The following is a 144,179-nucleotide window of genomic DNA, read 5'->3' as shown; positions in this document are numbered from 1 at the left end:
AAATTTATAAAGTACCATTCGCAGAAAATGACAGGCTTTATTCATTGTCATTTAGACTTCTTTTTCCCAAACAAATGTAAAATGGAATTAAATTGTTTTTCTTTTTAAAAAAATATTCCTATTAAATTTTATGCAAAATCTTACACTACTGTACCATTAAAAATTACGAATACAGCATGTGTAAGTGAATTCAATAATGTTTGAAAATTAAATTTGCTGTCGGAGAATTGCTTGTTATTAATAACGTACTCGTAGTATTCAAATTTTCAAAAATATACTTTTAATGATACCTGTTCAATAATACCTTTTTTTCCTCTAACCATTTTAATCTTTTCGATCTTTGTCTTCTCAGATCATTGGAATTCTTCATCAAACGTATTGTGGAAATGTAGCTGAAGTTTATTTTTTCTGGGACTGCTATATGCCTTCATTATTCATACGTTGTTAATGTTCGAATCGTAAAAAATAACATTTTTAAATATATATATAAAAATTACTGTGGATGAAATGACTTCTACAGTAAAAATATTGTACAATTTTCGATAATTTTCAGTTGTAATTTGAGTATTTATGGGTTTACAAATATAATCTTTTCCATTCTTTTCGAGATGAGTGTTAATTTATGTATTTCTTCGTTTTTGGATCCGTGTTTCGATTTCTACAGTTATAATCAATAATTTGAGAAAGTTATATGAAACTGATACGTCAGGAAGGGAAGCCTCGAGAGCAATTTTCGTAACTAAAAATAAGCATAGAATTTTCGTTTGTGGAAATGAATTCAAATCATCAAAAACTTGACTTTCCATCAACTGATATTGTTGTAGAAATTTCAATTCGGGAAAGGTTTCAAGCTGGGCGTTTCGCACATTGGCGCAGGTACATTCTCCCATTATAGCACAGTAAATCGTGAATTGCTGGCGCCATGGTATCCTCTGATATTTGAAGTAGTAGTCCCTGAATCTGTCAATATTCACTTCTTGCTGAGTAAATCAGCTGTAAAGTGAAAGTCTATTGATAGGTTGGGTAAGATCAAAATGGAGCCGAAGCGTTAAGCTGGTTACTTCACCCTATCAGAGGACCAAAAGAATTCCATTAGCAGTTCCTTAAAGACTGCTTCCCTAGAGAGTCACACCCAAAACAAACACAGATATCAAAAGTTATTCATTGTATTCTTATGCAGGCTTGCCAACTTTTTCCGGTACTTACGTGTCTTTTATAGTTTTTTCAGTAGTTTATATTCCATCTAGATTTTAATGATTTATTTCAAATACCGTACGTGTTTGTATTATTATTATTTTTTTAATGTGATTTCAAATCCCACCTTTAGGAGGCTTTTGAAAAACCCAAGTCTATATTTCAGAAAATATTATTGGTGTGCTCAGCATACGCGTTCGTTTGCCTTTTTTGGACAGCAAAGGCATCAAGAAGTTTTGTGTGGTTCGTTCACTTGTAAATGGGTAATTCTCTCTTATTTGCTCTTAAGAAATTTCGGAAACATACAGCTTGCATCATTGATTTCTTTTCTATAAGTATTGCTTCCTCCACACATGCCGGGTCAAAACAGAAATCCTTCCATTTTATAAGTGGAAATCTTGTTTTTATTTTTCTTTCAAAACGTTCTTCGGCGTTGAATGCCCTACAAATTATTCATTAAATCGTTCAATATCGGATAGTATTTTTCTATGCTTGTAAACGATTGCATTATTAATAACAATATTTAATAGCAGTCGTTGTTGTTGTTGTAATATGGTTTTAGGAGCATCGCAAACTAAGGCCATATTGCTCCGTGTATACTGTTTGTAAATGAATTTTCCTTAAAATTCAAATATATTTCAATAATGAGCGTCACAATTTTTAAAAGCGCCTGCATTAAACTGGAAGTAGTGTGTGTCCATAATTAATGTTTGGATAAGCTACGATATTAGCAAATTTCTTAAAATATATTTTTAATTTTGTGAACCTTAAATACTTACATCATCTATATTTCCCATTGGTTGAATTTGGAATCATAATTGTTTTATATGCTAACCTGAAATGAATTCAAAAGCATATTGGGTGCATTGGCTGCACCTTGAACTATTTTTATTTCCTTTAACCGCTAGTTTCAAAGGTTAGGCAGGTCTGATGTAAAACCTATGGGTTTAACAAATAATACAATTATTTAGAAGACGCTAAATTTATAAAAATACATACTTTATTAGCACTGATTGCCTTACAAGATTATAGACGAAATCATTTAAAGTGAGCAAAACGATCAATAAATAAAAGTCGCGCAAACATTTGTGGTTTAATCAATCATTTGTTCTTAGCTGAGTTCTTAGAATAAGCTTCGATGCATCGAAGTCCATGAAACGTCCTGTCTGTTACGTATATTCTGTATTTGTTTTGTCTGTTTTCTCTCTTGCAGGTCATGTAACTGATATTGTCGCCGTCTAATACGGTCTAAAAAGATGTGGTTCGATTATCTTCGTTGGCCGATGTTGAAAAATGCATCATAATGGCTTTCTTTTCAACTGGTAAAGTTATTCACTCTTGTATGAGGATTAACTGCCGAAAAATTGGGTGTTTCATCCCACACCAAGATACAGACAGACCAACCAACCACAGAATGCACGCAACTTAAAGACTATGTATTGATTGTTGCTGTGCAAGTCGTCGTGGTTTACGATTACCACCTTCCACATTTTGCAGAGGAAAGGCCTGCGTTCGAGTTTTGTCTCGAAGGAAGGAATTTTAATCGTTTCCGTTTGTTTGTTTGTTTGTTTTTTTGCATCGGGGCTGGGAAGGTTACATTTTTTTTTTTTTTTCATTTTTCCCAGAAAAATATTCAAATGTTTCATTCACAAAACAGGCAAACCGAACCACAGAATACACACAATTTACCGACGCAATATATTGACGCCTCATAATCTTGGTTGTTTATGTTATATGCAAAAAGTAAACAATGTAATAGCAACAAGAATCTCTCGGTCAGATTATAAAACAAACCTTTGTTTTTTTAATAACCCAGAAACTCGCCTTTTCACACTGCAAAATTGCAGAACCAAAAACATATTCTTCTGAAAGAAAAAAAAAGGCGATGGAACTCTCGCCAGAGACCAACACCACCATGCGGAAAAAAATCGCGTAAATATTAATCCCCAAATTACAGACGGTAGCAAACATGCAACTGTAGCCATTGTGCTAGAACGATTTCTTACTCTCAACAGCTAAAACGTTACTAAACGTAATGGGTACGTGATTAATTCATTGGATAAGCACCCTGTTCAAGTGATATTCCATAAATTTCCTGGACCGTTGATGACTAGTTAATTACTTAATTAGTAATAGATAATTATTAGGTAGTTAATAGTGGAGTTGATGTTTTTCACGTTATATACCAGTAACCATTGAAATATGACCTTGTTCTCTTCTCATAACGGTGCGGAATAGACCGTTATGATGAAATAAAACACGAGATGAGTGGTAGCAGCAGTCTCCAGAAGCTAACGAGTGTAGTTTTGACCTGAAACTGTACTATGTAAAGAAAAAAGACCATCATTTATGGAAGTTTGAAAGAGAAATGATCGTTGATCCCAGGAGGGTAATTACCTTTCTTTCTCTGTACGAAATAACTCATATAGTGAGGGCTCATCTGTTGTTGTGAAATATATATCAACTGACACTAAAGGCAAGACCACCAGCGGCTACAAGTGATGTGATGGGAAACTGAAAGTGCATATACAGGGTAAGAGAAAGATGGAATTTTTAGTGTGTACCTTTAGGCTAGTGGAATTTAACAATATAAATCAGGCAGTCCAGAAATATTTCTTGCAGAGCAATGCGATGAACTCCTCCACTAGTTCTGCTATAATAGCAGACGTCCAAATTGACATATCTTGTCGTTGTAATAGGGTTTTACATGCATCGGCAACTAATGCCATATTGCTCTGTGTATACTGTCTGCAAATTGAGTGTATTCTGTGGTCCTTTTCTGTTTGCTGGACGAAAAACCTGAATTTTCGGGAGGAAAGACCATGCTGCCTAGCCTCAGACCGACTAACTCGGCCACATTATGAAAAAATGTCCCATAAAAATTCCTCACATCATCAACAGGACTCGAAATCAGATCTTTTCCACTCAGTGTGGGGAGGACGACGATTCTACCAAGTGTGCCACCCAAGAGGGCGACATAGCCCGTAATCCTAAGTCACCGACAGCTGCGATGCACGGATTTCGAATAGGACAGTCGACTAGAGTAAAGATGTGCTGCTCTGAAGAATCACGTTAAACTGAGTTATAACTAAGTCTTTTAATAATTATTATACTCTTTTAAAACAGATCTGACAGAATGACATCCAATTAGGAATTTTTCTTAATATTTCAATTTCATGATTGTAACCTAACTTTTGTAGGACAGTGTAAATGCTCAATGAAACGTGCAGCGAAATAACAATCTCAGACAGTTATAAGGAATTATAGTATTTCGGGAGGCTAAAGAATAAGACAAAATGCTTTGTGCGATATCTCCTCCTCCGATATATCCACTAATTGGATGACGCACTCACAGGTTAAAGCTTGCAGTTGTCTTACCGAGTGTTAACTTTCAAAAAATCTCGATTCTTACGGTTTTTAATTTTTTCCTTTATTTTTTCAGTTAATCTTTTCTTTGAGTAATTAATAAGTTTTCTTTCTACGTGTTGAAGAACTGGTTTGCTGTGTTTTCTAAGAGAGAAAACAGAGTACTCGTATCTTGAACAAACATCGTCAGTACACGCATTATAATACGAGTGTGATTGAAATAAGAATAAGAATGTTTTATTACCTGCTTATTAAGAAACATTGAGATGCTAAGCAGCTACGATAACATTTTTTTATGTTATCTTTATCGATTTTCTTAGAGAGCAGGTGATTTAATACGGATTGCTGAAGGATAATTTCAAGCTGGCAATATTGTCAAAACAGAAAAGTAAAACTGTCCAAAAGCACCTGTTTCTGTTGAAATAATGTCAGACCTCACAAGACTGCAGTAATAATGAATGATCCCTTGGAGTTTCCTCACCTTCTTTCCTCCCCAAAAATCATTTCTTTGAAATGTTACAAGAATTGTTAGGTGGTAAGCAGTTTCAAAATTAGCAGGAAGTCATGAAATCCCAGCAGTTCTGAAAATCAATAAAATATAAAGCCTCTTCTAAAAAGGCATTCGGAAGTTAGCTTAATGAAAAAAAAAAAAAAAAGAAGTGTTCTGATGATCTAAAAAGGTAGAAATATTTATTGATTCCTAGTGCTGCCAAAAAAAATTTATATTCCCTGTAAAGAATAAAGCTCATATATTCGTTCTTATATGCGATTTTGTACTCATCTAGGACGTCATTTGAGAGTCAACCTTTCCTTATGCGAATACGTTTGTAAGGGTGATGAAGTATCTTCAGTCAGAGGAGTAGCAATAGCAAAACTTACAAGTTGCTGTATGGTGCTACTTGTGAATTTAAATGTGGATCGGTTGCTGCTTTATTGACCCATCTCGTGATCAGTATTTTCTCGATTTAACCGAAGGTAGGCAGATTGATGCCAATATGACTGATGTATGGAGAACGATCCAGTTGATTCATTGGAAGAAATGTGATAAAGGGTTCAGGCTGTATTATTCAGAACAACTCCTGTTTAATAAAAGAACAACAGCTTATTATAGTATTGTGAATTTTTTTTCATTGCCGTTTCTCCATTGTGTGAATATTTTTTTATGATTGGCAAACGTTACGTGAGCTTTCGCTCTGCTATTTTGGAAAAACTCCCACTATGTTAGATATATTCTTATTGGATTTTTGCTGTTTAAATTAAAACCCTTAATCAACAACAATAACTGTTTAAACGTTTATCTATTTTGTCGGTGGTGTAAAAGCACTCCGTATCATCTGCATTGGAAATAAGGATTCGATAGGATAGCTCTACTACTCTTGTAAATAAAATTGCTAAAAACCCTCTTCAAGGGGGAAGGGAATTTCTCCGAAAATCACAGGAGACAATGTTTAATTTTCTTTTCTTTGTGCCATATTAAATAAGTCTCCTGTTTAACTTCGGGCTATACTCACCACATTTGTTTTATAAACTGTTTACAGCTGTGGGGGGTGGCGTTTTATATATATTTATTATTATTTTTTTATTTATATTATTACTATAGTATTTGTTATTATTTATATTCTTAAAAATCCCCACTTGCATCTGACTAGTTATCCCACAGAAGAATTCCGGTCCTGTGGGAGTTCCTATATTAGTGCACTCCTCCTTTGGATTTTTTTCTTTGCTGTGTGTTCAGAAATGAACAAACACTATTTGCATTAAGTTAGATACAATTAGTTTATTATACATAATTACAAATAAAAGATCAAGCAATTCATTACACATTATTCACTTCATATATAGGTACATGGCATGGATGACGTTCCTGGTCATTAGGCTCTCCTATCATCATCTTCTTAATATTCGGCAACTAACACATTCCTACGATCAGTTTCACCTAACTCTTTCTTAAATACAATTGACATTTTTTTATTTATTAATCATACTTATCTAGCACAATCCTACATTCTTCTTCATGGTTAACACAATTCTTCTTCTGGAATTTAATGTCCACTTTACACATTATTCTATTCTATTCTCACCCTAACATATTAAAATTACAAGTTAATGAAATATACATTGGTTTATTTATTTCTTCATCCTCTCAGGTAAACTCCAGCATTTAGCGACTAATTTCTCTACTTCAGTGACATTACATAAGTAACATACAACTGTACTTGCTCTATAGGCTAACCCGTCCAAAATTATTACTTTCCCTCCATTAATTGATCAGTAAACAGACCACACCTGTAAACAATCCTTCATTAAACTATTTCTATGATATTTCCTTGCTTATCTATACAACATGCATTGAATTAACTGTATGTTTCCCTAAATCTCACTTAATATTTATCTAATCTTCCCTGCAGTCCTTTGCAATTACGTAGGGGTATATACTATTAGTAAATTAATAAGAGGAGTTTACCTCAATATAGTACGTGGAACACTTCCGTATGATACCCTCCAGAAATTAAAACGGAAAAAACGAAAAAATCGACAACTTACCGGTACATTAAAGTAAAATATAAATAATTAAATAATCAATTTAACACAATTCAAAATCAATTCAAAACAATTAAAATTCAAATTAACGCAATTAAAAGAATCTAACGAAAATATTCAAAACGATTTTCCTTCCTGAAGCTGACAATGCTGAAGGGGTATATACGTTGTTTAATCACTTACTTCTGGGGATTTGAATCCTACCGCTAATACAATGTTTGGCCTGTGACTTTCCGCTCTGCATCGGGTCCTGCATTGGTTTGGGAACGTTCTTCCCCAATTCCGGACTGCTTACTTCTGCCAGGGACATTATTCGCTTTGTCGATCATTCCTGGTATCATATGCTTCCTTGCTGTGCCGGATCATTCAGTAGGAGTCGCTTCCCATTACTTTATTTCTTTCTGTAGGCTACAGGACGGTCCAGTGTCCTTCCATAAGCATTATCTCGCTGTCCTCCTTTCAAATATATCTCTCGGTGGACGCTCTCGGACTTCTATGTTCCATCTCGAGAAAGTTCCCCTTTCTGTAACTTATCTACACTTTATTAAAGCTATCAGAACTTAGTCAACTCACCATAACTGGTTCTACTGGTGGATCGCTTCCGGGGACTGTTTCCTGAGCCTATCTCTCCAAAAACACCTTTCTCGCCCTCAACAAAAAAAAAACTTTATCATTCCCGAAAAAAACTTTATCGCTTTTCTAAAATATACCTCTCCAAAAAAACTTCATCACCACTTTAACTCGCGCACTCTTGCCCTTTTATTTCCCAAAATTTCGTAACACCCCTCCTTTCCTCGACCAATCATTTCTATCTGACCATCATCGTCTCCATTCGCATTTGCCTATGACCCATGACACGATGGTCGAGCCCCTTCCGGTGTAGAGACGACTTCCGTTTCTAGAGAATTCTCGAATATTCTAGAAGGTGATCGAAATTTCGGAGCTCAGTATCATCCAGAAAGCACCTGCATCCATTTACTTGATTCGTCTCGCCACGCCCGCTCTGTTTGCAGTAAACAAGAACGCTCCCCGCTGGTACCCCTATTGTCATCTCTGGAGCAATCCGTCCCTTGCCATTTCTATCAGTTGACCCCCCACTGTTCCGTCTTGCTATCTTCGCTTGCTGATTCAGGTGTGGGCACTGATTCAAAACTCTTTCTATTGTTTATTTCCACGGTATATTTGCTTTTACATTAACTATAGACTCCACTTAATTAAATTCCATTAGCGTGAGACCCACTATCTTAAACAATATTTGTGACTTTAAGTGTTTTCTTGTAAGGTTTACAATATAACTCTATCTAGCATTCTATCATTAATTATATAGACATTTAATTTAATTTGTAAGACTTTGTGTCTTACACAGTCAAATAAACAAATTAAAGAACAGAAAACGGACGAGTATAATTAGAATTGTCTTTAGATAAAAAACTTTGAATAGGTGCCATTTTAAAGAGATTAAATGATGATTCATATGAGTACACAGATATTTAATTTGCCATGTTCCGCAGGTATATCCAAATAAACTAAAACTACTTGCAGTTTTATGTTCAGTGTCATCTGAATGTTCTGCAGGTTGGCTAGTAGATTTGTTCGGCTTTTTTCATGACTGAATGAAGATGTTGGAGGCTGCGTCCAATTGACTGATGATTGCTGACATTATTGCTGTTTCCGGAAGACTGAATAGTGAACTGCCTGTTGAAATGGACTTAATATCTTCAGCTGCTGCTACTTTATTTGCCTTCGGTGTTGGACTGAAGACGTACTGCTTTCACGCGCGAGGGGCATATATACGTTATGTTCGATGCAGTGACTGAAAACAGGGGCAAGTTAACTTGTACGGGCTCCCATATATCAGTTATACCAGTAAAGATTATGTATTCTTGTGATAGCTTTTTTGGTAATACAGATGCGAGATCTGCAATTGGTTGCATGATTTGGTAGTCAAGCAGGCAAAAGCATAGCAACTGAAAACCGAAGAAAATATATCTTAACTATCCATTGGTTGTTTGGTATCTATGGTATCAAGAGTAATCTAACTTAATATTTCTATAAATAAGCGTACCTCTCAAACATAACTCTTGTTGGATCCATCTATAAATCCTGACAGTGTAATGTTTATTTATTTACTGGCCAGGTAGTTATTCACCCGAATTTTCTTTTTAATTTTCACACAAACTTCAGTTTATTATTTTCTATTTTTATCACTTTAAATAAATAAATAAATCAGCAGCCATTGTCGATCCACTGCAGGATGGAGGCAAAAGTCATGTTGAGGGAATGGACCATAATTAACCACGCTTTCCAGTGGGGGTTAGTGGATCGTATTTATCAGTCAGGAACTTCAACCGGTGCACCCAAAGAGCGTGTGTTATTTCACTTCCACTCTTGACCACTGGGCTACGGAGGCTATTTTATTGGTTTATTACATCTTATTTTCAGGAATACCTTGCTGTGTTCTACCATATGTTCTTTTTTCCAAAATTGCATTTATTTCTTGGAAGACCTAATGCTTATTCATTTCAGTCACGTTTTGATGATTTTTTTATAGTTAAATCTGCAATATTGTATTTATATCTCTGTTTTTGCATTTATGACAACCTAAATTAGAAGGCTACAAAGATCATCTCATGTAAATTAGCGAAGTTTTAAGCTTCTTTGCTTTTCAATATGTGTGTAGTATTATGTGTAGTGTATGTGTGTGTATTCTGTGGTCGGTTTATTTATTTCCGACATAAAAAAACTAGAGCCATCGGGAGAAAAACTATTCAACAGTCGCCAGAGGCCAATCAATTTTGCTCACGTCGTGCAAAAAACTCAAAAATTACCTCTGTGTAGATGGGATTCAGACCCAGATCTTTTCCGAAAAGTGTGGAAATGAACGCTCGGTTTTTTAGGATTAGCATTAGTAGAGGCATATGATGCAAGAAAGCAAGATTATATAGCATCAGCCAAAAAAAAAAAAAAAGAATTTCCCATTTCACCCATCCATTCGCTCCAAAAGTTTGTCCAGTTCTTCCTTGAATTTATTTAAGCTATCAACTGCTACAACTACAGACGGAAGTTTGTTCCAGCAATCAACCACCCGCTGGCTAAAGGCAAATTTCCGACATCTATTCTAAACTGTCTTTCTTTTTACCCTGTCAATTTTAGTTTAATGTTCCCTCAGGTTCGTAATCTGAATAAGAGGAAGAATCCTATCAGCATTAAGCCCGCTCAAACCATTCAAGGCCTTATACGGATCACATTGCAGATCAAATCACAAGTGCCTGGTCTCCAGACGCTGCAACTTTCAGACCTTAAGCCTTCCTTGACAAGCGTCCCCCCTTTGTTCCACATGTTTTTCCACGGCCTACATGTGGTTAAAACCGCATGTAAGCTGAAGAAACATTTTATCGACTTTCATCACGCCGAAGGTGCTGGATACTTTTTTAAGCTCGGTTCCGGTTTTTCATCCAGCAAACAGGCAACCCGCTTAGAGAATACACAATTTCTAGACAACTAAGGCTAACAAACTAACTAAAAAACAAAATCTATATTACTGAAATGTGCTACAGGGTATTGTCACCATTATAAAAGATATTTTAATTTATAAAAAAAATATTCTATCCTTCAGTGACTAGGAACTTGCCCATAACTTTTCATTTTTGAGCTGAAGGAAAGATTCTATAAAGTACCCTGAAACTTTGCCCTATGCATATATTCGAATTTGCGCTGAACCTTCCTCAAGTCAAGGCCCTGTTGTGTTAGTTAGTATATCTTTTATATATATACATATAGTGCGTGCATTGTATTCTGTGATTGGTTTGCCTGTTTTGCTGTAAACAAAAAAACGCAAGTTTTCTGAAAAAATCGACATGAATTCCTCGCTCAAAACTAATTTACTCGCTACTGATGTGGAATAAAAAGTCCCTCCTCAGTGGGAAACTGGTCCATCCTTTCCACGGTATAGAAGGTGGCAAATAAAACTATGACAGCTGTGAGGACATATTTTCATGTACTAATTGACCAAAAACTTAAAAATATTTTGCAGTTGGAGTCAACGAATAATTAAACGTGCGGCACGCAAATATAAATTGTCACATGGTATAATCACACGCTCCTTGGTATCAGATAAATACTATATGCTTCCTTTGCGACCGGGTTGTAGGGAAGACAGGTGATCTTCAGATCAACATCATTCTGCAAACTCCAACAAGAACAACAGTTGAGAAAACAAAGAAAATCTCTGGTGTGTTGCCCTCATGGGTAGCACAGTTGGTATAATCATAGTCCAACCTACACCGGGCGAAAAAGACCGAAGTTCGAATCCGGTGAATGGTGCGAGGAATTTTAAGGTCCTTTTTCACAACGTGGCTAAGTTAGTCGGCCTCCCGCGATGGTACTGTAGTTTTTTCCTGCGGGAAAATCGGGTCTTTCATCCAACAAGATCAAATCGACCATAGCCCGCACGAAGTTTACAGACATGTTTTATACAGTACAATATGGCCTCAGTTACCGATACGCCTAAAACCCTACAACAACCCTAGTGTGTTGAAAGCAACTCCCTCTGAAATATATACAGTGAGTGGAAGACGAAAGGAGAATGCAGGTAAGACGAAAGGAGAATGGCGCAGCTCCAAAAGGAAAAAATATGGCAGAAAGTCGGTACTCCAAGAACCAGACCACAGAAATTCAAAGCGAATTGTGCGTAAAAACCGAGGGTAGAGTGGGTATTAGGTCAAAAAAAAAATGACAGAATAATTCAATTTAGGCACAGAAAGACCCATTTCCAACCAAACTATACTGCGGAAGTTGAAGAGACTGGGATTTGATATGTGGGCCTATAATCTATGTCTATCTGTAAAGCAAAGAAATATTCGACTGAAAAATTGCCACCAAATCCAAGACTGGACTGTGAAACAGTTGAAAAGATCCTGTGGTTTGATAAGTTTTGATTTACACTTTTTAGTACCAATAGTAGGGGGAAAGTGTGGCGTTAACCTAACGAAGCTATGCATCCAGACTGTCCCGAGTCCGCCACTCAAGCAGGTGGACGTGGTATCATAATATGGGTATGTTGTGTTGATACGAATCTGCTCATAGCGATAAACGGTCATATCACCTCCAATGAATATTTTCTGTTGTATCGGACCACCTTCAGCCTGCAATGTTTCATTTTTACCCCGATTGCGATGGATTCTTTCAAGACGTCAACTCAACCGTCCATCGTGAATAAACTATCTGAATTGTTCGAGAAACATTCCCAAGATTTCTAACATTATTCTGGCTGCTCAGTTTTCTATATTTGAGTCCAATTGAGAATGCCTGGATATGTTAGAAAGAGCAATTCAGCTTCGCAGATTTTTTACTGATCACAATACAGCATCTAATAAATATCCTGATGGAAGAATGGTCAAATCTGGAGTTAGACTTCCTCAGACACATAGCGAATCCATACTATGACATGAACGTGCTGTAATTAAGGACAATGTGGTCCTACTAGATATTGAAGAAAGGTTGATAATTTTTTGGGGCAGGGAGTGCGTGAAAAAGTTTAGAAATTTGATATACTTTGTGTAAGAACTTTATATTTTCAAATTGTATAAAATTAACTTAACTTTAAATATCGTATGTGATTTGTAGTCATTGGATCTTAGGCCATGTTGCTTCATGTATATTGTTTGTGAATTGCGTGTGTTCTAAGGTCGATTTTCTTTTTTTGGGTGGACGAAAAATCCGAGTATCCGGGAGAAAAACCACGCTACCATCATCTGAGACCGACTAACTCAGCCACGTTGTGAAAAAGCCCATGAAAACTCCTGCAGTCATCGACTGGATTCGATCTCAGGTCTTTTCCAGTTGGTAGGAACGCCGTCCTCTCCCACCAGGTGGTGGGGGAGGAGGACGACGACGAGTCTACCAACTCTGTTACCCACGAGGGCATATGTGATTTGATTTCATCTCAGAACTTGTAATCCCCATTGTTTTGTTTTTTTATACAAGAGGTGCAGCCTTCTTGTAAAAGCAAGAATTTTTAAATGTGTTGAGTAAAAGTAAAAAGTTGTTGCCTCCTGTGTTGCATGGTTCGCATGATTTCGTCATTTGGCCATCGCCGTGAATTCGGGATCCTTTGAAATGCTTTTTGAAGTACAGTACTCAAAATCGAACAGAGCCAGGCGAGAGCTAGAAATTCCAAGACGCCAAAACCTTTCCGGGAAGCTGTTTTGTTCGATTTGTTGCAAAGCAATTTTCCTGAACTAAATATGGGATATTAAAATTAATAATATATAGGTTTTTGTTTATTCATTTCAATCAAGTTTAATTACAATAAAATTGTACTGTATTTATTGTAATCCCCATTGTTTTTTATACAAGAAATGCTACCTTATTATTATTATAAATTTTTTCTCCTTAATGGGATTTTCTCCCACATGACAGGTACTGGTACCAAGTGCATGGGGTGGTCGGTTGTTATGGTTAGTCGAGGAACTCTTACTATTCTAGCGGTGTTCAGGATCGCGACTTTTTGAAGTTTCATGTAAGTGCTCTCTAGCAGCCTATTGCTTCTAGATTCTTATGGGGACTCTTTGGTACTATACCGGTGGTTGACCGTGTGATCGGAATGGTCACTTTTTACGGACCTCCCTGACCAGAAGGCACTCGAGGAGTTTTGGGGTAACTTGTGGGGCAACAAAGCTAACCAAAAAAACCAAACTATTATATTTAGGCCACCCGAATAATTAAATTCCTTTGCCGTGCTGTGTCTTATGTCTGTTAATTGCGTGTGTTCTATGGTCGATTTGTCTGTTTGCTGGACGAAAACCCTTGCTATCTATGCCTGAGACCGATAATTAAGCCACTGAGTGAAAAAAGCCCATTAAAGTAGTTCTTCGCGTCATCGACGGGATTCGAACCCGGACCTTTTCCACCCGGTGCCGATACTACTGTTCTACAGTAGTACCGATACTACTGAGCAGACTATATATAGATACGATACACATCTGTGTCTTCCATTGCGTGTTTTCTTATTTTTCTAGATAAAAAGTCGAATATCAGGGAGAAAAGATGAACAAATCTCGCCTGAGTCTAACTCTACCACGTCACGAAAAAAGTCCATACAAGTTCCTCCTATATGAAATCGAAAAGAGATATCTTTATTGCAAAGTATGGAAGGAGAACCCTTCCCAGTGTGATAGCCACGAGGGCAAATTTTTATTTGGCGTGACTGTGTATTATCATTCCATCGATTGCCTCTGTTTCCGGATCATTATCTTGCACCTCCATCCTCAATAACCAGAAAAAGGTTTTACTTCTTAAGAATTTAAAAGTCTATTTACTAAATTCGGTTCGTTCTTGGTAGTTTCATAAGGAAGACTCCATCTTTAAAAATAAACTACTCGCGTCACGCGTGTCCAATTCTAAATTGTCTTATACATAATGCTGGTGGATTGAAACGAAATAAAACAAATGCTTTTAATGGCCACAAATTGTAACTATGGCTCCTAAATTGACATTATATTTTGGACCTTAAATTCACAAATGTATAAAGCCTTACGTGTTTCTATTACAAAGTGTTCTTCTTCTGAGATAAACCTGCTATTTTTGAAAAGAGTAAGTTGGCCATTTATTTTGCAATTTAACTGGAAACTCCTGTGCTGTATCATATATTATATTATAACCTGGAATAACGGTATAAAGATGCTATAAATTACACGAAAACAGAAGTAAATCTCATACTTTTGGAATAAGGTTTACCGGTATTTCTAGTTTATTATTTATTTTGTATTGTTTGCTATTTTATTATTTTAACAATTAAAATTCATAAACATAAAAAATCGAAGTTAAAATCTGTATTTCCAAAAAGAAATCTATAAAAACACAAATTCCAATGACATTGAAGAATAAAATCGGTACTTAATTATTGCTGAAACTATTGATCATAATGGAGCCAAAAGTCACTTAATTGTTATTAAAGCTGTGGCTGAATTATATAATAAATGTTTCAAAAGCTAGAGTACGGCCCCGGTGGATAGCATGATGGTTATAATCACCATCTTCCCACACCAGGTGGAAAAGGCCTAAGTTTGAGTCCTGTCAATGACGAGAGGAATTTTTATTGGCTTTTTACATAAATAGTTGATTGAGTCATTTTTAGGTGAGGACTGTAATATCAGCTGGGTTTTAGTTCCGGAAATTCGATTTTTTTTTTTTTTTCAAGCGCACAGTAAACCGACTAAAAAATATATTCAGTTACAGACAATATCCTGACGTCTAACAGCATTAGTTTCTTCGGAGCTTAAGACAAACCTAGTATAAGGCTCAGATAAATTGGCTTGTTTATCATTTAAATTTTCATTTTGTTGGTATATTTTTTACTTTGTTTATTGCTGTCTTTGCGGGCAGGACAGTGGTTATAATCACCATCCTCCCAATACCTGGTGGAAAAAGCTACACTCAAATCCCATCAATGACGCGAGGAACTTTTATGGCCTTTTCTCAGCCCGTATGAGTGTCGGGGCCAGGCGAGGATAACAAGGTTCTTCCTTCTCCCCCACAAACTCGGGTTTTTCGTCTAGCTAAACAAGCAAACTGACCAGAGAACATAAACAACTAACGACATAATACACACGGGTAGAGGAGGTAATTATCGGGTGGCCTTAATATGGTTGTTTGTTTATTACTTAATATTTCTTTGTGAAAAACCGGTTAATCTCTATTTAAGGATTTAGTAAAATCAGCAATCCAATATTAACGGATCAAAATACTCAAAACTTCACTCAATTTTATAGTATTTTCTGTGCTGTTTGTTTTATTTGTTGACCTGAAAGTCATAGCAGTCGCCTCCTCCATCCCTTTCCCCCCCCCCACACACATACGTTTGAGCTGCATTCCCTTCGTAATGATTCCTCAAATGTTATTCCATGTTTGCGTGTATTTCTTAAGCACACACACAGCATCCTTCCAGTGATTTACATTTAGCCAAAATTGAACCAGTATAAATGTCAGGTGAAAATTCTGGCCATGTTATGTGTTCATCCACCCAACCCAATGTTGTTGAACATGTTAACTGATATTTTCACATTGGCAACGAACAACAGCTGTGCCTCATCATGTATATAATGGAAAAGTATGACGAATGAGATATCTTCCAAGTACTAAGGTAATGAAGTGCGAAAGAAATACAGATGCGATTTACCTATAGGCGAGCAGGCAGTAGGTAGAGTTGGAGCTGATGATCAACCAGGAGATCAGTCCGGTCAGCAATGTGGTATTGCTCTAGTCTCTTACAGCATCTCGTGGTGTGTTGGTTTTGCACTTCCCTAGCGTGTAAATTAAGCAGAGCCAGGGTTTCACCCGAGGAAAGAACATGTCACCAGTGAACAGAATCCTAGTGGGGAAATGGGATTATGGACCCGAGGAAAGAACATGTCACCAGTGAACAGAATCCTAGTGGGGAAATGGGATTATGGACACAGAAACAAAGCGACCACTGGCAAAATACTTGTTATGAGGATTGTCAGTTATTAGTAATGTCTGCATCCTTTGCACATAGAGACATGACAAGGGCGCTAAATATGAGACTGAAATAACCAATGAGACTGAAATGTGTGCATACGTTGCATATAGTGATTGTAAGCATAAAGTATGTATGATGCCCTATTGACATGTCACTGCTGGTGATTGAATCATTGCAAATTGATCATGGATCTTCTCCATGTCCTATGAATGATTGTTCTCTCAAGTAGCTGATCGTTCGCTAAGAAACACGAGTGCGTTTAGTCTATGCCAACTGAATACCAATGTGCACTGTCGACTGCCTTTGCATGATACGACCAGAGGATCGATATATGTCAACATACCCCTCTAAATCTTACGTCAGACCTCTAGTCATACTTATTCTAAGAGATTTGTTACATACCGTACGACAAAATTATAACTTTTGTATTGCCGGTAACTTCATGGTGGCGTGAAGTACTTGGTGGACACTTCGTCTAAGCTTTGTCACTGAAATCCCAAATAAGTCATTTGGGATCTCAGTGACAAATCCTGTACATTTTAAAAGTTGCTATTCGGCAACTATTCTGCATAAAATAAGATGCCAGAGAAATGAATTACTAGACAGCCAAGAAAATGAAAGGCTTGTAATTTAGATATTTGAGAAATCCTAGTGTATTTCCAATATGGTGGGATGGCTAAAATGTATTTTTCATCGGGATGATTGGTTGGTTCAAGATTCAAGGAAGTCGTTAAATAATAGTAGTGAGTGGTTGAACAACTATTCCTTTACTTCTCACTTTTTTTCGCAGAGAGAGAGAGAGAGAGAGAGAGAGAGAGAGAAAGAGAGAGAGAGAGAGAGAGAGAGAGAGAGAGAGAGATCTATCTATGTCAGCAAGTTAACATTGCAGTTCATTCGTCGGCAACTTGAATGAATATATTTTCTAAATCATCTCCTTCGCACTTTTATTCCACTCTCACATTTTATCCTGTTTCTTATTTGTTTGCAGCCTCTTCTGAAACTTTGTCAAAGGAATGATTATGGTGTTCGAAGTGACAATTGGTACAACGAAGGGCGCGATAAAACGAAATGTTGTGATATAATAAAACCCATCACGGAAATGGGTATTTGACATTCACAAACTAACTGGAGGCTCTTGGAATAGCAGGATTCGGCGAAATGAGAGAACATGATCGATCGTCATTCCAATCTTGCAGGAAAGGGGGAGTGTCGAGACAGTCGTGATTATCGAACTGCTTCAATGTATCACACGGAGAACATGGGGATGGTGGCCGCAAAGATAAGCAGAGCGAAATATACTTGAAAGGTGGTCACCAACAACACTTGAAAAATTTTAATGAGAAATAATAGCATCAGGAAGAAAACAAAAATAAAGAATTCGACAAATAAATGACTGGGAGAGAATATATTGTTCAGTATTTTACATTTCCTGTCCCATCCTCTATTCTCTCTATCACTATAGTTGGGTCTCTTACACAGGAAAGTTTAAGGCTGTGTAGTGTATCGTACAAACAGTTATCCTCATATCCGATTTGCCTGTTTTGTGAAGTGAAAAATGGCACTTTATATATCCTTTCTACCTCAGCCTATAAATGTCTAGTAAAGTTATTACTTTTGACTTAACACGAACCTAGGTCTTTTAAAACGGTAAGAGTACGTCATACTAACTACTCCAAGGAGGGCGTTGCTTCTATTTATAAACTATAAGTAACTGGACATGGCCTTAAGAAAGTCAATCGATTAATGGCCGAGTCCGGTGTTCCTGAGGTAACAAGTCAAGAAAGTATTCAGACAGCAATGCGACACCCAGGAAATTATACCTGCGACAATCGTACAGGATTGTCGATTGTTAAACCATAAAAATAAGAGTCAGAGCTTTTTCAAGTGTGTTGAAAAGCACAACCACATTTGCTAATTTTAAGGGAAAGATAAAAAAAAAGACGAGAAATGGTACTTGTATTACGCTTGAAGAGACATATCTATTGAAAATAAAATAAATACCCAGCTAAACAATATATTAGTAAAAACCACGCAGATGTAAGAAAGAGATGAAGACTTTTTTTAAGTCTTCGGATATTAAAGATGCTAAAAAATAATTAATTAAACAGGAGAGCAAAAGAATTTAACGAGGCTTACGGGTATCATGGCTCGAGACTTATAAAGTAATTAATGGAAGAATCCCTAGATCATTCATAGCCATAATTATTTCATTAAAAGTTAAAGACAGCTTGTTAAGATGCAAGCGAAAGAGAAGAGATTGGATATACCTGGAAATCTCATTATGACCAAAAGTTGAACTAAAAAGAGGTCCTCCTATCAATTAATTCAAAATCAAAACAGAGCAACAGAAATTTCTCCTCGATTGGCAATCAAGCCAACGAAAGAAAGAAAAGTCTCCAAAAACGGATAACTTCTTAATCAAAATATGTAAGTATGGAGGATAGTTGATTAATTGGAGACAGATTATTTAAATCGATATTGGATAGTGCAGATATCTCAGAAGATGGAGAATATGGCGTGTTATCCATTTAACAAGAAAGGAAATAAATAAATCTTCTTAAGTGCAGACTTTTATTTTTAAATATTTATTGAAACATTGCAGGACAGAGCGAGGAAAAATGAAGGAACAAAATAAAAACAGGAGAGACTATCGTTTAAGATAGTTTCAGAAAAGAAAGGAGAGTACAATAGATCCAATTTATTTTTTTAGACTAGCTTATCCAATAAGAGTAATAGATGTGTTTATGCTGCTGCTTTGTGGACTTTTGAACCAACAAAGAAATTTCCTGGAAGTGTGCTTTTACAGATAACTTTAAAGAATTCATTGAAAGAATTTTGCAATCTAAATTCTTTCAATGACCTCCTTTCTGAACCATGAACGATCTACGATATGCGATCTACTTATCTCTATAGCATAAGCGGTGAATAGGTTTGAAGTATTACAGGCGCATTTTCCGAATGCATAAAATTTATTTGTGGGAATTGTGCTATTTAGTTCAACTACAGTTATTCCTTTTACAACAATAATTTAGAACAAAATCAAAGCTTATACACACAAGTTATGTATAAAATAGTACGCCTATTTGTTATCTGTTATTTGTGTAATTTATTCTTCCCTCCAGCCTCTTTTCCCGTGCCAGTGCACATAAATTTGGTTTTCCCTCCCCTTTTTTTTGGGGTGACGGTCAAGGACTATCTACGTTTGGATTCAAAATTTTGATAAGTTGATTATCCCCACCATCGGGATTACGTATTTTCAAGTGGTGACCAAAAATCTCCTTTAATCAAATTTTCATTGAAAATATTTCAAAAGAATAAAAACATTTTACGAAAAAGCTTTTTAACTTCAAAATAATTTCGATGATTCAAAGCATTCATCACGGCACCTTACGAAGGTAATGTATCGTGATAAAGCCGACAGCACAGTTAATAGCATCGCGGGTCGACCACATAATAAACCCAGGCCTTTTACAAAATGTGTGGAAATGGCTTGGGTTTGCTTCCCATCGCAAGCCAAAGTTGAGAAATATTTTTCATCGGGAAGCAGGACTTTTGTTTTTTTTTTTTCTCTATAACATTTAGTCCAGTTTTGTCCTGGATTGAGCATTGATCCTTCGTGGAAGACTTTCGATTACAATCAGCTGAGATTTTCCGCTGTTTCTTCTTCAATGCAGTCGAAGTCAGCTGTATTAGCCTTGCTGTGACTCAGGATGACCAGACTAATTTCGAAACCTCACTTTCTTTAAATCAACTGTGTATAATAAGACTGGCTTTTTGACAAAGCATTATCATGCCTGGAACAATGAAAGATCATTGTTATATAGAATTTATAGGGATATAAGATGCACCATCGTAGGCTTTGACACCACAAATGATTATATTCTGCTCCGAACCACCAGAAGTAGCCCAACACGATAACGCTTGTTTATCTTAATTTCATTATTGGGACGATTGGGACATTCTCAAAGCCCAACCACTACCCTCAGAACTGCACATTGAGTACCGCAACTCGTTCTTCCATAGTACTCTTTTCCGATGTTCCGGGATCAAAAAATGATAGGCAACGCATTAGTCTAAACAATCTTAGGAGCCTGGTGTTATGTAGGGTTTGTGAACTGAAGCTTTCCCATGAAAAGTAATCCGAACTCCCTACAGACAGTGCTTCGCATTTATGGACAGTCATGTTGACATCTCGATCTCCAATATTAGGCTTTATGGGTACGTCCTCAAGGATAAAGCAACCTTCCTCTGAAGAGGACAATTCTTTATCCTTGAGTATGTACCTATAAAATATTATGGTTAGTTGTTATAGGGTTTTCGGCACATCAGTAACTTAGGCCATGCTGTGCAGTATACAATATGTTGGTAAACGTGTGTTTACTGTGGTCGAAGTGCTGTTTTCTGGACGAAAAACTCGAGTTTTCTACCCTCACCTGAGACAGATTAACTCAGCCACGTTGTGTCCCATAAAAATTCCTTGTGTGTCATTGACGGGATTCAATCTCAAGTCTTTTCCATCCGGTGTGAGAAGGACTTATTATACCAACTGCTACCGATGAGGGCACAAATATAATCAATGTCGTTCTATTAGGTTGTCAGTTGGCGTGTAGTAGGGTTTTAGGAGCATTAGCGACTAAGGTCATATTGCTGCGTGTATACTGTCTATAATTGCGAATGTTCGGTGGTCGATTTTCTGTCTGCTGGACGAAAAACTCGAGTTTCCGGGAAAAAAACCACGCTACCCTCGCCTGAGACAGGGCAACTCAGCCACGTTGTGGAAAAGGCCTATAAAAATTCCTCACATCATCGATGGGACTCGAACTGTGGTATTTTCCCTCAAGTGAGGGGAGGACGGCGATTCTACCAACTGTTCTACCCACGAGAACATCAGGTCTTGTGTTTGACTTTGTATTATCCTCTACGTTCACTATCATATTAGAACAATAATTTGACATTGGTACTACAAGATCATTCGCCCATCCGCACTTCAGGGCAATCACATAGGCGAAAGAAAGAAGAGTCTCCTAAAATAAATCGAAGAGTTATCAGTTTTCGAAGAGAAACTTTTTTTCCTCTGTGATAGCAATATTTACATAATCCTAAAACTAAATATACCAATTGACCACATCCACCTCTTGACAAGTTACGCATAGTGGAGTACGTTACTGCCCACGCCTGGAGAGGCAGGTCTCTTACTATCTAGCTAAACATGTAAATGCACTTTGCACCCTTTAAAAATATTTGAACATAAATACAATCTTAAAAATATAGCTCTTCAATTAAAAATAAACCCTTCAATTTTAAAGGGTTTATTTTTAATTGAAGAGTTATAATAAAACCCTGTTTAACTACACTGCCGAAAAAATTGTCAGAACAGCTAGAAAACGTGCTATAACTCGTGCAGCTTGGGATGAACTGGGACAAAATTTGGCATGATGGTGTAATATAGAATAACAATAAAATGAGGAGACAGCGAGAAACTTCGGACATGTAGAAGGGACAATTATAGGGGCTGTATAAGAATTACCAAAAGGTCGCTTTATAGAAGTCGATACAACAAGCTCGAAAATATTGTCACATGATATCACCCAGGAAATATGATCCCCTAACAGCGGTTAAACATCCTCGATATAAGTGTTAAACATCCTGTCTATAACATTCGTGGCAACAGATTCTATTCTTCCACCAGCGCAGACCTTAGCTCACAGGTGAACGAGGAGTTGGCGTCGACGTGCAATATGACGCCCAACGTCGTCCCACACATGTTCGATCGGATTTAAGTAAGGTGATCGTGATAGCACGGAAGTCGTTGCATATCTTCACTATCAAGATATTTCTCCACCATTAAAGCTCTATGTGCAGTGGCGTTGTCTTGCATAAAAAGAAAACCTGGGACAACCGTACCCCTAAAAATTCGCAAATAGGGTTCAAGGATCTATTCTCGGTACCTCTGCGCAGTTAAGCCTAAAATGGGACTCAGAGAAGAGAACAGAACTGTATCCCATTTGTCAGGGTGGTCCCAAGTCACATGTTTGTGGTACCAGTTTCGACGAGCTCTACGGTGGTTTGGGCTTAATTAGATACAAACTACTGCTTCCTTGCGTAGAGTCGTTTACATTGCAAACATCGGGGCAGCGTTAATGCATAATCCGCCGCATGTTGCTTGAAACTACACTGGTGTGCAAAATTTAAGGACCAGTCAGGGTTTTCACCTGTAGCTTCTCATAGGATTGGCCTGAATATGGGAAAAACATACCAAAAGAACCTCGTGAGGTACAAAAATGAAGGAAACAACAACGGAAACAAAACGGTACAGAGGGACTTTATTCAAAAATGGCAACATAGCAATGGCTGCCATGATACAGATGCATCACTGTCAAAGATGGAACAAAGGGAAGCGGTGGTCTTCAGTAGGAGATATGGCCACCCTTAATGTCGATGCAGGCTTTGCACCGCCTGTCCATACTTAGAACAATGTTGTTAATAAGTTCGTGAGGTAACATCGTCCATTCCTCTGTCAGCGCCATCTTCAGCTAGTGAACATTTTCTGGTTGGTGTGGACGTCCTGCTAGCCGTCTCCCCAGAGCGTCTCATATGTGTTCGAAGGGATTTAGATCAGCAGAAATGGGCAGGCCAATCCATACGAACAATGTCCTCACTTTACAAAAGCATATCAACAGCTGCAGTGCGATGGCGTGCGGCGTTATCATCCATAAACACGAACTCGGGGTCAATGGCACCTCGGAACAGACGCACATGGGGAATGATTCCCTCAGTACAGTAGCGTGCACCGGTTACAGTACCGCCTTCCAGTATCTGGAGTTGTGTATGTCCATCCAAGATAACGCCTTCCCAGAAGAGAACACCTCGACCGCCATATCGACAATTTCAATGATGTTTGTGGGGTGATACCGTGTGCCAACCTCTCACCAGATTAGCTGACCTCCCAAATCGCTGCTGAGACAATCTACTCTCAACAGTAAAGAGTACCTTAAATAAAGATTTTGTGGTTGTAACCTTTAGAAATAGTGTTGGTCCTTAAGTTTTGCACACCAGTATAGAATAAAAATTAAATCGAATAGGTGTGTGTGTGTGTGTGTATATATATATATATCCAGAGAGAGAGCCCCTTCAAATCCATCATAATCACTCCATCTCTATTCCAACTCCAACATACTCAGCGTTCAGAGGTCGGACGCGTTTCTGTGCTTGACTATCAGTGTCTTTACCTCAGTTCGAGTTCTATATCTTCTTGCCTCCTGAAATGACCGCCTAGCCCTCATAACAGGCTTTTCGTCTCCGTCAGATTGGGATTCCACCAAAACACTGGTCTTTAAAATTTTCGGCACTTATTATTATTATGCAACAAGTTAGGACCATCCCGATCATCGTGTCAACCACCGGTATGGTGCCAATGACCCTACATAACAGCCTAGAAGCAATAGGTCTCCCGGCGAACACCTACAAGGAACTCCAGAAAATCGCAATCCTGAACACCTGTAGGATAGTTAGAGTTCCTCGACCAACAGTAACACTAGACATTATAACAACCACCTTGTGTACTTGGTAGCAATACCCGTCACGAGGTGAATCCCCTAATCAGGGAGAAATAATAATAATGATGATAAAAATTCAAGTTTATGATCTAGTTTTAGGGCAGTTCTTACCCCTTATAGAATGGTCGAAATCTCTTCCCTTACGCTTAACAATTAATTCATACAGTACCCTCAGCTTTCTTTTTACATTGTCACTATACATGTCCCTCCTCACCGCAGTGGCAACAGATGGTTTCCCCTTTACAATAACGGGCCGCATGCCCCCCTATCCCAAGCACTTTGGGACAATAAATATATCCTTCACTTGAGAGAACGGCCAGTGAATATAAATTCTTTTCGTTTCTTTTTAACTAAGTCTAATTTCCTTAGGAGCCTCAATATCCAGTTCGCAGTATCTTTATTCCTCACTTTAGCAAATGACCGCACCTTAACTTAACTTCGCTTATCAGGAATCCATTCTGCTTTAAGTTTATTTCCCATAGCTGCTGATAGGCTGATATTTTGTAACCTCCTGTGACACATCGCACACTATCAATTTATATCCTAACCGTCGCGGAACTTCACCTCGCAGTCCTGCCTCCTTCACTTTGTGACACTCTTGACCCTTTTAATATCTTCAGTTTAGCCCGTCTTTATCAATATTCCGTTATCATTGAGCGTCCTTTCACGCTGGATAATGCAGGTTTTATCATCTTGCTAGCTAACTTGTTCTTCAACTTCTTCACTTGTGCTGTACTGTTCATTATTAGCTTTATCAACATAATATGCACCTCCTTAATATTTATCCTACCCATTAGTGGAATTATCTGAACTATGCCTTTTCCACAACTTCAGCATACATTTCTTTGCATTCAGATATCAACTGGCAGTCACGGGCTCTTGATTTTAAAAAACTTTATTTTTTCTATAAATTAGAAATTTTTAACAGCTTTGTCTCCAAATCATCCCACATGCGTAGGACGCAACTCATTTACTCTCTCGTTACTTTGTTGGTATCAACAAAAGAAGCGGTGCAGTTCTGACTGAATCTTACTCATATCACTTAATTCATTCCATACATCCTTTTTTCCACCTCTTCTACCTCTGATTCCTCAACGTCGCTTCTTCTCCGATTCAGAAATTTCGTTTTTATATCCTTTTAGCAGACATTTTATACGGTCTTTTAGCCACCCACATCCCTTATGGAAATATTCGCACCTTCCTCAAACACCATCACCATTTCTATCGACGGTCCTCTCAGTTCTTTCCAATCGAATCACTGGCATTTTCAACTTAATAGAAGACTTGGTTAAAGTTCCTCCTTCCACCACTTGCATCTCATCTTCACTGTCGTCCCTCAGTGAAGACAACCCATTTTTCTTAGTCAGCATGACTAAGCAAAGAAAAGCCAAGTAATAAACACAAACTATCAATACAATTCTACTGACAAAATTTTCAAAGATTTAAATCGTTTAATAATGAAAACTTTTGAACGCACTCAGAACTCACTAATTAAACCACAGAATTTCAATTCCTAGCTATGGCTTAGCCAAGTCTCTAGATTAAACTTTTCTCCTGCTCCCTCACTACACCTCAGTCAGTCAATTCTTCTTAGCCGTCCAGGGAGTCTCCCTGGCTCCTACCCCAGGCGACGTGGATGGAGAACTTGGCATCCACTAAAGGACTTAATGCCATGGCTCTATATAAAATTCTATAGAGTTAAAAATGTGTTAAAAGCACAGAGCACGCTATAAACGTATTAGACAGCATAGTCCCTTTATTCGCATTGCTACTGGCCACCATCTATGTTCAGCGTGTCACAATATCTGCCCCCTGTTTACTTCGAAAGGCTCAAAATGGTCGCCTGAAAAACGCAGCTATAAATTACTGGCATGATAGCAGATAATCGCGCCTTTTTGGAACTCTGAAAATTCCTAATGTTGACTCTTACAGGTTGCTCCTGATATTTCTAGTTTATCCAATATAGTTTGATCACTGTTCCTTATTTGCACTGCAGCTCTCATTATTCAGTTCCATGGAAAAGTGCACGAATACTTTTGAGAGAATAGTGTACATGTTTAATTAACTGAATGTCTTTTTTTAAATATATATATATATATATATATATATATATATGAATTTAAGACTGATAATTTCATAGCTTTAACGAAAATAGACACTGGGAAATTAAAAACAGCAGAACAGGAGGGAAGGATACCTAACCGTTCTCGCAGTATGTCCCATGTCTCTTCAGATGATAACTAATTCACTAACATCATTTAGTTACGTCTCTCTCTATTCTTTTAAAGTTTTAACTAGACAATGAAAACAGTTACAGCTTTCAGATTTAATAAGATCGAAGTACCAAAGACCAAATTTAAAATTCTCAGTTTGACAATATCTTTTGAATATAGATCTTCGTAAATTTCAACTTATTTTTTTCCGAGGAGCTTTGAAAACAGATCGATAAATAGATAATTCTTTATGCGCTTTATAAGAGACTATGGAAGACAGAGAAAGGGAAGACGGGGACATTTTACTCGATATTAAGTAACAATTCATGTTTCTGTTTCAGATCCTCTCAGTTAGCAGAGATTTCCGATACACGACAAGAATTTCCTATTCTCCAGTTTATTACTTCAAGAAAAGCGAAGTAACATTTTTTTATGCAGCTGCACTACTGAGAAACACATCCAGGAAACTGAGTTGCAGGGGCTGAAATTGAGAGAGGAAAATAGCACGGTCTAGTGGAGATTGCACGTGGTAAATGGAAAGGCACGAGCAAACACGAGCCATTGTTGGCTTATATTGGAGGCCGGAAATCTTAGAATTTAGCGAGAAACACACCAAAAACAACCAGCGAGTGAAGCAACGCATATAACACAGACCACATGTCAAATGTAATATAGAGTTTCTTCTTCTGGTGACATAAGTTCATTGCCAACTCGGTCTGTGTACACTTTACTTAAGTAAGTTTTCACTTGGAGTTGTATACTGAAGAAGAACGTGCAATATCCAGACAGCTTTTGGCACGATAAGAACGATGTCGCCACTTTGGTCAGAACTAATCGTAATACAAAAAATGAATTTCTCTCGTTGAAAGTATCCATTATGCAGTTGGATAGAACAGCAAGGACGAGTGGTTTAGTTCTCTTATTTTGCCTTTATGTCAAAATAAAGAACGAAAAATAATGGAATGATCGTTCAATTTAGAAAATATAGCCAAAAAAGAAATGGAGCTAACGTTTGAGAGATTACAAAGATAGATTATTAACTACAGCCCAAGGAGGAGATATGGTAAGAATAATGATATGTCGAAACGAGAATGGTATGTGAAAGTGTAAGAATATTAATATCATATGCCCATTCAGTATATTACAAAAACTTGACAATAAAACCAAAGTAAACTGTCTGGCGTGTTTTGTTTGTATTCGTTATTAATGGCTTTTATATGACTGGAGGAAAAATATTTAAGAGCATATCAGAAAAGAGAAGATAAACGCGTTGTCGTCTTCAGAAAGCGACTAAAGTTAATTGATATTGATTTTTCTCTCTCTGCTACCCAGCAACAAAGTGGATATAATCATCGTCCTCCACACATCGGGTGAAAAATGACCGGGTTCGAATCTAGTCAGAAGCGCAAGGAATTTTATGGGGATTTTCATAACATGGCTGAGTTAGTCTATCTCAGGGGAGGGTTGCGTGGTTTTTTCTCCCGGAAACTTGGAAGCGAACCAACAGAATACACTCAATTGCAGATACAATATACTGGCACCTCATGGCCTCAGTTACTCTGGAGCTTAACACACACACAATTAAATAAATATTTTTTTAGAGTTCAGTGGTTACGAGTACTGTCTTTCCACGTCGTGTGGAAAACGCCTCAGTTGGAAGCTCGTATCCTGTCAAAAAAGGAATGGATTTTTAATGGCTACATATATACAATATATATAAGCATCATTAAAGGATGCAAAAGTATTTAATCATGTAAAAATAGATAAGTTTGACACAGTTTGCATAGCTGGAGGTGAGAATTACACAAAGTGCCAAGGACTAGAAGGGTAAGGATAGAAGAAAAAAGAAGTAACGTAGATTTGAAAAAGATGAAATAATGTTAATATCCTAAAAGTTATGACGAGTTAAGAAAATTATGGGCTGAATTGCAAAGTCAATTTGGAGGTGAAGGAACTGTAAAATAAAATTATTAATACCAAATAATTAAACAAAATAAAGTAAAAATAAAATAAAAGGTGGCAGACTATCATCAGATTTGGGTGGGCAAATTTAGTTATAAGTAAATAAATCTAATACCGGGATGGCAAAATTGCAAAATCAGATGTCAGCAGAAGTATGATCAGGTAATTCATCAGGGGGCTACAACTGACCATGTATCAGGAACTGCGTTTCTAAACCAATCCATAACAGTAGAAGAAATGTGAAATAAAGTCAAAAAGCAAAAATAAAATATTAGCACATTCTTTTACAGTATGGACAAGGTAAAATGCAGTTCCTGATACTTGGCCAGATGTGTCCCCCTGATGAATTACCCGACCATGTATCACTATTTACTTCTGCTGACATCAGATTTTGCATTTTTGCCATCCTGGTACTAGATTTATTTACTTATAACTAAATATGCCCACCCATATCTGATGACAGCTCGACCACCTTTTATTTTATTTCATTCTGTTTTTTTATTTATTTATTTTGTTTAATTGTTTGGTACTAATAATTTTACTTTACAGTTCCTTCACCTCCAAATTGGCTTTGCAATTCAGCCCATAATTTCCTTCTGAGATGTAGATGGATATCCCACCAGTGGAATGTCCATCTACATTCCGCTGGTGGGTTGATACCATGTCTGTATTACCATATATTGGTTAATTATCATTAAAACGATGTCCATATCCACTTGCAGACTGCCAAACCCCATGTACTTTTTCTGACAGAATCTCAGTTATCGGTTGATTCATCTACTGCTCATCTCAGATGCCCAAATTATTCGCTGTATGATTCTTTTCGCCTCAAAGGTGGTACTTGTGCATATGTCCGTTCTGATATTCCCTGTCAGAGACTTGGCAATTTGGAATCTCCTCTCTTTGATCTTCTCTGGCTTAAAATCTCTCTACCTCACTGTGTCAAATTCATCTGTTGTCTCTACCGTTCTCCCAACTCCACTAATCACTTGGAGCTCTTTGACTTCCTCTCTTTGCAACTTGACTTTCTCCAGTCCAACTTTCCTAACAGTGAAGTAATTTTCCTTGGTGATTTTAATGTTCACAACTCCAGCTGGCTTCCGTTTTCTAGTCACACCTACCCAGCAGGTCGAGATGCTGAGGCTTTTGCAATTACTAATGACCTAGCACAGATTGTTCATTTACCTACAAGAATACCGGACAATCCTAATCATACAGCCAATACGCTAGATCTTTTTCTCACAAACAACCCTTCTAAGTACACGGTCGAAGTGAGAGGTCCTTTAAGCACTTCAGATCACAACTTGGTGATTGTCTCTTCTCCAATGGAACCTTTATCTCATGGCTATTCCCAACCTCGTGTTGTTTGGCATTACAAGAATGCAAAATGGGATGACCTGCGAGACTTCTTTTCTTCTTTTCCTTGGTCGGATTACTGTTTCAAAACTTCTGATGTCAACAATTGCTCAGATCGTGTCAGTGAAATTATTCTTGCAGGAATGGAATCCTTTATCCCACACTCCACTTTAAAATCTCGTCCTTTATCTAAACCTTGGTTTTCCAATAAATGTGCTAAGGCTGTCCAAGAGAAGAATGTTGCATATCGTAATTGGCTTGTTTCTAATTTTTCAGTTTCATTTTCTGCCTACACCAAAGCTCGCAACAGTTGCAAAGCAGTTATTAACCAGTCCAAACTAGAGTTTGAACAGGCTAAGAGTAGAAAACTTGCTTCTTGCCCTAATGGTAGCCGAGCATTCTGGTCTCTTGCCAAAGCTATTGGCCGCAACTTTTGCCCATCTTTGCTCCCACCTCTGTCCAAACCAGGTGGTTCTGTTGCCACTTCAGCCAAGGATAAAGCTGACCTGCTAGCATCCCATTTTTCTTCCAGCTCATGTATTAATGATCTTGGTAAAATACCTCCCACCATTCCCAACACGCTCCATTCAATGCCTCCTGTGGTCTTCCGTCAAAAGGATATCAGAAGGATTTTGATGAATCTTGATGCTAAGAAAGCTCCAGGTCCTGATGGTATTTCTCCACTTGTTCTCAAAACCTGTGCTCCTGAACTTACTCCTATTCTTTGCCGCCTTTTTACACTTTCTTATTCCAAAGGTGTTTTTCCTTCTGCTTGGAAATTTGCTCATATCCAGCCAGTTCCTAAAAAAGGGTGATAAATCCCTTCCATCCAATTATCGTCCCATTGCAATTACTTCTACTCTTTCTAAAGTAATGGAGAAATCAATTAACCGCCAACTCTTAAACTACCTAGAAACTTTCCGTCTGATCAACGATCACCAGTATGGATTCCGTCAGTGTCGATCCACTGGAGATATTCTGGCTTATGTTACCCATTTATGGACTAATTCAATGGAAAGGTTCGGTGAAACACAAGTAGTTGCTCTTGACATCTCAAAGGCTTTTGATCGTGTTTGGCATAAAGGTCTTCTAAACAAGCTTCCATCTTATGGTTTGCCAACTGTTTTTAGTAATTGGTTATCCAGTTTTCTCTCTGATCGCTCACTGAGGGTGATGGTAGATGGCTCTCTGTCTTCTAACTTCTCCACTAATGCCGGTGTCCCCCAAGGTTCAGTTCTTTCCCCACTCTTTTCCTCTTGTATATCAATGACCTTCTTCCATTGACTGGAAATCCTATCCATAGTTTTGCCGATGATAGCACATTGCATTCAACTTTCCATTTTGAGAAACCTTGTCCTGCTCAATCAGCTTCAACTTCTCGAAAATCTGCTACCAATTCCTTAAATGCCGATCTTCAGGTAATTCTCCAGTGGGGCAAAGACAACTTAGTTGATTTCAACCCTTCTAAAACTCAGTCTTGTCTTATATCTCGCAAAAAGGATTCTTCTGCTCCTATGCTTATCTTTAGTGACACTCCGATTTCTAGGCAAAATGATATGTCTCTTTTGGGGATTACCCTGACTTCTAATCTCTCTTGGCACAAGCACATTACAAATATTGCTTCCTCTGCATCTAAAAAACTTGGTTTTCTCTTTCGCTCTCGGCGTTACTTTTCTTCCAAACAGCTGCTCACTCTGTATAAATCGCAAATTCGCCCTGCCATGGAATATTGTTCCCATATCTGGGGTGGTGCCCCCAAAACCTCTCTCCGGCTTCTTGATTCCATTCAGAAGAGGGCAGTTAGGTTAATTAATGATTCATCTCTAACAGAGTCTCTCCACTTGCTTTCTCATAGATGCATTGTTTCTGCTGCATGCCTCTTTTACAGATACTTCCATGGGCACTGTTCTTCTGAATTGGCTTCTATAATTCCCGCTCTCTCTTTCAAAACAGTCCGAACACGTGCCGCCACCAGCCAACATCCATTTACTGTCCAACTTCAAACCCACAGAACCAACTTTTCATCTTCCTCGTTTATTCATTCAACTGCCGTTTTCTGGAACAACCTTCCTTCATACGTATTTCCTGAAAATTACAATCTACAGAAGTTCAAGTCCAATGTCAACAAATATCTTCTTTCGTCTTCTTAACCTCAAACCCAAGCACGGTACTAAGTACTATAGGTTCTAATACCTCTCGTGTTTGGGGTTCACATAAAAAAAAAAAAAAAAAATCAAAAATTTAACGTTCTATATTCGTAGGACGACCCAAAACTACCGCTGTGTAGAGTTAAATGTACTATTGTACTGTTCAGACCATAGGCAGTTGGATTGTAAATTTACATAGGATCGTTCACAATAAGTCTTATGTTCTTAATCGCTGTACACTATTTTTGAATATTACGATTAAAAACAAATTCTACCTTTTCGCAACGAATTACTTTATTATCTCGAACAAATCACTGCAAACAGATGGCTAAACACATCTTTCACATAATCTATTTACGCCAATTTATTTCGGCATTTGTCATAACCTGTCATATTTTCTATAGCAATGTATCAGTTTGCCCGGTTGCAGAGTGGTTATAACCACAGTCCTCTGCACACCAGGTCGATAAGCCCCGAGTTCGAATCCTATCAATTAGAGGAGGAACCTTTGTGGTTATTTTCACTCCGTGACTGAGTTACTCGGTTTCAGGCATGAATAGCAAGTTTTTCTCCCAAAATCCCGTTTTTTGAGTCCATCAAAAAACTGGCTAATGGTAGTAAAGTGTCATATTAGCCCACCCGAAAATTAATTCATCTGACCAGGTGCACTAAGTGTGTAAATTGCGTGTTCTCTAGTCGAGTTACCGTTTTTCTGGACGAAAAACCAGAGTTTCCAGAGGCGGACTCTTGCTACCCACGCCTGAAACCGGCAAACTCAGCCGGACTGAAAAAGAAACCCTAAAAAATTCCTCGCGGCCATTGACGGGATTTGAACACGGTTATTCTTTCAACCCGGTGTGGAGAGGACGGTGATTATAACCATTGTGCTACTCACTCAGAATAATACAGCTGAGGTAGATGAGTTCATTCTCGGGTGGCCCTAATGCGATAATTTTTTTAAAATAACACTTTGTGTGTAAGCGCCAAAGCAACTAAGGCTATGAGGTGTCGGTGTATTGTGTCTGTAATTGCATGTATTCTGTGATCAGTTTGCTAGACGAAAAACCCAAGTTCTCCTGCAAAGAAGAGAAAAAATTATACCCTTGCCTGATACCGGCTAACTCAGCCACGCTGTGTGAAAAGCCCATAAAAATTCCTCTCATTATTAATGGCACTCTATGCGGGGAAGGGGCTTATATGTGCTGTGCTACAGCGAGGACTTTGCGAAAGATCTGGGTTCGAATCTAGTCAGTGACTGGATTTGTTAGATGAACTTAGACTAAGGAGTAGAACTTTTCAAAGTGACTTAATCGGGGATTTTCAGCCATCACAGCGTGCAGATAAATCCTGTAATCGCACACTTTTGCAGACATAATACACAAAATCGTATGAACTACAATACCATAAGAATTAGAATGATACGATGGAATGATTTCAGGAGGGATACAAAAGTTTCGCAAATTGGACGTTTCACTATTATGGCAGGTCAGTAAATTTCAACGAGTGTTTTTAACCAGTTGCAGTAAAAATTGGATATTGTGTGGTAGAAGTTTATGGATTAAATAAATTAGGAAAAAAAGTATATAAAAATGCTTGTCGAGTTTATTTATGTTTGGAATATTGACTTCGGTCCAATAAGTAAAGGCAGAATGCCATGAATTTGCCTGTAATAATTTTAATCTTCTTTAGAAGGTTTATCAGTAATAACTAAATAATGCTCAGGCCTGTGGTAAAAACAGTGGTTGGAGACTGAGTATTATATCAGTTTTTAAAATAATTTTAACAAGGTTCAGTTTGTTATGGATCCTAAAATCGTTTTGAGTTTTGGGACTTATCAATGTTTCTACTCACAGTCATGGTAAGATGGACAGAAGATTATTGCCGTTATATTTTTATCCGCTTATTAAAAATCACCCGGACACGACCTTAAAGGCTAAAGGTGTGCATCAGACAAGATTAAAATTTCCCATTTATCCAATTCTTCGTATTTTACAATAATTTTCACTAAATTTTTATTTTGCAATTCATCAGCCACCTTTTCTCTCTTTTACTTTCTTTCAATGCATTTCATACCGTAGTTATAAATAAATAAAAAAATAGTGTGCGCCGTTAATCTTATTCAAATAGCTTTTTCGAATTCAAATTAATCTTATTCAAATTGATTAGATGACTTCTGGATATTTTTTAAGTTTACAGTATTTCTTTTACATCCATTAATTAACGCTTTCTCAGAATTAAAACATTACTTATTTTTTTGCATTAGCGTGTTTACTGTTTGATATTTACTTATCTGAGTTCTTTCCTTGGCAAAGTCATAACTTTGCCGTCATAACTGTACGTGTCACGTGTGTTTCAATCATTCGCGGAGTCTGCATATTACAGTTATTTTGCAATCGTGTTCTTTCTCGGAAAGGTTTCTCATTTGCACGTCCGTCATTAGCTCTTTTCAAAATATCACTGGAGAGGGCGACAGCTTAAACAGAAGATTTAATAAAATTCACGGTGCCAATGGTTCTGTGAGGACTACGGGTGAGCTGGACGATAGTCAACACCTTTCAAAGATGTTCAAAATGCCAATATGATGAAACTAATTTCTCCAACTGGAATTAGTTGGATTTAAATTTTTTAAAAAATCATTGCAGGTAGCTAAAGGACACGAAGCCACCACAGCAATAAATATGCACGAGATCTCTCTCCCAGAAGCATCATTTCATTTTATTTTCCTGCTTCCTTTACATTTAATGACAGAGTATTCTGTACAAAAACGAAAGAGTTTTTTTTTTCTTCTTCATTTTGTTCAGATTAATTTTGAAATATGTGATTTGTGACTGCCGAATTCAGCTCATATTTTAAGCTGAAGACTGATTTTTCCTTAAATTTCGTAATTCTCTTTGGAAGTAACTTTTTTTAAAGAAGTTTACAAATGCAAAACATCCAACAAATTGCTTAGCTTACAATGAACGTTTTCTGAAAATTGAAAGGCCATCAAAGAAACGCGATGAGCCATCTATATAAAACAAGAAAAGGTCTGCTATAGACGTACCATCAATCACGAAACAATTCGATTTTGTACGTAAAATCTTTCTAAAATCCTTCAGAAGAGTTTACACATTAAATATGAATGAATTCCGTATGAAGTATCATCGATATCGTAGAGAGAAATTAAGGAGAAAGATGTTAGGAACAACAAATCGCAGCATTAAATCGAGATGCAAAATGCCTTGGATTAGCATTCAGTTTAAAAGAAATCAGGTAAAAGAAAGTTGTTTTTAAAATCTCTTGAATTATTAAAGGTACTTTAACAAATAAGATTCTGGAAAATGAAGTGCTGGAAATAAAACTAATTTCCAGATAGCACAGACGCTGCTTGCGAGAGGAACGAGCGGAGAATGCTTTTTATAGATCGCACTCTACTTGAAACTTCCGGGGATTTCGTAGACACTTCAACTCTTGGATACTTTTCCTTTCCTTTACTGAGAATAATAACAGCTAGGAAAGGATATGAAGTAAAATATATTTTCAGATGCAGCATATAATCTTATATGCTATTTGCCAAAAGTACCCGGACACCAAAGCAGGCATCCACGTGTCAGAAATAAGTATAAAAACATCTGCGTTCAAGCTAGCAGTAAGTGGGCCAGAGTAGATGTTTGTAGTTGATGGGTCGAGCTTAGCGACTTCCAATGAGAAAGTCATCATGAATATGTTTGCGCTATTACAGCAAAACTACAATGTCGGTGTCATGTGAACTTCACCGTTTGATTCCTTGCTTTATCGGTGGATCTCCAAATGAAATATCATTTTGTTTTAGGAAATACTTCTTTATTGTTCTCAATAATAAAATATTTTTATTGACAAGCAAAAATATGTCTAATTCACCTTCAAAATTTTGCCTTTCATGTTTAAAGGACTTAAAAAATAAAATTGAAAATCTTGTCTGTCTGTATGCGCTTCAATCACATTTATCTTCAGCTTCCAGAAAACGTCTCTAAGAACTTAGAATTAGCCTGAAGGGTAAGATTGTATCTATCTTTTTAAGTTTTGTAACTCACTCCTGGAGCACCTAATGCACAGAGACCACCTTCTCGCCGACCCCGTGAGGACTCCTCTACAAAATCCCTTCAGTCCGCAAACTACAATTTGCATGCTAATGTCATAGATGAACTGCAGTTACGCTATTACCATATGGAAATGTCAAGCTGGGACACGTTCAGGTGGACAGAAAAAAAATGACGGAAAGAAACCAGAAATCTCCAAGAAGAATGGTACGTATATCCCGTCAGTCCTTATCGAATGCTGTTAACCAGGATTCCAGGGAGCCACAAGAACTGATATTAATATAAGATAGTTAGATAAAAAAGAAGCTACATCGAATCGAATTTTATGGAAGAGGTGCAGAATATAAACCAAAATTACAGCACGCAATTCACGGAATCCGCTTGTCTTGTGCACAACCCATCGTAATTGTTCCTTGTAATGTTGGAAAGATGTGTTATGGAGTGATGAGTCACTGCACACTGTTTTTCCGATCTAATGGCACCATTTAGGTTTGTCGGATGCCTGGAGAACCTTATTTAACTGTGGGTGTCAACCCCACTATATAGTTTGGCGGGGTTGCTGTCACCGTTATGGATTATTTCTCGTGGTTTGGGTTTGGATCACTGGTTTTCGTTCTAGGAACAGTAAATGCTATACGGTGCGTTGACATTCTGGGCACTTCCTCTGTTTTACGCTGTAGTATCAGTACGAAGAGTATTGAACTGAGACCTCTGTTTCGGCCAACATGCCCGCAGTCAGTAGGTGAATTGAAGGAGAAACGGACCAAAATATCGCCTTCCTTTTATCAAAATTTAGTTCACAGTCTACCGATGAGGATGCAGCGTGTAATTAGGGCCAAAGAGTGGCTCGCACATTATTAAATATTATATCAATAAAAGGTTCTTTGATTTGCAGGTGCCTGGTTACTTTTGAAAATATAGTTTACACAGCAAATGGAATTACATTGGTTGGCATCAATTTCCCTGAATTAATTTCGACAGATTCTCGTAGGAAATGTTCAAAAACTCAGATATGTGCTTAAAAAGTTCTCATCACCCTCAGTTTTCAAATATCATAGATTAATATCTGAAAACCAAGACCTGTATAATCATCTTTTTCATCTATTTTAACAAGTGTTTTAGTGAATTAGTGTTTGTAAACAAGTGTTGTATGCATTAATTTAAATCTTGAACTGCGTTTAAATTAGAAATAAAAGTCTACAATTTCTTAATTGTGTTCTTATATGTGCGTACTTCAACTGTACATGAAATAATACGAACAGTATGGTTAGGAAAGTATAATCCATATAAATTTTTATTAAACTTTGAAATCGTGATACCGTTTTTGTCTAGTTCTGTATCATACAAGAGGATTAGTTTCCGCTGGGCTGTTTAGAATTTGCTTTGGAACAATTAATCCCATTCTTCTACATCACTTATGTTCTATGATCTGTTTGTCCCTTTTACGAAATTAAAAAGAACTGTTTCGGAGAGGAAAACCGAGCAGCACTCAACTTGGGCAAAGAGTTAAAAAAAGAGAGATAAAACTTCTTCCGATCGATGCGTGATTCCAATCCAGGTGTGATTTTCTACACACGACCATAGCCGCGGTACTATCCTTAAAGGTAAGAGGATTAGTATACAATAGACATTTCAAGAGTATCCTCAATACGTGCCTGAAAGAGTTCCCGTCTCTTCAGTTCTCGTTCTGTTCTGTGCCTTTTGGCTCATATGCTTTGGTTTGATATGCAAAGGAGAATCGAATGAATTGGCGAGCAACACATGAAAAAAAAAGAGAGAATGCCTTTTAGTAAAACAGGCTTATTTTTAGAGATATTCAAGAAGTTCTTGAAAGTGACACAGGGGACTTCGTTTTATAGATATTTGAAATAATCTTTACGACACGTGCAGCTTTTTTTTTTTTTTTTGTTCTGGAACATTCAGTAATTCAAACATACATCTAGCAATGCAAAATTTCTGTAGTGGCGTTACAGTTCTAAAAGAGTAAGCTCCAGTCAAATTCTTTGACTTAGTCCATATTTATATTTTATTAGTTCTTCAAATAGATGTAAAAATCCTGTAAAATAAATAACAAGCATATATGTTCCCGTTAAGACTTCTTGGAAAATTAATGCAGAGAACAGATTTCTAATTCGGTTGCTAAATTTGATGCAAATGCAACTGGCAATGAGGCATCAGTGTACCGTATTCAAAAGGCTTCAGTAATTTTCTTAGCAGCAAACCCAGATATTTATCAAATGGTTGAGGAGGGAAAAATAAATTCGTTGATTTGGCTTCCTCGCAGGAAGAGGGCAACAAATACCGTAAGAACAAAGGAATTCTTTCGTGATCTCTTTCCACAAGGTGGACGAGTTTGTCAGTCTATGCAGGGAGAGGGTTGGACAGTTTACTTCCAGAAGCTTCTGATTTTTCATCCCACAAAAGAGAGAGAGAGAGAGAGAGAGAGAGATCAAGGAATAAGTAATTTACCGACACGAATATATTTACGTTTCATGGCCTTAATGGTTCTCCTGGTGCAAATTCTAAACAATCAACCCAACTCAGCAATGTGGACCAAGCAGTGAACAAATATGACAATAGTTAAAAAGAATTAATAAATAGCAGGTGTACATTGAAAGGAAAAGCCTTTTCGAGAAATTTGCTTAGAAACAGATAGTGTTTTTATTAAAGTTAAGACTTTCTTACTGAGAGTGGAAATCATAGGAGTGTTGCAGTTATTCCAGGAATTAAATTTGAATTCTTCCTATTTTGCAGAAATTTCATATTCAGTATATGCCGTTCATAAGGTGCAGGACAGATACCGTTATACTTTCTTTTCTCTTCCCTTGAAAAAGTCTCGCTCTCCCTCCATTTCTTCATCTGCCTTTCTAATAGCGTTATTCACTTTGAGTAAAGGGAATAAGGTATCTGGCTGGTGCCATGGGAATTCCACTGTCATGATCTGGGTAGTGAATGAGTGAGTTCTCTAGAAGTTTCTTAAGTTTTATTCTAAAATATACGAAACGAGGTACATGTCTAAATCTCCGTGTAGACTAGCCATGAAGAGGTAACTACAGTTAGTTTAGAAATCTACATAACCCGTTTTTTCGGCAGCAGGGTAGTGCACGTGAAGACCGGAGATATCGTCGCTTTTCGTATAGCTACGTAGAGAAACTGAAGCGCATGATGAGATCGTCGCGAGTGGCACAAAAAAATTCGCTTTCCATCAGCAGCTTTCGACTGAGTTAACGCATTGTTTATCAAAGTGTAAAATGATGAAGACCGTCACCACCAAGGAGCTGAGAATTTCAACGCTAACAAAGAACTGCGATGTAAGAAAAAATCGGTCTCGATCAAAATACCAATTTTCTCCTTAGTCACTATGGACAGTATCGAATCAGTTTCTTCAAGAGTTGCCGTGCAAGAGGACCAGTTAAAAAAATATAGTTTATTCTTAGGAATTTTATATATGAAACATAAAAAAAAGTGTTTCATATAAGGTTTACTTTACATTTACCTGGCACACCATTGTTCGATGGTATATCCTACGTAACTTTAGCAATGGAGTACATTATGCCATTGAATGTATATATTGGTATTGACGATCCCCAAGCATCACTCATAATCGTAAGTGTATGGGCCGATTTACACGTTGTTCCGGCTGAAATAGCTAGAAAAACAGTGGAGGAAAGCCTACATCCTCCGCTGAAGATCGGCTAAATACAGCCTGGAATGAAGAGGATTTTATAAGTTCCTCCAGTCCTAGAGCGGAATCGAACACAGACCTCTCCAACCGAGTGGCACACGGCGATGCATCGTGTAGACAGGCTGCGACGAAGAGTTCTGATCTGATGTCATTGAGGGGAATGGGATTTGAATAGCAGCAGAACGCAGTTTAATTATAATAGCTGTGGTGTTTGTGTTAAATTCTACAAGAAATAAAGCTATGAGGCGTAAATATAGTGTTTTGTTGTGGATAGCAGAGTTAGCAGAATCGCGGTCTTCCTCACACCGCATGAAAAAACCTGAGTTCAAGTCCTGTCGATGACGCGAGAATTTTTATGGGCCATTTGCACAACATGACTGAGTTAGTCGGTCTCAGGAAAAGGTGGCATGTGTTTTCTTATCACGGAAATTCTGATTTTTCGTCCAGCAAAACGGAAAATCGACCATAGAACACATGCAATTTACAGACAATATATACGGAGCAACACGGCTTGGTCGCTGATAGTAGTAGTAGTGGTGGTGGTGGTGGCATGTGTTGCAAGAAAGAAAGTGTATGAGCTTATGCAGCATCAGCCAAAAAAAAAAAAAAAAAATTACAAAACACTTCGCTCTAAATGTTTGTCCAGTTCCTCTTTAAATTTATTTAATCTACCAACTTCCACAACGGCAGATGGAAGTTTGTTCCAGCAATTAACCACCCGCTGGCTAAAGACAAATTTCCGCACATCTATTCTACATCTGTCTTTTCTTAATTTGAAAATATGCCCCCTTAGGTTCGTAATCTGAACAAGTGGAAGAATCATATCAGAATTCAGCGTGCTCAACCCATTCAAGGCCTTATACACCTCAATCAGATCACCTTGCAGGTGCCTAGTCTCCAGCCACTGCAATTTGCAGAACTTAAGCCTCTCTTGGTAAGAGGATCCCTTCATTCCCCTCACCAATCTTGTTGCCCTTCTCTGTACACGCTCAAGCAAATCTACATCCATCCTAAAATGAAGCCTCCAGACCTGTACGCAGTACTCAAGGCGTGGCCTGACCATTGCCTTATACAAAGGGACAATCACCTCATTTTCCCTGCTAGCAAAATTCCTGTATATCATTGACAAAACTCCATGACCTGCCCTGGTAGCCTGTCTGCATTGCTCAGAAAACTTCATATCTGACTGCACAATTACTCCCAGGTCATTTTCATTTTCTATCACATTAAGTGTAGTACCACACAGTCGGTACGCTTCTCTGGGGTTACTTCTACCCATATGCAGTTTGTTTGTTTGTTGTTTGGTTTTTAGGACCATTAGCAACTATGGCCATATTGCTCCGGGAATATGCGGTGGTCGTTCCCTGACCTTTCCGCATCCTCCGTATTTGGTGGTGACGGGCTCGAACACCGGTCTAATCAAAAAGCGTGTGCTACGCAGTGTTGCTCCTTCCCACCTGGCTACGGAGGCGCCAACCATATGCAGTACTTTGCATTTGTCAAACTTCAGTTGCCACTTCTCAGCCCATCTGCCGAAATTTTCTAGATCCTGTTGCAGTAACACAATGCCATTACTATCATTAACAACCCTGCCAACCTTTGTATCATCTGCAAAGTTCGACACTAAGCCAGATATATCTTCATCAATATCATTGATAAATATACAAAACAACAGTGGACCCAACACCGAACCCTGTAGGACTCCACTAATAACATTAGTCCACGAAGAGCAGCACCCATTTATTTACACCCTCAGTCTTCTCCGACTTAACCATCCTTTTATCCATCGTAGCAACTTACCCTTAATACCATTCTGCTCCAATTTGTACAATAGTCTTCCATGCGCAACAGTGTCAAAAGCTTTCCTGAAATCCAAATATATGATATCAAAATTATTTTTTGCATCCAGTTCCGTTGTAACCACATCATAATATCCTATCAAATTTGTCAGACAAGACTTTCCCTTAACAAACCCATGCTGTGTCTGAATTATTGCTGCAGTCTTGTCTAGATGATCCTGCAATGCATCTTTAACCAGTGATTCCATTATTTTACCCGGAACAGAAGTTAAACTAACTGGTCTGTAATTACTCGTGTCACCCTTCGATCCCCCTTTGTGAATTGGGGATACATTTGCACATCTCTAGTCCGTGGGGACCTCCCCTGAGTCCAAGGATGCTCTCATAATTATGGCTAAAGGTTTGCTTACTTCCTTTGCTGCTTCCTTTAATATAACTGGATAGATCCCATCCACCCCAGGCGCCTTTCTTATGTTTAACTTCAACAATTTTTCCTCCACTTTGCTCTCAGTTATTGCAAAATCATTAAGTATCCTGCTATAATTTGATACCCTTCTGCCATTTTCAAACCTTAATAACTCCTCATGTGGGAATGTAGATGCAAAATACTCATTTACTTTGTTAGCCACCTGAGCAGGATCATCAACAGTCGAACCATCGATATCAAGTGGACCAATCAGATTCATCCCCTTTCTTTTAGAGGTTACATAAGTGAAGAACTCTTTGCTATTTTTTTTTTTTTTTGCATCCTTTGCCAAATATTTCTCCTAATCTGCCTTCGCCTGCCTAACCTCCTTTGTGACTTGATTACAGATGCTCCTAAATCTCTACTACTACTACAACAGCGTCAATATATTGGGTTTGCAAATTGCGTGCATTCTGTGGTCGATTTGCCTGCTTGATGAACGAAGACTGAGACTGACTAACTCAGCCACGTTGGGGAAAAATCAGATAAAAATTCCTGGCTTCATTGACAGGATTCGAACCCAAGCCTTTTCTCCTCGATGTGCAGAGGATTGTGATTATATTTTCTGTGCTACCACCGAGCTATTGTATTCAAGGTGTGGGGCATAAACGAGTTTTTCCTCAAGAAGCATGTTTGTTTATTTTGGAACTTTACATCCAAACCAAATTTTAAAATGACAAGGGTGTTAAGTAATGAATACCCAAAGAGGCCTCTACCAAAGAAAACATTGAGAACTGCATTCACCCAATTGATGAACACATTCTTCGTAGAACTCCGTGCACTGAAGAGTGTGAATGCATGTGTACACGAGCAAAGTGAAAAACTTCCAGCACATTGTGTAACATTTTAAATTAAATTATGTATTATGCTTTAATAATTATCCGTTGTTTTTCAAACTAATTGCATCTTATTGGGTTATTGCAAACTGGGTTACACTTTGCAATAAAATGGTACGTTAATAAGGGGGTGGTAGTCATGTAATTTCTGAAAGAAATATGAGAACACAAGATGCGCTCATCCCTCTCATGAGACAAAGGAAAAACCGTTTCATTTCAGGCACTGCCTACTGAATATCCCTTGCCTCATTGGGAGAATTCCTCTCCCAACCTCTCCACACATGTTTGAAGCCGTACATACAAATAGTACTGAACGACTGGCTTTTAAAATAAAGTTATTTAAAATTTAAATACGCAGTTTAAACTAGTGCGAAATTCTCCCCACGTCCGAATTCTTTAAGGGTACAGCACCACTACTGTTCAGAAATACTATTGAGTCTACACTTCTGTTTGATCAGAAACTTCTGGTGGCGCAGATCATTGGATTTTGAAGTTCTGAATCTTAGCAGTTGGAATTCGATAGAGTTGGGAGGAATTTATGGGTTTTTTCACGCCATGGTCGAGGTAGTCCGATTTAGTGGGGAAGGGGGCAGAGGAAATTCCAGTTTTCAGGTGATACCTGTACCGAAGATTGTGTTTTTCATACCTTAGAAGAGGCAAACCCCCCTTAAAATACTCGCAATTTACAGACACAATCGCTTTTATTCTTTTATTTTATTTGTTTATTTCAAATCACTCCGATACAGCTTTAAAGGCTACGAGTATGTATCATACGTGAGTGCAATTTCCACTTTATTCAACTCTCCCACTTTACAATTAATTTCAGAAAAAGTATCTTTACAATACTCTTTATACTCTCCTTTACTTTCAACATCCTAGTTACAAAGAAAAAGACTAAAAATCTGTGCCGTTCCTTTCACATTATTCCACTGCATGAAAAACTTAGCAGCAACATTACATTTAAATCTGACCACAAAAGTATAGAACTGGAAGCAACAATTTCTGCGGGAATCCTCGCCTCCCTCTGGAAATCACTAAAAGAACATCATCAATTAAATTCCTTCAGAAAGAAAAGTTTTTGCAGCTCTTAAAATACTACCCATGGGATTCTCTTAAAAATATTCCTATACAGGACGCCACCTTTCTTCTTATAAAATGGCTGAATCAACTGACAACAGAGTCCGCATCCAAACTTGTTAGAATATCTTCTCACTCCAAACCTTGGTTCAAATCCCACCTGAAACCATACTTTAAAAATAAGCAAAAATGTCACAGACAGTGGAAGAAATACGGCACTTCATCAGCACACATAAAATATAAAAAGAGCAGAGCATTGTTTCAACTCAAAAAAATTCAGTCATACAAAAATTATGTTATGTCCACGCTAAAGCACAACAAAAGAGCACTTTATACAAAAACAACAGTTACCTTACAGCATGATCTAGTTTTTGAATGGATAAGATGCAATATGGAAACAAGCAATTCAGACATTTGCACTGAAGGTATACAAAACAGATTTATAGCACTCAATTCTTATGAACAAGCAGACAACGTGCAACGTGATGTGTCTCCGGGTCAAGCCCTGCTAATTAACCAACTTGTGAACAAGAATATAGTTCAGCGTGCAGTTAACCAAATACGCCCTGATAGCAGTGAAGGTCCTGACGGCATCCCTGGTTTTATTATTAGATTGTCCAGCGTATACATCATTGATGCATATCATTTCCAGGTGCATCTGCCAGCCATTCCTTCCAAGACAGTGGAAAACTTTCAGGATTACTAATTCCTAAAAAAGCTTGCAGAAATAACCATCCCGGCCATCGACCAATTGCTGTTTCGTCAATAATTACTAAAATTATTGAAAAAATTATGCTCCCATATCTTCAACATGCAATCTTCGCTAATGCACCTGTCAATATGCATTTTGGTCCTAGAGGGTGCTCCACAACAATAAGCCTAGCTGACACTATTGTAGGCATCCAAACTGTATTTCAAGATAAGGCACAATGCGATGTATTTTTTTTTTTTTTTTTTGACATCAAAGATGCTTTCGACAACATAGATCTCAAAAAATCTTTTGAAATACTAAAAATCATTTTCTCGTTAACACTTCAATACAGCCTAAATCGCAGACTTCTCCTCTTTCCCACTAGTACTGACAATATTCTCGTCGCAACCTCAACAGGCATTCCTCAAGGAGCCGTTCTCTCGAGTACGATATTTTCAGCATCTCTTCAACCACTTCTACAAGAAAATCCAAATCTACTGGCATATGCGGATGATTTAAAGTTATTTATAATCTCCGAAGACAGTGATGATATTCTCAAAGTTGTCAATGATGCGAATTCACAGATTTGTGAAATCATCAAGTACCTGAAAGATATCAATCTGACTATAAATGCAAGCAAATCTGCTCATATTACTTATTCCCTTCAGAAACAACCCAACCACATAGAAATAAAAATTGCAGATGTCCCAATCCCAGATGTATATGCTCACAAAGACCTTTGAGTTGTTTTTGATAAAAATCTCTCCTTTAATGCCCACTATTTATATGTTGCTCAAAAAATTCAAAAAGCAAAATGGTTAATCAAACAAGAAGCAGCAGCGATTCAAGACAGAAAAACAGTCATTAAGCATATTCAAAGATGCATCTTTCCCATTCTGTCCTATGCCTCCGAAATCTGGTCTGGTGCTCCTCAAGTAACCGTCAACAAATTCCTTGCCCTAGAATATTGGGTTCTTAGATGGCTCAATAGTAAGCTTCGTTTTCCCCATACAATATCCAGGCAACAGCTTTATAAACACCTAAAAACAAAGCCTCTGCAACAGATGATCAACGAGTCTGGAGTCATGCTTCTTGCAAAGTTAATCACTTCTGCATGCAACGCACCAAACTTAGCCAATATAATAGCTGCCCCCAACAGGGAAAATTCAAGAAACCAGGGATTCATATCCAACATCTCCAGGCTCAAACAAATGGACAGAATGTTCCCCAATGCATCTCTTCACCTCATAAATCATCACAACATTGATTGCAACAGGTTAATCAACTCTGAAGCCTACAGGAGTCAGATCTCCGATAAAATGAAGAAAAATAACCCAACCCAGTAATTGCAACTGAAAGCCAAATGTTCTGCAATTTTTTTTAACTCATAACTATAATTCCTAGTCATTGTTAATATCTATATAAAATCTGCTACGTACATATATTCGATTATTTTATGTCATTCTCTTTGTATTATTACCTGCCCCTAGCCATGTGTTGTGATGGGCTTGCTGTATTTGCAATAAATGAAGGTTTATTTATTTATAATTATTTTTTATTTACAGTCCTTGTATTGCTCTGTGCAGAAATAATAAACAAAAATAATGCACAAGTACAGAAGTAATTGTACAGTTTACTTAAATCATACAATCTTATTCTTAGCTATGCAAATATCATCAGTTAAATGAGCACTGGCTTCTTATCGAAAATAATTATTATTCTAATGAGTTTCTAAAATTCTTTTTTTTTTCTGCTTGATAATTTCAACGTGAGTAAGTTTCCTTAATTATAATGTAATTAAGAATATTGTTTATGACTTTCACGTCATTAGCATATATTTTTTTAACTCTTTTGCCTTTCGTATATTATTATTTTCTTCTCTCCATTTTCGAAAACCGCTCTCTTCCCTTCTCATTCAAATGTTTCTTTTTTTTTTTTCATTCTCTTTGCATTTACTAATTCAGCCAAGACGAATCTTCTTTCTCCAAAAATGTTTTCTTCTTCAAGTGGCATCGATAGTATTGTCTCTACCGGCATTAATTTTATGACTGACAAAGAGCTTGTTCTGTCCAAATTATTAACTGATTCCTATAAAAATTCCAAAAAAATTCTGATGATGATGATCATGAAAACCAAAGCGAATTTATCGATGCTGTGAAACTGCAATATCATGATTCAGTTTAATGAATTTCTCATTAACTACTGGTCCCAAAAAAAAAAAAAAAACAATGGTAATAAGCGTATATTTCACTTTTTTGTAAAACTAGCCTAAAAGAGGTTCCAGGAATTATCCGGTCAAGTACCCACATTAAACCTCATTCCCAGATGAGAATTTCTTTATTTTAGGATTTACTGTTGACTAAAATAAATTAGTTTATACGAATTAGTTTATTTTTAGTTTATTTGAAATATTCGTATTAGGTATGAGAAAATACCTTAAGGTTTCTTTATTTGTGATACAGAGGCGAAAAACGTCTTGGTTGATATGAGTTGTTCTAAAAAAAACGCGTATTTTTTGTAATTTGGACTACCACGAACATGAGTTTGCCAGGGAAAAAAAAAACTAAGACAACTGATTCTCTTGATTTAAACAAAATAATCACAAAATCGAGTTCCAGAGTTTTGCCTTTCTTTCAACACTCGTGGTACCTAACGTGCAGCCACATTTTCATCTTAGAAACGGACATTGAGGAGTCCCTGGGTTCTCCCCTTTGCGGCTCCACACGAAGCTCTGCCAAAGTTGAATCCGCCACCTTACTTAATAACAGCAGAACATGAATAAATTGAATAATTTAATTTCTCTAACTCCTTTCGCATTTTGGATCGCACCTTTTGGGGGATGATTCACGCAGGGAGTGTGTTTCATGTACTTTGATTGTGTTCGTTGGAGATTTCTCTATTTTCAGATTTCAATTAAAAGCAATCGTATTTACAAAATGCTAAGTCAACCATCACTTAAAATTTAAACGCAGTGTCCATCACACGGTATTTAATACTGAAGTTGGAAACACCAAACTGAAAAATTTAAGAATTCAATATCACGAATCAGAACTCAGGAATTATTTATCGCATGAGATCTCAAATAACAGTCGCGCTGCCATGCTTCTAATTTATAGCGGAAAAATTGTTTCCACCGAATGAACTTGTTTCCGTGGTACCCTTGGAGGTTACCGAGAATGCTCGCACACCTCTCGTGAGTAGTGATCGTTATCGCCAACTGGACTTACGAAGAGGAATCCAAAATATATCCATCGATAAGAAATATAAATGCCGTGTGTCTGCTCGATGCAACAAGAAAGCCAGCAGTCCCTGCTTGATGTAAAAAGTTTTTTCCCAGTTTAATATCTTTGGAAGTATCAAACGGTCAGTAAAATCCGCTTTTATTGGAGTAGACGACACAATATATTATTATCCTTCTTGAAAAATCCTTGATAATACACAATAAACAGCATTCTATTAAAAATCTTTTGATATATAGTCTCGATTTCATTGCTAATGATGTACATTTTACTTGCTCAATGATATGAAGATTAGTATATGGTAGACGCAGAATCAATGGTGATACGACTAAATATGCTATTTGAAAATTTTGTAATCAAAATAGATTCTCTTCATTTTCAGATGGGAATCCGATATTATAGTTTTAAAGTAATCAACTAAAATGGCTCTTAGCCTATCTGTCGCGAAATGCATTAAATCTAATGTCATAACACGGTGAGCCTTGTGTTAACTCTTAGAATGTAGGAACAAAGCCAGTTTTGATTTTTAGTCGAATAATGTAAATTCAAAATGCTTAATTTGACAATGTGGCTTCCTTTTTAAAAGCCCCACTAATTTTATCTGTCAACCAGATCAGAAGTAAAATTACTCCGCTTGTTTTATTTCCGTTTTGAGCCTCCTGATCTTTCAGTTGCGCATGACACTCAACAGCAATAAATCTTTGCTTACTGCAAAGCGCTTTTTGATCATTGAATGGTCTATAATTCGTTTTTTTTTTTTTTTTTTTTTGGTATGATGCATTAGCCCATTTTTGCGGAACACTGACTGCTTTGGGAATATTACAGTAATATCACGCTAGAATAAACCGAAAACTTTCGGATGAAAACTTTGAAGACTGGACGTTGGCATAACGTTTGAACTCAGGAAACCATAAAATCCTACCTTTACAACTCGAAAGCAATTCATTATTATATTTATGTACGCAATTAAATGAAGTATAGTAGAGAGACAGGTTATGTAGCTGGAAAATATTCATGAGTGATTTTGGAAGCTGAATAATATAATTTAGTTGCGAAAAATCCAAGTTCTATAAAATAATATATGATCTTGTTATTTAGTTACAGGACCATGCACAAAGTTCATATATGCTATTTATTTCTTTTTTTTTTCTTAACAAAGTATACTTTTTTGTTCTCCAGAGATTGTCAACCGTTGATTAAATAATAATAGCATAATGGAAAGAGCAATTAAAACGCTACATGAAGAAGAAAACTAATTACAAAATAAGAATGGGTAAGATACTTAATTAATATGTGGCCACTGAGACGCAGTACCACCGAATTTTAGCTGCGCAATCTGAGAGCATTAATATCTTCCAGACAACCATTTTTGAAGCGCTTTCGCAGATAGATCTTTCCGATGCCATTCGTAGAGTACAGTTAAAAAAGGGAAAACTCTCAATGCACTAAGTCAGAACTTCCCAATGTTTGCTTCACAAGATCCAGAAAATCGAATGCGCATCATCGGTATCCACAAAACATAATAATAATAAGGGCGCGATCATCCCAATTATTATGGACAACAAAAAGCATGAACTCTGTTTCGAATCCCATGGGGAAGGGGAAAAAAATCGAGGAAGAACAAAAAAAAAAATAAATCGCTTCTACCTTCGGATCTACCTTCTCCAAAGTGGAAGCGACGGCTGAGGAAAAGAGTGGTGCCAGTTGGTGTCGCTCCCATAACTACTACCCAACACAGGAGGCAGGAGCCAAAGCTAAAACAGATCCACCTCCATAGCAAGATGGATTGGTTGGTTGATTGGGGATTTATTGGGCGCATCAGCATCTATGGCCATAGTGCGCCACCATAGCAAGATGAAGATGAGAAGTAGCAATATTAAACGCACTATATCGCGTGCCGCGCAGGATAGTCACTCGCATTCGGGCCTTACGCAGAGAGGTTCCTTCGAAAAGTCGGAGACAGTCTCCTTCTGACGACAGTGGAGCGAGTGGCGCTGTCTCCAGCATGGTTAACACAACTGAAGGGCAAGACCACCCAGCCAAACCATCCGGAAGGGCTCTCTGAGCAACTGCAATAGTGGCCACCCAGGAGGGAAGAATCCAAAACATGAAGTGGAGCATCGAAAGGAATACGTTCATTATCCGAGAAAACTACGAAGTAACGAAGCTAGAGACAGACATTTAGTGGACGAAACTACACACTAAGTAGTTGAAACGGTTCCCGACTGTTCAGGTTACAGAACAGCGAATAGTAGACAAGAGACTGACCATCATCAAGAAGAACTTGATATCAAGCAGGATGTGAGCAACACTAACTAACTAACCACCACCAACAACAACGAATATGGACACAGCGGAACCAGAACTGGAGGAGAAACAGCAAATATAAGAACTACAACCTAGAGCAACTGAAGTGGAAACAGACAAGATCGCGATATCCAGAATAGCAGAAGAGTGGAAGAAAGTCATAGCAGAATTCGAGAGAATGGACCCCACAAATACCCACACCATACCGAAGCAGAGAACCCAACAGTATCCTGTGGCAAGTCACAGGCCTCTCAACAGGCGAATAATACCGGACTATCTCAACAACAACGAAGTAACACTAGACACAATCGGTACAACCATTTACTGTGCCGCTGTAGCAGCCACCAGGATAAATGGAAGGGAAATCAAAGAACGTAATACAAAACGCGAAGAAAAGAAGCGACAAGTCCGGGAAAGAAGGCTACCGCAGACGGTAGAAGAGATAACAGTAAAGATAAAGCAACTGACCAAATATCAACGGGGTAACAGAAGTAAGAAGGTGATCAGAAAAGTGAAGGCCATCCTGAAGAAAGACGACGTCCACAGCAAAATTGAGACCTATAATCAGAGGATCGAAGAATACATCGCTCGACAAAATTAACAAAACAAAATGTTTTTCATGAATATTCTATTGTGGATGACTGTGTGCCTGCGGGGAGAGGGAGACCTGGTCTCACCTCCTCCACGATTTTACACTTTATAAGGACTTTCGCGGAACCCTCATCTCTAGCATCACCTACCTGCCAAGGGTGAAATCTCAGGACCTGCCAGAGTAACTTAAGTCTACTGGGTTTCTGGTCTGCCTCCACGGGGCGAAGGTGGGGCAACGTTGGGCCTCAGCAGGGGTCTAGCGGCTAAACGACCAGATGAACAACGGTACACGGCACTACACATATGCAATATCCATACACTTTTAAATCTCTGGCATTTCCAGTGAATTGGTACACCCACAATGAAAACTACGCGGAGATGGGGGAAATCCCTGGTGCCGTCTGACACTAAATTTACTTTACACCTGCCAAGGGATGTCACCGTTAACCTAAAATTCTGGACGTCAAATTTATCCTAAGCTGTTTATATTGTTTGTGCCTGCTTCTGGGCTGAAATGCTTTTGTAAAGTTATGCCGGTTAAATGGTACTGACCTAGGCATTTTTTTTTTCTTTAGGTTTGGAATTATTTTCCTTGATTATTTTCTTTGATCTTGTATATAATCTTTAATTTTGATATTTATTATTATTATTATCCGTTTATTTCCATAAGGAAACCACCCCGGACGGCAAAGTGCCAGGAGGGTGCTAAGTACATATCAGGGTACGAGATACTACGTGCAGTGGGTTACATATACTGAACACGTAGTCTCGTCCCGAAATATTATATACACATTTTATGTTTAATATATACAGTATTTACACATTGATGATTCTGTACATACATTATACAACTGATATATTTACAATTCACTAATAATTCCATCTATAAATTACATATTTACATAACTGTTACAGAAGGTATATTTTTACAGTCAACAAATTATTATTGTTCTGAAAGCAGAAAGTTTCTCTTTTACTCTAAATTCTTTGGTACTTTGCAGCCGATTCATATTTCGGTAAGTCTGTACGAATCCTGGAAGCTCTCTTTCCGGTATGTTGCATCCTCACACAGTTTTTCGGCATCTATGTGTAGTGAGTTAAATATTTTCGCTGCATTTGATGGGAAGAATCTTTGCAGGCTACTAAGATTGTTCAGGACTGGACGCAGTGGATTATTTACTTCCCCGCAACGTCTAGCAGTGGCACGCGGTTTGACTAGAATATTATCCAGGACTGGAGCATCCACTCTGCCTGTGAGCATTTGTGCGAGAGTGTGTATGTTCCTGTTAATTGTCCGCTGCATCCAGGGTGTGATGTTAAGGTTTGAGTAGAGAATGGCCCTTGAGATAGTAAAAGGGTGGCCAGCAATTCTGTTAAGCCATCGCAAGAACCAGTACTCGATCCCAAGGACGGACTTATAATGTGAATCTGGAGCTGAAGACCAGATTTGCGAGGCATACATTGCAATTGGCAGGACACACATTAAAATGTACTTGGTCGCTAGCTGAGGATCCCTAATTCCTACAAGTTCCTGTCTAGTAGCCCATAAAGCGGCGAATATTTTTGTCTTCATATGGGCGAAGTGTTGAGCAAAGGTGAGTCTGTCATCCCACTTAAGACCCAGGTCCAGGTGAGAGTGCACTTTTACCACATTAGTCCCGTTCACAGAGATCGAGATGTCATTTTTATTCTGCTTGCAAGTTATGGTCATTTGGGCAGAATTCTGCGCATTAATACGGAGCCCGATGCAATCCAGGTAGCTCTCAAATTCTCTGATTGTGCTATTTGCCATCTGACAAATACCTTCTGCTGATTCATGGTCTTTGGAAGTGATGAAGAATTTTACATTGTCAGCATATGTTATAAAATTGTAGTACCGTGCAAGAAACGGCTCCAGGGCGGCCGCGAAGAGAGTAGCCGAAAGAACTCCCCCTTGTGGCACTCCTCGCGAGATGGTAAAGCAAGATTGTAGCTTTTGGTGCTTAACAATAAGTTTTCTATGTTCTAGCAGGCTGGTTATTATAGTTAACAAATTTCCTCTTACATTAAAATAATTCTTTAAAATCGCAATGAGCGCTGGAATTGAGACGTTGTCGTAGGCTGCGGAGATATCCAAAAAAATAATATCAATTTGCTTTTTCTCATTTAGTGCTTTCTGCACGCGAAAAAGGGTTTCCAGTAAGTTTGTTATTGTTGATCTACCGGAAATAACTGAGTGCAAATGTGGTGGTCTATGGCTGAAGCAGTGTTGATTGATGGTGGGAAGCAGTGCTTTTTCGAATACCTTCTGTAGGGTGCAGCTGACAGAAATTGGTCTGTAATCCTTAGCCAATTTTGGGTGTTTAATCTTTGGTATTGGGGTTACAATGTAATTTTTCCAGGCTTGCGGGAAAGCTCCTGACCTGATGATTTCCTGATAGATGTGCAGTAATAGATCTATTATAAATGGACTACTTATCTTAAGGATGAACATTGGAAATTTGTCTGGTCCAACAGTGGCCTTATTGGGCAGATCGTTGATTGCTTTCATTACGCTCTCTTTGGTGATTTGTATTTCACTCAAAGGAGGTCTTGTTGGTTCCTCTATTGCCGAATGGTTTCGCTTGGTTAAATCTTTCAGGAATTCAAAAATTTTGTTACCATTATCAGTGTTCTCAATTTGATTCAGTCCATGCAGGTTACTAAAAGTGTTATTAGCCCATTCCTTGAAAATGCATTCGGTCATATTCTCTGTGCTATTTCTATTGCTAGTAATTCTTTTTGCTCGTTTTAGTTTGTTACGAACAAGCACTGCAGTGTGCCTGTCTTTTTGCTTTGATGAAATGTGCTCTTTCTTTCTTATAACGAATGTGATCGGCAGGATGACCCGTTCTTTGCCATTTTCTATACAATTTTTGCTTCCTGAGGAAACTTGCTTTCAGTTGTGGGTTAAACCATTCTTTTGTTCTCTCAGATATTTTGATTTCTTTTGCTGCTCCTTCCAATGCTGTTTGGTATAGCTTTTTAGTGATCATTTCTAAAGCTTCGTCTACTGGCTTTTCTTGCAGGTCATTCCAGTTGTAACTAGTCAGGTGACTGAGAATGACCTCTGATTTAATATACTTCACGGAGAAAAGATACTTACTTTGCTTTTCCCAGTTCGTGTGGTTACCCTGCATGTATTTGTGTATCTTCAGTGCTGCTTCTATTTCAATGGGATTGTGGTCCGACTTAAATTTTATGCAGTTTTGCGCTAGCCTTATGTCTAAGGAACTATGATACAACAGGTCAAGTTGCTGCATTCCCCTTGTCACTGGTGTCGGAAGCTGCGTTAAGTGCAATGCACCCAATGTAGCATCCAGCTCTTTCTTGGCCTCCCTGTGTTTCGGAAAAGGCAAATTAAAATCTCCCGCTATTATTGTGTCGACTGATGGCTTTAGATTTGCAGAAAGCCAAGCATAGAGTTCGTTTCTTGTCTCCTTTGAGTGCTCAGGTGGGAGGTATATGATGCATAACTGTATTTTCACGTGCTCTTTTGAAAAGGTAACGCAAATCCCTTCAAAATTATTTGAATTGGTTTTTCGTTCTCTTATAGGCTGGTATTTATTTTGATAGCAAATTATAACTCCCCCTCCTCGCCTATCTGTTCTTCCGGTTCCCACATATTTGCAGTTTGCTGCCGCAGTTAGCCGATCTAACTGTTTTCCATTTCCCAACCAGGTTTCGATTAGGCAAATGAAATCCAGGTCCTCGTACATCATCATCGTTTGTAGGGTGTGGAGCTTATTTGAGATGCTCCTCACGTTTTGTACAAACAGGTGGATGTGATGTTCTGCATTCCCAGCTGGGGGTAGTTTTCTTGATTGCTATTGAGCCCGATTCCTTGCATCATTTTTAACCAGTGGTCTGGCCCATCTGTCTCTGTAGGGCTTGACTAAGGTACCTACTGGCCAGGCGCTTACGTCTTGTAGGCGAGTTGCTTTATCTGGTGGACAAGAGATTATAAAGGAGGAGTAAGCTGGGCGTCGTGTTTTCGCCTGCTTTACTTCCACAGTTATCCCATGTTCGCCCTCACACATGGCTTTAATGTTTCTGGGCTGTGTTGTGGGTCCCAGCCTTGATACAAAAATTTGCTCTCTGGTTGCAACGGAAGTAATGTTGTACATTTCAGAAAACCGTTTGTTTGTTTCAGGTGTGTTACAGGAAGACACGTTAATACTTTCTCTGTGAACTGGATTACGTCGTCGGCTGTCCTCGGCGAGAGTAGGCATGAAATTTTGGGATGGGCGGGTTTTTCTACCCTCAAAAGTGTTATGCTTTTTAGGTAGCATAGTGATGTGCGCATAAGTGAGTGGGTTTGCAGGAACATGATTTGAGGGGGAAGATGTAACTCTGGAGTTCGTACTCTTGGAATACATGCATGCTCCAATCATTTCAGTTGATTCCTGTTGTCCTAATATTTCTGAGGCTTCTTTATTTTGGTTTCGACTTTTCCTAGTGGAATGTGTGGAGCCATTTCCTTGTGCTGCCCCTAAAGTTTCACTGGGTTTGGTGCTATTGCTTGCGAGGTCCTGCTGCAAACAGACAGTTCGCGGCTGGGCTTGAGATTCACATATTATTTGGCTGTCTTGTAGTTTTGCAATTCTTTCTGATATGTTTTCCTCCGAATTCAATTCTTTTCTTGTCTTCTGTTTGTGATTTTCAATGCTTTCTGTCCTCCTGTACAATCCATGCATATCACTTCTACTTTTCTTTGGGTAGCTCTGCCTCACATAGCAAGTTTCGTCGGTTACGGGAGCCGTTGAGCCACCTTGTGCAACGAGGACGGATTCGAAGCATCCTAGCTTTTCCTCCAGTCGTTTAAGGGTGTGCAATATTTTACTGTTTTGTTCTTTGAGAAGAAAATTCTCTTCCTGCAGTTCCTGTAGCATTTTATGTACAGGGATGAAATTGCTCGCGAGGTTTTCAGCGTATTCCACAGCCTGCATCGAAAAGGGGCTGATGCAGTCTGCAAGGATATCCTTTAATTCCGTACGCGAGACATATTCTTTACGGTTCTCTTCCTGCCTTTCATCCGGGCTATGATTGCTCCTCTTTCTAGCGAAACCCCCTTCAGAGTGCTCGCAGTCTTCCGGGCAAATATCGCATCCCAAGGTTTCAAAAATTGATCCTTCAGGATGGCCCAAGATGCCATTTCCAAGGTCAGTCTGCGAGAGGATTTCTCTTGTTGCTTGTTGAAGGTCATTAATCTGTTCTGTGCAAGAATCTTCACAAATGACTTCATTGGGTAATTCTTCATTATTTTTCCCTGTTTGTTGCCTACAGGCGTTACATTCAAACTTGCGTTTTCTAGTTTTGTTTAATTTCTTAATATCTACAGAAGTACAATCAGGCTTATTGCAATAGCTTTTGTGACAAGTAACGCATTTAATTATGAAGTCATCATTGGTCAGACATATACAGCAAGTAAGCGGCACGGCTGATGCGCTGAAATCTGTCATTCTGAAATGCAAATGGGGGCTGGAATTTCAGTAATTTCGAGGAAGGTAGTCTTTAGTACAACAAGATAGGGCACTTCTATCGTTCGATGACTAGCCTACGAAATATGCAGGTGGAAATGGGGGAGGTTTTAATCCCTAACTTTGTCACCGCTTGACCTTGTTCAGAGCTTAAGTGCCGTATTGCTTTAAGCAGAATATTGCTATGTTCCGCTGCACTGAATCGCTATAAACCAACCGTTCCTTTCCACTATTACGCGAAGTATGAATGCTTAAAATCAAGATTAGACATATTACCTGTTCAGGATTCCATTAGTAGACACTATATCCAGATTCCACTTCTCATAAGCTCTCTGTCAATATGCAGTTCATTTATGATCCTTTCAGGTTAACTTAGGTATTTGAGTATTTTTAGGAGCACATAATTGAGTAACTCACTGACCTTCGCCACCTAGCGGAGATTTATGTTAATTTCTTTTAAATTTAACGCCATTTGGTCTTTTTCCAAACGTTTCTAACAATAAATAAATGATTAACAGCGAGTGTCACAAGTGGATGTCCTTTCTTCTCACTTTGCGTGATTACCATCTACTGCTGCTCATTTACGAATCAAAACTTCCTCTCATATCAGACGCTCTTAGGTTTCCATTGATTCAAACAAACAATGCATTGCTGGAATTATTTCCCGCTCGTTTGAAGAGGATTGTAGACTGGAGTATTTGTAAAGGCCTGTTCAGTTGGGGATACAGTTTACCGATTAGGTCTGAGATTTTTTCGCTCGCACAATGGAAATCAGACCATGAAAACATTTGTAGAGACGTATTGCACTGACCCAGTATAGTCTTAAGATATTAAAAAATTGTTAAAACAACTGTCGAGCAAAGACAATGCTCTCATTTTGTCAAGCTATGGCCTAACTTGAACTAAATTCCATGAAAACAATCCCTGTAAATTTTATATTAGTTTCAAGTAATTTGTATTAAAAATGGATCCAAATTACATGTAGCTTACATATGAATTATACCAAATTACATATAACTCCGCTAACTCTGTTAACGGAGTCAAGATAGAGGTGCAAGAACTACGGCGACCTTAGGGTCACCATAAGTTTAAGAACCACAGGGTCATTTAGGACGAGCACCTCACTTTCGAACACCAATTAAGACGTCCAGAAGAAATCTTTTGGAGTACGCGTCATGAGTTAATAATAGTCTACGATACAACATTAATCACTCAAACGTGTAAAAAGTGCGTTTAGCCATTAAGATTATTATATTTAATACCACTCTGCTTTTATCCAATTGTAACTTTCATCTGGAACCGTAATAACTGTAACATAATAACTTCGTCAGCCAACATTATGGAATCTGTGCTGGTTAAACCAAGTAGGAAAATTCCCTTCATCTCCAGAGGCATCCTTTTCACAGCAATCGAAGTGTGGCCCTTGAGGTCAAACGAGAGATTGTGGCTTTCAGAAAATTATTGCCAAGGAAACCAGATACACATAAATGTGCCCGCTAGCATCTTGATGACCGGGATGAGACGATCTCACATTGAATAAACGAATAAATAATATCAAATCGTCGATAAACTTATCGAAGAGTAAAAGGTGCTCAGCAGGATCTAGTGCCCCGCTGCGTGCGAGACTTACCACCTTACAACAAAGCAATGTTTCCTTAATAATACTACTAGCAGTCTCTTCAATACATGGGAATTAATATTCAGTTGTTATGTAAAAATAAACGGAACATTCGATTAGTGATATAATCGAATGTTCCGTCGACAAGGCCCAGGGGTCCGACTTTTTCGCACCTTATGCGAGTTAAACAGTCTGGGCGAGAGTACCACTTATGGACTCGTGCCTTAATATTTTATTATTATTGTCTAATATAACTTCTAAATTTTCTTATTGTGCCCTTCACGCCCTCTAATATTATGCATTAGCAGGGATGAGTTTTATAAAATTGTAAATTTTAGTTTGATTAAAATAAACCAAATCAAGTTTGGCACTGAACAACACATTTCTGAGGTCAGACTCAAGACAAGGATATCGGGACTTGTAGGAAACCAATGCGCTGGATTCAGCTGAAATTAAATGTGCGCTACCAGGTAGACCTTGAGAGGTCATTGTCTGAGAGCCTGGATTGCATTAAATCCAGGCGATAAACCAAAAAATGTCTTTTTTTCAAACAAAGCATTCCCTGCACACAGAGTGGTAAAATGCACTCTTTATTTTCACATTTTATGTACCACAAAGAAAAGATTTAAAAAAAGCAATATTTTTAGTTTCGCTTCTCATGAGAAGGTAGTTAAAAAACTGAAAAACTTGTTTAACTTAGATGAATTCATTGTCCCAAGTAACATAAGGGAAAAAATGGGAAGGGCAGATAGTTCACTTTTCTTTTTTGTGAAGTCCAGCCTTTCTGTGATCATTTCACAAAACAGCTACTTAAATTGTGAAAACCTTTTTTTGAAACTCTTTTAGTCGCAATTATATAATCAGCTGTGAATTTTAAAACAGAGGTAGACTGCCCAAGTTCATGACATCACATGCATATACATTAATTGCAGAAATTTCAAATAACATAGATTGGGCGGGGTAGTAGATGACTTGTTGAAAGAAAACATCCCTTCGTTCTGTTTCAAACCCAGCAGATTTTCTTTAGTGTTACTGAAACCAGAAAATCTCATTGCTATAGGCCACTAATCTAAATGATCAATTAATGTAATGAATTTGCGAGAGAAATTCTAAAATTAAAGAGTAAGATTAAAGGAAACGCAAAAGAGTACATAGCAAAGGAAATTAAGAATTTTAAAAAAAATCAGCAAATGAAAGCAAAATACGGTGTATAATGGGTACATAAAAATTCATTGAAATATTATTATCACAATTTAAAGTCAATAGTGACAATTCATTTCTTTCCACAAAAAAAGCAAGTTTGTTACTCTTTGAGGATGAGATGTTTACAACTCGCATGTAATACTGCAAAATACTTCGATCTTTAAGTGGATCAGAAGAGGAAATATAAGGTAATTAGAAATTTATGATTTTTTATATAAATCTTTCTGGATAACCAGACAGCGTGTTAAGTGCTGCTTTGTTTACTTTACATAACTCCCTCTCAAAGTTGTACGTCCGAAAGGTTCATCGCTGGGTGGGTGATTTTTGAAAACTTAAGTTTGGCCTCGAGGTTGACTCATTCGAGTCAAATTTCCTTTATAATGTCACGATATTCAGTTGATAGCCATCGATATTCCTGCCGGTTCGGTAAATATGGAAAAAGCAGCGAAGCGCTGCTTTTTCCATATGCGAGGATGTCCAACACATCCTCGCACAGACGGACGTCAAACTGAAATTATCCCGATCCCACTTGAAGCAAAAGTAGAGAGCAAAACTAATCCCTGCTATAAGAATGCTGTGACGTCATTTCGAAAGAACGACGCCTGGGAAAGAACCAAAAAGTGAATTAAACGCGCGAGAATGGATCGCATGCTCAATAGTTTTGCAGCAAAGCCACAACTAAAACTAAGATTGCAAGATCCCCCACCCTTGCTTATAATTGATAAGTTAGGCACAGCGAAACCAGAATTCTTAAAGCGTAGCTAACAACGAACTGCAGAATATTGTATGTACGCAAACTGCCAAGCTTGGTAATGATGAGCAAGGAACTAGCATTGATGGAAGAATATCTGCTAAAGAAAGAAAAGGAAATCGCAACACAAATTCAGAATACGCAGGACGAAAAGCTTAGATACGATCCCTGTCCGCATAGTTGGCAAGGGATTCTCCGTCCGTGAATTTAGAGAAAATCCAGGCGTTTTGCTAAGGTGGAGAGTAGTTAGCTAGGACATGGGGCTCGAGCAGCTGGATTTAAAACCTCTTTTACTATCTTTATCCAGAATGTCAGAAGTGTATATAATAAACTTCGCTATCTTCAATATCTTTTATTCCTAGAAGAATATAACATCATCTGTCTTGACATGGCGATCTTCAAATAAGCTTAAACACTCTTACACCCTTATTTCCAACTCCTCACATTTTACAATTAGCAATGATCGTGCTGATTAATTTAATTTCCTTTTATTATAACACCATTTTATGTTTTTCGTTCATTTTCTACTATTTTCAAACGCATAATATTCTAACAGTAAATATTTGTTCGTCATCTGACACGCTTATTTATTTCGCACGTCGCGTAAATCAAAATTTACTTCCTAATAATTTTTCTAAGTATGAAATATTCTTGACGTAATTTAATTACAGACATTGCGAATTCACAAATTTTTCGTTTGAATGAGGCCAATGTTCTTTTGAATAAACTTAAAATTCAGGTGGCGCTACCCAGTCCTTCGGTTGAACTTCTGTGATCGATTGTACTTTTCTGCATTTTGAAGATGGGCTTAGCATAAGCTGAAGCAGATCGGAAAATCCTTACAAGAAGCTTTTAATTGCCATACCTGCTTTAACAGGGGTATATCAGTGCGCCATTACGTCATTGTTGCAACTTGTGGGTGGAGCCGCTTCAAATATGTAATAAGCTATTTGTGTGTGGGAGTGTGATCGAGATAACAGCAGGAACCATGAGTCATATTATTCGATTATAAAAGACATATGGGGGAATATTCGTTCCCCCATCTATGCCCTTGAATTAAAATCAAAACTGGATATAAATGGATGTGATAGATCGTTGGAATGGAGATATGACAGCCTAACTGAATCACGCTGTCCAATTTGAATACAGCGGTATGTAGAGGGACTGCTCCTTCCCTCTATCTCGATGTTAACGAATTGGAAAAGGGTATAAAAGATAAGTTTCCGATTTTTTAGAGAATAATACGGGGGATAAATACTTTTCCTTAATTGTGCACTTTTATTATAATTGGAAAAGGGCAATTACTAAATTAAAAACTATTCATTTGTTTTCTAATTGTTGATTAGAATTACAATTACGATTAGATACACCCCAGTTAAAGCAAGTATACCTTAGTCAGTGCTGAAAGTATTCGAATTCCTTCCATTTAAGTCATTATGTTTTACGTTTTTGGTTTTTCACTTCTGACAGTACATGTAGCTGAATTCCACATACAGTATAAGCTATTTACAATTACGTGTCATGATTATTTTATTGTTTAAAACTGTTTCATTTGGTTGCAGATCAATTCGGTAATCTTCGAGCTGCTCTATTTGTGCTTGTTTTAAAAATAGAATGATATTTACAATTAATTTCATCAGTTGTGAGCTTGAAAAATATTGTACTTAAGTTTGTATTATATGCAATAACGAGCATTAATTAATAGCGATCCGCGGGACAATAATCGAGGATCACTTGCGCGAGATTGCTCCTCTTCGGTGGTGAGCGGGTCAATAGCGACTTTTTTTTGTCTTTTATACAGTATTAACACTTTCCTGTATCGAAGTAAAGATTTTTGTGCATTGTGGTTTCGCTTCAACTCTTGCAGAAAGTCACCGCTAAATTTGATTTGCTGAAAGCTTTACTGTTTCAGACAGCGAGGAATTTGCATCCAGTCGTTGGCAATATTCAATGGGACACAGTGTTTAGATATTCAGAATATGTTCAAAGTTTACTCTTCAAGAAACTGCATTTTCAGAGTGCCTCGTACTGCATCTTTCATTCTTCTCTTATCATTCTTTCTCTTTGTGGTTACAAACTCGACGAAGCATTACATTGCTTTCAGAAGAGGAATTCTAGCTTTATTCGGTTATTTGAACCTTAACAGAGTTATGAATGACGCTGCTCGAATGGATACAGCTCGTAGGAAATCCGCAATATTTTTTTTTTCGCTCTGCTCGATGCGAGAAGTATAGAAATATAAAATTTATATAAAACTACACCGGATATTGAAGTACAATAATTGTTCTTCCGGATATTTTAATCGAAACGTAAATCCAGAAATAGTGTTACAGTGATGTGATTAAATGAATATTTATATATTATAAACAAATCAGAAGTGTCCACCGAAAATTAACAACTCTGATTTTTTATTATTACATTATAATAATGTAATACGTAGTAATTAGTGTCCACTAATTACTACATATACTGAGTAACTTGTGTATGCAGTAATTAGTGTCCACTAATTACTGCATACACAAGTTAGACAAGGTTACAATTATGGAAAGTTAGCAAAGTTAAATTATGTTAATTGTTTTAATGGCAAATAATAGAACGGTGCGCATAAAGTGAAGATACCACAGCGTTATTTTTCTACCAGAGGCCCTGGTCCAACTCATGAACAATTACGTGGATACTCGCAACAGTCAAGTGATTGCATCCAGATTATTGCCACTAAGCCCACCAAGGTAGATATTGCACTAGGGAACAAAGAAGGTTTGGACAATACAATGGATGAACCAAACCTCTTCCCCCTTAAGTTAAGCCGTTGATGAAAGTCCTGTTTTGCTTTTTATGGCATTGTTTTCATAGAGAAAGATCACATTATCTCGAAGTTCTGTGTCCTTTTCACGAAGCCTCGCTCTGTGCGGATGTGCTGCTTTTTCGTGCAGAAACTAGACGCTTTGCACCTCAATATTCGTTTATATTTTTCTCATTGCTGCCATATCCTTCATTCTGTTGGACTGTCAAAGAAAAGAACTCACTCAATAGGAGTAATCGAGCAAGTTTCTTTCTATTTCACTGTCCAAGTCACTGTAACCAGCTATTCCATAATTTTCATATAATTGGCCACTTATGTTTCAGTTTAGCATTCCTTACAAGAAAACAGAACAATGTACCCAAGAAAGAAAGTGGTACATGAGAAATCCATGATTAATCAGGAAGCAGTTGAAGTTTTTTTGTTTCCACCCAGTTCATTAAAAGAGCAGATGCAGATTAGCGGCAAGGATGCAACTAGTTATCCAGTGGAGGAGGCCACTGGCAACTAGTTATCCAGTACACGAGTCCTTAAGGGAGTATCCAAACCAGTAAGATTTTCCGACTGAGCAAATCAGAGGTTCAACCAGGAAGTGAAAGAAGCTTTCTTGGCTAAACAGAAATCATAGCGTAAATGGAGCAAAACCCCAAGCTTCGGAAGATCAATAAAAATATAAAAAACAAAGAGAATCTTTGATAAAACAGAATATATATATATATATATATATATATATATATATATTTGTAAGAGTTACTTTGTATGGCTTCTTAATTTTGGGGAACGGGCCTAAGACATACAAAGATTACATTTCATCTCATGTGAGCAATCATGCTCTCTAAATGCTCCCTGCGCTAAACGCTTTTCCGCACCAACACATTCTTTCATACACTAAACTAGAAAGAAATGATCGCTTAGCCATCCCTGCCCGTCTGACACACGTCGATAGGAACGTTACCGCCCATATCCCTGGGAGGCAAATCTCCCTTATGTGGCTTCATAACAAAAACTTTGTGCGATTTTATGCAAAAACTCCGAACTTTATAAAACATATGGACATATTAGTGGCATAGTGTGGCGCCTAACCCTAAACAGAAAAAAGTGGTGTCTGGTTTATGCAGCATTGTGTTATGTTCTGTTGTGTTGTGTTTCTGGCTACTTGGCCACAGGGCCCTAGTGGAACCCTACGTTGCCCACCACCACCACCACCACTGGGAGGTGAGCCAAGCTGCTGTCATACTCTGGCTGATCTCTGCCAGGTTCGCCTGAGCTTTCTGGATGGAGACCAAATAAAAAAGGGGGAAGAGAGTGGGGAAGATAGTACAAGTGGTGGAGTCAAGGTAGAAAAAAGGAGGAGAAAAGAAGGCATCCTCCAGCGGAAAGAAGAGGGGGAAGGGAGAAGTAGGAATCAACCCTGGTCTGGGAGCCCACCGAAGGCCAGGGAAAGGAAGACAGCTTGCCGAACAAGGGAGGTCTGCAAAGTTGGGTAAGTGTAATGGGAAGTGGTCTGAGTTGATTTCTATCAGTTCAGTGCCGTTATTCTTACGAGAAAGATGTCCAGTTGGGTGTCCATTCAGTTCTGATAGTGGCCGGTGAGGAGGGAAGAGCAGAGATCATAGCAGTTTCAGGAACGTCTGGTCTGCATGTCTACGTTGTGGGGGGGGGGGTGTCAGACGTGGAGAGATGAGACCAACGCCTTTTGAAGACTGCTGAAGCATATCTGCTAAAAGCTAAAAACGCTTCTTTTGATTTTAACAAGTTGCTTTTCGGACTGAGTGCAGTTAAATTTAGATCCAGTAACAGTTGATTACGTAGGTCCAGGTAGATGTTACACGAGTGCATTACGTGGTGCCAGTCTTCCACATACACAATAGGCATTATTTACAAGCCCAAAGTGCTGAAGTCGCTTTTTGAATCACCTATCAGAAGAAAGGTAGTATGTAAAAGGTAGTATGTTCTGTCAGAAGAAAGGTAGTATGTAAAATTGGGGAACTAGCCAAGTCTTTCTTTGTTGAGGTAGGAGACACTAGGTAGAATTAGTTTGGTAGTACTGCCTTTGGTGGAATCATCCCAACGGATTTTCCAGAGGAAAACAATTTCCTGCCAAGTACACCGGAGTTCTTGTTTCGGATCTGCATGGACAATAGTTTTTATCCCCAGGAACTCAATTTTTGTTCTTTCTGATAGCATGTGAAAGCCCTGTGAAGGCCGCTTGGAGGTCAAGGGGGACACAGCCTGTTAATACTTGTAGTGCTGCTGTTGATGTTGTTCTACAAGCCCGAGTCATTTTTAATAACATCAACCGTTGTATCTGCAAGACAGTGCTGATGATGGACACACGATGGAACCATACGGCAGCGCGGGTATGTTACGACCCCAGTCTTTGCGGGTGAAGTGAGCAAGCATATTGATATAATTTTTGGCCTTGTCTTTTATGGACTTTAGATTTGGCATGAAATTTCTGCGATCATCTAGGGTAACACCTAAATATTTGAATGAACGTTGATTCTTGAGTGCATGTCCTTTATAACGAATGGTTGGTGGTCTGTTGATGTCAAGACGTCCTTTGAGAAGTAGGATTCTACTTTTATCAGTAGAGATTTTCAGCTTATTCTCTTCGGCTCAAACAGACAGGGCATTCAAGACTGTGTTGGCTCTGGTCTCAATAGCTGCACGAGTAGGGCCCTCGACACCGATAACCAGGTCATCTGCATATGAGAATTGTGTGGTATGGGGGAAGTCCTGCAGGAGCCATTCATCCAGAATCATATTCCAAACAGCTGGCCCCAGAACAGAGCCCTGCGGGCAATCTCTGGTGAGTTGGCCGGTGATACTACGAAATTTTGTTTTCATTGTAATTTCTGTTAGAGAAGTAATCTGTAAGACATTTGAAGATGTTAAAGGAGCAGCCAGATATTCTGGCTCGCCGCAGGATCTCTGGCCACCAGACGTTGTCAAAAGCTCCCTTAAAATCTATAAAAAGCGCCAGTACGTAACGGGCATCAGATTTATCTGCTAGCCTAGTGGTTTTCAGTAGTGCATCAATAGTTGAGCACCCCTGCTTGAAGCCAAACTGGAGTGTGGAGGAGAGTCCTTTGGTTTCATAGACAGACTGAAGACGGGTGAGAAGATCTCTCAAATACGTTTCCTAATATTGGTAATAGAGCAATTGGATGGTATGCTTTGGCTGTACCAGGGGAACGATTTGGATCTTTGGGTAAAAGCCTGGGGTTGGCGTGTTTCCAGTGTGTAGGAAAGGAGCCTTCATTAAGACACGTGTTGAATAGTTGTACTAGAACATTCGGTGCAACAGACAAAAGGTGTTTGACGGACTTCCCCTCGATGAGGTCCAGTTCGGGATGTTTTCCATTTTTGATTTTATTTATGACTAATGCAACCTTTTTCGTATTGTCCTATATATTATGCGATGTGCTGTTGGATATTGTTTATGCATCCACTTACGTTCGTGTTAATCTTTTTCTTTATTTATTCTTCTATTAAACATTATTTTTAATGGGTGTAGTGAGCGCTAGTTGCTCTTCACTGCTTATACCGCCCTGTAATGTTTAGTCTGGTCTAACGGTGAGTGCTTAAGCTTTTGTGTTTTTACTGTTATTGCATTCACGGTTGTTATATCCAGGCGCCCTCTGATGAGATTGGATGCAAAAGTCGTCTATTTTTGTTTCTTGCTTTGTTTGTAGTTGGTTTATCGTATCATTTTAGTGATATTTTACACTTTTTGGCCTCGGCGTGGTCAATTTATTGCCTCATAACATCGGTTGTGTTTGCTCTACTTAATATTTTTGGCTGCATTTGGCTGTACTTAATGCAAAAGTGTCTCTCTCTCCCACGTGGCATCATGGGCATCAGAATGCTATGTTATGCATTTGTAATATTTAGATGTCCTTCACCCTGTAAAATGGCTACTGTACAAATATTCTTCCTTTATTTCCTAGTAAGTCTCGAATGTTTCTTAACTTCTAAAATCCAGTTGTTCACGCCTTTTATGTTCACTTTTGTTACAGATCTCACTATAACACTGTTCTTCACATCCTCCAGGCTAAAACCTTTCCCATTTAATCTTCTCTCTCATATTCCTGAATTAACTAACTATTCCTTATCTACATTCTGCTGCAACGTCATAAATAATTATTTTCAGACCAGGCTTCTTAGGTACCTCCACTCGCATTCGTGATTGAGGTTTTTATTATACTGTAGTTGTTTAATGTCATTTATTAATTCTGTCTACAGCAACGCGCTCCTACCTCTGTTTAATGTCATTTATTAATTCTGTCTACAGCAACGCGCTCCTACCTCTAATTTTCCTCATTCTTTTGATTGTGTTCAAAGTTGGTCTTATATCCTAAACTCGTTCCACTACTGCATTGTTACTTTTAAATTCTTCCTTGTCTGCTTTTATTAATACTGTACAACTTTCTTGTTTTTTTATTAATTCTTTCTCTTTTCCTTTTTCTAGCACTGAGACATAGGTGATAAATTGTTGCTCTTGATCTTGATTTTCTCCACGAATTTTCAGTCCTTGATTCTAGAATTTAAGACTATTCTCCACATATAATTTAACTGCCTTATTCTCAGATATATCCCACATAACAAGGATACTATTCATTGCAACTCTCGTGACTTTCTTTATTAGAGTTCCAAAATAAAAATTTTGGGAGCTTTGTTCTAATACTGAGAACGTTATGAAATTCTGTCCAGACTTCGTCTTCAATGCCCATGTAGTTCCACTTCCATCACTATCTGACTCACTACCAGAAGTTTCATACAAAGAATACAAGCAGAGCTCAATAAGCTACAAAGTGTTCAAAATTTTTGAGAAGATTTGTTTTTGAGACCCTTATATAACACTGTTTTCAATAAAGGCCGTCATATCTGCATATGGTTATCTCTGGCAGTTCCACTCGCCCACCTGCTGAATACCTTGTTCAGAATACTGAAAGCATTAAACAAGAAATCTCAACTTGATGTTATTTTCTTTGCAGCGTATGACCGCTAGTCATACGCTGCAGAGATTCAATACCTGGCATAACTTCTATATTGGAAAGCTAATTTAGAATTAGGCTCGTCAAAGTTTTAAAATCCGTACTGCAATCTGGGTTGTTCATAATCTGTCATGGGAATCTTCAGGAGACTAAAGTTGTTGAGAGAGGAGTCCCAAAGGGCGGATTCCTCTCTGGTCTTTTGTTTGCGGCCGCATTGAAATTTTTGGTAACACAATTTTTCATCTTATGCGGACTACCTTAAACTGTACATTAACTAGGATCAGCGTTGGGGGCACCCACTCATTAAATAGCATTGTAAATGACTATTCTTGAATCCTAAAAAATTACTTCGACAAATAAATCTCTATTAATAACTGATATATATAAATAAGACAATATCAATCAGAACAAGTCTGCGAATATGGTTTCATAAAAAGCAGAATAAAGTTGGGGCTCGATGCTTATGTCAGTATGAACCGGATTTAGACGGTGAGGCCTCATACTGGAATATAAGCTTCATATTTGCTGTGTTGTCCGAAGGGATGCAAAAGTTTTCTTCTTAGCGGTTGTACAATAGTTTTGAAATATAATGCTTATATTCCAGTGAAGCCCCAAGTCAGTATGAGATCTCACCTTCTAAATCCAGTTCATATTGACATAAGCTTCGAACCCCAACTTTATTCTGCTTTTTATGAAACCGTATTCGCAGATTTGTTCTGGTTAAGATTGCAAAAATTTCAATGTGGATCATGTAAGCGTTAGTAACAAAGATCTCAATTCATCATTTAGTATATCCAGCTTTGTCTTTACTAATTCCAGTTCTTCAGCAATATGGTCTTCTGCTCCGCAAACGTACATGAATAGATTTCTTTCAGTAGAATACCAGATACTGAGGTAAATAAACAAACAAAGTTGCTAGAAACTCCTTCAGTGTCTTTAGGTAGAGACTGTGAGAGGATTTCTACAAAACTTGGCGTGAAGCCATAGAGACTCAGGACAATAAACAATAACCTATTTGCACCGAATAAACTGATTCTGAAAAAAAACATTGACTCACCAAGTGTAAATGAAATCATCGCTACTTCCAGATTAGGTAGGAACCACGGTAATTATCCCCGTGCCCCTGCTCTGTAACTTATCCGTTCTTAACAACACGTTCTCTAATAACACAACTGATGTTTTTAATTCCCTCCACATGGATCCAACTAAAGTAGTTAACAATAAGGCATGCAGAGTAGAATCATACCAGCGTGGAATCATACTCTCAGCAGTGTTCACAATATATAGAGTAGGGATTGTTACTCCCCACAATAGCAAGGGTTATGGTTAATATACCGCTCTGACCATCCCATCTGCGACTATTACTGAACTAGCTGATGATCCTACTTGCTTAAGTGAACGATTTTATGTGCGCTACCTCTTTCTGGTAAACACCGAGTTAGTATTGTTATTTACTGAATATGTAATGTTATAGCAATATGACATTATAATATTCTTTTGCAGTTAGGTAACAGTGCACTATATAATCAAATTTAAATGTCGTATATAGATACTAATTGGGAATATCATTATATGCAATCGTGTCCTATATTTGTAATGTAATGTTTGTTAAGCACGAAAGCAACTAAGGCTGCGAAATGTCCGTATAATTTCGCCTGTTTACACCGCGCATTCTATGATCGATTTGCTGTTTGCTGGAAGAAACATCCGAGTTTCCGATAGAAAAAACCATGCTACCCTCGTGATATCGGTTAGCCCAATCACACTGTGAAAAAGGCTCATAAAAATTCCTCGCCTCACTGACGGGATTCGAACTCGGGTCTTTGCCACCCAGTGTGAGTAGGACGCTGAAAAAAAAGTTCAGATCCTTGTTAAGGCGTTGTCATAGTATACTTGTATATCGTTACGATGTCCACTTCTCAGCCAACTCTAACCAAAAGCACAGCGGTTACGATTGCTATCCTTCTACACCGTGGGAAAAAGGCCTGGACTCAAATCCATCTATGTAGAGGCAATTTTTATGGAACTTTTTGATATTTCTTTTGATATATTCCAGAAAAACAGAAAACTCGACCAAAGAATACATGCAATTTGCCTACATATTGAAAACTGAGTATTTTAATTCAACATTGAATCCACATCGTGTGAATACCACGTTGCATAAATTCAAATAGTGGCCATTATTGTAGCCAAGGCGTCCTACAAATTTTCAGCAGAGGTCAGATATGATATGGAGACAAAGGGAGTGGACAAGGAGGATGGCCAAATTAATAATAATAGCATTATTAATATTAAGTTCAAACTTAATAACAAGAAGACTAGATGCTCTTATCGTAGGTCCTTGATGGCATGCCACACGTTAGACCCAGAAGGCTTGCAGAAGCTCGGAGAAACAAGTAGAGTAGCTGGACAGTTTATAAAGATTCTTCCTCGTGAACACAGAAACTTTTCAGCGATCTAAAAATTGATCCTGAAACTCTCTGTACCCTCGCACTTTATTGGGAACAGATGTGTGTCGTCTTTTACCGACAACTGCAAATCTAGGCTGGTTTGTTTATTTGTATACTTCACTCTCACTTGGTGTCGGGAAAAAAATGAGAATTACAGTATAATACATATTTTAATGTATTTTTATTTATTATAGTATTGTATCTAATTTCCATGTATTGTGATAAAGGTATTTCAATTTACCGTTATAAACCTGTCATGGAGGGCAGCCATTTATTCTCCCTTAAGGCATAAAACCTGGCCAAACTCAAACCGTGAAGACATTATCCGCATAATCATTCTATCTCCACAGTCCAACTGCGTCAATTTAAACACCGCTGGAGTTTCTGTTTGCCATTTTCAGCTGAAACATGTGGTCTGTGGATAAGATGCTGAAACAATTTCGCACTTCTCTGCTCATTGTTCGATCAATGTGAATCGATCTCAGGCTAGGTTAAAAGCATCCTACAATTGGTTGACGCTCGTCGATCACACAATCGTAGGTAAAGATCTGGAGGCCATTCTTTCGCAGTATCTTTCCCATCTCTACGTCAGTTGACTGACAGTTTTTAAAGATGTAGGTTAACACGAGGTCATCGTGTGATTCACAGGTTGAATATATTTTCATTGCACCGTGTCAAGAGAAATGGAATACAGTTTTGTCAGATGTCAGTTTTTCATAACCCTCAGACAACATTCGACTTTTGTTGTGATATTTGGCTTTAATTATAATATTTATTGGTAAAATAACCGAAATCTTCTGGATATCCAATGATTGAGATAAATTTTTCTTGTCTTTTTGACAATGTTTACTCAATTTTTTGAAAAGATACAAGGATAAGTGTCACTTTCCTTTCAGAAAGAAAGGAAAGTGATACTTATACTTGTAAATCTTTTATTTCAGTGTGGACAGTTACTTTTCAGAATGATATATCTATTTTCTTTTAGTTTGGTGTTTCCTCTGTTCTGCGGCTGTCTGGGAAGGGTGTCTCAACTTCATACAGTACCTTCGGTCATTATGCAAAATTGTCATGTTGTAGAAACTGCACGATGTGGATGAACGCTTTAAATAGCCTCAAAAATCTATCAGTATAAGTTGACGATTGTGTATCTATGGTTGAAAAAAGAAATCTACTGCCATGTCATTTCCAGGTCCGTTAGTATGCAGCACACAATCCTGGTTGAAATTCAGTTCAGTTCGATTTGACTATTGCGAATCATCTCGGTAATGGCAGCAGTAAGTTCTGCGTGTATGGGAATTCTCAGCGAACAGGGTAGACCGTTTTAAAAATATATTGGAAGAATTACGCGACCCTTTGTTGGTAACTTCAAGTGTCAGCACATTGCAAAGATTTTTCAAGCATACTTGTATTCGTATCTGCATGGTTAAGTGCCACTATTATGCTTTAAAGCACGATGCACTTATTCTTTGGGAAGCATTCAGCCTCAAGGAAGATACAATAATAACTTTGCGCTATTGATTAGTTTCATAGCAATGTTTGGGCTTTTAAATAAATGAAACATTAACTTTTTGAGACGCTGTTCTTTGTTTAAAAGTAGTGCAGTATTAGAACAACTTGCGATAAACTAAGTCGTTTTACTAGAGCATACCGCATTCACTAGGCAGCAGTTTAAATCTTATTTGCCGCAAAAATACCAGAAAGGAAGTACTCCAACTTAAACAGACATAGTATAGAAGGTCGACTCTAACCGCCGTTTCGCTCAACTGTTATGGCAGCCAGCGCTTTATTGTACTGTACATTCCTCATATTCCCTTGACAGGTGTTTATATCGCTCCGGTTGTAGCAAGAGAAATGAATTAAACGTTGCAAGTTATTCTAAAAGCAATTTGTTGTTTACATCAAACAACAACCTAAAGTATTCCATAAGCGTAAAACTATTTTGACGTTTGGAGTGTTTCTTGTTTGACGTCACTCCGCAATTCTGACATGCCTTTTCCAGATATTATAACCCATGTCGAAATTCGTTAATAAAAACTTATGGAATATTAAACAACACTTCTATAGGCTTTGTCACTTTATTCAATAATAAACATTAGGATTACTCGAGAATTAGGATAATCCATCCATCCATGTGTATTACGTCCATAATACAGTTGGTTGGATGTGTTCGCTTGTTGGTTTATCTGCCTTGCTCTACGAAAAACCCACGTTTCTGGGAATTAAAAACCTTGTTCTCCTCGCCTGAGACCAACTCAGCCACCTGGTGAAAAAAAATCTCATAAAAGTTCCTCCCGTCATTGACTGATCGAACCTGGGCTTTTCCATCCGGTGTAGGAGGACGATGATTATAACCACTCTGATATCCGCGGGGATGAAGTGGCTTCAACAGTCCAAAATGGAAAGGCTATACTGTAAATGAAATGTACCTCTCGTTGAAAAATCACTCTCGCGGTAGCACAGCGGTAACGATCGTTGTTCTAAGCATAAGGCCAGGATGAATTTCATCAAGGCAGGAGAAGTATTTATGAGTTTTTTTTACACACAGTGGCCTTTTATACTTTTTTCAGGCCCAATCTGTAGAGTTTCTACTTCGTCACAGGTTATCAAGGTGGAGATGGGCGTTTGCCTAGGGGCCATCTATTTACATGAACATACATGCTATCTCCTTGGAAAGCTCAGGCGCAGTCCAGGGTTCATCCCTGAGAGAGAGAGAGAGAGAGAGAGAGAGAGAGACTGACTGACTATCCATTTCCTTACTGTACCCTGCTGCCTCCTCGTGGCGGTTGACTTCAATCGATCTCGGTGAGATAGGAGGAGGTCTCCTCCCCGAAAACTCGTGTTCTTCGTCTGAAAAACAGGCAAACTGAACAGAAAACACATTCAACTTACAGACCGACACATGGGCAGATGAGTTGGTAATCTCGTGGCCCTAATACAACACTTTTTTTCCCTTAGTTTTTCCGCGCGGTAGCATGGTGGTTGTAATTACCGTGCTCTCTATCTGGACGTAAAGGGCAGGGTGCGATTTCCGTAAATGAAACGAGGATCATTTTTGAACTCTTTTCACTCCGTGGCTGAGTTAGTCGGCCTTTTTGGTGGAACTAAAACTCGGAAACTCGGGTTTTTCTTTAAGCAAATCGAACAGAAAACACACAGCTTATGTGCAAAATACACATGGGGCAGTTTGATCTTTTTAGATCCCCCCCGTACTTTGGATTTATGTCCATATTGTCTTAGTGTCATTTAAGTCATTAAGTCGTCGAAATTTTACATTTATTCGTTACACCGTTCCTTCTCAAAGTCTTATAAATCTCAATCATTTTTCCTTACGGACTGTTCTAGTCCACAGTCTCTCCTAGTATACCTCGTTTCCACCTTTAGCATTAGTAAAGGCATATGATGCAAGAAAGCAAGCTTATACAGCATCAGCCTTAACCAAACAAAAAACCCTTCTCATTTCACCGATCCACTCGGTCCAAATGTTTGTCTAATTCTGCCTTGAATCTATATAAACTAAAAACTTGTACGACAGATGGAACTTTGTTCCGGCAATCATCCACCAGCTGGCTAAAGGCAAACTTCCGCACATCTATCCTACAACTGTCTTTCCTAAATTTGAATGTATGCCCCCTCAAGCGATTATTCGGATCACGAAGAAGAATGCCAACAGCATTGAGCATGCTCAAACCATTCAAGGCCGTATGCACCTCAATTACATCATCTCGCAGGTGCCTAGTCTCCAGACACTAATTTGCGAAACTTAAGCCTTTCTTCGCAAGAGCAACTCTTTATTCCATTCACTAATCTTGTTGCCCTTCTCTGCACTCGTTCTAGCAGCTCTACATCCTTCTTAAAATGAGGCTTCTAAACCTGTATACAGTGCTCAAGGTGTGGCCTGACCATTGCCTTATACAAGGGGATAATCATCTCCTTATCCCTGCTAGAAAAATTTCTGTATATCATTGAGAAGACGCCATGAGCTACTCTTCCAGACCGTCTGCACTGCTCAGAAAACTTCATATCTGCCTGCACAATTATCCCCCAGATTCTTTTCACTCTCTACCACTGTCAGTGCAGTACCATTACAAACGCCTGTACCACAACTTTTAAACGAAAAAATCTGCTCCCCAGCGCTGTTCCCTAGTGGTCCCCAGAGCAGCAGCGCCTCCGCAGAGAGGTAAATAGTAAAAGGAAAGCTTTCTAAAGACAAGGAGATCATGGCGGCAGACAGAAGTGGAGGTCTTGAGACAACAATATAGAATAGCCAGGAACACCTATACGGCTCTAATCCGCCAAAGGAAAAAATACATCTCGGGCGCATCTGGACGGCATTGACTGGGAATGCCGGCCCTTGTATCTAAAATTACCACCAATAATCTCCGCAGGGAAGAGGTTCTGACAACCACTCTCACAACACAAGGCACAATAACCACTACCTGGGAGCAGTCAATAATATGCTGAATACCATTTTCCAGCCACGAATCTTTGACCTCACACCAATACAAGCTGAATTGTGTGCCTCCAATGAGTGCTATACCAAGAAGGAAACCGAAGAGCCCTTCACCCTGGAGGACTTGATCGAGCAGTATTGAAACTCAAGGACAGGAAATGCCCAGGTCCTGACCTTCTGGAGCCCGAGATTGTCAAAAGAGTAGCAGACTACAAGCCATACTTACTGCTGAACCTTTTCAACCACTGTCTGGCAAAGGGATCCTTTCCACTTGATTGGAAGACAGCTCATATTCGACTTCTCCTCAAGAATCTGAATAAATCGCCACAGCAGCCAACATCATACAGACCAATCGCCCTCCTGTTCTCAGCAAACTCTTTGAGAGACTCATCTTCTTCAGAATTCACAAGTGTTATATAAACACAAACATACAGACCGACAATTAGTATGGATTCAGTCAGGGGCGCTCAACAGTAGACGCACTAAATAACCTGATAACATCTGCTCAATCCAAACCTGAAAAATACTTCCTTGTAATTGCCGTTGACTTAGCTGGGGCGTTTGACTCACTTTGATGGCCGAGCGTCACTCAGGCAAGCACAGATTCCTCAATATTTCTACACCTGCATTAAAAGCTATCTATGTGAGAGTTCTCTCAGTGTAGAGGCTCTATACTCCAGGGTGACCAGAAAGATCCACAGTGGTCGACCACAGGACTCAGTCCTAGGACCAACTTTCTGGAATATGGTCCTGGGTGAGTTCCTAAATCAAGATTTTGGGCATTTTAAGTCCCAAGCCTATGCAGACGATTTGATCCTTTCCATGCCTGCCAGCTCAGGGGGCCAGCTTGAAATTTCTGCTAACCGACACTCTGGCTTCTCCAGGAGTGGACTATCCAGCACAACCTGACAATCTCGGCTGAGAAAACCTCCAGCACTCTCCTTAAAGGGAACCTAAGCTCAACCAGACCACTACAGATTAAGATCAATGCCACAACCATCAAGCATTGCACCCAGCTTAAGCACCTTGGTGTAATCCTTGACTCAAAACTGTCCTTCCCACACCTACAATATATCCAAAAGAAGATAAGAAATTACTCAGCATTGGTGGCAAGGGTCACCGGCAGGGACTGGGGTTTAAACCGACGTACCCTAGCCCTGTTTTACAAAGCTGTCTTTATTCCAGCCATCTCATATGCTGCAGGGGTCTGGTATCACCAGGCACCTATTGTTACAAATCTGCCACCCTTCAAAGAGCAATACTACTTACCATCACCAGATCCTGCTGCACGGCGAGCACTCCTGCTCTCCAAGTTCCCGCTGGAGTCCTCCCTTAACCTTGAAATAATTAGATGCAGCACGCTGTATCATCTGTCCAAAGGAATTTCCACCACCACAAATTGGATTCACCAACAACCCAGCAATAAATAGCAAGACAGAGAAAAGGCGCCTTCTCGCTCACCTGCAGCAGGCCTGGCAGGACAGATGGAAGACATCCACTAAGGAAGCAATTACAAAGAAATTCATCCCTGAAGTAACTTTCGCGTTCCCAAAAGCCCCAAGCTGGTTTTCCCCTGGCCTGTATATACTGTACCTCCACACAGGCAATGGGTCGATACAAGAAAAATTAACGTCTCTGGGCATCACAGATGATCCACGCTGCCACTGTGGCACTGATGAATCTTGGCACCATATAATGTATGACTGTCCCGGCTATGAAGACTTGAGATCTATTCTGATCACAAAGATTATTAATTTGCCAAAGCACCAAGAACATATACTAATTCATACCCATGACAATTATAAATACTTCACTTTTGCACAAGATGTCTTTAACAGACGAAGAACATTAACGAGCCTTTAAAACCACCAAGACCAATAACTTGAAACAGATGCTGGGCACCCCTCTCCAGTAGCATTAACCGCCAACCTCATCGAAGCTCAATTGAACTGAAATTTACTTCCTTCCTCCAAGTTCCATCGGGCTGATATCTGCAACGGAATCTGCAGCTAATATTTCGTACTTTTATATTCTAGCGTTAACCCCCCCCCCTATTTTTTTTCACATAGGCTCTTGCCACTGAAATCTTCGGAAACTAGGTGGCAGGGCGTGCCAGAGTACAAAATATCTACTGGGTACCTGACCTGCCTCCCCGGGACTAAGTGCGGTAACGGTGGGTCCCAACAGGGGCCCAACGACTAAATTGTCAGAACAACGGTACACAACACTACACATCCGTCCACTCCCCACACACTTTTTAAATCTCTGGGCTTCAGAGATTTCTCCTACACAAACAGAGTACACAACGCGGAGATGAGGGGAAACCCCTGGTGCCGTCAGACAACTAACACATTTTGCTCTTTGTCAGTGTAATACCACACAGTTGATACGTTACTCTGGGGTTACCGCTTCCCATATATGCAGCACTTTACATTTTAAAGTTCAGTTGCCACCCCTCATCCCATCTGCTCAACTTTTTTAGATCCTGCTGGAGTGGCATACTGTCATTAGTGTCATTAAGAACCCTGATGACCTTCGTATCGTCTACAAACTTAGACATTAAGCCTGATATACCAACATCAATAATAAATACAGAAAACAACAGTGGACGCAACAATGAACCCTGGAGGACTCCACTAATAACATTAGTCCACGAACAACAGTGTGCATTGATTACCGCTCTGCCTTCTCCCACTCAACTATCCCTTTATCCATAGCAGCAATTTGCCTCCAATGCCACATTTCTCTAATTTGTGCAGCAGTCTTCCATGTGCAACCGTATTAAAAGCCTTTCTAGGATCCAAATATATGATATTTGGATCCCAGAAATGCTGGATAGTTTCCTTCCGGTGAAGATAACTATCCAACTATGAGGGTAATCATCTGGATAGTTACCTTCGGGTGGGGGAAACACATAGGACGATAGGTTTAATTTCCTTTTCTTTTATTAATTTTTTTTTTTTATCATTTATTCGGTTTTTTTTTTTTTTTTTTTTGGCTGGTGCAGCATAAGCCATAGGCTTCCTTGGACCATTCGGCCATTACTAATACTAATATCAAAATTATTCTTTGCATCCAGTTCCGTTGTGACCACATTATAGTATCCAATCAAATTGGTCAGACAAGACTTCCACTTAAAAAACTCACTGTATCCGAGGCTATAAGTGAAGTCTTGTCTAGATGATCCTGCAGTGCTTCTTTAACCACTGCCTCCATTAATTTCCCTGGAACAGAAGTTAAACTAACAGATCTGTAATTACTTGTGTCACCCTTTGATCCTCCTTTGTGAATTGGGGTCACATTTGCAGATCTCCAGTCTATGGGTACCTCCCCTGAGTCCAAGGAAGCTCTCATAATTATGGCTAACGGATTGCTTACTTCCTTTGCTGCCTCCTTTAATATAACTGGATAGATCCCATCCACCCCAGGTGCCTTTCTTATGTTTATCTTCAACCATTTCTCCTCCACTATGCTCTCAGTTATTACAAAATCATCTAGCTCACTGCCAGAGTTTAACTCACCGCTGGCATTCGCCTCCCTGAATAATTCTTCATGTGTGAATGTAGATGCAAAATACTCAGTTTGTTAGCTACTTGAGCAGGATCATCTACAGTAGAACCATCGGTACTAATTGGACCATTCTACTTCATTTCCTTCCTTCTGGGGTTTACATAAGTAAAGAACTCTTTGCTGTTTTTCTTTGCATCCTTTGGCAAAGATTTCTCGTAATCTGCCTTTGCCTGCCTAACCTCCTTTATGACTTGGTTACAGACCGCCTTATATCTATCATAGGCTTCCAGGTCACCCATTAATTTGTATGTATCCCGTGCATTTTTTTTCTCTGCCATGTGTCTCATTAGTTCATCTGACATCCATTTAGGCCTAAACCTTGAACAATATTTCTTAGTTGGTATGTAAAGCCTAGTAGCTTCCAAGATTAATTCTTTGAATGCCTCTCATTTTGAATTTGCTGTTGGTAACATCTTCAGTTGGTCCCACTGTATAGAATTTAAATACTGTCTCAGACCATAGTAGTCGCCTTTACGAAAGCAATAACCATTCCCTTTACCCCTGATGACAGTTACCTCTTTGTGTAAATCCCACTTCAGCACACTGATCACTGCCACCTAGTGGTTCCTTTATCTGCAGATTCTGAATGCATGAAGAATCACTGCTGATAATCAGATCAAGAGTATTACTCCCTCTGGTTGTCTCCCGAACATGCTGCTGCTGTAGAAAGCAATCATCCAATAAATTCACAAAAGCCTTGTTAGTGTGTGAGTGACCAACCCACAAATTCCAGTCAATATCCGGGAAATTAAAATCCCCCATTATAAGACAATCTGATTTACTGGCGCACTGTATTTCCCTGAACAGGGAAATACAGTGCGCTACTCTCCTACTCTCAATTTTGCTTTCCCAGTGCTCATGTCATACCCAACTGACTCGACACTGCTCTGTCCACCCATGTGGACTGGCTGTACTTCCTTGGATTTTATGTGTTTCTTAACTAATAACCCCACCTCCCTTCCTATCCTTCCTGTACACATTGTACTCCCCAAATTCCAGTTCTGCATTCCTTATATCTGTGTGACACCACGTCTCTGATATCCCAGCAATATCCGCCTTTGATGTTCTGAGCAATACCTCAAATTCATTTACCAAACTCCTAGCATTGGTGTACACACAAGTATACATGCACCTGTTCCTATTTTAGCTACCCTAACACAACCCATGTGTTTACTCGTTCCGCAATGACTCCCAGCAGTCTATGAAATCCCCACACCATGTTTTCCAAGCTGTTTCTCATTCCAATAGAAGCAGTGCAAGAATCACTTTCACCTCTGCCAGCGGCTACTGTTAATCTATTAGTCCTTGTATTCCCCCTCCAAGCTAGCAGTTTTCCAACCCACCTAACACTGCCTCAATAGCATCAGGAAAATTTTTTCCTGGGACACACTATTTAAGTGTAACCCATCCCTGTAGAAGCAGTCTCTCCTGTTAACAAGCACAGAGCAATCTGAAAAAACTCCTACTTTTGTCAATATTACAAGATATGGTGCCGGTCTTTGGAACGTTCTTCAAGAAGGTCTATGGAGAACGTGTGCGCGCCGATTTTACACTTATATATTCTGGGAATGATATCAAAAGTAAGCTTTTGGCTTATGCGTTCTAGAATGACGTTTTACCTTAATATAATATGAGGGCAAGTAAATCCCGGATATGCACTTAGAATCGTGCGATGATGTCTTTCCTTATTGCTAATACATCTGATGTTTGGAAATGATCCTGGATGATGTTTAATATGTCAGATAGTCATCTCCTGATTGATGTAGACTGTAATCTGTAATGAATGTAGACTGTTTAAATGTTTTTTCTCATTTTACACACTTATATATCACACAATGTAGTTTTCTCTAGAAATGTTTATATATTTTATTTCTCTAGAAAAAGTTTCCTCTTTTTTTTTTCCCTAGAAATGTTTGTGTATTCAAAGCGATGATGCAATTTAATTTTCAGATAAAATTTATTTTGTACTCACTTGGTACATATCGTTGTCTAAAAATCAATCAGGGTTGATCGTTTTTATGATACATCATATCATTTTAGTTTTGGCTGGTGGAAACTGCCAAAAATAAGTGCGGATTATTATTATATAGTGATTCCTGCTGAATGTGAAGAATTAGACTTTTGAAGAAATCTATAATAGAGAAGTTACCGGTCCTTTTTTCAAAGGACCGGTAACTTCTTAAGGACTGCTGGTCCAACTAACTTAAGCTCCATAACTATCTAGCGACTAGCACAATCCTTATGATCGCTGTAGTTCAGCACCATGTGAAAGATTTATTAGATTTAATTCCAATAAGATTGGTAGAAGAGTTTTTTTTTTTTCTTTTAATTGCGACCAAGTTACGTGTTTGGGGAAATGTCTTTTGTTCTGAAAACTCTAGCTTTTCATTCAGAAAGAACAAATCAAGCATCGAATGCACGAAATTCACAGACAAATATACTGAACCATGGCCTTAACCAACAAGGTGCAAATACTAAATCCACCGAATACAATACACTGAAACTTCGTGGCCAGTAGGAGTGATGGTCATTTGAACCGAATTTAATTGCGGCTGACGTTAGGTGGCGCCATCGCCACCACTGGTCCAGTCAGTCCGAACTCATTTTGCTTCCCATGATGCTCTGCGCTGATTACGTCATCTACCACGCGACTCTCCTCTCCCTGCTCCGATGTGTTTTCTCCGCCAGAGAGCAGTATCTACATCCCATGATTCTTTGCGCGTATATGGATTCCTATTTTGTCTCCCATGATGCTCTGCACGGGCTTCTCCCATGTCTTGTGCTAGTCAAACTGCGTTATTTATTATTTATTTTATACTTATAAGACTGCAAAAGTAGTGCTAGAATTTGAACTCAAGTTTTTTTTTAAAATTAGCATTATTATTTGAACACAATGTGTGGCACTTCATTTCATTTATTTTTTAATTAACAGTATTTAACCGATAAATTACTTAGTGTTATTATTAGAGCACAATGTGTGGTGGTGTTTGAACATAATTATTTTTAAAGCATTCATGAGCAATATTTTAAACAACGTGTTAATAAATGAATGGTCCTATTAGAATATAATTATTTTTAAAGTATTCATGAACAAAGCAATATTTTTAATCAAGAAATTAATTAAATGAAATGGTATTTTGTCAAATGAAAGTGTTTTTAATTTATTTTTTGATGAATGGGATTTCCTGAAAGTGTATTTATGAATCCAAGAGACGTATTTTTAATCATAGTCATATCGAACTCTTAAGGAATCTGATAATAAAAATGAGCATGTGTTTTGTCTAACAACAACCTTCTCAGTTCAGATAACATATCATTACGGCGTTAAAAATATGATAAGGATCACAATGAGACACGAGTCCTTTACTTTTCGATTCCAGTTCAAATTCGCTAACAACATCGTATGGATGCAGTTTTTAAATATCGTTTGGTACACATTCATGAAACGTTCTTTGTCTGAAGTGCTCAAAAAAGTAGCGGGGTGGAAATTTTTTCTTCTTAATGAAGGCGTCACGTCATCGATATAAATGTGATAGAACAATAATCTCCATAATTTTGAAGATGGGCACTTCCTCCAGGAAAAGCTGAAGTTGCTTTTTGAATAGACGCACATTTTTTGATAAATGTTTGTACATCGAAATCCTTGTGTTTAACATCTTGAATATCATTGTTTGCTAGTCTGAGTCAGAATTCCGTCAATAACCCGAGAAATTTCTGTATAAATGCTATATTTTTAAAAGACTTGCATGGTTTTCTATTTGGGAGAGTGGGAACAGCAACTTCATATTCTTCTGGCAATATGTTTTTCCTGAGCTACATTAGGATACCGCAGTTGAGTTCATTTACATCGATCCTTCCAGGGCTTCTGACTAGATTGATCATTCTTTGCTCAAGCAAAAAGCTAATCATATATGTAATTACCAACCTTTTATTAAATTCGATTATATCCCAGTAAGAGTATACTACCAAATTAAATTAATTTTGTGGCCAGGTCTTTTTATGGGCTTCTTTTAAAAAAGGCCCCTAAAAATTCTTGGTCTCATTCAGAGGATTCCAACTCAGTTCCCTTCCACCCAGTCTAGGGAGGACGGTGTTTGTATCCAATTTTTACAGTAAAAACAGAAGCCCTTCTGGGATGATATTTTCAGGGTTTGTTGTTATTTTGCTATAATAGATAGCTGTATTGTCTATACAATTTACTTCAAGAGGGAAATGGTGGTCATTCGCTTGAATTTGCATGTTTTCAACCTATATTTGTCGGAGAACTGAATAATTTAGATCTGCACGTTAGTCAGTAAATATAGGCCGTCATTTATATCACAATGTACAGACACTTGACACTTCTGGCATGTAACAAACTGACAACAATATCTTCTGAATTTTCTGATGCTTCAGAAAAAAGTAAGTGACAAGAGTTCTTAAGGAATGGTGTAAGTAGAAATCAACCAAAAATCAGTTATATGTTATTTGGTTTTTAGGAGCATTAGCAACTAAGGCCATATTGCTCCGGGATATGCGGTGGTCATTCCTTGACCTTTCCGCATACTCCGTATTTGGTGGTGACGGGCTCGAACCCCGGTCTAATCAAGAAGCATATGCTACGCACTGCTGCTCCTTCCCACCTGGCTACGGAGGCGCCCAAAAATCAGTGACATAGTTGTGAGTGAAAGTCTGTGCTCAGTGGTGGTGAACGGAGATCAATATCGTGATTAATAAACCAGAAACAATCTAAAAGAACAAGAATTGCTAGAAAAAAAAAAGACAGTCAGCACCTCATTAGCCGATTTCTAAGGAAAAACTCTGAAGAGAATTGCATATCATGAATGGCTGAATTTGGATAAAAGAAGCTGCGCATAAGAGAAGCCCGGTAATTATAGACTAAAAAGAATGAAAGGTGTTCACCATCGATGACTGCAAAGCTGTGATGTGGTCTGAAGAAACAGAAATTTTCCCGTACTTAATAATACCAAGCATCGAGTTAACAGAAGAACCAATTAGGCATTTTATTCAGGCTGTGTGAAAGATGTCTTATAATCTCGGGTAGGCCATTCATGCTTTGGAGATGTTTTATTTAAACTGGGTCCCCTACTTGATATGTTCACAAAGAATAATCAGGATAGCTATTCAAGTATCCTGGATAATCAGAAAGTGGCTTTTGCTTAATGTTTGGGAAGACATTATTTCAATAATTCTGTATTCCATGATGACAACAGTTCGGTTCACTCAGTCTTTGCCATTATAAACGTGGCAGGACGAACACGGGGGAATGGTAGGACATTTAAATTGGCCAAACAAGTCACCAGCTAGAAATTCTAGAGAGAAGATATGGGATTATCTGGAATACAAAATGACAAAATGAAAACACAACAACAGCATCCGCGAAACCTAAATGACTTAGGGCTCAGTTGTTTTCAAAACAGATTAATATTAATATAAACTATTTAAGGTGTCTGGTTCACTCCACAGCAGCGTGAAATCATGAAGTGATTCTTACTAAATGAGAGGTTACATATTATTAAATTTAATAAATTACGCAGGAACCTAATTTGTTTTGACCTGTGTCTGTATATTAACCGGCAGATTGTCTAATAAGTGGTGCTGTAAATTATTTTAATGTATTTTGTTAAGATTTCCTCAAGTTTTTTTTCTTTTGACCCATTGTGTAAGCATACACCCTTAGACGTATGTAGAACTGATTGAGCTTTTAGTCCAAACGTAGTTCCTACACGAGACCAGAGTATTATTCCCAATACTTTTCTTGTTTGGGACACCATAATTAGAAAAAAAAAAAAAAAAAATAATAATAATAATATATATATATATATATATATATATATATATGTTGAACAAACTTGTGCGGAGACCAAGAAGCACAAGAGGCAGAATTCAAGACATTTTATTAAAGTTCAGATACTCCTTTGGCAAGAAATACATAACGTTTCTTATGAAAGAGTCCACACGAAATTAAGAAAAATTCGATGAAAATACTTCATTCCTCCAGCAGAAAGTGACGTCTTCCTAATATTCGCCCCGTAATGGTTTGGCGTGCTTACATCTAGGCTCTGAGAGTACTGATAGTATTCGAATTGTTCTTTGAACACAAACTTCAACATTTGAACACAGGAGATCAACTTAAGAAAGAAGTCTGAGGGTATGGAAGGGGTGAGTGCATGACATTTGACGGTGATGTGCACCGATGTTAGAAATCTATACGAAATTCCAGATAAAAACTGGAATATTTCACTTAAGAGAGTTTTCGAATAAATTTTAATGTTAAAGTTTCACTGATCAGTTCTGCAAGACTACAAAGTTTCATGCTCCCAGCTATTCGCGACCAACATAACTCTAATTTGAAATGATTCATCTATGACCTAAAATTCTTGAAGTCCCGCAGACTTGGGCGGAGGGGTTTTGTCACAGTTTATTCCTATTTGTTCTAAACTGAAAAGAAATAGCAAAATAACAAAAATAATTTAATTTTTATGACATTTACATCGATAGCATTCTTTATTCTGCAGAAATTAAATTATAAAGTGGAGATATCCTATCACAAAGAAAATAAGACGGTGTTTATTTTATAGAAGTAACCAAATTTGCAAGAAGAGGAACTGAAATGTGTGGCATACGGTGCGCATGTCAGCAGGTTTCCACATCAACCCTCCACTTACCCCATGAGCATTCTCCTCATGGATGGATACGCCAAATCCCAACTACGCATGACATTTTGTAGAAAATAATCTCGTGTCCTTCCATCCGCCTAACGGTCATATTCGTTACAACAGTGTGCTGCTAGAATTGGGACTTAACGCACCCATCGCTCATCCCTAAACAACTCTAAACCTATTGGGGGGGTGTCGAATGTTAATAATTCTAACACTGCGAAATTCACAGCTAGAAAATCATAGCTGATGAAATCTGTTACTTTTATTTTAATTCTACATTCACGGCTAGAAAATCATAGCCGGTGAATTATCTTACATCTATTTTTAAATCTTACTTCCTAAAATATTAAGTTTGCTTTATTTATTACGTTTAACTATTCAAAATTAACGTAAATAAAAAAGCAATTCTACAAAATACACGAAATAGGCCTAACTACGTATAAATTAATAATCCTAGAAAATTTACAGCTCGTTTTCGAATGTGTCTGGGGTCAAGAGGTGAGGTGAAATCTTACTTGGTCTAGAGAAGTGGAACCTTCGGACAGATTACCCATAAGGAAGGACATCAGGAATGACAGACAATGGTCTGTTTCCTCCCCCAACCTCGCGCATCGGATGACTGCCACACTGATGCCCCCACCTGCCATCGAGTTCCACGATTCTATCATTGTGCTCCTGCTTGTCCATCGCGCTTTCGTGGATACCGAGAATTCTTCGGCGAGATTTTTTATGAAGAAAAAAAATACTCATTGTAATATCAGTAAGATAATTTATTTTCTTTTCCATAGAGAGAATTTCCAGCAGAAGGCCCGTAAGCCAACCAAGAACCATCAAGGCATCGCCCAATAGCTAACCAGTGCCATGTCTTACTCTGAACACACTGACTGTTCTTTCTTTCGATTGCAATTATTACTTGGTGTATCACCATTGAGACATACTACAGCTACAGTTGTTAAGTTTTACAGAAATTTCTTGACTTTAACATACAGAAGCGAAATTAAACAATGACTGAAAGCGTCTATTGTCATTACGATTATTACGTTGTAATCTTCTTCTTCTTGATTAAACTGTCGAATTTATTTAATTTATTGCAGTAATATTAATTGGAAAGTATTTTCAGGCGAGTTCGGAAACGAAAACAATGCCCTATTGTCTTTTTTTAACTCTCCGTACAGAGAACTACCTTCCAAGTGGATAGATTGTACCAAACTTTTTAATATGTGTATTTGGAAAGGACTGTCACCCCAGATTAAATTTAATTAAAACGGGATTAGTAGATTTTCGTATTTTTGTTTTCAATATTTACAAAACATAAAATAAAAATGCGAATAGCTTCTGATCCCATTTTCAGTAGAAATGAAGGGATGAGTGAAACGGTAAGGTGTTTTTTTTTTTTTTTGGCTGATGCTATATAAGCTTGCTTTCTTGCATCATATACCTCTACTAATGCTAAAGGAGAAGGTGCTTACAACGTAATAATCGCAATGACAGTACACGCTTTCAGTCATTGTCTAAGTTCGCTTCTGTTTGTTAAAGTCAAGAAATTTCTGTAAAGTTTAATAACTGTAGCTGTAGTATGTCACAATGGTGATACACCAAATAATAATTGCAATCGAAAGAAAGAACAGTCAGTGTGTTCAGAGTGAGACATAGCACTGGTTAGCTATTGAGCGATGCCTTGATGGTTCTTGGTTGGCTTACGGGCCTTCTGCTGGAAATTCTCTCTATGGAAAAGAAAATAAATTATCTTTACGGATATTACAATGAGTATTTTTTTTCTTCATAAAAAATCTCGCCGAAGAATTCTCAGTATCCACGAAAGCGCGATGGACAAGCAGGAGCACAATGATAGAATCCTGGAACTTCGATGGCAGGTGGGGGCATCAGTGTGGCAGTCATCCGACGCGCGAGGTTGGAGGAGGAAACAGACCATTGTCTGTCATTCCTGATGTGAGTAATCTTCCTTCCTTATGAGTAATCTGTCCGAAGGTTCCACTTCTCTAGACCAAGTAAGATTTCACCTCACCTCTTGACCCCAGACACATTTGAAAACGAGCTGTAAATTTTCTAGGATTATTAATTTATGCGTAGTTAGGCCTATTTCTTGTATTATAGAATTGCTTTTTTATTACTTAAATTTTGATTAGCTAAACTTAATAAATAAAGCAAACTTAATATTTTAGGAAGTAAGATTTAAAAATAGATGTAAGATAATTCACCGGATAAGATTTTCTAGCAGTTAATTTAGAATTAAAATAGAAGTAACAGAATTCATCAGCTATGATTTTCTAGCTGTGAATTTCGCAGTGTTAGAATTATTAACATTCGACACTTCCCACCAATAGGTTTAGAGTTGTTCAGGGATGAGCGATGGATACGTTAAGTCCCAATTCTAGCAGCACACTGTTGTAACGAATATGACCGTTAGGCGGATGGAAGGACACGAGATTATTTTCTACACAATGTCATGCGTAGTTGGGATTTGGCGTATCCATCCATGAAGAGAATGCTCATAGGGTAGGTGGAGGGTTGATGTGGAAACCTGCTGACATGCGCACCGTATGCCACACATTTCAGTTCCTCTTCTTGCAAATTTCGTTACTTCTATAAAATAAATACCGTCTTATTTTCTTTGTGATACGATAACTCCACTTTATAATTTAATTTCTGCAGAATAAAGAATGCTATCGATGTAAATGTCATAGAAATTAAATTATTTTTGTTATTTTGCTATTTCTTTTCAGTTTAGAACAAATAGGAATAAACTGTGACAAAAACCCTCCGCCCAAGTTTGCGGGACTTCAAGCATTTTAGTTCATATATGAATCATTTCAAATTAGAGTTATGTTGGTCGCGAATAGCTGGGAGCATGCAACTTTGTAGTCTTGAAGAAATAATCTGTGAAACTTTAACATTAAAATTTATCAGAAAACTCTTAAGTGAAATATTCCAGTTTTTAGCTGGAATTTCGTATAGATTTCTGACATCGCTGCACATCTCCGCCAAATTTCATGTACTCACTTCTTCCATACCCACAGATTTCTTTCTTAAGTTGATCTCCTGTGTTCAAATGTTGAAGTTTCTGTTCAGAGAACAATTCGAGTACTATCAGAACTCTCAGAGCCTAGAATGTAAGCACAATAAAACCCCTGCAGGATTAGGAAGACACCACTTTCTGCTGGAGTAATGAAGTATTTTCATGGAATTTTTCGTAATTTCGTGTGTACTCTTTCATAAGAAATGTGTTATGTATTTCTTACCAAAGGAGTATCTGAATTGTAAAATATGTCTTTAATTCTGCGTCTGTTGTAATTTTTCTTGGTCTCCCAACACGTTTCTTCAACATATATTTTATTATTTTTTTTTAATTATGGTGTCCCAAACAGGAAAAACACTAGGAACAATACTCTGGTCTCGTGTGGGAATTACATTTGGACTAAAAGCTCAATCAGTTCTACGTACCTATAAGGGTGTATACGTTTCCAAGTGAAAAAAAAAAATGGGTTAAAACAAACAAAAAAACTCTTTCAGGAAATCGTAAAGAAATACATTAAGATAATTTACAGCATCACTTATAGACAATCTGCCGTGTTGATATTCGGACACCGGACAAAAAAGAATTAGGTACCCGCGTAATTTTTAAATTAATAATGTGTAACCCCCTCATTTAGTAAGAATCACCTCATGATTTCACGCTGCTAGAAGTCAACTAGACAACTTAAATAGTTTATATTATTATTAATCTGTTTTGAAAACAACTGAGTTCTAAGTTATTCAGGCTTCGTGGATGCTGTTGTTGTGTTTTCACTTTGTATTCAAGATAATCCTACATGTTCTCTCCAGGATTTCTAGCTGGTGACTTGGTTGGCCAATTTTAATGCCCTACAATTCTCTCTTGTTCCTCCTGCCAATTTATAACGACAAAGGCTAAGTGTGCAGGACAGTTGTCATCATGGAAAACAGGATTATTTAAAGTTTCCCTAAACATTGAGCAAAAGGCACTTTCTGATCATTTAGGAAATTTGAATAGCTAGCCTGATTATTCTTGGTTAACATATCAAGTAGGGGACCCAGTTTAAATAAAACATTACTAAAGCATGAATGGCCCACCCGAGATTATAAGACATCTTGCCCACAGCCTGAATGAAATGCCTAATTGGTTCTTCTGTTAACTCGATGCCAGGTATTATTACAGTATAGGAAATTTCTGTTTCTTCAGACCACATCACAGCTTTGCAGACATGGATGGTGTACACTTTTCAGTCTATAATTACCGTGCTTCTTTTATGCGCAGCTATTAACCTTGATTTTTTTTTCGGGGATCCAAATCCAGACATCCGTGATATGCAATTGTCTTCACAGTGTTCTCTTAGAAATCGGCTAACGAGGTCCTGACTGACTATTTTTCTAGCAGTTCTTGTTGGTTTAGATTGTTTTTCGTTTATCAAGCGCGATATTCATCGCCGTTCACCATCACTGAGCACACAACTATGTCGCTGATTTTTCCAAGTGAGATTTTTATCAACTATTCCTTAAAAACGCTTGTTACTTCTTTCTGAAGCATCAGAAAATTCAGAAGATATTGTTGTCAGTTTGTTACATGCCAGAAATACTACAAGCGACAATTTTTTGCCAAGTGTCTGTACCTTGTGATATAACTGGCGTGCAGATCTAAATTACTCAGTTCTGGGACAAATATAGGTTGAGAACATGCAAATTCAAGCGAACGTACTTGAACTACAGTGCAGTTTAAGAACGAATCATTTCGTTCTTGAAGTACACTGTAGAAGACAACACACCTATCGATTATATTTGTGAAGCATCCGACAAAATAATAAGCCCTGAAAATATCATTCCTGAAGGGTTCCTGATCTTAATGCAAAAATTGCATATAAAAACCGTCCTCCCAAGACTGGGTGGAAACGAACTGAGTTCCAATCCTATCAATGACGCCAGGAATTTTTAGGGGCCTTTTTTTCAAAAGAAGCCCTTAAAAATATCTGGCCACAAAAATAATTTTATTTGATCGTATACTCTTTCTGGGATATAATCCATTTTAATAAAGGGTTGTTAATTACATATATGATTAGCTTTTTGCTTGAGCAAGGAATGATCCATCGAATCAGAAGCCCTGGAAGCATCGATGTAAATGAACTCAACTGCGGTATCCTAATGTAGCTCAGTAAAAGCATATTGCCAAAAGAATATGAATATGTACGAACTGTATTTAAAGACTGTGTATCCATTCGATGTTGTTCGCGAATTTGAACTGGAATTGAAAAGTAAAGGGCCCATGTCTTATTTTGATTCTTATCAAATATTTAACGTCGTAAATGCTATATTATCTGAACTGAGAAGGTTGCTGTTAGACAAAACACGTGCTCATTTTTATTATTAGATTCCATAAGATTTCGATAAGACTTTAATTAAAAATCTGTCTCTTGGATTCATAAAAAAACTCTTTCAGGAAATCCCATTCATCAAAAATAAATTAAAAATCACTTTCCGTTGACAAAATATCATTGATTTAATTAATTTCTTGATTAAAAATATTCTGTTCATGAAAACTTTAAAAATAATTATGTTCAAATACTACAATTCATTAATTAACATGTTGCTTGAAAATATTGCTCATAAATGCTTTAAAATACTTGGCTGTGGAGTGAGCAGATCTGAGTAAATTATTTTTATGAAGAAAAAAATAAAAAAAAATTTGGCTCCATCCAGCAGCAAAATTTAAAATAAAGAAACAGTGGAGTTCGACTAGAGCAAAGCATCATGGGAGAACTGCGTGCAAAGCATCATGGAAGACAAAATCGAAGTTCGAATACGCGCAAAGAATAATGGAGTCAAAATCGGTCCAAACTGTCCAGACCAGTGGCGGCGGTGGTGTTACCTAGCGGCCTCAGCAATTAAAATCGTTTCCATTGACTATCACTCCTACTGTGGCCCTTGAACATAAACAGGAGAAACAAACTTAAAAGGATGCGGACTGGCGAGAGACAGAAGGAGGTTTTGTAATTGTAAATATTTTCAAGGAAAGCTTGGGTAAGTAAATTTCTAAAGTTGTTCTGGTTACATTTGCTTTTTGAAAACGATATTTCATTTCGGCATTCCTCTCCTAATATGCCAGAATTTAATACACACGTGCTATTTTTCAGCTGAAAGAGGGGACGCATGTTTTTTTTTTTTTTTCTGCTAATGTGAAATTAAATCTGGATAAATGTTTATCAAATTTTTCAGGAGAAGTTGCACCACTATTTGTTATGACGCTAACCATGTGGATGAACCAGTGTGAATGATGTCCCCGTGGCATATATTTTCTTAGACAGCTCGCAAAGAGTGCCAATCTGGAACCAATTTTTTGTTTAGGTGTACAAATATTTTATACTCTGTTGTTGTTAGATTTAATTGTATTATGAAATGAATAAAACTCTATATATATAAAGAAAATTGTCTGGTTTTTAAAAAATCTAAACATAGTAATTATGCCCCCAGCTGCCTTGATACTTTAAGAGAATTAGTGGAAGCCATGGACTCGGACGGAGATGAGCAGGAAGGCTAAGCAATTAATCAGCATCAGTGGCTGATGTGAGAATTATATAGAGGGGATACAGATACACCAAATAAGCTGTTTCTGTAGTCTCTCCAGGCTACAGAAACAGATTATTAAAAGCAAAACTTATCTCCAAATAAGTTCCGCTGTTAAACATCTGCTGTTGAAACACAAGTCATATCTCTGTGCTTACTACGACACTCATCTTAGACGTAATCCCAGAAAAACAAATAGGGTTCAGATCTACCAACTTTCTTTTTACCTCACCAGATTGCATTTTTACAGTTTGGGGAGATCATAGATTAGATTAGATCATATCATATTTGTTTCCTTTGAAATAGAATACGCTTGCTGTTCCATATTTTGTTCTATGATCATCGATCCGTATTTCGTGGCTTTATGAAACATGAAGTTTTCAATGTTCAGCGATGATGGAAAACTGTCCAACGCTTGGGTGCAGGCAGTGTGAATAAGAATACATGCAATTTCACAAACGTAAAGTCCTCTTCCACAAGAAGACTCGCCTACAAGTAACGAGTATCAATGAAGATTACATTACGTGTAATACAATGTAGCGTTGAAGTAATGGATGTCGACTCCAATCGGGTGCTGAAGTGTGATATCTCACTACAAATTCCCTCAAACCGGTTTCTGTTGAACCAGCCTCATACATATATATAATTCATTGTCTCTAGTATCATCCGTCCAGAAATCTAGCCTGCCAGTATTCTCTTCAGTTGTAATTAATCTTAATGCTGTTATCTTTCCAAATACGTCCAGCTTCCGATAGTGCACTGCAGTTACTTTAATGTTACTGATATTCATGGTGCAATTGTTCTGGTAACAGATTAGAGTTGTAGCATGAAAAAGACCGCCGATAACATGTCTTATTTCCTATGTTGTCTCTGGGTCAATAAAAAAAGCAAAACTTTTTTGTAGAACATTGTACAGCTTTGATATCCAATAATATACCTTGGTAATTAGAAATAGACGAACTGAAAGATTACAATCCATACAGGAACTGCGATGGCCTTGTTATTGAAGTTTCTGATCATATCAGAATTGTATTTGTTGTGATTACCTGGCATCCGTTGTCACTGTCACATTCGGAGATCAATAGGAAATTATCTCCCAATGGTGCGATAAAGTCTGTTAGAGAGTTGTTGGTGTACAGTTCTCGGGAGTACGTGATAACCGGAAGGTAAAATTTACCGAGATAATTGCTTTCTGGAATACCTACTCTAACTTCAGCATTTCTAATATCCGTAATGACCTTTTTCGGCCAGAGCAATTCTTAATTCTGAATGAATGGAACTACACGAATAAAAAAATAAATAAATTCCGACTTCCCTTACAACCTCCTGTTTTACGCATCTCCCAGTATTCAACAAACAACAGTTTTATATATCTTAAGTGTAGTACATGCGCTGAACTCCTCAAATACTGTATGATGAATGGATATTGGGCATTCAATCATTTAGTGTCAAAATGCCCTCATGACATCTTTTATTAGCATATCGAGAATGAACAAAGGAAGAAAACCAAGCGAATAAATTATTTTCCATCAATCATCGATAATGTCATTTAGAAGAACATGCTGTTATTATATTCTTATCTCTGGAGTATAATTTTTGTAACCACAACGTAGGACTGTGCGTGCTCTACTCGTACCACTGTATTAAGGCATCAGACTGCATTTATTATGGCTCAAAGGAGAAATAGTCGCTACCAGTTTATGTACAGTAGATGGAGAAGTATGTAATCAAGTTAAAATTAACTTAAACGAAATGACTGATCTGAGTTATTGATTGATCCGATTATTGGAAACTTAAGAGTAAATAGACAATTAAAAAGTTCTGCAATAGTTCTCGATTGTAGCACTCTTATTACTTAGGGCAAATCAATATAAGCGTCTCCCAATGTTCCTTACGGTCCCTGCTTTTATACTTGCTCAGTTCACGCTTTCTCAGTGCAAGTAGCCTTCGCTGCTCACAATGTGCATGCTTTAACAAGAGCTGTGGACTCCAGTGAGTACTTTGTATTTTTATTCCTAAATTCATTGTTCTGAAATAATTCATTATTCCGCTGTTACTATGTGGCCATCCCCGACTATAAACTAAAAATCTATTGGTTTATTTAAATATCCAGCATTATATCTCTCAACAGAAAAAAAAATTGATGCTGATCGATAAACAGGCATGTCTTGAACCTTTCAGAATATTTTTAAAAAAGCACAAAAAAAGAATTAACCACAGAAGATGACAAATAATACATCTAAAATTTATTACTCGCTAAGAATCGTTCAAAACAGACGTCACGAAAATGTCTCTAAGTCGATATTCTTCATGACATCATAGCTGTTTCTCTGCCCATCACCAATTTGGAACAGGTGTCAGGTTCGATGCGGTCGTAAATCAGCACTCACTGTGCAGGTTTATTTTCGCATTGAAGACTCTCCAGGCCCTTATCAGTCGGTCTCAAGGAAAGGAGGCAGGAAGTCAATTTTAGTGGAAACACGAACCGCATCTTAAAAAAATAAAAACGCTTGCCATGTGGATGTTGGTCCTACAATTAAAAACAAATATTTCTTTCTTGGAAGAAAATTATTATCTCAAAAGTTAAACGCAAGGAAACTCAAAGCTTTCGAGTCAATGACTGAAAAAGAAAAAGTTCATAAATAGCGAGTTGTTTTAAAAAAGGTACGGCCATAACATAAATACTTCCATATAACGTGTAAAAACGACTCTTCTGGTATAAATCTCGACATGACTGTAAATAGAAACAATTTTTAAGCAGTCTTTGCCTCTCGGATTTGATTTTGTTAAATTAGTGACCTCCACCAGCGACATCCATTAAACTTAGTTATCTGCAGAAAAGATAACTACGATGACCGTGCAAGTAAACAAGAAAGATGACGACCCCTGTTATTTGGAGCTCTGAAAAATTTTCATTATACTGCGAAAACTTCCTCAACACCGCGTTCTGTCCATGAATCCTAATAAAAGAAAGTTTATCCATCTAATAAATCTAATAAGTGTTTTCATTCAACATGTATAAGAATATATTATACAATGAATTATTAAGCATAGGCTTATGAGCTTATCCTGCTTCACGAGGTAAGTGTCTCTTTATGTAATTGTGTTGTATTAAAATATAATACCCGTGTTGTTTGTATTCCTATTTAATGATTTTACAATATAAATATACTAAACAATATTAAATTACAAACGCATTGATTGCAGTAGTTGTAACCGTATATGATATGCGAGATTACTAGGCTTACAGATAACATTAACTGGAAGGTCCTTAAATTTAGTCAATTTTAGAAATTCACCTCAACCCAAATCTTGTAATTCGCCAAGTCTAAATAAGTTTATGAATAATATTATTTGTTGTTTACTGTGGTGAGACTGTACTACAGTACTCATTTCTTTAATTGATTTTATGTATTTCATATTATGTGGTTACAGTGGTCTATCTGTAAAGTGCCAGATCGACACAGGTTTTTTTTTGTCGCTTTTTTATCAGCGGCAGGAGGAGCGGGGGAGTTGTGGATGATCCTGCCGTGTGAGACTGCCTAACTCACGCCTACTTGGAAAAACGGCAGAGGGTAGTTTCGATGGATACAATACGAGGGGTATCAAAAAGTTTGTACCTGACCTAGATAAAACATCAGTAGGAAGATGCCTTTTTAAATACAAGTTGTCTATACATTCAATAATTAACATGTGAAATTTCATTCCCGTAGGTCATCGTACACCAAAGGTGGAGCCCGGAATCTGAGGAAGGACACTATGGTTGACAAAGTGGAGTATCGAGCAGTGATCAAGTTCCTGCATTTGCAGGACAACAAAGCTCATTAAATTGATGAAGAAGTGAAAGCTGCTGTGTATGGGCCAAATTGTCCATCCCATGACATTTTTAAAAAAAGGAAGTTCCAGGGCGGTCGTATAAGTGTCTTTGACGAGCCAAGAGAAGGAAGGCCATCAACGTCCACAGGCAGTGAGACGGTTGCAAAGGTTGAGCAGCTGGTGCTGAGTGACAATTCACTCAATTTGCGATGAATTTCATCGCAAATTCATTGGGAATTAGTTATGGGTCTACCCACAGAATTTTGCATACCATTTGAACATGTCTAAGGTCTCCGCACGATGGTTTCCAATTGCTGACGCCTTTGCAGAAGCAATGTCGAATGCAATGTTCGAAATTACATTCGACATTGTACGCCCAGCATTCGTCGAATGCTGGGTGTACAATGAAAACACCATTGCGTAGACGCCGTTTTTATTCGTCTGAGGAAGTCATCAATGAAGTGGAATCGTAGTTTCAGGCAAAAAGTGCGGAGTTCTATGATCAAGGCATTAAACAACTGATCCATCGATGGGAAAAATGTGTTACTATACATGGAGAGTACATAGAAAAGGATTAAAATTCCTGTGAAGTTTCACCTTTCTAGGGCTATTATTTCTAGGTAAGGGTACAAACTTTTTGATATCTCCTCCTATATACCATTAACTTTGAAAAAAAAATTAGTCATCTGGGGTAATGCATACTGTATCACGCGATGCTTACGTATCTCGTTATGTAACCGTATTTTATTAAAATATAATACCTGTGTTGTTTGTATTACTGTTTAATGATTTCACACTATAAATACACTCACAAAATATAAGTTACCAAATAAGAATCAAATTATTATTAGCTACACAGTACAAGGAAGCCCGAGACTTATTCTGAAATAGCCAAAAAAAAATTATGAGATACCCAGAGAAACAGAGAGAGAGAAAACAAGAGTCAGAAGTAGAAGGGACTCACCAAGAAAGAGAAGAATGATGAAATTATGTCACTTACTCTGGTGAGATTTAAACTCTACTTTAAAGAGGACTTCTGAAAAATGACCGCCTAAAATTATAACGTTTATTTCAAATATTCCTCCATTTTCTAATTTCACCCCAAGAAAATTGCACACGTTTAACTATTGTCCTCGATGCCTTATACTCGAAGTAACGACAAAGTAAAAACTCCATTTTGGAATTTTATTTCAGCTAACGGGCATTCAATTTCAAAAGTGCGTGAAACTTTGCACAATGTGGAAGCAAATCTTACTCGGTGTATTTTTATACCCGAAAAATGAAGGGAACAATCTAGAACCCTCTTGATATCAGAAAAAATTTAATTTATCAAAATATAAATAGTTACGTAATTTATTTTCGTGTTACAACAAGTAACACAAAGTGAAAAAATAGCAAACGAAAAGTGAAAATAACAACCAGAAACTTATAAAAGTCCAATATCAATATTACAAAATACTATTCTTTTTTACAAAATAAGACAGATTTTACTATTTTTTTAAGTGTATTTCGTACCAAAATAATTTTTGCAACTTCATTGAAAAAATAACTTTGTGAGAACAAAATAACGTCGAAGAAATGCAGTAAGAACCAAAAGCCATATAATTGTTGGCTTTTGGTCTACAAACACAAAAGAAACAGAAAAAAAAAAAGACTTCATGATCTTAAACACCGAGTTGGCTTTGTAATGCAACACCTACCTAATACTTCGTGGCACTACGTTTTGCTCATAATGCAGCACATCTTGGCATGGACTCCACAAGGTGTTTCAGGGTGTCCTGTGGTGGTGGTGCTAGCCATGAGTTGCACAATGTGTCCAGTAATGCTCGTGCACTGTCGGGTCGATGGTCGTAGCATCGCATGTACTTTTCAAGTAAATCCAAAACATGCTCGATTGGGTTGAGATCAGCGAGTTGGGCGACCATGGGAGGACCGAGAATTCATTGCCGTATTCCCGAAACCAAGCACCATGCCTGGCCTAGTGGCAAGTCTTGTTGATTAACACCGGATTCGTCTGAATACACTGCATCGTAAAGGAGTGAACATGGTCGATGACTATAAAAAGGTAGGCGTTCGATCAAGCGAGCAGTATATTAACGGTGATAAGAGGACTAATGGCACGTCACGAAAACAGTACTAAAACCATAAAACACCTCAGCCTCAGCAAGGCAGTGCATCCACTGTCATGGCCTCATGTTGCGGATACGCCCATCAGCATGAGAATTAAAAAATAGATTCGTCAGACCATGCGATACATTCCTACATGTCTATGGTCCAGTGTTGATTCTGATGATTGCGATTGCCTATACTAACTAACGTCCGGCGCATAGTCATGTGGATATTGGTCTTACTATTCCTGCGTTGTACTGGGTGGGTAGTTGGGCCACTGTGCTGCGTCACCGCTCTGTTATGGGAGACACAGTACTCACCACGGGATTCGATCACAAGTGGCTGTCCACCGTATGACCTTTGGCTGGTTGTTCGACCAATGCTGAACCAGTCACGGTAGTTTCGTGACACCACAGGACAGAACACTTAACTATGCTGGCTGTTGTCAAGATAATGTCACCTGCACATCTTTCCTTACAATTATTTCACGTTCGAAGTCTGAAATATCTGGACACCGACCCATTCTTCCTCGCAGACACTCAAACTAACTCGTCACGTGTATGACGCTGCAATCTTATATTAGCCGTTCCCGAGTTTGAGCTTTCATCAGCGTCACGGACCAGTCCATTTCTACAGAAAGGGGTGTTGCTAATGCAAAGCCATCTCAGTGTATTTTCCATAAAAAAAAAAAAAACTATTCAACGTGGCAAGGGAACAATTAATCTGCCTAAAATTTAATTCATACTATAATAATATACTATGCCATTACTATATAAATACTGGAAATGATGCTTACTGTATTTACGCAAGTTTTGCAATACGTGTACCAATAAGACCTACTTAAAGTTTCGTAGTTCTTAGAATTTCATTCGTACAATGGAATTCAATTGCAAATTTACAAATAACGTTGATTATTGTCTAATATGTTAATTTTAATTGAACCGTTACTTTGAATCATGAATATAAGTATAAACATAAAAGTGTTACAATACCTCCCTTGAAGTATTTAAGTTAAGGGTTATTTGAAAGAGAGGGAAGGTATTGTAACACTTATGTTTATACTTATATTTGCTATGTTATGTGATGCGTGGGAAAAAATATATATTCCTGAGATCTTTTCTAGTAGAACTTTTTTTTGAATCTTCAAGGGCTTATGGAATTGTTGCAGCACAATGACGTTAGCATAACTTTAGCCATATGGCACTGAAACATTCCACTATTCCGATCTAGATTCTCATCCTACCTAGTTTTTTGTTTTTTTTTAAATAGTAGTCTCTCTTTTTTTCTGGTCGAACAATTTGGTCAACTGCTGTCTTCATAGTTGTTATTATCCTCCTCTTACACGTTCGCATAATTCCAATTTGCAAAAGAGGAAAACAGAATCGATCCCATTACTTATCGTCCCATCACCCTATTCAACACTGTCGCCAAAATCTTTGAAGCGTTTATTTTCAAGTTCTCGTTATCATTAAATTTAAAGCACGAGATCATCATTTAAATTACTGAACTTAACAAGCGCAGCTTTGAAATCACAGCGGATATTCTGTTAGTAAATTTCTTCGCTTAGTGAGAAATTTACTGTTAAATGATACAATATCGGTCTGCAGTCAACTATTGATTACAGAAGAGTCCTGTTTTAATACAATTGATGGAACATTTAGCTTTGTGCAAATGAAAAGTTTTATTCTTTTGTACAAAGGGATGCAAATTTATATTCCTTTGTTGAAATGAACGAAAAAGTTTTATTCTTTTGTACACACGATTGAAAATATTTATTCCTTTGTATAAAGGGTGTGTTATATAAACACTGGCATCCTTATTACAAAAAGAAAATGGCGGTTATCGCTTATTGTACGGTTCCCTTCTTCACCTTGTTTAAATATAAGAAGACAGCTCCTAACAAGGCTAAGACATTTGTTTTCCTTTCCTTTCTTAGCTATTCTTTACAACAAAGAACCACGTTTTCTGTAGTAACAGAGTATCCATGGAAACAATAATGTTCGCTTCTGAAAAAGAGAAACATGAAACAGAGGTTGCTTAGGCAATAGGTTAAGGCGCAATTTAAAGCAATGCTAACAATGTCCAGCAGCTACTGGAGGCTGTGATATATCACATCACAGCAACACCAAAGACGTGGAAACTGCTTGTGTGACGATAGGTGTGTGGATAGTTTTTATTACTGTGATTTCTCTTTACAACCTGTAACAGGAAGAGTGTGGTAGGAAAATAGCTGACAGCTTGTCACGAGTTCTGTAGCCATCTGTAAAATAAGTTGTGTGAAGAAAGCAGATGTTTGAGGGGGGACAAAACAAAGAGAGAGAGGGAGCAATGAGTAACAACCAGGAGCAACATTTTCTGGAATGAAATAGTTTCTATTATGATTTTCCAATACGTTTTCAGATCTGGTGATTAACAAAGGAATCCAACCAGTTGTCTGCAATTTAATCTGCTGCAAGCCCGAACTATAGTGTGAAGAATCCAATTTCCTCTCTTTTCCATTTATTATGGTGAGGGTTGCTGTCAGAATTGTAACTACCCCGAGCAATGAACCAGTGAATGAAACCACGTCTCTCTACTTCCTGTCTGGATAAGTTACCTTTTATGGGAAATTGGCAAACTCCTTCCGCAAATGCTCACTTATAATGATGCTTAACAAAGTAGATCGTGTCTTGGAAATGACATTATAATCAACAGGATAAATGAATTGTTACCATTAATGAATAGAGAAATCATTAATGAAATTCATAAACAGCAGGATTTAAGTCACTTAACCACACTGTTATTGTATTTTCCACAAGTTGGAGTAGTCTCCATTCTAAGAAGATCATTCACTTCGTGCTACTGAGAGTGATAAACAGTTGGCCTGCTCGTTCTGCTGCACGATCACTGGACTTCCTAAACCAATTTATCTTCAACCACGCTAGAATTTAGCTGTGCCCGGAATTTTTTGTCTGCGCTTGTGTGTGTGTGTGTGTGTGTGTGGAAGATTAACTGTCCTTGAAGAAAGAAAAAGGAGAGTAAACTTTCGAAGGCACTTCTCGTGTTTTGGTTTTTATCAACCCAAATTTAATTCTACGAAAGTCCGTTATAAGAGGCAGTTGGAAGATGCCGATAGTAAACATACTACTTACATCCGCTTTATAATCTCCTCGGTGCTGCAAAAGGTACAAAAGAAAATCTTCGAAGAAATTTCTTAATATTTTCGATCTTTTAACTATTAAAATTATAACTATTCAGTTATAACTGATTTAAAGTGAACTTAATTAAAATGATGAATTATTGCACCACAATAAAATAAAATGCACTCAATATTCAGTCATTTTAAAAATGATTTTAACAAAACCATACAAATACAATGAATTCTTACTGAAAAAAGACTAAACACGATTTTCTAAGGAAACTTTTGAAAAATCTTGCAGCCATTCGTGTACGTTACTAGTCAAGGCTCGCTGCACCAAGAAATCCTCAAGGTGACCAGTGGACAACGTTGCTGCTCTCTTAAACTTTTTGGAAAAGATTGGAGTTCCATTCTATTGCCGACTGAAATTTAGACATACTTCTCGGCCGACGAAAGAATCTTTCACGGCCTTTTTTCCACGCCCTGGCTAAGTCATGCAGTCTCTGGAAATGGAGAAATATTTTTCCCTTTATTTCGGGTTTTTCATCCCACAAAATAAGCAATCAGCTCATGAACTACACGAAATTTAAAGTAAAGTTACATTTGACACTGCACAACTTTAGTACAATGGCGCAAATTCTAAGCACACCCAAACTGTTCGAAGTAGTAGTCTCTTACTGTTCCAAGGCACGTGTACAATAGTTTCAAATTAGTTTTGTTTTGAAGTCGTTTCCCAAATTCGTTCTGCGTGTAACACAGAAGAATCTGCAGCTTTATAGTCTTGCATACGTTTTTAAACAGAGAAACACGCTTACGTGATATTGTAATACTACATTGTGATGAGACATTGCACAGTCATCTGCTTTTCGTTGGTTCAAATTCTTTAAAGAGGATCAGAACTTATTTGACAGAAATAGAAAGGATCTCTGAAAGCCATATGGCTGCGGTTACGATTATTGGTTGGCCTTCTGTGGTTCTTCTACACAGTGATGTAAGAGACCTAGATTTCCTAAATTTTAATCCTCTTAAGGTGAGAGCAGTTTTTATTATTTTTTTAATAGGCAAGCCGACCAGCAATGCGCAAAATTTACAGACGAAACACTGTACATTAAGAGCACTGAAAAAAAAAAAATAAATAACAACAGTCAAGGTTCTGAATTGCAAAATTACAGTACAAAAGGACTGAGTAATCATAATCGTTACAGTACCTATGAAAATTATTGATGTACAAAATGACTGTGTTTTGTTCAAACACGGCATATTAATGTTGTCGAACCCATACCATTGCTTTTATCTCCGGTTATACTTGGGCAAACAACATATACTTCTTTGGTTGATGTGTAGAGCGGAAGTTTAATGAGAGATGGCAACATGCATCGTGCACATGCGAAACTACTCCCGCAATATGTAATGTAATTTATTAATGTAATTTATTGCGTGTTAAGTGCCAAAGTAAATAAGGCTATGAGGCGTCAATATAGTGTGACTGTAAAGTGTGCGTATTCCCTGGTCTACGAAAATCTTAAGTTATCAAGAGAGAGACCCAAACGCTTCGCCTGAGACCGACTCGCTCAACCACGTTGTTAAACGTGCCCATAAAAATTCCTCGCATCATTGGCGGTAAAAAAAAATAAACAAAAAAAAATTGTCATATTAGGGCCACCATAGAATTACTTCATCTACCCCTGTATATTGTTCATGTATTGTGTGTTTTTCTGACTTTGTCTGGCACATTATAAATTCTAAATCCAAGTTTGAACTAGCTATTATGGTCGACTTCGAGGGCGCCTTTGACAATGTCTGGTGGGACAGCGCCCTTGAACGTCTCCGGTCTGCTAGATGCTCCTTTCATATGTACAAATTATTTCAAAACTATTTCTCTGACCGCTCAATAATTGTCAAGTCCAAATTCCTCCAAGTCTCTAGGAAGGTTTTTCGAGGGTGTCCCCAAGGTTCAGTCCTGGGGCCCCTTATCTGGAACATTGTGCTTCAAGACTGGCTGGGCCACTCTCTGCAGAATTACAAAATTTTTGCTTTTGCCGATGACCTGACAATTGTGGTCTCCGGCAGTTCTCGTGCAGTGTTAGAAGTGAATGCAAACCAGATTTTAACTGACCTTTCCACCTGGTCATTGGCTAACAAACTTAAAATTAATCCAGCGAAAACAAAAATGATGCTTTTTAAATCCAAATTAGATCTCAGGCGGCCTCCCCAAGTCAAAATTTTTGGCAAGCGGCTTCCTATAGTCACTGAGGCAAAACTCCTTGGGGGTCATTATTGACCATAAGCTTTCCTTCTATCCTCATCTGATTCACATAAGCACAAAAATCAAAAAGTCCACAGGGTCAATTATTCGAATTTCCCGAGGGGAGTGGAGTCTCTCTAGGAAGTCACTCTTTCTTTACTATAATGCTGTTTTCCTGCCCATAGTCACCTATTCAGCAGGAGCTTGGTTTTATCGGGCCATCATTTCCAGAATGAGGTTAAAACTGAATTCCATCCAGCGGAGCATGCTTCTCTCTATTCTTAGAGTCTGTAGAACAGTTTCCACCGCTGCAGTGCAAGTTATTGCGGGGTCCCTCCCATTGGATCTATTTGTCATCTATCGTGGCATCTGCTTTCGACACAAAAAACAAATACCTTCAGAATTACTTGGTATCCAGCTAAATTTAAATGAAGATCCTAAAAAGGAGAAATCCAGATGGTTTAACGAGCTTATTAGCATCTGGCAGACCAGATGGGACACCACCGCACTTGGAGCGACGACAAGAAAATTCCTGCCTGATGTGACCTTCTTACTCTCTAAATCGGTTAAAACCTGATGCTCTTTAACTATGCAAACTTCCTTTCTAATAACAGGACATGGCTCTCTCAATCAAAAACTCTTTCAGTTTCGCTTGCATCACACCGATCTCTGCAGCTGCGGGTATACAGAAGATTGGAGTCACCTGCTCTTTAACTGTGCAATCTACGACGATCTTAGGGTGAAGCTCCGAACTGACATTCTAGATCTCTCTCCGGGGAAAGAGAAAATGCTTCTGCATAATAAGAATCATCTCTCAGCTCTTCAGAACTTTGCCTCCGAGGTGTTTGCTCGCAGAAAAAGAATCAACGCCTGAGTAGCGCACCAAAACAATCCACCAAATACAACTGTGTAAGCGGGACAGTATGCTTCTCTGATTTATTTTCTTCTATGGTTCATGTCTGCATGAATTGTCATTGCACTGATCCTAAAGGTCATCAGTTCTACATCTGAATTATTCTGTATACAAGAGTATTTACTGAAGACTACCTTTTTTTTTTTTTTTTCCTATTAGTTTATTATTATTATTTTTTTTTACTCTTTTATTTATTTATTCATTATTATTTTATTTTTTTATTTTATTTTATTTATTTATTTTTTTTATCACTTGTCTTTTTTTTTTTTTTTTTATTATCCCAACGTGTCTTTTTTTTTACCAGCACCATGGGTTGTGTTTACTTTATTATTATCATTATTATTATTTTATTTATTTATTTATTTATTTATTATTATTATTTTTAATTTTTTTAATTACTGTTATTATTTATTTTTTTATTATTATTATTATTTTTATTTATTTTATTATTTATTTTATTATTTTTTTCTCGCTCCTTTCTTTTCCTCTGGAATGGGCCCCCGGAGGTATCTGGCCCACCTTTTGGCAACATCAGGTGGGTCAGAGTCTCTTTTGAGGCGTTACGTGCTCTACTGGAATTGGCCCACCTTCCCGTGGTGTGGACGAGTACCCAGAATCATCTGTCCAGGTGACTGATGCTTCTGAGTAGCCAACTGGCCAGAACATAACAACAGAACACATAATACACACAAACCTGCGTCACACACATATCTGGCCCATTTGTAGTGATACTGTTCTTCATAGAGACACAAGGCGGAGTTGAACAGACGTTCTAGGTGCCGCCCATTACATATACACATGTCCACATGTGTGTTTTTCTGGTCGGTTTGCCTATTTTGCGGGACGAAAATCTCGAATTTCTGGGGGACCTTGCCGTTCTAGTCTGAGACTTCAGCCACGAAGTGAAAAATGCCCATAAAATTTCCTCGCGTCATTGATGGAATTCAAACTCGGGCCTTTTCCACCCGGTGTGGAGGTACGGTGATTATAACCACTGTGCTACACTCGAAGACAGCACTGGAACGCAAGTCCTTTCCAGCCGGTGATTATACCAACAGTGCTACCCACGAGGGCTACTCACGCAATAACGCCATCCTCTTCCTGAGTAAACCATGGCATTAATCCCCACCCAACAATATTATGTCTGTGTGTATGTTAAGAGACGAAGAAATGAATCCTTAGTATATCGTCTTTAAACTGTGTGTATTCAGTGGTCGATTTGCCTGTTTTCTCGAAGAAAAACCATGCAACCTTGGCCTGAGAACGACTAGTCCAGCTACATTCCGAAAAAAAATGAAAAATAAAACCTAAAAACTCTTGGTCGCACATCACCACAGACATCATTTTTCGTCGCGCGATATTTGAAACTAAATTCTTTTTACGTAAGACAGACACGAATAAATAATATTTTAATCCACGTGAGTTGTAAAGTTTTTTCCCCTCTTGTGGAGTTGCTTGATAATATCATGAGACTGGCAGTTTATGGTGCATAGTATTGCATTGCTAGATCATTAGCTCTATTTCCTTTACACAAACGGTCCAAAACTCAAAGAAGTCTGGAAACGTTTAAAAGCTTCCGGTACCCATTAGGCGACGTGAAATGTCGGGAAGGGCCTTTCCTACAAGACAGCGCAAGTGCTTACACAAGTACAATCCTCTGTAATTACCATATTGGAGAGGGAATGCGAGGGTTACGTTGGTGAAGATCATGCATGTATTTGACACTTCGTTCATTGATTGCGAGAAACGAACGTGTTTGATTGAATTGGCACAGATCGAGTTATCTCTACTAAAGGACTATGTCCACCAAGGCCACCAGACCATACTCTCCTGATTTTTTGGAGGGAGGTTATCTTAAAGAACAGTCCACGCTCAAATAAATAATTAAAGGGTAACGAGTTAATTACCGATATTATCCAGGACATGCTCCACTGCATTCCTAAAAATATGTGCCATCGAGTTCGAGCGGGTTTATCACAAAATGGGTGGAACTTCCAGCATCTGTTATAACTGATTGTGCATTTGTACTTTAGATATACATGCCAATAAAGTATATATTATTTCCTCAAGCATAAGCTGAAATATATTCAGTTTTATGGGTTCGACCACTTTAAAACGAACTGTATGAACTGAACAATTCCAGCTCTTGTACGAAGGCTGGAATCATTCAGTATCATGAGCGTATCAATCGCTCGTATCATGAACCCTGTATGTACAAAATACTCAAACTTATAAACTACTCACGCATTCTACACCCTCCATATACTTCTGACCTTTTCCAATGTAACTTCTTCCTATTCTAATAGTGAAGAGAAAAGATGAAGCTCCCTGAACAACAGGACCAATGAGATAATTATCAAAATTACAAGGCTTTCATCACATCATGGAAGGACATTGGAATGGGTGTATAAATTTTAAAGAAAAATACTTGTAAACGATCTCAGCAACATGTACGGTATTTTACAAAAAATTATTACTGATGTTTCTTCAACTGCCCACGTATTGGAAGAAAGGAATCGAATATTATTCTTTCTTTTTTTTCTTTTTTCAGAATTGTCATGGCTTAACCTCAGATATAAAGGAAGTTAGATTTAGTTGAAAATAGTTAAAAGAAGCTGCGTTTCACTTGGTTTTACTATATTAGAAAAAAAAAACATGAAAACGTCTCAAGAGAAGCCTTCCTTAGAATAAGAAACCGAGATCTCTGTTGAAAGAAAGAATGCTTAATAGAAGATAAAACTAATTATCTAAAGGAAATTTAATGTTATTTTTTCTTCTATTGAAAATACCTTGAGGTGATACAAGCGCTGTACTATGGTTGATATTTCTATTATACAAACATTCATCATCAATTGTTCTGGCCCTGGTGGTTTCTACTGTCTATAAAAACTAAAGTTATCGAATTCCCGGCTCTTTGTACATAGCTGGTCAATGTTTACACTATCCTAAAGATATTATTTTTATCATTTTTATATGTTATTGAAATATCTTAAAAGTCCATAAAATTTCGAAAGTTTTGGGATAAACTTTGATAAAAAAAATAAATTGAAGATGGCCACCATGTAGGATTAATAAAAGAAAATACAAATACTAATTAAATATATTAGCAAACATACTAAACGTTATTATACATAAGTTTCTGATACTGAAATTATACCAGGGTGTATTTACAAATCAATTATGCCAAGGTGTATTAAAAATGGTTTTCTAAGTGTTAGTCTGATAAAACTGACATGGAAGCCCTCTGGTTTACACAACATTAATCACTTACATTTAATAACAGCCGCCAGGTGGTGACTGGATCACTATCCAGTCAAATCATTATCTCGTTAGCAGAAATCATTCAAAATTGCAATTACACTGAAAGAACAAGAGAAGAATGTTAGGATGGTCCATCATATGAAGAAATGGTGTCCGTTTTTCTAAATGGGAGATCAGATGATCTCCCATTTAGAAAATGGTCCACAACAAAAAGAACTTGCGTTGTTTTTGTTGTGGACCAAACCCAAGAGATCATGAAAACTACAACTGGAAAGCTCTTAATTATATCTACCGTACTAATCCAACCATTTTATTGTCCAACTGCCATCTGTGTTTAACAATCTAAAGAAATGGCTTCCAAACCAGTGAGTGATTTGAATCCATTTAAGAGGTTCAAAAGGGTAATGAAAACGTGACCAAAGCTTCTATACCATTTTCGCACTGGTATAGAAGATTCGATTATACTTGTAAGACTTCGTCTTACAAGTATAATTTTCATATAGGAGCGAAAAGGAAGATATATATTTTTATCATTATTTTATGTACATATACCTGTATATGGAATTATAGAGGCATGATTTAGATTTAAGAAAAATATACGGCCAAATAAGGAAAGTGGCTGGCCAGTATAGGATTAAATAGACAACAAAACAGAACCCTGTTTTACCAACTGTAATAAACTTTTAGGGGAGCTAGATACAGCCCCTTAAAATAGGTATAAGCCGACAGGTGAAAAATCTAGAATTAGAAATGAGGAGAGGGTACAGAATGAAATGACTGGCCAGAAGAGGGAGGGGATTCGGGAGACTCTCTCAGACCGAAAACGTGCGATTAAAAAAAAAACAAATCTGAATACTTAAAAATTTTAAGGTTTAGATGAATAGGAAAAGCTAATATCAAAATTAATTCTTTTGATATTGCCTTTATCCTTCGATTTTCATTGGACAATTTCGAATGGGAAAAGAGGAGGTATCGCTATTCGAAAGAGAAATATATACAATTTTTAACGCGGAAATCGGGATGTGCAATTGAGGTGACAGTTTGATTTTGATATATGATGACGTAGTAATAAAATGTACATATCTTGTCTTCGTCAGGCCCAATCGTCCTTGCCCCAGATAAAGAAAATAAAGTGAAAGGTAGTGCTAACAGTGAAAGGGAGGCTTTAATAAATGGTGAACAGATAACTTGACGCGATGTAGTGAGAAAGACAGGAGAAAATGCAGCTGAGGCTTAAAAAATGGCAAGAGAGGCGTTGATGGCCAGAATTGAGATGTAGCTTCCCATTGGCGGATTTCGACTTGTTGCTTATTATGGACCATGGCATAAGTGTATTAAAATTGTCCGGTTCAGCTCAGGTGTCCAGCTCTATTAGCCAGAATAATTTGGAACCGGAGGCGTCAAAATATAATGATCTGCGAAGAGAATGAAGTATTCTTGTATCAGGAGGATGACCCGGGCAATGGAGAATGTTACATAATGTAATATGCATTTAAAACAAAGAAGAATTAATGATGCAAGTTTAGTATGAATTGATTAGCATTTACTGAGAAGGCATTCTATTAATAATAGATTATATTGCCAAGATTTTATAGTTGTTATAGCTATGGAGATTAGGTTTTAAATAGGAAATATACTGCTTGTATGTTCAAGAAATATAGGTATTATGAAATAACAGTCCATGAAATTTTGAATGAATAGGAATTGATATTACAGTTTTGGTGAATTTGGCGTAATTGATTAAGAGGTAATTTGTGTATTGAATTGTTAAGATAAAACTGAGGGGAATTTTGAGAATACTAATTGTACATTAATTGAAGTTCCATTGCAGTGTTCATTAAGAGAAGTTGAAATAAAACAGATTGGAAATTTAAATGAAGGAAAGTGATAATGAACTAGTGATTCTTACATAATTCTTATATGTATTTGAATAAATATTTTTTTGTATAATAAATATTTGTTATTGAATTTTGTGTCAGCCTCAATTTCGTATGATATATACACAGACTTCGGCTCAATATTTGTAAAAACCTTCCCGGGCTCTTGGATATCCTAATCATATTGAGAAATAACATAGCAGTCCGGTTGCATTGGGGACTGAGGTCCACAATGCAACCGGATTTTTGTGAACTTTGAGAGGAGTTTCCGTTAGAAAGGTTGATGATAATTGTCAATGAAAAATACTAAGGTGGAGAGAGTTAAGAAAAGAATAGCAAAAGGAAACGTATTGAAGCGATATATAATACGAATAAAAATAACAAATATATATAGGATTATAATAAAACGTTTTTCATTTATACCCTCAGTATTCTAAGACAATTGCATAAATAAATCGGGGGGTTAAGTGGAAAAGTAGTCGACCTGTTCAACCATCGCAAGCTAAAATTCTGACAAATCAGTTGGTTAGCAAGAGGAAGGAAGTGCCTTTGGATATATCCTCGTATTTACCGACAGAGGTAAGATTCTAAACTATTGTAGAATTATATTTAAACCAAATATTTTATGAGGGCGAGTCAAACGAAAACGAGATTTCCACTGTCTAAATTTAAGTAAAGCTCCCAACCGTGAATAACAGTACAGTTGCTGGCAACAGTACTGTTGATGCTAATTGTCTGAGCGGGTAGCACAGTGGGATCTTTGATAGTGAAAAATCGGAAGACGACTCCATAATTAAAATCAGTTTAACGGTAGACGAAGTCTCTTAAAAGTGCGACTTGTAGGAAATGGCTGGAAACCACTGGGCTAAACTAATTAACTGACAATATCCATGGGTAGAAAACCTCGCGATGTGATCTTAAGATTTTCAGACTCCTTTGTCCTGAAAAGATACAATAAAAGTTTTTCTTAGACTTAACAGAATTCCACCAGATTCGGTAAAATGGGGTTGAGTATTAAATAAAGAAAAATTATGTGTTAAATATAAATGATGTGTCAAATTTTAGTTTCATCCTACGTTGTATTTTAACACTGTATCCGTTAGTTTCTACGATGATACTTAGAATTGTTATTTATTATTTCCTCAACTTAGTCTCAGTATAAAATCCATAAAGACTGAGACTACTGGAACATTTTTTAAACTTCGGAAAACAAAAAACGCCATTTCTGTGTATTCGTACGTCGCAATTTCCCATTGTGTCAACAAACAGCAGCCCAATTCTTGGGTACTTATTCTGTTCAGTGCATGAGCGGCTGTCAAGCATAACTGAGTTGTATCCAGGAGCAGCATTTAAAGGATTACACTTGAATAAATTCGAATGCATTGCCCAACGGTCTCTAGTCATGAGCCAACAACTTAACAATAATGTCGTTTAGTGGGCGCGTGGAGAAAATAAGGGATGAAATGATTTTGGCTATTAGCCTGTTTATCATGGCACCTCTCACTCTCTGTTAAATAAAAATGTCATTTTATATCGCTTGCACATGAAATAGTGGAAAATTAAGATCCAGCAGGTTCATTCGACTGGCGAAGACAATATCGAATCATTTGTTTAAGCTTAACGCTGCCACTATATTTATTTACATGAAATTCATACCTTACAAAGAACGATGATCCTAATGGTGTAGTGCAGACACATCGTGATAATATATAAGTAATAATAATAATAAAGCAAAGCAATCAAAAAATAAAGTAATTTCATAAACACTGCTAAACGAAGAATGTTAAGAATGGAGTCAATGAGATGACTATATAGTTGATAAACAGTTTTTGCGAATAAAAGGTTTCCTTATTATCAGCACTATTATCTTCATCATTTCGAATTGTTATTATCATTATAATTATGTGTTCAATAACTGCATTAAGACATTTGCCTTAGAAATATCCTTAAGGGCAAGAAGGGCAACATAGCGCATCGTTTTTTAAAAAGAACCAAAAGAGAGAAAACTATTTATGCAATTTCTAACACTACTGATACTGCTGACCAAAAGGTAAGGGGTTGTATTGGAATCATCGCTAATTTTGTGAAATTTTGTGGGCACATCGAAATTTTGTGGGCACAAGCCAGATGACAAGGATTAGCTTGCAGGAGTGGTTGCAGAGAAGCTGAAAATATAGAGCTTGGCAGTATACCTCCTTGAAGAATGCTTACTCTGTGATGATAATAACGATGTGCGAAGACGAATTTCTTAATATTTCTTACTTGTGGTCAATGTTTTCGAAAGCACCTTTGATTGCCCAATTAAAAGAAATCCCATCGTGCCTTATCTTGAAGCACAGTTGGATGCGTAAATTGATGTCGACCTGGATTGTTGTTATGGAGCGCCTTCTATGACCAAAGAACATGGTAATCAGAGGGTTAGCAAAGCTTGTACCTTTGATGTTTGTGCATTTTTTGTAATTGCTAAAAAAACAGCTATTGATCGATGGCTTGTTTTTCATCTCTCCACCTGTATTATATCTATAAATTACGTGTCTTTTCTGGTCGATTTGCCTGGTTTTCTGGATAAAAAACCCAATTTTCAGAGAGAAAGAAACCTTGCTATCTACGCCTGAGACCGACCAACTCAGTGGCGAAATGTAAAAGTCCATAAGAGCCCTCTCCCCCCCCCCCCGTATCTTTGATGAGATTCAAATTTGGGCCTGTTCCACTTCGTATAGGAAGGATGGTGGTTATAACCTCTGTGATATTGCTCAAATAGTGCTCGTTTGACACTGTATCAGAACAAGATATCAAACGTTTTTTTTTTTCATTTGGGTAGCCCCGTGAATAGCGTCTCTACTCTCTCATAATGTGGGGGTGAGATTTATTTCCGTTGATGGCTGAAGAGAAAAATACTTTTGTCGGACGTTTGGAATTTTCGCATATAGAACATCAATTATAGAATCAGTTTGTATGGGAAGAATACTTTGTTTTTAGGCATAATGGTTTTAGATTACTAAAATCTAATGTGTATTTCTCTCATAAAGGTGAAAATGGATATGGCTAATTGGATTCATAATCAGTTGAACTGATGGTAAGAAATTTATCGAAGATTATTAATAAATTAATATTATATGTGTAATTAAATTTTATGGATTTTTTTTTTCTAAATGAGCTTATGCACATTTAAACAGCTTTATGTGGATACGAATATGATTTGATGATATGAATTTTATGTGGATACGAATATGGTGTAACAAATTATGCTTTTATTGAACTAGGGCCTAACAACATCGTAATCATTGAGTAACTTCAAATCCTATAAAGTATTGATCATATCTTCCTACTAAAAATATATCTCGTAGGAGAAAATATACTCATCCAGCAACAACTATAACTGATTAAGCTGAGGAAATATCAAATAAGTGTCGCACGTTTTCTTCCCCAGAATCTCAAGATTTTCCATCAGAGATAAAGAAACCGACCCAAAAATATATGCAATTTATAGGCGATACACTGAAGGCTCATAGTCGTAGTTGCAGTGCAAAAATAAAACAACGGAAAACCACATAGAAAGCATACTTGCGAACAGTCAGTATTAGACAATTGTATTGTTTTATAAATGACTGCCAGATTAATCAAGAAGACCTCTTCATTAACAATAATTTACACTGTATGTGTGAAATTAAATCAGAATATTTTACCTTTGAGCTACCTCCCCCAACCAGCCTTTATCCTAGAAAATTTGTAATTTCGAGTTATTTCTTCGAAGATTGAATCTTTCACTTGAAATACCAGTAACCTTATCAACTTCTGCATTAGAAAAGTTATGTAACAAAAATATCTTTCTGTTATCTTAGATGAGGTACAATCGTGGCTAAAGTAAGTGAAAAACTTATTATCAAAACTCATAAACAGAATTAAAGTGAAGTTCATTAGAGTCAAAAGAACTTACCGAAAACAGCTCAAGCGTAAAAATCTATTTAATGAACACCATGATCATGCAGGGAAGCAAACAGATGCGCTGTTAGCATTTTAAGATGTATCAAGTGATATTTCGGGGGGTTTTTGGTCGTAAAATCAGGAGTGTAAAACTTGATTATATTAAGATTTGAAAAGCTGCTGTGTAGCTCATAAAAAAACGAAGACCCTAACCTCGTTCTCTTAATTCTTCGTTTGTATGTGATCTTGCCTTTATTATAGGTACCATCGAGTTTCCTATATTGGGTGAGATGTTAAATCTAGGAAGTTTTTGCCTGCGGGAATTTATTTTCCAGAAGAGATTCTCTTAGAACGTGTCTTGGAAAATGTGCTCTTCGCAGATATCAGGAGATCAGACCATTATATAAGTTTCTTGCAGCTTTTGAAGTAATGAAATAGGGTGAAATGAAAATGGGGAAACTGGAGTGTCTCATGAGGTTAGTTATATTGTTGAAGTTTATGTCTTGAAACGAAAATAAAGAAGGCGTTTCATATCTTTTTCATTTCGCCGTTAAAGGGATTTCGAGATTGATCTCATTAGCAGGAAGTAGCATTCAGCATCGAAATACAAAATCAGATCGCATTTATACTTTGGATAGCAGCTGCAAATACTCCACCTGCACCACCTCTCAGGTGGAGTTAGTAAAAATAAGGAAGCAGATCTCTTGGGCAGAAATTGCATTATAGGATTTCTATTACATGTGTAATATTATGCTTTTGAAGAAGTTACGTGGATGGTCAAAATGCTCTGCTCTCTATTCTATCACTATCTATTCGTAAGATGTAGCTTTCTCCAGCTAAATCTTTTATTATAAAAACACATTTATATATTAAAAGACACAATAAGTGAAAGCGAAGAATCTAACTTATCTATTAACATTAAAAGATAATATTCTTTTAATATCTTTGATTAATAAGCCGAGGAAAGGAAAAGAAATCAGGGTTATGGTTGTGGTGGTAAGGTAAATTCTACCTGGAATTTTAAAAAATAATTTTTTTATACTTTTATCGTATAAAAGCTTAAAAATTTTTATATATCAGTCGTTAATACTGATACATACTTATCGCTCATAATTTTCTTATTCAGTGTACGTGTGTCTCTCTATCTGTTCATCTCCGTCTTCTCTCTTTCGTGCCACCCTGAGAACTCTACTGCACTAGTATCAGTGCAGTAGAGTTCTCACCTACCCTATGAATAATTAGATGATCAAAAAAGGCTCTGATGACGCTATGCTCACCTGCGACCAGTTCCACTTCCAAGAGTACCATTGGTATCTGCCTCATTCAGAACACAAAAAACACGCCACATATAACTTTCTGTTCATTACTGCTGGGAGAGGGGGAATTGAGAGCCAGCACAGATCCTGCTTAAACAGGACCTGCACTGGATCATGGGGCCACCTTTTCGCTCTAATTATTCATTTTCCCCCAAGATACAGGCCGCGCAGCTGACTAGTTTGCAACTTCGTTTCGATAATTATTGCTGTCATATACAACTTCTTTTCTTAACACCCAAAAGAAGGGATAACGTACTTCAGTTGACACGTTCGAACAAGGCCTCATGTGGAGTTTATGCTTGAAATGACAAATTAGAATCCAACTCGAATTTCCCAACCACGTATCCAAATGAACTCACCCATCTCAATGGAGAATTGAACAAAGCACGGCGCCTCTTCGTTATTATTGAAAAGTCCAAAATCTTCAAAATGCGAACTTTGTACACTGTTCAGTTTGAGATTTGTATGAAAAAAACGTACAGATGTAATGCTCTTTTCTTAGTATGAAAATGCCATTATTATAGGCTTGTTATTTTTGAATTATTTCATAACCGTACGTATATATTACTCTGTATATATTTTATACAGAGTAATATATCCATTAAGGTTTAAAAATATATCCATTTGCATCTAATTTACCTTCAAATTTTTGTTTATACCCCTGCAATGCAAGACAGCACAAATTCTAACTATAAAACTGGATATAAATTATATCATAATAATCCGGTGTTTGATAGATTCAATCGCACAGTTATTTCACTACTATGAAATAACTATGCAAATGAACTAAAAAAAATTAAAGAAGATATACCTAGTATAGAATCTGGTCCACTATCACTGAAAAATAAGAAAAAAATTAGCTAAATACTCTTAACCGAGAAATTCTGACAATACGTAATTATTAGATGTGTTTTTACCTCATAGTTCAGCCTTTCATCATTATAATTACAGAAAACCTGATTAAAGAGCATTTGAGGAAAGCCTGAAAGAGTAGAAAAATATTAGACACTACTAAACGGGCAGAAATACGAGTGAAGTTGTCTGCCAAAGAGAGATGGACACAAATCACCAAGAATAATCGAAGAACTTTATGTGAAAGATCGTGACCATGCGTAATCACGAGTGCCAAAAAACTCTAAAATATAAAAAGAATGAATAAATAAACCGCAACGCCGTAATAACCACGGAACCAACAACATAAAAATGAAACTCAATCAAGAAAGAAAAATTACTCTTTCGTAAAAACAATCAATGGAAAACATTCTTTAATACTTATTGCCTCAAGAGTTCTTGATGGAGTACTTCGTGAAAGTTGCCTCTAGCAATTAATAATATATACAGAATAAAACCTGGTCTACTAATATTCACGCACTATTAATAAACGCATAAATTTTTGCTTAACTCTGAAACAAAAGTTCAGAATACTCTAGGGAATATTGTTGCTATGGCAACAAATAAGTTTGTCCTATTTTTTCCTGGGGCAATTGAAAAGACTAGGAAGAAGGCGTAACTAATTAACTGGCGAGTCCGTTATTTAAATGATTTAACAATTAAAAAACGGGTCTCATCACGCTTTTGGAGTTGAAAATTATCAACTCCAAAAAATTCAGCGTCAAAGTAATATAATTACTTAACATTCTTAAGTTAATAGTAAGTAATAGTTAATAATAATACTAAATTAATTATACGAGACTGAACTCTTAAGTCTCTTATAATTACTTAATCATATAATATAATTAAAATAAAATATACATTCAAATCCTTACAGTAATTTGAAATTTTAAAACAGGACATTTGAAATTTGAAAACAGGACATTTTAGGACTAAAAATGAAACATTGCCGGATGCATCTGATCTGCAGTTATATTTGGGTATGCGTTCACGCGCTAGTGGGATCAGGGACCAAGAGTACGCCACTAAGCCACTAAAAGCATGCCATCTACCATTAAACCTCCTCCAGTAGGCTGTAACGTACGTACACCACAGAAAAGTTCCAGTGAGTAGTCTGGTTTCCTTTGTATATACATTCTACCAACAACGTTGAAAAGAGTAAATCAGAACCCTTGAGGCCACATGAATTTCTTCCAGTCCTACTTTCATCATTGGCGTCCCTGATAACAACGCAGCCAGATTTTCTGGTTATTTCTGTGATTGGTGAATTTCAAGAAGATCTCTTTTTCCCTTAGTGTACTCGTTGTACTGTTCTTCGCAAGATACGGGTGCTGATGCTATGTGATATTTTTGCATTTTTAGAGGGTAATTGTTTTGTAGTTGGGCAACGCTTACACTGGATAATCCACCGCTGTAGACATTGAACACCTGGCTATTTTCGTCTGCACGTGTAGTTTTTCGGACGTCTTCACATCTTCCAAATTTCTAGCCTTTGAACACTTAAGAAGTGCAGCTGTCTTCTCTTCTACAGCAGAGACGAATTTTATTATTACAATCCAGTTTCCTATATAAAATAAACACAAAATTTAAAGTCGAAGAAATAAAGTAAAGCAAAATTAAAAAGAGTAACAATATAAAGCCTCGCAGAAGACCATTTTTTATATAAATAAAGAAATAAAATAAGAAAATTTGTTGAAACCAACCACGAATAAGTAGGCACTCAACAACGTTAAAGCGAAAGTGAACAAAATCACATTAGATCCAGCTGAAGACGTCCAGACGAACACTTTTCAAAGTTAACAAGTAGTCTGAGCAACGTCTAATCAGTGTTTCCATGTGTAAGACTCTGTTCGTCATCTGAAAGAAAGGAATGAGCAGAGCTCAGAGAAAGGCAACTAAAAAAGAAAAAATAATATTTCTAGCAAATGCGAGAAACGCGGAGAAAGAAATTGGTGTCGGAGTAATGTCGGTACCTTGGACTGTACGAAAGAATCCGCAATGTAGCAGTATTCCAGTTAACGTGCCATAAAAAAACGCAGATAATATCCACAGTAGACTGATCTGTGAAAAGTAACCTAGGAATCAATGATGTGTGCGTGTCTAGATGAAAGAGACTTATTCCGTTTTAAAAATGCTTCAGCTTTACTAACTTAACTTCACGTATTCTGGTAAAATTTCAGATGCTTACATTTAAATACTCTTATTATGCGTGCCTAATGTAAACGTTAAAGCTTCATATGAACATAAGACCTTATAGGTTCTTATGAAATTGTCAAAATAGAAAGACAAAGAAAAGATAATCCAACATTCGAAAACCTGCTGTCAATTTTAGGAACGTTGTTTTCGACAGCTATATGGTCATACTCTTTTTCTAACTATTAATATGCAATTTAGAAAGATTCGTGCAGAGGACATCGACAGAAATTCGAAAAATCCTAAAAATTCCACAGTTTTTTGGATTTCTGTCGATTTTTTCACAAACTTCTCAGAATTCTAAGCAGGTTGTTTCTAAATATTATGGTTAGTTCATTCAACCACACACAATACACTCTACTTCCACAAAACGTGGAAGTAAATTGTGTTTTAAATAACTGATCGCAGAGTTTAAGTTGGCGCCCTCTTCGGTCTCCATTTGATTAAACGTCAAAAGACTGTGGCATCAACTACCTCAAAGAAAAGTGGATTATTTTGAGCGAAGGGTGGATTACAGGAACGTGTCATGGGAATCTGCCAGAAATGTGCGGATATGTCGTCAGCGGTGCAGTTCTATTACGTTCTAAGACCAATAAAATCAGTGATAAGTGTAAAAAGACTTTTTTTTTCCTTATGAACTCAAGACCAAAGATACAAAAAATAAATAAAGAACCCTGTTTAATCTTTGTTCATTACACAAGCTTTATTATCTTCCCTATACCATTCCTTGAAGTATGTAAGACTGTGAATAATAGCAGAATAATAATGAAGAAATGAAAAAAAACTATAAATAGAAAGAGGCTATGAATAGGGGTTTACCAAATTGTGAAGCATTTTTTATTACTATAAAATGCAAGACAAACAGTCTGATATTTACAGTAAGAAAGACATAAATCAAAATCATTTTAAAATATATTGAATTATAAATTCAAATGGAGATAAAGATAGAGAACCATCTTAAAAAATTCTTTAAATTTGCCTAATATCGATTTAAAAATTTATAGAAACATTAACAAATGCTTTTTCACATTTACAAAAATAATTCATAATTTTAAGGTTCACATTAAATGCACGTAGGTTACATGTAATAAATAAACACTTAATATATTAAAAAACACAAATACATAAAGAAATGCAAGGTTTTATTACTACTATGACTATTTTCCCATATTCTACTTTTAACCATTTATCCACAAACCTTTTTGATTCTACATGAAATATGCCTCAGACAGAAGTTTTGTCTGATTGAGATCTATCAACTTCAGGGTTAGATTATTTCTTCCATCTTTTATTGGCGCATAATGGCCTTTAGCTGCCTGTGCGCTTTAAAACCTCCAACAACAACAACAACCATCTCATATATATATCCGGATATATTTTGAAAAATTTACCACTATAGAAGATCATTATCCATTCTTAGAAAAATAACTATCAACTCAATAATATCATCCCTAACCAAAGATCTCCGTTTAGAAAATATTGGCCGAATATATTTTAAATCATCTTTCTGTACATATAACGATGAAAACATTACGCGTTGTAATGAATGAGGAAGAAATACTCCAATATTCGGCAAGATGTGGAAAATGAAGAATTAAGCAATAACTCTGAATGAACCAAGGAGGGTTATCAACAAACAAAAAATAAGAACATGAATACGGTGGCTATATCTTAAATATTGGACTAGGATAATAAAAGTACTTTAGAGGGAAGAAGACGAAAACAGAACAGGCATGGAAGTTGCACAAGAGAGAGCGTGTAGACATTTAAGACTTAAATAGAAAGAACAACACTTATGTTTAGAAAGATGACCCCTTGGAGTGTTATAGTCGTAGAGGTGTGTCCATACCAAAACGATGAAAACTGTATGGAGAATAACACATAAGGACAAGTGATACAAATTGCCAATTTCTCTTTCGGCTTGCATAATTACACAGATAAGGTTCATTTAACTGGAGACAGAATTAAGATTATAAAATATACGAGAAAAATTTACAGGATATAGAAGAATATATCAGAGAAGGAAACTTCGAAGATGTTTGAATAGAGGGCTTAGAGTGGGAAACAGGCATTCTGTGCATTATCAGACGCTCAGTCTATAACACTGATGGATCCATTACCTTTCTGATTTAGAAGATTTTGGACGAGTCCGTTTGGCCTGCCTGCCGCCATAAAATCCACTCTCAGGATTTCTAAAAGGTTATAATGATATATGCGCTACTATCGAGCCATGATGATGAGGAGGTTGAAGGTACACCGAAATTGAGAGACTTATAGATGAACAGAGAATTCACTGCACCATTATTATGGAGGATTTCAATGCTAAGGTTAGAAAAAAAAAACAGCACAGAAAGAGGAACTATAGGAAATTTTGGAATTGGTGAAAGAAATGAAAGAGGGGAAAGACTTGTGGAATTTGTAGAATCTCAAGGAATGTCAGTAATGAACACTTTTTGCAAGAAAAGGGTGAACAGAGAGTGGACATAGAAGAGCCCAAATGGATTAACAACTAATGAAATCGACTTTCTTCACTAACAGATGATGTATTGTGAATCACGTTACTGTCTTGAACAAGGTAAATGTTGGAAGTTATCGCAGAATGGTTAGATGCACACTTGATATAGACGTAAGAAAAGAAAGAAAAAAACTGACTCCAATAAACAATACAAAGGTTTTTGAGATAACAGAAGAGGAGAAAAAGCAGTATGTACTGGAACTTAAGAACAAGTTTGAGCTTCTGAACACCTTTCAGAACCAAGATGTCGACGAAGAATACAACAATACTATTATACGTACCTATACGTATGCCTGAGAAACCTATACGTAAAATGAAATCCAAAGAAGAAAAAAATTAGTCGAGCAACAGTTGTCATGATAAATCGAAGACGACAAATGAAGAGCAAGATAAACACTGACAAGGACAAAATTGAATATACTGAGTTATGCAAAGCCATTAAAAAGAGACTCAGAGAGCACATAAGATTTCGCACAAGAAAAGTGGAAAAAGCATTAACGGAAAACAAAGGATTTAAATCAGCAGTCATAAGCAGTAATACAGAAAGACAAATGATACTGAAACTGAAGAATAGCGATGGTGTACTTATAAATAGCAGAGAAGGCATAATTCAAATAGCAGAAGACTACTATAGAGAATTATACAAGGAGCAGGGGAATGATGCCAGCAGTGGGGAAGATGGATCATAAATTAGCAACACATACAACATACCCGATATCCTTCCTGATGAGGTAGAACATGAGATGAAGAAAATGAAGAATCAGAAAGCCCCGGGGGAAGATGAAGTTACTGTAGAGTTGTTAAAATTAGGGGAAGAAACATGACACAGAAACTGGCAAAGACTCTTCACAAAATATATTAGGAATGACGTGATGCCTAAGGAGTGGAATAATGAAATCGTAATTTGCTGCATAAAAAGGAGATAAATAAGAAATTGGAAATTATAGACCAATTAGCTTGTTATCCCACATCTAAAAGTTGTTCACAATGGTCATTACTAACAGTTTAGAAAGAATGCTTGATGAGAATCAACCGAAAGAGCAAGCTGGCTTTAGGACAGGATTCTCAACTATGGATCACCTTCACGTAATATCACAGCTAATGGAGAAAGCAAATGAATATAAAACACCATTATGCCTGGCATTTGTGGATTAGGAAAAGGCATTTCACTTCATTACAGCATAAGGCAATGTTTCGGGAACAAGGCATAGGTACTCCATATATTATGATTTTGAAGAAAATATATGAGAACACTGCCTCCTTTATTAGACTTGACAAAGACAGTAGCAAATTTAAAATTGAGAAAGGAGTTCCACAAGGAGACACAATATCTCCGAAGTTGTTTACTGCTCCCCTTGAAGCTTTCAGAAGGTTGGACTGGTCGCAGAAAGGAGTCAATGCGAATGGAGAGCACCTAAACCATTTACGATTTGCAGATGACACTGATTAAGAGGAAAATCAATAAATTATGCAAAGTTAGTAAGGAACTATGAATATGGCTAAAACAAGTAATGACGAACAAATATACCACAGAAAGGGACATTGAAGGAGTAGTAATTGAAAAGGTGGATTCATATACTTATCTGGGACAAGTTATTAGCTGTAATAATGATAAATGGCTGGAAATCAAGAGAAGAATAAATTTCGGATGGATATCATTCAGAAAATACAGTATAGCCACATACTGAGGAGCAATATTCCAATTTGTCTGAAACGAAAAATAATGAACCAATGTATACTCCCACTATGACTTAATGAAGGGAAACTTCGGCACTCACCAAAAGAATGGGAGAATAGCTGAAAATTACACAGCGAAGAATGGAATGAATTATATTAGGAATCAGCTGTTAGATAAGAACAGAAACACATGGATTAGCCAGCAAGCACAAATAAAGGACAACAACGGATATGGACAGATGAAATTCAAGAGTTCGTGGATAGTAAATGGATAACCATTGCACAAAACAGAAGGAATTGGAATGTTTCTGGAGAGGCTTTCATCCTGTAGTGGATTGAAAATGGCTGATTATGATGGTTATCTACAGATTTAATTTTTGCACGCTAAAAGGAAAGAAGGAAGAAAAGATGGTTACTCTAGCAAAATTAGAAAGGTTAACAAAAAATGAACAAGAATAGATTTAAGATAGCAGGGACAGTGATATCAAAGTCAGGTACTCCTGTATTAGAGAGCAGTATTCACTCCATTTTAGTGTTATGTGTTAAGTGATGGAATGACAAATAAAACCTAAAGATACTACAATTCATTGAAGAGCGGCCGTGCAACAGACAGTTTGGAGCCTGGATAGAAAAATTATAAAGCTTTATTTGAAAAATAAGAACTAAGTCGAATAAAAAGGAAAAGTATCTTTCCATTTGTTTTATTTTGCTGTTTTGCGCTGGAAGGCTCTGATATACCGTTTCCCACTTAATTCTTTGAAAAAACTGTTGAGAGAAAGTAATGTCATCCTCTCTTTTGAAATCAACTTAGCTGAAGGATGAATGCTAAATTCCTTTAAGCTTCTTAAAAGGAATTTTTTTGAGAAAAATTTGAAGAGTAAATTAGCATGGAAGTAGGTTAGTAAACTTAAAATGTAAATTTCAGCCTAAATAAGAAGATTTAATGTAATAAGTTTACGTAAATGGTTTAAAACGTAACTCTAAACATAGTACTATTCTGTGCATTAAGCACCAAAGTAACTAAGGCTATGTGGCAACAATATACACTTAGAGGACAGAAATCATGGAATATCTACCTAGTAATGGGTAGGCCCCAACTTTCGCCTGGATAAGGACAGTCACATGGCGAGGCATTGAATCCACTTGTTCACGAAAACATTCCACAGGTATTTCCATCCATGCTTGCTGCACCTCTGTCCATAATTCCGTCGCATTCCTCGGTGGAAGATCCAAAGCTCGAACGGACCTTTTCACAGCATCCCAAAGATGCTCCACAGGGTTCATGTCCGGCGAAAGGGGAGACCATTCCATGGTGGTAAAATCTACGGAATATTTTTCGAATCATGTTCTGGTCACCAAGGCTCTGTGGGGAATCGCATTGTCCTGCTGGAAGAGTCCATTGCCCTTGTGGATGCACGATGACCATGAAAGGATGCAGATGGTCTGCAAGGCTGGACACGTTAACCTGAACCGTTCAGAGATGCATCTAGATGTACCAGAGGTACCAACGTGTGCCAGTTTAACACGTCCCAGACCATTACTGACCGTCTACCTGCCTAAACAGTTCCGTGTTGCATGACTGGTGCATAGTTTGGTGCGGTTTCCACCAGATACGCACCCTCCCGTCTGCTCGAAATAACTGGAAACGGGACTAATCGGATCAGGAGACCCGTCTCCAGTCATCCAAGGTCCAATGCCGATGTTCTTTCGCCCAATTGAATCGTAGAGTCCTGTGTCGTGGTGTTAGAAATGGGACTCTGGTGGGTCGGCGGGTCCCATAACCTATTGTAGCAAATGACCGTCTGCTGGTTTGGTGGAGAAGTTTCTGGCACTTCCCTCGTTGAAGTCGGCGGTGATTTGTGCCACTGTCGCTCTCCATTTGGGTGATACAATGCGAGACAGACGTCGACGACCATGTTCATCCACCACCTTTCTCCGCCCACAGCGCTGTCCACGATGAGATGTTATTCCGGAAATGGCGTTTTCCTGGTACACTCTTGATACTGTCGAACGGGGATAGTGCAATTTCTTTACCACCTGCGCGCGAGAGTGAACCATAGGACGATAGCGTCGGGTACCCACTACCATTCCTCTTTCAAAATCAGTTAACTCACAACGTTTATCCATACTGACATCGAATTACCGTCTACGTGAATGCAGTGCACCTATATGCCTGCCAAGCGGAAGGTTCGTCCACTAGCGAGGTGGTGACAGCGTTGCGTTGCCCAGGAACCAGGCATCCCATGAATTCTGTCCGTTCAGTGTATTATGTCTGTAAATTTCTTGTATTCTCAGGTTCCATTTGTCTCTTTTTGCTGGATGAAAAACCGAGTTTCTGGAAGGAGAAAAAAAAGATGAAGCCCCTCACCTTAGACCGACCACATTGTGTAAAAAGCCCGCAAAATTATCTTGGGTCATTGAAAGGATTCGAACAAGAGCATTTTCCACCCAGTGTAGAGCGGGCTATAACGAATGTGCTTGATTTATTCCCCATTTATTCTCCCTTAAATCAGCTTCAGAGCATTTGGAATGTCGATGCTATTTTCGTGTACATTTAAGTATACCAAAGTATATCGATATTGTTTAAAATTTAAATAGTTTGGCGATTTTTCAATTAATATTTTAAGTTTTGCTCCCTTTAAAATGTGCTCTCAGTGAAACGTGTACAGGAATTTGTCTACCCTTTCGAGAGGGTCGGTGGACTGCAATTTAACCCTTAAAGAACTTTTGTTTCGACTTAAAAGCTAAGTATGCATTTAACTTATATAGCTTATGCGAAATAGTACATGAATGTCAGTAACTCATTTACAAAAATACTAAAGAACACCAAGCATCCGTCTACCTTGTAATAATGGTTTGAAAGGTAAAACCAGTTTGAGAATTCTTTCCTGCGTCACTTTTGTACCTGTTTAAGGATGCACTGTCACGCTATGACTTGCTCTTTCTCTTCACACCGCACGAAAGATCGAAGATTATTTAATTATATCCGGGCTTTAGGATAATTTTTGTTCTTTTACAATAACGAAAAATAAAATAAGATTTAAAAAATCAAGGTTCTGTTTCAAAGTTGTATTGTTCTTTCACCTTCCTTCATACGTATAAATTACTGGGATGTGCTTAAATTATCCTAAATTGAGCTCGAATGATGTGTAAATTCCATTTCTTATACACAGGTTGATATTTAATTCACAGAATGGACGTACCTTAATTTTGCTCTTCGTCACCGAGGTCGGCAGTTCATTTCTCCTTTTCGAAATGTACACATGCTATCGATGAACCTACTCGTAGACGCACTCCTGGAGGCAATTTCTTGAAGTGTTTGAGAGGGGTTGTTGAGATTTTTGAGCTTCCTATTCCGAATCAAAATGACTGTCCTTAAGGGAAGTCTTCAACTTAGAGAATAAAAAGAAAACACAAGGAACGATCAGGATTGTAGAGAGGTTGTGGTAAATGTCTGACATTTCTCACACAGTCTCTGCAGCACTGGTACCACGTTGAATACAATAGCTAATAAAGAAATATTACAAAATCTTCCATTACGCAGCTTATAAACGGTTCGAACTGACAACACTAACTTAATACCACTTTACAAAGGACAACATGTCAGAACTTGAAATTGTGTCAGCACATTCTTGGACATCTCTACTGCTATCTGCCGACAGTTCGCAGAAATTTAAATTATCAACTGGTGTATTCGTGCATTTATATTTCACTTGGCCAAATTATAGCTTTCTCCGAATGCCTAATTTTTTATATTTGTGAAGATACTGTTAATTTATTGCTACGACTTCGCACGATATTTTGGCATGAATTCTTAAATACTGCCATAAACGAATTTGAATGCCATTTAAATAAGAGTCTTGCACGCTGGAGGAGAGGAAATAATGAAGATTTCTAATGTGGTGGCTGTTTTGTTTTGAAAGTGATGGTCAGTAGTTTTACAGTTTTAGAATTTTTCCGCTGGAAATGCTACCTTTTGGGTACCTACAGGCCTGAAGTGGACCTGCTCTGCGCTTGCATGCAAGCATTTTTTTATATTAACACTTGTTGATTTATATATGGGGTTGTTATGTCGTAGTTTGTGTCCCAGGTTTCTCAAGGGCCTGCTTGTCATTTCAGCTTCTTTGCAAAATATCATTGCTGGAATTAATACGTTCTAGAAACCTGGAGTGAAAATGCGTACTGCAGCTCCAGAGCCCCAGAAGGCTGAAACTTTACTTGTACTATATTGCAATTTACTTAAATGTTTGGACAATAGCGCACCAAAACTATTCTTCCCAGCCCTGGGCCCGAGAATACTTAAATGGGTCCTACATAGATGACTGCCGACTGTTGCTAATGTCGCACTAAATGTTCGAGTTGGTCAAAAATGCTGGTGTTAGTCGAATCAGAGTATAAAAAGAGAAAAGCTCACATTATTTGAATTCACGTTAGTTGGTAATGATACCTCTAGATGGTCATTTTATCATCCTAACAGGCCATTTCCATGAAAGGCATCGCAAAAATAGATACGGCTGCCTGTGCCCATTTTCCTAATTTTATTTCAAAGTAAAACTCCTTAAATGTATTTCAGACACTCCCCTATTCATCCTGTTCACCCTTCAAAAATTAACAACAAGCAAATTTAAATTAGCAAGTATTAAGTAAATTAATTGTCTGTGATCACACATGAATCCATTGATTTAAAATTATTCGCTTGCAGCAAAGAACTCCATACCACAGAGAATCCTACAAGTAAATCGCACCCCTCACTCGAATAAACCTGGTATGCCCACCTGAAAGTTTGTCGATCCTTGCTCTACACGTTTTTAAGTAGTCTCCGGGTGAGAAGCTCTGACTGATGCACAAGAAGCAGTACTGGAGGCGATGCACATTTTTACTGTGATAAAGGTTTTATTATTATTTCATAATTTTCCATAAGATCGGCCTTCGCAATGGGCCATTCAAAGGAATGTTTAAATGAACATTCAAAGGCCCGCCCACATTCTCGTATTATTACGAGAACTAATTCAGTACCAGAAGGGAGCATTTGTTTAAAAGAACAAGATCTGGTTGAGATTTTGAGTGGCTGTGGAATTTCTCGAGAATATCTGAGGATTTGGTTTTAGGTCCCGATAATACTATTCCCTTTCACATCAGTAGATTTCGACCAAGAAAAATATATTCGTCAGGATACTGATTCTGTAGCTTTTCAAGATCAATTTGCAGATCGTTGAATAGTGCTATTGTGTTAATTTGGAACACATACAGGTGATGAAGACTAGATTCTGCAGAGCGTTATCTCTCCTCTTCTTATCGATCGTGATGACGTCACCTCATCAATTTTTGGATAAATGAAGAGCATGAGTGTTGATAGCTTTGAGATGTCATACTCGCTTATCTTTGATATCTTTTGAGGTATGCAGATACCAAATGTGAAGGCAATTTGATTGTTTCTCGGTTTTTAAATATAGTAATATATGCATATAGTTTAGCAAAACAACGGAATTCGGTTCCCCATGATGTTCCTCAGGGAACAGAAATTTTCTGAAAACTAAGAAAAGGATTTTTGAAGTGGAAGACGGGCTTGGAAGTTCTTGTTGAGCATTTCAGTTATGAAGACAAAGCTGATAATTAAATAAAATAAATATCATGCGTATTATTGTCTTATTGTTCTTCCGTCCTCAAAATACGAACTTCTTGAAAGACCCTCATAATATTACGATGCATGATGTTAAGACAGGCAAATGAAAGATAGATTAGAAAGGCAAGATTCGTTATATAATCAGACAGTTTGGATTTGTGGCCGCGGGTGAGACATTGAGTTAGATAAGTGAAGGACCATCTAAAGTAACAATCATCATTAGAATGTCCTCCAGAAACTTAAGAGTTTCTTATTCTTGATGAAATGGGAAATATCGAAGATAAGCTTTTCCGTTATAATACGTTGTAATGGTAAAATCGACACCGAATAAGAAATTGCGACTGCATATGCCCAAAAGGGAATTTAGACGATAGAAATCAATTAGGCAGCGAATGTAAACATAATTTTGAAAATTTTATGCTTCGGACTTCTTTTAGTTCAGGTGATTAAAATGTCAATATATGACCTTTAATACCAACGTTAAAGGCTCTTTTAATTCGGTTACAGTTGAAATTTTTTGCGACCACTGAAATTTTCAAGTCAGATGATTGACGTTGACAGTGATCAGAACGGTGTTTGCTAACTGAATTTTAATCAGATTTCAAGTAAGACAAAACCATAAATATAATCGTCTGTGGCTAAACATATTCGAAAATGCAATTATTTCAACGACATGCAATTGAATATCAGAGACTTCATCTGGCTGAGTAGAGACGTAGTATTACAAGCAGTCAAGAAGGAAAAAAAATATTCTTTCCGATACAATTTTTGAAATATGCTAAAAGATACTACTAAAAGGAATAAGTGTATACAAGGGTGTGCTACGTGAGAAAGACAATCACGTTATTAAACAAAGAAAAGGGAGGAATAGTAAGTGTTTATTACTGATTTTCGAATATATTAATTAATTGAATTAAATTATTAACCATGAAGCAGATGGTTTATTAAATGATTACTTCTTGGTGAACAACTGAAATGAATAATCTTTCCGTAAAACAGTAATTCGAAAACTGTGTGCCTCGTAGTGGCATGTGTTTAGGGTAAGGCGCTACCGGTGGTCTCCCACAACTGCGCCATCTGTACTCTTGAGAAGTATACAGGATTTTGTAAATGCCAGAAGTGTGTGTGGCATGTTTTATGTGTATAGTATTGAGTTGGGTTCTGTTGTTTCTCTGAATACTTGACCGCCGGGCCTCTATGTTGCCCGCCACCGCCACCACTATTGGGAGGTGAGCTAGACTGCCCATCATACTTTGGCTGGCCTCTGCCAGGGTCGCCTGAGCTTCCTGGCAGAGGTCACAATAAAAAATAAATAAACCTTTCTGTTGAAGAGAGTTCACAGGATATAAGAAAGGAGGAGATTAGACTGTGGGGTGAAAGAAAGGTGGACTAATAGTGAAGACAAGTCCACCATGGATTAGGCGAAGTGGGGGGTAGCGAAGGGTATTAAAAGCCCGAGGATCAAGTGTCCCTGTGCGAACGCCACTGGTAAGCGCTCTGTGGGTTGATCCAGCATCCAGTTGAGTGCCAGCAGTGATCCCGCACCCTAAAGGGTGCCAGCATGTATCCTATCCATGAACGGTTCCCAGTATAGCATCCGTAGCACTGATTTACATGTATTCTGGACTGTCCTAGCAGCGTTGAGTTTTGCACGCCTTGTGGTGAAGACAGCCTGGGAAAATCAAATATGCAAACTATGTATCCTCGTCATTTAGAAGTTCTCTCTCTTGATTGCGGGGAGTTCCTCGAATTTCTGTAAACAATTGTATCCGGTGGGTTTCAGTGTAGGGGCACTCATACATAACGTGAGCTCAGGACTCCTCATCTCCACAATGACAGAAGGAATATGACTCAATGCCCGTAGAGTTGAGTTTTTTGCCGGAATGATGCGTGTCCTGTTAATTAAAAAGTTGCTTACAATCTAGATGAGTACTAGGGAAAACTGTGTGCCTCAGCACTTTGGTGTGCCACGAGCTTTTTCATGCTGTACCTCGAGATTAGGAAACATTCCACTGAAATCATTGGCGATCATTCGATGCGCCGAGAGTATAAGCGTCTTTTAAATACAAATATGCATTGAGTAGCGAATGTTTGGAAACTAATGCTGTAAGGCAATAGTGTTTATGGAGTATTAATCATGGGTATATTGATTGCAAGTCAGAAAAAAAACAAGAACTTATTATTTCCTGAATAGTTCAGTGTAATTCTTCAATAACGGAAAAAGAAGGAATCAAACTAAGATGAGCTAATTGAAGTGCGTATATCAATGGACGGAGACGCGGTTATTTGCATTTTACTGACCTCTTTTGGAGTAGTAGTAGGAGCAATATGGTTTTAGACGCATCAGCGACTTAGACCATATTGCGCTGTGGGAAACCACTGATACCGCGTAACAAACATATGTATTTAACTTGCGTGTGTTCTGTGGTCGATTTGCCTGTTTGTCGGATGAAAAACAGCGTTTTTGGTAGAAAAAAAACCGTACTACCTTCCTTGAGACTGAATAACTCAGCCACGTAGTGAAACACGCCCATAAAAATTCCTCACATCGTTAACAGGATTCGAACTCAGTCCATTTCTAGCCGGTGTAAGGAGGAATGGTGATTATAACTGTTGTGCTCTCATCGAGGACTGACTCTTTTGCATAATGGACATGCCTAACCAGGAGGAGATACACTAGAACCTTATTAAAAATAAAAACAGTTGTAACTTAATTTGAAAAATATTTGGAATAGCCTGTAGAAGAAGATAATAAATTTTAATTTATTTAAAATCTACAATATTTTTTAAAATATTGTAGATTTTAAATAAATACTTAGGACAATCACGTGTCCAATTATAACAGAGTTTGAGTGATTTTTCCGTTATACCTAGGTGTAAATTTATTGTAAAAAGGTACATTAATAGAAAAAGAACAACAACAAAAAAACAGTAAAAGTCTAAGCCCCACAAAAATATTCTTTATAACAAGGTATAATTAAAGTTAATAGAATTTTCTTAAAATTAGAGCCGCGACTACTCCTTCACACCAATAAGAATACACATTTTTTTTATTTAATTCTAAAGAAATCAGCATTTTCTCTTATGGTTAAGTGATCTTTGTTTTTCTCGAATTCTTTTACTGCTGTTATTCACGCAAGATATCCTACAGCCCTTAGATTCCTGGAGACGCAGGAATATATTATCTAATAAGTTTTCAGTCCATAAAATCTGTCTTTCTCCTATGTCTTTTCTCATCCTGTTATTTCTCTCTCTCTCTCTCTCTCTCTCTCTCTCTCTCTCTCTCTCTCTCTCTCTCTCTCTCTCTCTCTCTCTCTCACACACACACACACACACAATCTTATCGCCTTTAAATCAAATGTGCTATTCTCTAAAGCAAGAACAAAAACAGGTGATAAATATTCCCACAAATAAGTGCATCAAATAAAATTCCGGAGAAGTAACTGAGACGTTTGCACTTACTATATGTCAAACACGAAAAGTTTTCTGATGAGAAAACAGAAAAGGTAGAGAGCCAATAGACCTCCTTAAAGTGCAGCTGCCTTCGGTAGCAATAGTGTGTGGAGAGATATCATTTTATGGGTCGTTTACTATTTACTGGTGTGTGTAGCATTCTCTCGCCGCGTTCCGCTGACATTTCTGATACTGCAGATGGCCGGTCTACTTGGAGATGATAGGCGAACAAATATACCACTGAGGAAAACGGTAATCTACTTCCTTTTATTGTGATTGGTTTTGAAAACTTGCCTACTTACCTTGGCCAGGTCCAAAGACAAAAGGGAACATTTAAATAATCAATAAAGATCATTCTGGTAATCATTTAAATTTTCATTTTATCTCTTTCTGGAAATGACGCTTTTGTTTGCCATAACTGAAGAATGAAATCACTTTAGGAAAATAATATAGACGATGCGGGAATAATGCAAGCGATTTATCCTGAAAAACTGATGCAGAATAATTAATTCCAAACGCTTTCGGTTTGATTTTTGATACTGTAAGATACGATGTTAAAAACAAACTAAAATATTGGCTCAAACACGCTGTATTATAAAACTAAGGGTGGTTTAATAAATGAAATGCATAACAGCAAACTGTTGATTGAATTGGTTTACGAGCAAAATATTTTACAATGTTTTGTAATTAAAAAAATTATATAGAAATAATTTTCGTAATGTAAATGACAGTTTAACTGTGGTTCTCGACTATTACATAAAACTCCATATAACTTATGCATATGCTTTTCCAATTTTATCTGAATCTTTTCTGATAGATAACAATTTTATTGTGCCAAAATAGAATGGAATGCAAATCAATTCGTGTCTTCGGCACAGCAAATGCAGTAAATAGATTGAGGACTAAAGAAATAATATTTAAAATTAATGCAGACATTTTTGTGATTTTGGACTTATATATTAATTTCAAGGTTTCTTTTAAGTTTATAGAAACGATATTCCATTCGGCACATGTGACAGACTGAATGAATGCTAGAGAAAAAGTCAACCTACTCCCTCCCCAAAAGTGTCCCATCTGCTCAGACTTTAATAACTGGATAAGAGTCAATACTCTTATGCATTCTGATACAAAGGAAGTGCATGTTACAACTTTTTTGCATCGGAGCCATAGTTGATGACTTTAAAATTTTAAAGATATCAGAGAATTCCTCCTGAATTTACCTCGAAAACTCAAGAAGGATACTCTTCAGCTGATATTTAACACGAACATAAGAGTATTCGTCCTGTATAAGAACAGTTTTAGATCTCTCTATATAAAATTCTAATATATTAATGTCAGAGAGCGAGAAGGCCATATAACTGTTTCCTCACGACCAATCTTCGTGAGGAAACATTTATGAACTTGTAAATTTTTCTGTAAAAAATAAATTAATTCATAAATATGAATAAAAGACTTTAAGTGCATTTAATTTGACTAACGCAATCTCAAGATCTAACCTGGAAACAACGCATTTTCAAATCAATATCATACCTTTTTTTACTTAATTATTGATCTCCCAACATGCTCCAGAAGTGTGGTAGTAAAGTTCGATATACCTTTGTACAGACAATGAAAAGCAAGAGCGTCCCAAAAAGAATCATGAAGTACATTCGAGTAGGAAATAGAAGCGGAGATAATTCTAGTGGGTATAACATAATATTGGCGATAAAATAGATAATATATGGTGACTAAAAAGCCATGACAAATTCCAGTATGTAACTTATATTTATCTCTTTCTGGAAATGTCTAATCATCATTTCCAGAAAGAGACGTAATAACTGGATCGTCACAGATTAACTGGTATCGTTCTTTGGCAGGCCCGAATCCGAATACGCTTAGCTAAAGGAATCTTTAAGAAGCCGTGCAGCTTAAGCTCCATGATAACAATGAAGTACGTTACCAATTTTCTGATAACAGTCGAGTCCAGAACCTTAACTACTGAAGTTAGTCATAATGGGCCATTGTACTTCCAAAAAACTGAAGTACAAGTCTGTGCTTATCAGTAGTGGTACCTAGTTTTCATTATTTGCACTCGTGGACAAATCAAGTAATAATGATTAATCGCTAAATCACCGGAGTTTCTCATAGACAAGAATGATGAAGCAAATACTATTTTCCAATCACCATCTTCTACTTTCAAATTACTTCTGAAACATGTGCAGTGCCTTATTTGTATACACATCGTCGTGAACAGCAGAAGATGGCTTAAATATTGACTCCTGTTTCTATTGCAAGCACTTCGCGTTTACCTATCACTGGATTTGGAAATGCTTCGTGAGACTATAGAACTCCTACGACTGTAATCACGAACTGGAAGCGTGCCTCACTTGAACAGAGATTAACAGCCTGCAGCATCGAAAAGGTCTGTAGTGCTAAAGGTTGTTTTCATTCACTTCTGAAATAACATTTAAATCATCTACGCTGTAGTTCTGGTTGAACAAATTCTTTTCATAAAAATCCAATCATTCCGTTTAATCGAAGTCCGTGTGTTATTATTAAAGTGCGCATTATTCGAGTAGCAGCCGCTTCTGAAACATCGCCCCTCACGTTTGTACTAATAGCCAATCCAAAAATTGCACGACTTATTAATTTCGCCCAAGTGACTATATTAAAATCTAATTTCAGTCCCCCTTCTTCGATGTCTCCCAAAGCAGTTAACTTTGATTCATTGGTGTTTTCGTAGCATTGCAAATCGAATAGCGTGCTAGAAATAGCATCTGGCGCGCACTAAATTTTCGTTTCAGTGAATTAATTCGTGTATTATAGATTACATCGAATTTATCTTCTTGTCTGAAATCTCCTTGAGTGGAAACAGTGACAGTGATTCGAAAAGTAAAATAAACCTAAACACAGTTTCGGCTTTTCTTTTGAAAAAAGAAAAATTTATCTTATCGAGTGCTTTAAGAGCAAAGTCATATTGCTAAGAAATGCATTTGGTCTATTCGCTTTGTGTAATAGAAATGGGAAGACTAATTCTGATTGTTAAACAGTTTTTGGTGCAGAGAAACGTCATCAAAATAAGATTACCATTGAGAGGGACACAAATTGGGATTCCCTCTCGGTTTTTGGGATTATCAGCGCACAAACTGTCGGATCGGAACCATACTTGTACAGATATAATACGTGACAAATCATGTGAGTTTGCGAACTATGACCAAAGTAATTCATGGCACACAAAAAAAGACTAAGACTTGCAGAACTAGTTTTTCTTCTTTTTTTTTTCATTTGTTTACGCCTTCCGTTTTCTGCAACAATTTGCCTTCCATGAGCATTTCAAAAGCAACCTAAAGAAATTTAAAATCCAATATCAGGAAGTTTCTTCTGGGTTCCCAACCCTCAGTGAAGTAATACGATTAAGGTGAGCCTTCTGTCCTGCTAATTGCGACTAATTTAATCTCGACGTTTTCCTAATTAAAAAAAATCGGTCTTCACCCTGCTGGACCTGTTCAGTAAAAAAATCTTCATTAAAAACTCAACAATGTATTTATTTATTTTCTTGAAAAGCTCTTAACAAGTTCCTGCTCTCACCAATGGAAACAGCAAACTCTACCTGGGGACAAGAATCGAATGAAACTTTAAAACTTATATAAAACATGTTTATTATTTAACATGGTAAACGAATGTCATGTACATTGTTTGTTAACTATTTTATTTCCTACTATACGAACTTATATATATATATATTTATTTATTCATATATATTTTATATAAATATATCATAAATAATAATAAAATAAATAAGAATAAACAGACACGTGTATATAAAATGTTTATTCATAAAGAAGTTGCTGTTTATTAAGATGTTAGGAGCATCAGAGACTAAGGCCACATTGCTCAGTATGTACTATTTTTTCTTTCTGTTTTCTGGATGAAAAACCTAAATTCTGGTAGAAATAACCATGCTTCCCTCGCCTGAGACCGACTAACTCAGCCATGTGAAAAAGGCGCATAAAAATTCTTCACGTCATTGACAGGTTTCGAACTCGGGTCTTTTCCCCCCTGTATGGAAGGGCGGTGATCTTACTCATGTGTTACCATCGATGGCTCATAAATAGGTAGATATTTGCTTATTTTTTATTACTTTTACCATTGAAAATTCCATTGTCAATTTTTAAAAATTCAAACAGCCATAATTCCGTTACCGCTCAGAATTTATATGAAGATTTTTAACGGTTTCAGATCCTGAATAGATATTAAAAGAACGTCCCACGTTATGAAACACCCTGTATAGATTTCATCAAACATTGGAAACTGCGTATGCGGAAGAAAGAAGCAAAATTGTGCAGGAAATAGGATATTTAAGACTGTTGCAGAACACATATCGCAGACTGAAATTAACAAATGTGTGTGTATGTTAAGCACCAAAGAAACTAAGCTATGAGGTCTATGTATTCTGCGGTCGATTTGCCAGCATTCCAAATGAAAAAACCCGAATTTCCTGCAGGAAAAAGCCATGCGAACCTCGCCTGAGACCGACAATCAGCTATGTTTGGAATAAAAACCTATAAAAATTCCTCTTGTCACTGATGGGATTCGGACCCGGATGTCATGTGGGAAGGCTAGTGATTATATCCACTGTGCTACCGCAATGGCATATTGCAAATACTGTGAAGCATCGCTATCACCGTCCAAGAACATGAACATTTAATACGATTTTGGTGAACGGTGGACTGCGTTCCACCCAGCCCTAAACACTTTTACTTTAAAAAATATCTGATATCCATCTTACTGACAGTAAATGACTTTCATAATCTGGAATTATTTTAGGATTAGCCGGGTAGTTAAACAGCAAAAAAGGAAAATTGTTCAACGACCCCCAATCGGTAAGTAGAACTTTATGATTTAACGATAGCTGTTCGACTCGGATTTCTGTCTATGCTCATCTGGATGTTCCCAAATGTATGATAGGCATTTAGTCAGGGTTCTCCTCCGCATTTCATAGCTGCATACAGTTGAGGAAAATTAATACATAGTCCTCCAAGATGTGTTCAGACACCATACCCCCTGAAAAGTAATTATTAATTCCAAGGGGTAGATGACAAGCAGTACCAGTAAAAAATTTAAAGTGTGTACAGTCAATAACAGACAGAAGGAACAAGATATGACCTAAAAAGACTACACATCCCTCACAAAAGGTGAGATAGTGTCGTATGGTGAACTTATCTATTCTCCAGAAACCAGGAGTAGAAAATCCAAAATCAACTGTTGGAAGCGTACGCCAATGGACGACAGAAACTAAAGCAACCATTCATCACGCACCAGATAGACTGTTATTAATGGTGGCCTATCGGATGTGTGAACCAGCAGTGCACCCGGTCACAGTGCGCTATCGATAAGACAATTTCTGACTGAAAAATGGATCCTTCGGGTGGAACTTTCTCTCTCTCTCTGCTCTCCTGATTTAGATTCATCTGATTCCTCTTTATTCCCAAGTATGAAAACTTGGGAATAAGGGACACATTTTGGTTCATTGGAAGTAACCCACGTTAATAAACGATGTAAACACCTTTGATTGTATGGGCAACTGCAGGCGATAAAATAAAATATTGAAATTTTAAAAAGAGGAGCTTGAGATTTCGGTGTATTAAGTAGCATGAATAAAATGTTTGGTTCCCCAGAGCCGACCGAACGATTGATTACTTGTAGTTGAATAAAATAACATGTTATGTAAGCAATTTCCCAGAACTTATTACCGTTAAAGAAGTATGCAGGCACAACTTGATCGAAAACAAACAGCTTTGTTTCTGAACAAAAAAAAATCCAAGCTTTGCAAACTTCTGCATATTATCATCTCTGTTGTGACTAAATAGCTGCCGGAAGGAAATTCTTAAATCCTGAACAAAATAAGATAAAGATATAAAAAACAAGAATGTGTAAGTTAAGAGAAACGTCAATAAAAAAAATTAATGGGAAGAACATTTTTCTGTACACAAATATTAGGTTAGACGCGCGTTAAGCCCCCAGAAAACTAAGGCCATAAGGTGTCAGTGTATTATGTCTTAACTGCGTCTGTTCTTCGGTCGGTTTGCTGGAAGAAAAACCAAAGTTTTTGAAATCAAAAACTTCCAACCAATGGAACCGACTAATTCCTCACTGTGAAGAGAGCCCATACAAATTCCTAGCATTATTGACAGGATTCGAACCTTTTCCATCGAGTGTAGGACGATGATTATAACTACTGCGAAACTCGCGAGGAACAAGGTTGTTTATAAATTATATGAATCAGTTGAAATGTTTAATAAATACGAAGGATGGAAAAAAATTATGAGAACGGAGTATTAAAGACATAGGTCAAAAATTCTATGTTTGTGTTTATTTTATTTATTATTATTTTTTTAAATACATTTATTCTCCCCGAAGTTCAATACACTTATTGTGTTTAATCTCTCAAAAATAATTCCTCAGATTGGGCATCAAACCAGGCTTCCACAGCTGCTTTTAACTCTTTATCATTGAAATCAGTTTCACGAAGATGAGACCTGAGGTTTTTTCGGAACTAATAATAGTCAAATAATTGTTCAAATTCGCATTAATGAATTTTAGCCTGTGTATCCCGGGCTTAGCCCTCGTGGGTAGCACAGTTGATAGGATCACCGTCCACCCCATACCGGGCAGAAAAGACCTGAGTTCGAGTCCCGTCAATGACCGCAGGAATGTTTATGGGCCTTTTTGACAACGTGGCTGAGTGAGTCGGTCTCAAACGAAGATAACATGTTTTTTTATGGCCAGCAAACAGCAATTACACACTACATAACACACGCAATTTAGAGACTAATATGTACGGCGCAATATGGCCTAAGTTGCTGATGCGCCTAAAACCCAACATCAGCTCAAATCAGTGCAGGATGAAGCACTTCAAATTATCCCAGAGTGGGTTCACAAATGTCAACAAACTGAAAATGAATTCAATATTGAATGTGCTGAGTTTGGAAAAACTCTTTTCTCTTTAAACAAAGCAATAAACTAATAATTAATTTTAAAAAATTTAACATAGAGACAGTGGTTTTCGTGTAATTTAAAAATTACCTTTAATTTATCGACTCAATCTAGTACTTAATTAAAGATCGCTTCAGGTGCTGAAACCGTCAGTTACGAAGTTAGTCCATTAATGTTTTTTTATGCAAGAATCTAAAATCAATGCAGCTTCCATTAAACTACTTCAACAGATAAGAAAACTCGGGATCTGCGCTAACAGGCGATATGGAAGCGGTTAACCTCAAGCAATAGCATTCAATATTTTAATGACTAATAATTAACTTCTTCCCAATGCTGATGATCCGAACAATATTACCGTTGATGTCTTGTTATTAATAGACCCCTTGCAGGAATTATACAAGAACTACAGTAATATATAATATATATTAATTGTTCCTTGGTGAACCTGGAGAGTACACTTCTACTTATTAGTTGTTGTTGTAGTAGGGTTTTAGGAGCAACAGCGACTAAGACCATATTGCTTCGTATATACTGTCTGTAAATTGCATATGTTCTGTTGCTGATTTTCTATTTTGCTGGACGAAAAACCCGAGTTTCCGAGAGAAAACCACGCTACCCTCGCCTGAGATCGACTAACTCACCCACGTTTTGAAAAAGGCCTAAGAAAATTCCTCACGTCATCGAGGGGACTGGACCTCAGGTTTTATCCACCCGAAGTGGGCAGAATGGCGATTCTACCAACTGTGCTACCCACGAGGGCTACTTATCAGTTAAATAAATAAATTTCCTTTTATTCTTTGTATGGCCGGGGCCATAGGAGTTTACAACTTCACTCTGTTTGATTACAGCGGATAAACCAGCGCAAAAGTTGAGGATGGGTTCTGCATTTCTTGTGGCGGTGTACTGGCTCGAGGTCGTTGGCTGTTGTCGTGGAATAAGAGTCCTGTTATAGCCCGCTTGTAGCGAAGCGTTTAGTTAACCATTGGAGTTTAAGGATAATATCATCTTCCAATGAAATATCGGAATAAACTTATTAAATTCTGGAGTAAAATTAATTATTTATGTTGTAATTCATTAACGATTTGAAATCTTATGGACGTTTTAATTTCATTGAAAAGTGCGTTACTTAAGAATCCTGCAAGTTAAGACGTTAATTAATTTGTATGCTTTTTTTTTTGTGATACCGAATTCACCATTCATTTCGCACAGAGATGATGGCATCTTTGTTCAGAATCTATCGGTTGCCCGTTGTGTTGAGTCGCTAACGTATGTGTTGACCGTAAACATTGCTGGGGTCCTTCAGGAGCACGCAACATAGGTGATGTTAGGAGACGTTATCTGGCCCAGTTAGTAGTTTGACTGTTTGTGTTTTTCATCGGTGATTCAATTTTTATTTGCTAAAAGACCAGGACTACAAGAAATGCAGATACAGGGAAACCATCCTCAATTCCAACAACACACAAATGTCAGTCCCAGATTTCTGCAGGAAACGTTATAGTAGCTGCTTTTATGAATCACCCTGACTTCAAAGAAACTGGCGATAACATTAAATGGGAACAGTATGCTCAGAATTTGAACCTCCTGTACCTCAGCATCAAACGCAAGCGACGGAAAACTAATAGAAGTAATCTAGTAGTAATTGGTTTTAGAGTTATGCACATTATTATTAAGCATCCTAAGTTATGCACATTATTATTAAGTCTGTACGAGTCCAATATATTGTCTGTACGAGTCCAATATATTGTCTGTACGAGTCCAATATATTGTCTGTACAAGATGCGTCACGAACTAATTTGTTTTGCGAGCTGAAAATTCCGATATGACCAGAAGAAATCATCTTGCTTCATGATAATGCACCTCCACACATTTCAAACCAATTCAGACCATGAAAGATGCAAGATCTGAATGTTGGGAAAAAATTGAATATCCAATATAGTGTGCATAATGGTTGGGCCAGGAGCTACCAGTGGTTTTAGCAGGTAGGATCGCCGTCCTCCCCATATTGGGTAAAAAAGACCCGAGTTCAAATCCAGTCGATGACGGGAGGATTTTTTATGGGTCTTTTTCACAAAGTGGCTGAGTTAGTCGGTCTCAGGAGCATGGTTTTTTATCATAGAAACTAGGGTTTTTCGTCCAGCAAACAGAAAATCGACCTCAGAACACACGCAATTTACATTTACAGACAATATATACAGAGCAAAATGGCTTTAATCGCCGATTCTCTTAAAAAAAACCGAACGACCAGTGGTTTCCCACATCTGCGCCATATCCAATATACAGTTCAGACTTGGTTCCCATGCCACACATGTTTTTGGTCAGTTGATAAAAGGTTTAAATAAGATTTAAAGAGAATTCCAATAAAAACGCAATTTTATACAGTGTCTCTTCCTAGGGTTCTCTTTTGAAGAAAGAGTTTAAGGCTAATATAATCTTCTAATAAAAAACGAATAAGCTCATTACATTCCGAAGTAAAAATGATTAGTTCTGTTATAATTAATTAAATAATTTGGAATTTTATGGTAATTTTAATTTCATTGAAACAAAGTTGCTTTTTTCGTAATTATATAAAATTGTTTAGAACCCAATTCAGTATAGTTTCTTTACACATTACGAAAGCTACGCCAGTAAAGAAAAATTTAAAGGTGGTAAACATAATGGAATGCAAGATCCTTAAAGAAATATTCTGGAATTAATGAAACTGTGACATTTATACAAGCTGGGCAGAAGTTGAAAACAGGCACATTAATTTAAAGCATACATCGATAAGAAGTGTTCTTAACGATACTGCCCTGTAAACACTTTTGTTTCCCCTTTAAATCTAATTAATTTTCGGCTACCTTCATGGGAAAAATGTCTGCCGCACCTTATGTTCTCCAGCATTTGGGCAAGAATAACCGTCGTGTTTTGCATTTCTGTATTATTCAAATTGTTCAAATTTATTCAAATTGTTCTCCGCAAAAGTTTACTTTTTCGAGTTTATTCCCACACCTGAAGTTTGTGGGTGATAACTGGCGGGGTTCATAGTTAACAACCACGTATTCTTGCAGTTACCAACTGTACATAAACACTTGCAAAATACTCGTGTGAATTTTTTTTCTGAACAGTGCAAAAACCTGACAATATCTCTGCCTTCGCCTACGCCGATGATTTGGTTCTTCTAATTCCAGGTCGATCACGTCTGCAACTAGAACAATCAGCCAATATAACTCTTTCTCAGCTAATCAAGTGGTCAAGTATACATAAACTGCGAATATCTGCCACAAAAACAAAACTGATGATTTTTAAAGGCAAGTTAGATTATAGAAGACCTCCAAATGTAAAGATAGACGGAAAGCAAATCCCTTTTGTTCCTGAATTAAAACATCTTGGCGTAATTTTAGACGACAGGTTAACCTTCTCCTCTCATATTAATCACCTCGCCTCGAAGATTAAGAAGTTCACTGCAGCAGTTATCCGAATTTCCAAATCGGACTGGGGACTAAACAGGAAGACTCTCTTACTATATTATACAGCAGTATTCGTACCAATAACAACATATGCTTCGGGAGTCTGGTTCCATAGAGCCGTTAATGTTAAACTCCGTTCCAAGCTCATCTCCATTCAACGGATTATGCTGCTTGCCATGCTCCGGGCCTGCAGGACAGTGTCCTCTGCTGCTCTGCAGGTCCTTGCTGGAGTCTTACCACTAGACCTGCATGTAATTTTCAAAGGACTATGCTATCGTCTAAAGCACGGAGTTCCCGGTGAGATTCTCGGCATCTCATGCAACTTAACTGCTAACATCAAAGACGAGAAACGGAGAATCTGGAATGAACTTATCAGTGTGTGGCAATCACGATGGGATTCCAGTACTACTGGTCAAGTCACCCACTCTTTTGTTCCTGCAGTTACCTTCCCTCTCAACAAGAGCGTCCGCCAATGGTTTTCTCCTATCCTAACAACATCGTATATACTTACTGGGCACGGCTCCATCAACTCCAAACTATTTAAATTTGCCTTGTCTGACACCAATCTCTGCTTGTGTGGTGCTGAGGAAACCTGGACGCACATTCTGTATCGCTGCAACCTGTACCACGATGACAGAAATACATTACAAGCTGCTGTCAGCAACTTCTCTGAAGGAAATGAAGTGGTGCTGACTGAAAATTCTCAATCGTTCTCAGCTCTACAACAGTTCTGCTCTGCTGTTTTCACTAAAAGAAAGCAACTCTTCTCAAGTTTATCAACATATCAACAACAAGGAACCAACCCAACACCTGCAATGTCTATAGCCTCTTGAAACTGATATCGCCTGCCATCTATTCTCTTTTTTTTTTTTTTTTTTTTATTAGCTGGTACCCCAGTTTGGGCAGCTGTGGATACAGGATTAGCTAACACCCATTGGTATATAGCACTACCTTCAGTGGGTGCGGTTTTCGTTCTTCCTAGGATAGGAAAAGACTGCTGTCTTGTGGTTCCTGGGACACAAGTAATACTTCTGATTAATTACGTGATGTGATTTGCTCTGTGAACATGATACATGTTCATCACACCTATAACATTGTAATTAACACGATTATATGTATATATCATTGTATGTATCATTATATATTGTATCATATATATATCATTGTATATATATTTGTATATCTATGCATGTACATAGCGGATTTGCCAGTTTCTGGCTAGGGGCCGCTTGCTGTTCTTTGTTAATAAAGAATAAAGAACAGTGCAAGAGTTTTAAAGCGAGTTGACCGTGTGTGTAGTTTTCAGGGAAAATCACTAAAAATTACAGTGCGCCTTGTGACAATCCTGGACATGAGACAGACTCGGTGATCAGGGTGAAGAAGGGGAGAGGTGCGTTAGGGAAAGTTTTGTTACAGTCTCAAATAGAGGGAAAGATCTCACTGAGCTCATCACTGGTACATTAAAAGAAGTGCCACAATTGAAACTCTCACGATATCCTCAAGAAACTGAAACTGATCCAGTACATACGTACAACAGCAATCGCACCTTGTCGCGTACGATGAAGAATAACCATTCCTCCCCACGCCAGCCCCCAATCAATAAGCTTGAATAAAACTAAGAGATCACGAGGGAAACCCCAGTCATAATACTATCTTATCGAAAGTATTGGTATGATAGAACCATCACATAGTCTGTGTAATATGAACTACGCCAACGACGTAGATGGTGTTGTAGTAGCGCGTGAGTATAAATTTATGAGAACGGCCAAGTAGAGAGGGAGCTCAGCGAGTTGGAATGCGAACAAGTAGGGTTACATCGCAGTACTTCGTGTTAGGCAAATTTCTGAAGCTCTTAAATTCCCGCTGACTACTGTAAGGAATATCAGGTGGAATTCAAAGGCGAAAGAAGATGCGAAAGTTGAATTGCGAAGCGGCCGACTGCATATTTTGTCAGTAAGAATCCTGTCTTAGAACGGCCATACAAAAGTTGCCAGTACAGCTACAGAAAAATAACAGTGTGTATAATAGAAACACCGCTAACAGAAATTTGTATAAATTAATGTATGTTAGCCTGGTTACTATCCACAGCATATTGCATCAGGATGGTTTTCATGGATCAACTCTGGTACACAAACTCAACGATCGCAAAAAGTTAATGCTCAGCGATGATTACAATGGTGCCGTGCTCGCAACAACTGGACATTACTATGAAAATACTTTTTCTGGAGTAATGAATCACGGTATGTACCCTTTCAGTGTAATAGAAAATCTAAGTCTAGCAACAGAAAAGAAATTGAAATGCCACCATGCAAACTGTATCGTTTTCCAACTGTCAAGGATAGTGGTAAAAGTATGTTCGTGTTGAAATACATTGGTGTGGCATTGGACTACTAATTTTTTTAGATGGTGCAATAAATAGATTTTTCTACAGTGATATTCTATACGAATCTACACTTTCTGCGCTGATTCAAGTTCAGGGTGAGAGGCTATACGCATGTCAGCAGGACGATGCTCCTTCTACTAAATGTAATACATTATGCAATAGCCGGCTCAGAACTCCGATCTACATTCCATTAAGCATACATAAAAGCTTCTTTTAAATCGTCTGCAAGAGGAATGACAAAATATTTTTATTTAAACTTCCAAAGATTTATGAAAAAGTTTTTGCATAAGTTATCTGCTATGTTAAAGGTTAATGGAGGGCTAGAGTACAATATACCGTGCGTTTTTACAGTCACTGATATGAATGATACTTGATACCCCGATACTTTTTGAAAATATTAGATATTTCAGCAATACTTCTCTTTTTTGAATGCTGATAGAATTTCAAATTGGAAATGGTTCTATTTGAAACTGTGGTGCCAAAACCGTGTCGAACATAAAATCTCTCCTGCATTAACTATATTTGTACTACGCACATGATTATGAGGTATGCACACTGATCGATCAGCACTTTTTGTAATGGTATCTTAGACAAGCTGTTGTTTGTTGTTGTTATTTGGTTTTTAGGAGCATTAGCAACTAAGGCCATATTGTTCCGGGGATATGCGGTGGTCATTCCCTGACCTTTCTGCATCCTCCGTATTTGGTGGTGACGGGCTCGAACCCCGGTCTAATCAAGAAGCGTGTGCTACGCACTGCTGCTGCTCCTTCCCACCTGGCTACTGAGGCGCCTCCTTGATAATCAGCAGATAATGCAACTTGACGTTGTACAACAGGAGCCAACTCTGTTTTTCTTGAAACTGAGGCTTTACTCAGGGAATTTTTTTAACTGAACCAATCAAAACATATAGGCAACAGTCCTTATTCATTGTCTTACCCGGTGGAACAAATTTCTTGTGAATGATTCCCTTTCTATAGAAGGAAATAATTACCATTTTGGTTTTTGATTTTTGAAAACGAAACTTTTTGTGCCTCTGAAGGAATATTGATCAGTATTGTATGTTTTGTCTCATCTCTGTAGATCGTATTCGAAACCGACTCGTCAGTTGTAGAGATCGAATCGATCAATCACCATCAACAGCTCTTTGCACGCTTCGAATCTGAGCAGATTTTTTTTAAAAATCAGTCGAATAATTCAAGTGATCCAAGAAAAAGTCTTCCGTTTGTCAAAATTGCAGGAATTATTTCTGTTAATAAAGTTAATGCGAA

This window comes from Mastigoproctus giganteus, chromosome 2 (genome assembly GCF_048544385.1).
Source record: "Mastigoproctus giganteus isolate SK-2022 chromosome 2, ASM4854438v1, whole genome shotgun sequence".
Classification (NCBI taxonomy): domain Eukaryota; kingdom Metazoa; phylum Arthropoda; class Arachnida; order Uropygi; family Thelyphonidae; genus Mastigoproctus; species Mastigoproctus giganteus.
This window is presented reverse-complemented; position numbering follows the sequence as displayed.